The 136,466-nt window shown below is 45.0% G+C and overlaps 1 protein-coding gene across 1 annotated transcript; it reads right to left on the minus strand.

The window, feature by feature from the left end:
- Nucleotides 1-37,063: 37,063 nt before the first annotated feature.
- Nucleotides 37,064-116,460, minus strand: LOC144817716 (uncharacterized). Its single transcript, XM_078674478.1, has 2 exons — nt 115,947-116,460; nt 37,064-40,665 (listed from the first exon to the last, which is right to left on the minus strand). The coding sequence occupies exon 2, from the start codon at nt 40,459-40,461 to the stop codon at nt 38,980-38,982; it is 1,482 nt and encodes a 493-aa protein (XP_078530604.1). The 5' UTR covers nt 40,462-40,665; nt 115,947-116,460; the 3' UTR covers nt 37,064-38,979.
- Between the last annotated feature and the right edge of the window lie 20,006 nt (nt 116,461-136,466).

Genomic DNA, 136,466 nt, shown 5'->3' on the forward strand with positions numbered 1-136,466 from the left:
CTGGTCTGGTTGCTCCAGACTGGCCCTTGCTCCCCTGAAAAGGAGCACCCGCTCTGACCTTGCTGGTCCGAGTGAGAAGCTTGCATCGATTCCTGCGTGGCTTGCATTAGCCAAGGCCTGTTTGCTCCGATCAAGAAGCCGACACCGCCATCAGCTAGAGCCTTCGTGGGACAGCTCGTGACCAATGCCTGGACGTCCTTGACCTCTTCGTGTCCACGTGGCTGCAGAGACAATCTTCACTTCTTCACCTGTTTGCACCCAACATTGCCTGGTTCCATCCTGGTTCCACGGTAGTCACTGGCTAGTGACTTTGAACATTGTCCCCTCTGCTTTCAGGTCTTCACCTCTTCAGATCCACCCTTGGATCCACCGGAACTCTCCTCGACGACCCGCCTGCAGCATCTTCAGCTCCAAGCACCATCGACCTGCGTGACGAAACCCGACACTACTTCGCACCTGTGCACCCGCTTCCTGTGGGTGAGGTAACTCAGCAACGCCGGTGTTCCCACACTGGTATACACCTCTAGTGCCTGTGTCTAAAGTTTTATCCTTGTAGGTCCATCGGAAGGTTCCTTAAACACTAACTTTGTAACTTTTACGCACCATTGACTTAACATTGGTGCATGCGTGCACTTTGAGCACTGCACCCGAGTCCCGCGGGCCTTTCCCGACTTCGTCACTGTTAGTCCCGAACAGCTCCAGCGATTCCCCAGGCCCTAGGCCTCTTTCCTTTCCCCATAGTGGTTCTTATACCACTATTTTAGTATATGGTTTAGGTGGCCCCTAGGGCTCATCCATATTGTGCAACTTTTGTATATTTAAACTGGGTTTTGTTTTAACACATTTGCTTCTGTGCTCATAAAGAGTATAGGGGATATTTGTAGAAATAAATCTATACATATTTTCAATATATATCTGTGTGGTGTCCTTTCATTTGGTATTCAAGGGGATTGTGTATGGTAAAACAGCTTGCTTCACATGCCTTTACAGAGTTTAGCCTAAGACTGCTTTGTCCACGCTACTAGAATAGCTGGTCTATTAAGGTTGACTTACAACCAATCATCATAAGGGTTGCTTGGCATGGTACAAGGTGATCACTAGAACTAGTGAGCATCATATACCAGGCCAACTTCTCACAGCGCCCCCCGGGGGGGGGGGGGCCGCATCCCTTCAGGTGGGGCGTGCACTTCACACCACACTGTTTCTTCCAGGCGCAAGTGCTGGGGGCTCGGCTGAGAGTGTCAAGAGTCACAGGTCTTTAAAGGCCAGAGGCAGGCACGACGATTTCAGAGAGAGAGGGGGGGCTAATTCTCATGGTCATGGAGATACAGGGGCTCTAAAGGCTGGAAAACAATAAAGCCTCATTAACGCGTAAATGGTCTTTTAAAGACCTGTGAAGTACTCGGGTGCGGCTGGCAGCTCCAAAACTGTCTCTGTGTGTGCCCGGGAAGCTGCCTCAGCCCGGGCTGACACACACGACAGGTGGGGAGGGGGGGGGGGGTTTGAGAAGAGGCACGCTGAAGCCTTTTGAGCCCATGGGCGTTGTGCCCCTGGTAAAGGCCATGGGGCCTATTTACAAGCCCTTGCGCCACTTTTGCGTCACTTTCAACATGAAAAAAGTGATGCAAAAATGGCGCAAGGGGCTTGTAAATCTGCCCCCATGTGCATATTTACATACCTTTGTAAACTGATTAAAGAGGCTGTTTGTTTTCTGGTTCCAGTACTCCTTGTGCCCCCACTCTGCCTATTCCTTACACTTTACTTTTTACTGCCTTAATGTGAGAATGCATTTAATGAAAAGGAATATAAAGTAGGGTTACCAAAATAAAAAATGCCAGCCATGTGCTGTTTAAAGAGCCTGCAAAGACCTTGTCTTGACACTAAATAGGGTTATAAATAAAATAGTATGTATTCCTTTGTAATGTGACGTTTCAATCTTTGTTCCCTTTAATTAGAAGTCATAGATCATTCAGGCAGCCTTAGAACACAATTAGAAATGCTTTCTACGTGTTTTTGCTGTTCCAAGTGTGCACCGATCAGTGCCGAAAATAGGCTTTAGGAGACTGCTTACTTTTTGTACTTTCTGGGACATCAATATAATGAGCTGGCAACCCTAATCGCAAGATTGGAAGTTTGTTGCAGGATGAGCGCAATATTTATTTCCCCCACCCTCGATCCCTGGACCTAGCAATAGTTTAACTTATATCTGAAACCCTATGCCAAGCCTCAATAACATGCTGAGTAACTTCAACTGTGTCTGGGGATGCACCCTGCATTCAGACAACTCATTCCTCATTCTCGTCCTTCACTTTCACACTCACCTTGCACTCACTGGGATCCCAATGTACTCACACTGATCACTATGCACTGAACCCACCCTCTCACTCTGCACTCACAGTGACCACACTGCACTTATGCCACTCACCATGAACTTACACCGTTCTCCCTCCACTTACCCTGCGGTCACATGAGCACACCGCACACTCTGCACTCACAGTGATCACTCTGCACTCACAATACTCTTGCGCTGTTTACCCTGTACCTCACCCTGCAGTCACACGAGTTCACCCTGTTCCTCACCCTGCAGTCACACGAGCACACTACTCACCCTGCTCATGCGACACTTCACTCACCTGTCCCTCTCACGTGTGCGATCAGTGTTAGAGCCAGCCCTGGCTGGGAATCTTAGCCCCCCCCCCCCCAAGTTCTGTCTAGTTGCGCTCCATGTTGCTTCCCACGTCGGAAGAACGTTTCACTGCAAGGAGTTTACAACGGTTACATCCTTCCTGTAGATTCCATTCTCTGGCAGGTAAGAGTGAAGAGCTTTTTGTATTATTTTTTTTAAGCCTCGCTCCTTTCCCCTTCGCCCCAATACTAGTGGGAACATTGGATATTTCAAGGAGGAGTGGATTTGGCATTAATGCCATAAGTGCTGCCTTGGGTTCTGGGGACCCAGGTTCGAGTCCTGGGTTCGGCTCAACATCGTGTGATCCTGGGTAAAATCACTTAATTTACCAGTGACTTACGAAAAATTAATTTGACCTTGATTAAAGTCGCTGGTGCTTGTTTAACATGTTCCAATTCCTAGAGCTGAGTCCACGAGTCAAATATAACAAATATTGTGAAGTGTGCCTACCATCTGTCCTCGCTTCTTTCGTACACCAAATTTAAATTTTTCTTGTGCAACTATTTCTGAAGCTCTGGAAGGCAATCTTCTTTATAAGCCAACTATGCTAACAAATTGACTCTTGATGCTACTAGAAAATAAAGATGTATATATCCTCTTGAATCACTTATATCACATGTGTATGATGTAAATGTCCCCTAGGCTTCTTGGAAAACTGCCGCTGGCCTCCTATTGACATGGCAACACCTGGCCATACTCCATATAATCATGGATTTTTCAATTGTGTCAGAAAGCATGTTTTGTGTAACTTCTTTTTCTGATATCTTGTTTAGGGGCAAAGATGTGGCACAACAGCTGGAGCTGATGACTGTAGAGCTGGGAAACCAGGTTAAATTCTTGATGTCTGCTCAACATCCTGTGATTCTGGTCAAATCACTTAATCTCCCTGTACTAACAAAAAATGAATGTGTGCTTCTGTAAAGTAAAAGATGCTCCTGTAAAGCGCTCCAATAGTTTTAGGTCATGTTCGCCCTATATGAAACTACAAAAAATATATTGCAAAATGTTGTGAGCACTCCAGTTTCCAGGCACTGCTCAAGACTGGAAGTGGAGCACAACCTAAGGATGGCAGAAGCAAGAATACATCCGCACATTGTCTCTGTGGAGAAAAACGAGCACTCCCACACCTGTGTTTTGTGAGTGTTTTTGCTAACATATACTAAATTTTGTGTTTTATGTGAAAAATAAAGCACCAATGTAATTTCTTGTGCTAATTTGTTTCTTGGAGACTTTTCATTTTAACTTTAGAATAAGCACATGCACTACAAAAACTTCAGTTTACTAAACACTCTTACTTTATTTAATATTATTTGCCCTATACAACCTGGGCTCTGCTGGAGGGAATGGCCATCAATGATGCAGAGTACCAGCTTCCAGAACTTTTTTGTCAGGTGGTAGTGGCGGTGGGGGAGCTCGACGTGTTAAAAGGGTTAGATGGGGGGCTCGGCCGACTAAAGTTTGAAGACCTCTGGTTTAGATGATGTGTGAGAGTTTGCGTTTGTAGTAGCTCTGCGCCCACACAACAACTCAGAAGGTGAAACACCAGAGGTGGAATGAGGGGTGGTGCTATAGAACCAAAGCATGCTCTTGGCGGAGTTAGCAACCACACACTTATTAGCAAGAGCGTAGAATTCACTTGGGGTCGGCGACAGGAGTGAGCCCTTTGTTGGTGGCTGCGTCCGGAGTGGTGAGGAGTGACACCGGATGTCCTTACACGGCAGTGTGGGCAGAGCAGTATTTCTGAGGCTGGTGTCCGCCATGAAATACATGAAGGGATCTGCGTTCCACCAATGATGATGTGAAGGCGTGTTAGACGCCGGCGTGCTGACATGCTGACTGTGCACATCTGGGGCCTCATTTATGAGGCCTTGTGTCAGTTTTGCGCTTCCAATGCATCACTATTTGTGACACATCGGCAGAGTAAAACATGGCTCCTGTTGTGCACTATTTACAAAGTGACGCATCTAAGCAGATGCGTCACTTTGTAAACCCCTGTGCTACATTATACCTGCGTCAGGTATAATGTATGCAGAGGGGGCGTTCCCCCGCAAAAAGCCTCGTAATAGTGACGCAGTGAAATCTATGGGATTTCACTGCGCCACTTTTTGGATGCTGTTGCGTCAAAAACTTGTGCCTGCCTCACAGCAGGCGTATGACTGACGCAAGCCCTTTCACATGGGGCTTTCCCCATGTGAAAGGATGCATTGCTGGAGTTGCGTCACCTTTGTGACACACTCCAGCAATGCGTGACTTTTGCGCTTACAGATACGTCAGAAATACTGACGTATCTGTTACTCCTTGCGACATGATGTGATACTGTAAATATGACGCATCATTGGTGTCGCAAGAAGGACGCAGTGAAAAGTGACGCATCACTGTTTTCACGCAGCGATGCGTTTTTTTCCGTAAATGAGGCCCCAGGTGTTGAGATTGGAACGCAAGCCCTGCATTCCAAAGTGTTTGCTTCCTGTGTTTGCAGGGAAGCACGAAAAGCTGCCAGTTTCCATTGTTGTGTTTAAAAAAATAAGTCATAAAGCCTTCTTTCAAGGTCGCATTCTTCTATCTTCGTGTAAAGTCAATGGGGAGCTGTGTCATAAAGGCAGGTTCCTTGACTTATAGTGGGGCAGTGTCACAGAGCTTGCGCTTCATAGAACTGGCTCTGTGTGGAAGTTGTAATTACCATGCCTTGCATGTACCATACAGTGTGGGGTACTTTTGCTCAGAGGTCGCATTGTCATTTGCGGGACATTACATCTGGTAAGAACAGCTCCTTATCTATTCAACTTGAGTTACTTTGACAGTGTTGTGAATTATTTTAATTACTTCATCCTTCACACAATATTTGTTTAATTATTGCTTTTTTCAACAACACCCATTGTCGGGCGCATTTCTTATCTTTGTTCAGCTTGGTGATTTAAGTTCTTAGCATATTTGTTGAAAGTATACAGGCTGTATCACCACCTCCACCATTTTTGGAAACACCTGGTGACCCACCCATTAAATGGAAACAGTGGTTTGATGGGTTTGAGACATTTCTTGGTGCAATTGGTGTGAATCGTTTCAGACCTCAGCGAAGGCAATTTCTTTTACTTCATTCCTTTGGTTTTGAAGGGAGAGCAATTTTGAAACATCTTACCACACATGTCATTGAAAGTCAAGATGTTTGTGAGCATTACCAAGACACTGTGAAAAGACTTCAAACCAGGTTTGATGTCCATCTAGCTTAGTGGTTTTGAGACCAGTTGTTTCTGTGTGTTCAGAATACTGGTGAAGATGTTGATACTAATATAACTGCTTTGAGGAGGTTAGTCTCTGAGTGCCATTTTAAGAATTTTGCAGACCAGTTGGTGCAAAACCAGTTCATTTGTCACTGTGATAGAGCGCGCAGGTCACCCAACCAACTATTTTACCATATACACATCGGGCCCATAAACTTCCAATTTATTATATACATTAATCAGGTGACCTTACACTCTACTACCAGTAACCCTGATTCCTTCCTATTTACTTCTTCTGTACCCGACTTACCAATCCACCGTTACGGGTACCTATGATCACAATGGATCAGGGAGCTAGCTGTAAAAGAAAGGCAGGCAAACTAAATACCGACTTTATATTTCTTTGTATTCATAAAATGACCACAAACTCGAGAAGTTTTAAAAGCTTTATCTAGAATTCAGATTCAGCAAGCATACAGTTTATAACTAATAGGCAATCAATGGTCAAGATAACAAAGAGCACATAACCATATTTAAAATAAATCAGGGCAACCATTTATGAGTCTAAAAGAAGGTAAGAACATGGGAATATGCTAAGCAGATTTCAGGAATGGAATTCAAGAATGTATAACTATAGAAGGGGCAAACTTAGGCACAAACTAGAATTTTTACTACTGGGAAATACTTCAAAGGTTGGATGAAAGTTTGGAAATCCTATACATCTATAGGAAGGGAAAAAAATGGAACACGCTATAGTTCTATCAACATTACTTCAAATCAGCTTGCAGGAGAAAATTATAAACCACATCTATATGTCATAGACAGTATGGAGAAAGGTGCATAAAGGAAGGGTAACATAGGAACATGCTATGAAAAGTAGTGTATGACTTTTCATTTAATAATTTGCGAAAAGCATGGAAAATTCACTTATGCAAAGTATGTCTTTATTGAAGCAAAGACAGAAAAATAGAAGGTGCAGTACAGACTTTTTAGCACTTATAATTACCTAGATTGGTGTGAAGACCAACCCTGGCCACGGGTCAGTTAAGGACCGGATAAACCCCAAGGAAGGACAGTCATCGACAGGACAGCAGGTGCAGAATGGACACCCCAGGACAGGACAGGAAACCCAGATTAGGATCAGGACAGGACCACCAAGGAACGACCAGCACCCGCAGTTCGGAAGCCACGCCTGCGCTCCACCCTCTCTGCAGCTATCAGTCAGAACCCCGATTGGGTTAGCGAATTCCCCAGCAAAGTGCTCCGCCAGCACTTAAGGTTTAGTTAAAACCTTCTTGAGTCTATGGTATGTTTCGGACAGAGTGCTCCACAGCCCTCTGTATCAGTCACCTATTGAGTGCTTTGGGTCAGTGACAGGTCAGCTATTCGGACAAGTCGGACAAATTCTCTAGCTAAACCTAGGCTAGTTATACTGTTTTCGGGTCAGTGTACCACCCCCCCAAATGTTGCAAGTGTCAGAATCCCCAATTCCGATTGGTCCCCAAGTAGGATAGGTCAACACACCAATCACATTTTACTTCTACAAGCCTAGTTTTGCATATTCTGGGACCGCCTATTGATTTTGGGGTTCCCATGACTTATTCTACAGAATACAATAGAAAACATTACAAATGTTGCAAATGCAGAACATTTCGGCTTCTTCGGCTGGGTGAAGGTGCATCTTCCCAGGCACGTCTTGGCCGCCCCCTCTGGTTGGCAGTCATTCAATGTCACTGGCCGAAGTCGGTCATGCGCAGAACAGCATTTCAATATGGATTCGCGAGTGTCCCTCAGACCCCCAATATCGCGGTACATGAAAAGTAAGCGAAAACAAATTAAAACACAGAAATAAATGAATATACTGTATACCATGAATAGCTACTCTATACCCCTTTACTTAAAATATACTATGGCGTGAGAGATTAGTGCAAACAGACAATAACATGAAAACATCAGCGCAAGCTTCACCATGTGAGGACACAAACAGCCATTTTAAAAGCCAGTGCGCAAGCGCAAAGTTGCCCACCAGAACTGCAAGTACGTCACGTCACGTGAGTGTGACTAACGCATGCGCAGAAAGAAACCCGCCAAGCAGAGGCCATTTTAGATACAAACGTTAATTGAGTTAGTAAACACATAGGCAAGCGTCATTAGGACACCCCAAATGTCAGAATAAAGGGAAATTAGTAAGACAAACAGGTTTAATTACATTGTTACAAGTTATTCGAGGTTCATGAATCCAAGCAAGTCGCGTAATATGCGAATCCTTGCTCCATCAATCCCCTCTTTGATGATATTTACTATCATCACAAACTAATGGAATCAGATGCCAACTTTTTACACTTTGTTCATTTCAATCTCTTCCAACATTCGATTCAATTTCTCCTTAACGTCTTTGTTAGGGTGAGAATTTTTCACCCTTTTGTAAATCTGATTATTCAGTTCTTCTAATTCAAGTTCATCCACACTCCTTTTCACACCTCTCTTATTCACAGTGTACTTCTTTTGGTGTTTGCGACATTTGCAACAGACAAATATGAGGAATATGATGAAACCTATTATGGCAATTGGCATCAGTACCTTAAACAACAAACCTCTACCTAATTGTGCAAACCAATGACCTACAGCAGAGAGACCATCAGTAAGTCTTTTCCAGGCACTGTCAACCTCCAGTGGTTTAAGTTCCTTTTCCAAATGTGTAATATTCCTTACATACCTTTGAATTCCTACACTTTTATCAGGTATGTAAGTGCAACAATGTTGCGCTTTCAACATTCGGCAGACTCCGCCCTCTTTTGCCAATAGAGTATCAAGGGCAAGTCTGTTCTGTAAAACCATTGATCTGATCGCAACCATTTCAGTATTGACCATCAGGAAACCTCCAGCAGTATCAGTAGATAACCGATCTACCACCGTAGACAATTTGCAAAGTTTGTTTGAGTTCAGAACCACTCCCACTGCAGGTATTATTGCGCTAAAAATATCTCCTACAATCTCTCCAGCAGTTTCTCTTCTATTGCGTACTAATTGGTTAGTTTCTTCATTGCTTCCAGTGATTTTTTCCACATGGTATATCTTCGGGAAGACAATACCAAAGTAGCAACTCCCGTACCAATGGTCGGGCAATTTGAATTAAGCCTTGTTTCCACAAATAAAATAGATTCCAGGAAACACAGGCTCTGTCCCATCTTTGAAACCCCATCCTCCAATTACCTTGTAATTATGCTCACATTCTCTGGAACCGATGAAAACATTATCATAATAACTAGTCATTTCCCTTTTAAGACAGAGTTTCCCCTTCTTCTCGAAGTCAAGGAGCATAGCAGCAGTAGCTCCACCATTTGAGGTGCTCCCTATACTTTCTGCCCATTTAGGAACTTTATGGTTCCTGTCTTTGGCTTTCTTTTGAAAACTCTCTCTTCTTTTCTCTATCATGTCCAGAAACTCCTTTTCCTTTTCATGTAAAGAACAGGTCAGGTTATTTTTATGTGCATCATCTATATTAATTTTTCCTACAGTTAGAAAATAATCACTCATGAACTTAGCTACATCTCTAGTTGTCTGTACAGGGTTTAGGTTTCTTCGAACAGGAAGTTCAGAAAATGTCACGTCATAGTTTGAATAGTAATACTGTAAAGGTCCTCTTTTGTAAAATAAGCTAGTCAGTATACTACAGGAAATTCCATAAGTCAAGGGCAGGTGATGATAAGTCACGCCTTCAGCTACAGAAGTAGGTAGCTTCATGCAGACATAGCAGTCGTCTATTTCCATGGTTTCTACATAGTGCAATAACAGGTTTGCGAAAACGTTTAAATGAGTCTTGTTCTTAATCTTGTTGAAGTGTAATGCTTCCTCATCTGGTGCTTCTAAATTTAACTGTCTCCGTTTCAGGCTTAGTAGTTTGTCCAATGTGTCTACTCTTTGTGGTGTAATCTTAGTGTGTGTTTCTACAGTGTCGTCAGGTAAATTATTATTCGGGTACAAACTTGGGTTTTTACTCATCAAGGAAGGAAGGGTTACAGTCAGTCCTATCCAAAGGATCAATACTATTATTACACTACATAAACATACTTGGCAGCACGTTTTACAACAACTACGTCTAGGTCTTCCATTCACACTTGAATCAGACATTTTTGCTTAGAAGAAGTTCTCAACCCCTCTTTGTAACTTTGCACAGGTAGTTTACAATGAGCAACTTCAGGTTGCTTCGTCTTCTTCAGCAGACTGATCAGCTGTCTGTTCTTCGTCACTTTCGTCAGTTATATCAAGATCCTCAAATTCCTCCAATATCAAATAAGTCCATTCAGGATCCTGATATTTTTCGTTCAGTCTTTTTATTCGATCACTTCTTCTTTTGGAGCTTTCTCCAGCTTGTTCTGCTATACGAGAACTTTTCCTTCTTTGCTCAAGTTTTTCTTCTACTGTCTTTAGTCTCAGTCTCAGTCTTTTAATAAATCTTGGTTCGTTTATTTTTCATTTTCTTATGTCTCTTAGCTGGCACTGTGGTTTGGCTTTCTTCTAACGCTCTTTTATTCTCATTTGTTTGTGACACTTCTGCTTCTGTTTCTTCCCTTCCTGTCTGACTAGTCCCAGGTCCTATATCTATTTCTTCTGCCTGGTTACTAAGCTGGCCTTGTTCAGGTGTATACTGGATTTGACTTTTGGGCGTTTCAATTTCTGTGTCCTGAACACATTCGTCTATTTCTATCTGATCCTGTTCAAGCACTTCGAACCTTTGATTTTCTTCCGCTTGAACTTTCGCCCTATTCTCTATCTGTCCCTTTTCAATCTCAGGAGTTCTTGGAGGTGTGTTGATCACTTGTTCTGTCCCTATCTGATCTTCTTCTCCTTCAGATTTGACATGTATCTCGATAATCTGATTGTCTTCTCCAATTCCTGTCTCTTCCTCACTATTCCACTCTCTGTCTGCGTAGGTTTGACTTCTTGTTCTGATTGGGTCATCAGTCAGGTCGATTATGGGTATCCACTCATTTTGACTGGTGCTCGGTTGTTCGTCATCAGCTACTTCAGGACCAACGTCTGGAGACCCCTCAGCTGGACAACCTTCAGCGTCAGTTTTATCGTCTCTGATCACCTTCTTGGTATGGCTGGCATGGATCCACTTTGGAACGCCGGCACACTTCACCGCTGTCGTGGTCACCAGTATCACTTGGCGTTGTCTTCCCCACTTCGGTGCAAGGCTGAACGAGTATGCTTCTTGAGTATAACCCAATCGCCTGGAACCAATTTATGGACTGGAGTTGTTGGACTGGCGACGGCGTCTTCCCCAATCTGGCGAGAGATAGAACGCACTTGGTCACCCAGTTGCTTGCAGTACTCAAGTACCAAATCATCAGAAATGCTTATTAGTTTGTATCCTTGTACCCATGCTTGTCTCATCACTCTTCCCATCAGGATTTCATGGGGGCTCAGGCCTGTTTTTCGGTCTGGAATACTTCGGATTCCCATCAGAACAAGAGGTAAAGCCTCTATCCAGTTCATGCCAGTAGATTCACACATCTTCCCTAATCTCGACTTGATAGTGCCATTTACTTGTTCTACCACTCCAGAAGCCTCTGGACGATATGCACAGTGCAGCTTTTGTGTAATCTTGAATGCTTTACAGAGCTGATCGATTACTTCATTCTGGAAATGCCCACCTTTATCTGATTCATTGTGACTGGAACCCCGTACCTAGGTATTAACTCTCGTAGTAATAACTTGGCTACAGTCATGGCGTCATTCTTTTTGGCTGGGTAAGCTTCCACCCAATTAGAAAACAGGCAGACAATGACAAGGACGTATCTCATTCCTTTACAAAGGGGCAACTGAATGAAGTCTATCTGTAATCTTACAAAGGGACCTCCCGATTTCCCAATTTTTCCCATTTCGACTACAGTTCCTTTCCCAGCGTTGAACTGCTGACATGTCAAGCACCTCTGGCAGAGTGACTCTGCTACTTTCCTGAACTTCGGGTTGTACCATGTTTGTTGGAAAACTCGAACCATGGCATCCCTGCCAACGTGTGAATCTCCATGTATCAGTCTGGCCATAGAAGCAAGCAGACGTCTAGGCAACACAGGCATACCATTAGGGCCCACAATGATACCATCCTCACTTCTCTGACGACAACCAAGTTTTCTCCATTTTTCTTTTTCCTTTGGTGTCGCAGCATGCTGCCAATCTCTCAATTCTTCCCATGTAGGCACATCCTCAAACACCATAAGTTGGCAGCTGTTTCCATATCCCCCCAATTTGATGTTTACAGAAATTCGATGTCTGGCACAATGTTGGGCCACTTCGTCAGCATATCGATTTCCTACTGTCACATGATCAGTGCCAGATTTGTGAGCAGCACACTTGACCACTGCCAATTCTTTTGGTAACTGGATTGCGTCTAGCAATTCTTGTACATTTTTTCCATTTCTGATAGGAGCACCTGAAGAAGTCAGAAACTCTCTTTGTAGCCACAATTGGCCGAAGTCATGCACAACCCCATAACAGTATTGACTGTCAGTATATACTGTTATTCTTTTATTTTTCCCAATTTTACAGGCTCTTGTCAATGCAACCAATTCGGCTACTTGTGCAGACTTCACTCCATATAAACAGGATGCTTCTACAGTGCGTTTTACCGTGACTACAGCATAAGCAGCACTTAGGCCTACAAGTTCGTGTCTCAGACATGAGCCATCCACAAACAGCTCGCTATCTTCTACAGGCAGGGGCGTTTCCTTGATGTATGGGCATGGTTTAGTACTGAACTCTGTCAGGTCAATGCAATCATGCTCGACCTCTCCCTTAGCTTCTGCAATTATTGAGTCTGGTAATAGGGTAGCTGGATTCAGGATGTTACACCGAGTAATGACTACATTTGCAGCACCTACGAGAATCCTCTCGTACTTAGTCAGCCGACTAGGGGTAAGATACTGGGTTTTAGTTCTAGTCAGTAAAATTACAACTGCATGTGGAACATACACAGTTACAGGATGTCCCATAACAATGGATTCACTCTGTTCTAGACTCGTGCAAGTCGCAGCTACTGCTTTCAGACATCCGGGTAATCCAGCAGCCACTGGACCCAAAGTGGCAGAAAAATATGCCACTGGACGTCTGATCAAACCATGGTCTTGGGTTAGGACTGACAATGCACAATTGTCTCCTGTATCACAAAACAATGAAAATTCCTTAGAATAATCAGGCATTCCCAAAGCAGGGGCTGTACACAGACATTCTCGTAATTTCGTGAATGCTGTCAAGCTTTCCTCATCCCATTCCACTGGGTCCTTTGCTCCTTTCTTGGTCATCTTTATCAAAGGCTTTGCTAGGACTGCAAATCCCACAATCCATTGCCTGCAATAACCTACAACTCCAAGGAACATTCTGACTTCTTTCTGAGTATTGGGTAATTGCATGTTTCGAATTATTCTGACTCTCTCTGAAGTAACCTTTCTGATACCTTTTTCTATCTGGTGCCCCAGATATTTTACTGACTTTGTACAGAACTGTAGTTTGTCAGGTGATACTTTATTTCCTCCTTCACCTAGGTGATTCAGTAAGGCAATGGTGTCAACAACACAGTCTTTCTGACTCTTAGACGCCACCAAGAGGTAGTCTATATATTGCACCAAAACTGATTTTCCCGGTAAGACTAAAGATTCAAGGCACTTTTTCAGAATCTGATTAAAGATTGAGAGGCTTTCGGTGTACCCTTGAGGGACGCGATTCCAAACGAACACGTGACTGTCGAATGCAAATGAGAAAAGAAATTTGCTGTCTGGATGCAATGGGATCGAAAAGAATGCGTGACATAAGTCTTGTATAGTCAGTTGTTTAATTTCTGAGTCTGGTCTGATTAACATTACTTTGTATATGCCATCTTCGTCTGGGGTCTGAACATTTCACGTGATCGATCAAATTTTCAGCAATATAAGATTCACAGTTTTAGCAGCAAAATCTTTATAGCAGCATCTGACCTACCTACCTATCTTAACTAGTGCTTCCTAACTTTAACTAGTCCCTAACCATTTCCTCTGCTACCAGAAAATTACTGATAGAGCGCGCAGGTCACCCAACCAACTATTTTATCATATACACATCGGGCCCATAAACTTCCAATTTATTATATACATTAATCAGGTGACCTTACACTCTACTACCAGTAACCCTGGTTCCTTCCTATTTACTTCTTCTGTACCCGACTTACCAATCCACCGTTACGGGTACCTATGATCACAATGGATCAGGGAGCTAGCTGTAAAAGAAAGGCAGGCAAACTAAATACCGACTTTATATTTCTTAGTATTCATAAAATGACCACAAACTCGAGAAGTTTTAAAAGCTTTATCTAGAATTCAGATTCAGCGAGCATACAGTTTATAACTAATAGGCAATCAGTGATCAAGATAACAAAGAGCACATAACCATATATAAAATAAATCAGGGCAACCATTTATGAGTCTAAAAGAAGGTAAGAACATGGGAATATGCTAAGCAGATTTCAGGAATGGAATTCAAGAATGTATAACTATAGATGGGGCAAATTTAGGCACAAACTAGAATTTTTACTACTGGGAAATACTTCAAAGATTGGATGAAAGTTTGGAAATCCTATACATTTATAGGAAGGGAAAAAATGGAACAAGCTATAGTTCTATCAACATTACTTCAAATCAGCTTGCAGGAGAAAATTATAAACCACATCTATATGTCATAGACCGTATGGAGAAAGGTGCATAAAGGAAGGGTAACATAGGAACATGCTATGAAAAGTAGTGTATGACTTTTCATTTAATAGTTTGCGAAAAGCATGGAAAATTCACATATGCAAAGTATGTCTTTATTGAAGCAAAGACAGAAAAATAGAAGGTGCAGTATAGACTTTTTAGCACTTATAATTACCTAGACTGGTGTGAAGACCAACCCTGGCCATGGGTCAGTTAAGGACAGGATAAACCCCAAGGAAGGACAGTCATCGACAGGACAGCAGGTGCAGAATGGACACCCCAGGACAGGACAGGAAACCCAGATTAGGATCAGGACAGGACCACCAAGGAACGACCAGCACCCGCAGTTCGGAAGCAACGCCTGCGCTCCACCCTCTCTGCAGCTATCAGCAAGAACCCCGATTGGGTTAGCGAATTCCCCAGCAAAGTGCTCCGCCAGCACTTAAGGTTTAGTTAAATCCTTCTTGAGTCTATGGTATGTTTCGGACAGAGTGCTCCGCAGCCCTCTGTATCAGTCACCTATTGAGTGCTTTGGGTCAGTGACAGGTCAGCTATTCGGACAAGTCGGACAAATTCTCTAGCTAAACCTAGACTAGTTATACTGTTTTCGGGTCAGTGTACCACCCCCCCAAATGTTGCAAGTGTCAGAATCCCCAATTTCGATTGGTCCCCAAGTAGGATAGGTCAACACACCAATCACATTTTACTTCTACAAGCCTAGTTTTGCATATTCTGGGACCGCCTATTGATTTTGGGGTTCCCATGACTTATTCTACAGAATACAATAGAAAACATTACAAATGTTGCAAATGCAGAACATTTCGGCTTCTTCGGCTGGGTGAAGGTGCATCTTCCCAGGCACGTCTTGGCCGTCACCTCTGGTTGGCAGTCATTCAATGTCACTGGTCGAAGTCTGTCATGCGCAGAACAGCATTTCAATATGGATTCTCGAGTGTCCCTCAGACCCCCAATATCGCGGTACATGAAAAGTAAGCGAAAACAAATTAAAACACAGAAATAAATGAATACACTGTATACCATGAATAGCTACTCTATACCCCTTTACTTAAAATATACTATGGCGTGAGAGATTAGTGCAAACAGACAATAACATGAAAACATCAGCGCAAGCTTCACCATGTGAGGACACAAACAGCCATTTTAAAAGCCAGTGCGCAAGCGCAAAGTTTCCCACCAGAACTGCAAGTACGTCACGTTACGTGAGTGTGACTAACGCATGCGCAGAAAGAAACCCGCCAAGAAGCGCCCATTTTAGATACAAACGTTAATTGAGTTAGTAAACACATAGGCAAGCGTCACTAGGACACCCCAAATGTCAGAATAAAGGGAAATTAGTCAAACAAACAGGTTGAATTACATTGTTACAAGTTATTCGAGGTTCATGAATCCAAGCAAGTCGCGTAATATGCGAATCCTTGCTCCATCAACTGTACAGACAAAATGATCAAACAGAAACTTCTTGAGATGGGGAATCCAATGTTGGAGGAAACTATTCAATTGGCCAAAAGCATTGATACATCTCAGTTGTCAGCAGAGGAACTAGAGACAAAAAACAGTGAAGCATTTTCTGCTGTCAAGTTTAAAGATTTCAAGCATACTAAAGAAAATAAGCAAGATTATGTTGTCAAGGTGGGAAATCCAGAACTATGCGTGGGTCCCTATGTTGAGGTCCAGGTTCGGGATAAGGTTTTGAGACCTTTAGTAGATTCAGGTGCTAGTATTTCAATGATCACTCAAAGAGCTTTTTGACATCTTTAAATGGCTGGCCGATGCACAACTCAAGTGCAATGAACAAAAATCCGATATTCTGCTCTATGGCAAGTTTCCCGCTGACTTCCATTAGCAGCTGTGGCCTCCTGACTCTCCTCTACCCCTCTCTTCGGGACAGCCCGCTAAAACCTGGGACTATGGTTCAATGAGAGTCTCTCTTTTACAACACATGTTAAGAAACTGGCCGGATGCTGTTTCTGCCTCCTCAAGACTTTGAGGAATTGTTTTCCACTTCTCCCGCAAGCAGCAAGAGAAACTGTCACATGTGCTTTGATTCTATCACGCTTGGATTCCGCCAATGCCCTCTATGCTGGCGCCCCTGGCTACCTCTTTAAAAAACTCCAGGTGGTCCAAAATGCGGCAGCCAGATTGTTATTGGGCATTACGACGAGGAACAGTGTGGCTCTCCAGTTGCGCTCTCTTAATAATAATAAAGGATTTTGTAGAGCGCTCAGTAACGCCATCACGGCGTGTCCCCGCGCTAGTGGAGAAGAAGCAAACAGACCTCAGAGGAAACCCCGTACCCAGACCTTACAGTATGTACAAGTAGGTTTTCAGCATAGAACGAAATGGTCCCTCTCTGCTCTCTAGTCTAAGGGCTAGCGGGAGTTTGTTCCAATTTTGGGCGGCCAGTAGTGTGAAGGAACGATGGGTCAAGTTCAAATCTCTGGTTTTGGCCCACCGCGCTCTCCATGGTTATAGCCCCCTTTATCTTCAGCGGCGCTTCTCCTCTTACTTTCATTCGCGTGCGCTCCGTTCTATGTCCCTGCGCTTGGCTCGGGTTCCACGCTTCAAGCTCCAGAGGGTGGGTGGTAGCTCTTTTGTGGTGAAGGCAATTGCAGCCTGGAATGCCCTCCCCCTTGCTTTGTGGTCCATCCAGGACCCAGCTGTGTTCAAAAGGAAACTTAAGACTCACTTCTTTACTTGATAGCTTCTCCTTGTACCCCTCGGCATCGCGCAGGGACACTCACAAGTATCCGAGCGCGCTACAAATGGATATAACATAACATTACAAAACTTTGCCCACTAGATCTCTTACCTCTCGATTGCAAAGCAGTTTCGTATGAAGGAAGGGAGATCAATTTGTCTGTTTACATTGAGGACATTATGGAGTTCAGGGGTAGGAAAATTGCAGGAAAAGTGTACATTGCATACAAAGAATAAAACATTCTGGGCTGGTTTCACCTGGGGTTATTTGGCATGGTACTTAGACCTAGAACAAGTGAGCAAGTTTTTGTTGCTAGGGACAATTTGGATCTCGAAGGAATTATTAATAAAGGTCCTCATGTTTTTTCTGGTGTACTTGGGAAGGTCAGAGACTACCAACATCAAATTATTGTGAAAGACTGTGCGAGCTTAGGAATGTTCCTTTTAGTGTTAGGCAAGATTTGGAGAAATAGCTTAATTCCCTGTGTGAGAAGGGGATAATAGAACCTATTGACTCCTCCCTGTGGCTTTCTCCTTTGGTGGTTGCCTGGAAACAGAGCAAGGAGTTGGAGGTATGTGTTGATCTCTGCTGTTTACACAAGGAGATTTGGGTGGATTCTCATCCCCTCCTAAACATCAACAAACGTTTAGCAGGTTTGAAGAAAGCTAAAGTTTTTGCTAAGTTAGATTTGGCCTCTGCCTAAAACCAGGCAGAGTTAGCTCCTGAATACAGACATCTCACTGCTTCGGTCTCCCCTTTCAGTACTTAACAGTATGTCTGCATGCCATTTGGCCTTGCGTCAGCTGCATCTGTTTTTCAGCATCTAATGAATAACATGCTTAAGGGGATGAACGGTTTGTCTGTTTTCCAGGATGATGTTTTGGTTTTTGCACCCGACAGAGCTGCCCATGATGCCATTCTTCAGGAAGTGTTGTCTAGGTTTCAATCGAATGGTGTGATTCTGCCTAGATACAAGTGTGTCTTTCTTACAAAAGAAGTTGAGTACTTGGGACACTTGGTCACTGGACAGGGCATTCTTCCCAAGTCTAGTCTCATAGATTCCATTATCAAATCTAAAGCACCCTCTGATAAGGTTAGCCTCAAGTCCTTTTTAGGGCTTGGTGAATTTTATTCACATTTTGTTCAAGATTTTGCAAGCAAGTTGAGGCCTCTTTCACAAATGCTCATGAAGGGTTTTGTGTTTGAGTGGAGTGAAGAATGCCAGAATATGTTTGATTGGGTCAAGTAACACCTGATTTCACCAAAGGTATTAAAGCATTATGATCCTGAACTTCCTTGTACTGTGACTGTAGATGCTAGTAATGTAGGTGTGTGGGCTGTTTTGAGTTAAACCGAAGCTGATGAGGTCAGGACCATTGGTTTTGCTTCGAGAGTGCTATCTCCTACTAACAATAAGTATTCAGTCATCGAGGAGTTGTTGGCTTGTTGGTGGGTGGTGATGAAATTTCGAAATTTTATTTGGGGAAGGAAGTTCCCATGACTTATTCTACAGAATACAATAGAAAACATTACAAATGTTGCAAATGCAGAACATTTCGGCTTCTTCGGCTGGGTGAAGGTGCATCTTCCCAGGCACGTCTTGGCCGCCCCCTCTGGTTGGCAGTCATTCAATGTCACTGGCCGAAGTCGGTCATGCGCAGAACAGCATTTCAATATGGATTCGCGAGTGTCCCTCAGACCCCCAATATCGCGGTACATGAAAAGTAAGCGAAAACAAATTAAAACACAGAAATAAATGAATATACTGTATACCATGAATAGCTACTCTATACCCCTTTACTTAAAATATACTATGGCGTGAGAGATTAGTGCAAACAGACAATAACATGAAAACATCAGCGCAAGCTTCACCATGTGAGGACACAAACAGCCATTTTAAAAGCCAGTGCGCAAGCGCAAAGTTGCCCACCAGAACTGCAAGTACGTCACGTCACGTGAGTGTGACTAACGCATGCGCAGAAAGAAACCCGCCAAGCAGAGGCCATTTTAGATACAAACGTTAATTGAGTTAGTAAACACATAGGCAAGCGTCATTAGGACACCCCAAATGTCAGAATAAAGGGAAATTAGTAAGACAAACAGGTTTAATTACATTGTTACAAGTTATTCGAGGTTCATGAATCCAAGCAAGTCGCGTAATATGCAAATCCTTGCTCCATCAATCCCCTCTTTGATGATATTTACTATCATCACAAACTAATGGAATCAGATGCCAACTTTTTACACTTTGTTCATTTCAATCTCTTCCAACATTCGATTCAATTTCTCCTTAACGTCTTTGTTAGGGTGAGAATTTTTCACCCTTTTGTAAATCTGATTATTCAGTTCTTCTAATTCAAGTTCATCCACACTCCTTTTCACACCTCTCTTATTCACAGTGTACTTCTTTTGGTGTTTGCGACATTTGCAACAGACAAATATGAGGAATATGATGAAACCTATTATGGCAATTGGCATCAGTACCTTAAACAACAAACCTCTACCTAATTGTGCAAACCAATGACCTACAGCAGAGAGACCATCAGTAAGTCTTTTCCAGGCACTGTCAACCTCCAGTGGTTTAAGTTCCTTTTCCAAATGTGTAATATTCCTTACATACCTTTGAATTCCTACACTTTTATCAGGTATGTAAGTGCAACAATGTTGCGCTTTCAACATTCGGCAGACTCCGCCCTCTTTTGCCAATAGAGTATCAAGGGCAAGTCTGTTCTGTAAAACCATTGATCTGATCGCAACCATTTCAGTATTGACCATCAGGAAACCTCCAGCAGTATCAGTAGATAACCGATCTACCACCGTAGACAATTTGCAAAGTTTGTTTGAGTTCAGAACCACTCCCACTGCAGGTATTATTGCGCTAAAAATATCTCCTACAATCTCTCCAGCAGTTTCTCTTCTATTGCGTACTAATTGGTTAGTTTCTTCATTGCTTCCAGTGATTTTTTCCACATGGTATATCTTCGGGAAGACAATACCAAAGTAGCAACTCCCGTACCAATGGTCGGGCAATTTGAATTAAGCCTTGTTTCCACAAATAAAATAGATTCCAGGAAACACAGGCTCTGTCCCATCTTTGAAACCCCATCCTCCAATTACCTTGTAATTATGCTCACATTCTCTGGAACCGATGAAAACATTATCATAATAACTAGTCATTTCCCTTTTAAGACAGAGTTTCCCCTTCTTCTCGAAGTCAAGGAGCATAGCAGCAGTAGCTCCACCATTTGAGGTGCTCCCTATACTTTCTGCCCATTTAGGAACTTTATGGTTCCTGTCTTTGGCTTTCTTTTGAAAACTCTCTCTTCTTTTCTCTATCATGTCCAGAAACTCCTTTTCCTTTTCATGTAAAGAACAGGTCAGGTTATTTTTATGTGCATCATCTATATTAATTTTTCCTACAGTTAGAAAATAATCACTCATGAACTTAGCTACATCTCTAGTTGTCTGTACAGGGTTTAGGTTTCTTCGAACAGGAAGTTCAGAAAATGTCACGTCATAGTTTGAATAGTAATACTGTAAAGGTCCTCTTTTGTAAAATAAGCTAGTCAGTATACTACAGGAAATTCCATAAGTCAAGGGCAGGTGATGATAAGTCACGCCTTCAGCTACAGAAGTAGGTAGCTTCATGCAGACATAGCAGTCGTCTATTTCCATGGTTTCTACATAGTGCAATAACAGGTTTGCGAAAACGTTTAAATGAGTCTTGTTCTTAATCTTGTTGAAGTGTAATGCTTCCTCATCTGGTGCTTCTAAATTTAACTGTCTCCGTTTCAGGCTTAGTAGTTTGTCCAATGTGTCTACTCTTTGTGGTGTAATCTTAGTGTGTGTTTCTACAGTGTCGTCAGGTAAATTATTATTCGGGTACAAACTTGGGTTTTTACTCATCAAGGAAGGAAGGGTTACAGTCAGTCCTATCCAAAGGATCAATACTATTATTACACTACATAAACATACTTGGCAGCACGTTTTACAACAACTACGTCTAGGTCTTCCATTCACACTTGAATCAGACATTTTTGCTTAGAAGAAGTTCTCAACCCCTCTTTGTAACTTTGCACAGGTAGTTTACAATGAGCAACTTCAGGTTGCTTCGTCTTCTTCAGCAGACTGATCAGCTGTCTGTTCTTCGTCACTTTCGTCAGTTATATCAAGATCCTCAAATTCCTCCAATATCAAATAAGTCCATTCAGGATCCTGATATTTTTCGTTCAGTCTTTTTATTCGATCACTTCTTCTTTTGGAGCTTTCTCCAGCTTGTTCTGCTATACGAGAACTTTTCCTTCTTTGCTCAAGTTTTTCTTCTACTGTCTTTAGTCTCAGTCTCAGTCTTTTAATAAATCTTGGTTCGTTTATTTTTCATTTTCTTATGTCTCTTAGCTGGCACTGTGGTTTGGCTTTCTTCTAACGCTCTTTTATTCTCATTTGTTTGTGGCACTTCTGCTTCTGTTTCTTCCCTTCCTGTCTGACTAGTCCCAGGTCCTATATCTATTTCTTCTGCCTGGTTACTAAGCTGGCCTTGTTCAGGTGTATACTGGATTTGACTTTTGGGCGTTTCAATTTCTGTGTCCTGAACACATTCGTCTATTTCTATCTGATCCTGTTCAAGCACTTCGAACCTTTGATTTTCTTCCGCTTGAACTTTCGCCCTATTCTCTATCTGTCCCTTTTCAATCTCAGGAGTTCTTGGAGGTGTGTTGATCACTTGTTCTGTCCCTATCTGATCTTCTCCTTCAGATTTGACATGTATCTCGATAATCTGATTGTCTTCTCCAATTCCTGTCTCTTCCTCACTATTCCACTCTCTGTCTGCGTAGGTTTGACTTCTTGTTCTGATTGGGTCATCAGTCAGGTCGATTATGGGTATCCACTCATCTTGACTGGTGCTCGGTTGTTCGTCATCAGCTACTTCAGGACCAACGTCTGGAGACCCCTCAGCTGGACAACCTTCAGCGTCAGTTTTATCGTCTCTGATCACCTTCTTGGTATGGCTGGCATGGATCCACTTTGGAACGCCGGCACACTTCACCGCTGTCGTGGTCACCAGTATCACTTGGCGTTGTCTTCCCCACTTCGGTGCAAGGCTGAACGAGTATGCTTCTTGAGTATAACCCAATCGCCTGGAACCAATTTATGGACTGGAGTTGTTGGACTGGCGACGGCGTCTTCCCCAATCTGGCGAGAGATAGAACGCACTTGGTCACCCAGTTGCTTGCAGTACTCAAGTACCAAATCATCAGAAATGCTTATTAGTTTGTATCCTTGTACCCATGCTTGTCTCATCACTCTTCCCATCAGGATTTCATGGGGGCTCAGGCCTGTTTTTCGGTCTGGAATACTTCGGATTCCCATCAGAACAAGAGGTAAAGCCTCTATCCAGTTCATGCCAGTAGATTCACACATCTTCCCTAATCTCGACTTGATAGTGCCATTTACTTGTTCTACCACTCCAGAAGCCTCTGGACGATATGCACAGTGCAGCTTTTGTGTAATCTTGAATGCTTTACAGAGCTGATCGATTACTTCATTCTGGAAATGCCCACCTTTATCTGATTCATTGTGACTGGAACCCCGTACCTAGGTATTAACTCTCGTAGTAATAACTTGGCTACAGTCATGGCGTCATTCTTTTTGGCTGGGTAAGCTTCCACCCAATTAGAAAACAGGCAGACAATGACAAGGACGTATCTCATTCCTTTACAAAGGGGCAACTGAATGAAGTCTATCTGTAATCTTACAAAGGGACCTCCCGATTTCCCAATTTTTCCCATTTCGACTACAGTTCCTTTCCCAGCGTTGAACTGCTGACATGTCAAGCACCTCTGGCAGAGTGACTCTGCTACTTTCCTGAACTTCGGGTTGTACCATGTTTGTTGGAAAACTCGAACCATGGCATCCCTGCCAACGTGTGAATCTCCATGTATCAGTCTGGCCATAGAAGCAAGCAGACGTCTAGGCAACACAGGCATACCATTAGGGCCCACAATGATACCATCCTCACTTCTCTGACGACAACCAAGTTTTCTCCATTTTTCTTTTTCCTTTGGTGTCGCAGCATGCTGCCAATCTCTCAATTCTTCCCATGTAGGCACATCCTCAAACACCATAAGTTGGCAGCTGTTTCCATATCCCCCCAATTTGATGTTTACAGAAATTCGATGTCTGGCACAATGTTGGGCCACTTCGTCAGCATATCGATTTCCTACTGTCACATGATCAGTGCCAGATTTGTGAGCAGCACACTTGACCACTGCCAATTCTTTTGGTAACTGGATTGCGTCTAGCAATTCTTGTACATTTTTTCCATTTCTGATAGGAGCACCTGAAGAAGTCAGAAACTCTCTTTGTAGCCACAATTGGCCGAAGTCATGCACAACCCCATAACAGTATTGACTGTCAGTATATACTGTTATTCTTTTATTTTTCCCAATTTTACAGGCTCTTGTCAATGCAACCAATTCGGCTACTTGTGCAGACTTCACTCCATATAAACAGGATGCTTCTACAGTGCGTTTTACCGTGACTACAGCATAAGCAGCACTTAGGCCTACAAGTTCGTGTCTCAGACATGAGCCATCCACAAACAGCTCGCTATCTTCTACAGGCAGGGGCGTTTCCTTGATGTATGGGCATGGTTTAGTACTGAACTCTGTCAGGTCAATGCAATCATGCTCGACCTCTCCCTTAGCTTCTGCAATTATTGAGTCTGGTAATAGGGTAGCTGGATTCAGGATGTTACACCGAGTAATGACTACATTTGCAGCACCTACGAGAATCCTCTCGTACTTAGTCAGCCGACTAGGGGTAAGATACTGGGTTTTAGTTCTAGTCAGTAAAATTACAACTGCATGTGGAACATACACAGTTACAGGATGTCCCATAACAATGGATTCACTCTGTTCTAGACTCGTGCAAGTCGCAGCTACTGCTTTCAGACATCCGGGTAATCCAGCAGCCACTGGACCCAAAGTGGCAGAAAAATATGCCACTGGACGTCTGATCAAACCATGGTCTTGGGTTAGGACTGACAATGCACAATTGTCTCCTGTATCACAAAACAATGAAAATTCCTTAGAATAATCAGGCATTCCCAAAGCAGGGGCTGTACACAGACATTCTCGTAATTTCGTGAATGCTGTCAAGCTTTCCTCATCCCATTCCACTGGGTCCTTTGCTCCTTTCTTGGTCATCTTTATCAAAGGCTTTGCTAGGACTGCAAATCCCACAATCCATTGCCTGCAATAACCTACAACTCCAAGGAACATTCTGACTTCTTTCTGAGTATTGGGTAATTGCATGTTTCGAATTATTCTGACTCTCTCTGAAGTAACCTTTCTGATACCTTTTTCTATCTGGTGCCCCAGATATTTTACTGACTTTGTACAGAACTGTAGTTTGTCAGGTGATACTTTATTTCCTCCTTCACCTAGGTGATTCAGTAAGGCAATGGTGTCAACAACACAGCCTTTCTGACTCTTAGACGCCACCAAGAGGTAGTCTATATATTGCACCAAAACTGATTTTCCCGGTAAGACTAAAGATTCAAGGCACTTTTTCAGAATCTGATTAAAGATTGAGAGGCTTTCGGTGTACCCTTGAGGGACGCGATTCCAAACGAACACGTGACTGTCGAATGCAAATGAGAAAAGAAATTTGCTGTCTGGATGCAATGGGATCGAAAAGAATGCGTGACATAAGTCTTGTATAGTCAGTTGTTTAATTTCTGAGTCTGGTCTGATTAACATTACTTTGTATATGCCATCTTCGTCTGGGGTCTGAACATTTCACGTGATCGATCAAATTTTCAGCAATATAATATTCACAGTTTTAGCAGCAAAATCTTTATAGCAGCATCTGACCTACCTACCTATCTTAACTAGTGCTTCCTAACTTTAACTAGTCCCTAACCATTTCCTCTGCTACCAGAAAATTACTGATAGAGCGCGCAGGTCACCCAACCAACTATTTTATCATATACACATCGGGCCCATAAACTTCCAATTTATTATATACATTAATCAGGTGACCTTACACTCTACTACCAGTAACCCTGGTTCCTTCCTATTTACTTCTTCTGTACCCGACTTACCAATCCACCGTTACGGGTACCTATGATCACAATGGATCAGGGAGCTAGCTGTAAAAGAAAGGCAGGCAAACTAAATACCGACTTTATATTTCTTAGTATTCATAAAATGACCACAAACTCGAGAAGTTTTAAAAGCTTTATCTAGAATTCAGATTCAGCGAGCATACAGTTTATAACTAATAGGCAATCAGTGATCAAGATAACAAAGAGCACATAACCATATATAAAATAAATCAGGGCAACCATTTATGAGTCTAAAAGAAGGTAAGAACATGGGAATATGCTAAGCAGATTTCAGGAATGGAATTCAAGAATGTATAACTATAGATGGGGCAAATTTAGGCACAAACTAGAATTTTTACTACTGGGAAATACTTCAAAGATTGGATGAAAGTTTGGAAATCCTATACATTTATAGGAAGGGAAAAAATGGAACAAGCTATAGTTCTATCAACATTACTTCAAATCAGCTTGCAGGAGAAAATTATAAACCACATCTATATGTCATAGACCGTATGGAGAAAGGTGCATAAAGGAAGGGTAACATAGGAACATGCTATGAAAAGTAGTGTATGACTTTTCATTTAATAGTTTGCGAAAAGCATGGAAAATTCACATATGCAAAGTATGTCTTTATTGAAGCAAAGACAGAAAAATAGAAGGTGCAGTATAGACTTTTTAGCACTTATAATTACCTAGACTGGTGTGAAGACCAACCCTGGCCATGGGTCAGTTAAGGACAGGATAAACCCCAAGGAAGGACAGTCATCGACAGGACAGCAGGTGCAGAATGGACACCCCAGGACAGGACAGGAAACCCAGATTAGGATCAGGACAGGACCACCAAGGAACGACCAGCACCCGCAGTTCGGAAGCAACGCCTGCGCTCCACCCTCTCTGCAGCTATCAGCAAGAACCCCGATTGGGTTAGCGAATTCCCCAGCAAAGTGCTCCGCCAGCACTTAAGGTTTAGTTAAATCCTTCTTGAGTCTATGGTATGTTTCGGACAGAGTGCTCCGCAGCCCTCTGTATCAGTCACCTATTGAGTGCTTTGGGTCAGTGACAGGTCAGCTATTCGGACAAGTCGGACAAATTCTCTAGCTAAACCTAGACTAGTTATACTGTTTTCGGGTCAGTGTACCACCCCCCCAAATGTTGCAAGTGTCAGAATCCCCAATTTCGATTGGTCCCCAAGTAGGATAGGTCAACACACCAATCACATTTTACTTCTACAAGCCTAGTTTTGCATATTCTGGGACCGCCTATTGATTTTGGGGTTCCCATGACTTATTCTACAGAATACAATAGAAAACATTACAAATGTTGCAAATGCAGAACATTTCGGCTTCTTCGGCTGGGTGAAGGTGCATCTTCCCAGGCACGTCTTGGCCGTCACCTCTGGTTGGCAGTCATTCAATGTCACTGGCCGAAGTCTGTCATGCGCAGAACAGCATTTCAATATGGATTCTCGAGTGTCCCTCAGACCCCCAATATCGCGGTACATGAAAAGTAAGCGAAAACAAATTAAAACACAGAAATAAATGAATACACTGTATACCATGAATAGCTACTCTATACCCCTTTACTTAAAATATACTATGGCGTGAGAGATTAGTGCAAACAGACAATAACATGAAAACATCAGCGCAAGCTTCACCATGTGAGGACACAAACAGCCATTTTAAAAGCCAGTGCGCAAGCGCAAAGTTTCCCACCAGAACTGCAAGTACGTCACGTTACGTGAGTGTGACTAACGCATGCGCAGAAAGAAACCCGCCAAGAAGCGCCCATTTTAGATACAAACGTTAATTGAGTTAGTAAACACATAGGCAAGCGTCACTAGGACACCCCAAATGTCAGAATAAAGGGAAATTAGTCAAACAAACAGGTTGAATTACATTGTTACAAGTTATTCGAGGTTCATGAATCCAAGCAAGTCGCGTAATATGCGAATCCTTGCTCCATCAACTGTACAGACAAAATGATCAAACAGAAACTTCTTGAGATGGGGAATCCAATGTTGGAGGAAACTATTCAATTGGCCAAAAGCATTGATACATCTCAGTTGTCAGCAGAGGAACTAGAGACAAAAAACAGTGAAGCATTTTCTGCTGTCAAGTTTAAAGATTTCAAGCATACTAAAGAAAATAAGCAAGATTATGTTGTCAAGGTGGGAAATCCAGAACTATGCGTGGGTCCCTATGTTGAGGTCCAGGTTCGGGATAAGGTTTTGAGACCTTTAGTAGATTCAGGTGCTAGTATTTCAATGATCACTCAAAGAGCTTTTTGACATCTTTAAATGGCTGGCCGATGCACAACTCAAGTGCAATGAACAAAAATCCGATATTCTGCTCTATGGCAAGTTTCCCGCTGACTTCCATTAGCAGCTGTGGCCTCCTGACTCTCCTCTACCCCTCTCTTCGGGACAGCCCGCTAAAACCTGGGACTATGGTTCAATGAGAGTCTCTCTTTTACAACACATGTTAAGAAACTGGCCGGATGCTGTTTCTGCCTCCTCAAGACTTTGAGGAATTGTTTTCCACTTCTCCCGCAAGCAGCAAGAGAAACTGTCACATGTGCTTTGATTCTATCACGCTTGGATTCCGCCAATGCCCTCTATGCTGGCGCCCCTGGCTACCTCTTTAAAAAACTCCAGGTGGTCCAAAATGCGGCAGCCAGATTGTTATTGGGCATTACGACGAGGAACAGTGTGGCTCTCCAGTTGCGCTCTCTTAATAATAATAAAGGATTTTGTAGAGCGCTCAGTAACGCCATCACGGCGTGTCCCCGCGCTAGTGGAGAAGAAGCAAACAGACCTCAGAGGAAACCCCGTACCCAGACCTTACAGTATGTACAAGTAGGTTTTCAGCATAGAACGAAATGGTCCCTCTCTGCTCTCTAGTCTAAGGGCTAGCGGGAGTTTGTTCCAATTTTGGGCGGCCAGTAGTGTGAAGGAACGATGGGTCAAGTTCAAATCTCTGGTTTTGGCCCACCGCGCTCTCCATGGTTATGGCCCCCTTTATCTTCAGCGGCGCTTCTCCTCTTACTTTCATTCGCGTGCGCTCCGTTCTATGTCCCTGCGCTTGGCTCGGGTTCCACGCTTCAAGCTCCAGAGGGTGGGTGGTAGCTCTTTTGTGGTGAAGGCAATTGCAGCCTGGAATGCCCTCCCCCTTGCTTTGTGGTCCATCCAGGACCCAGCTGTGTTCAAAAGGAAACTTAAGACTCACTTCTTTACTTGATAGCTTCTCCTTGTACCCCTCGGCATCGCGCAGGGACACTCACAAGTATCCGAGCGCGCTACAAATGGATATAACATAACATTACAAAACTTTGCCCACTAGATCTCTTACCTCTCGATTGCAAAGCAGTTTCGTATGAAGGAAGGGAGATCAATTTGTCTGTTTACATTGAGGACATTATGGAGTTCAGGGGTAGGAAAATTGCAGGAAAAGTGTACATTGCATACAAAGAATAAAACATTCTGGGCTGGTTTCACCTGGGGTTATTTGGCATGGTACTTAGACCTAGAACAAGTGAGCAAGTTTTTGTTGCTAGGGACAATTTGGATCTCGAAGGAATTATTAATAAAGGTCCTCATGTTTTTTCTGGTGTACTTGGGAAGGTCAGAGACTACCAACATCAAATTATTGTGAAAGACTGTGCGAGCTTAGGAATGTTCCTTTTAGTGTTAGGCAAGATTTGGAGAAATAGCTTAATTCCCTGTGTGAGAAGGGGATAATAGAACCTATTGACTCCTCCCTGTGGCTTTCTCCTTTGGTGGTTGCCTGGAAACAGAGCAAGGAGTTGGAGGTATGTGTTGATCTCTGCTGTTTACACAAGGAGATTTGGGTGGATTCTCATCCCCTCCTAAACATCAACAAACGTTTAGCAGGTTTGAAGAAAGCTAAAGTTTTTGCTAAGTTAGATTTGGCCTCTGCCTAAAACCAGGCAGAGTTAGCTCCTGAATACAGACATCTCACTGCTTCGGTCTCCCCTTTCAGTACTTAACAGTATGTCTGCATGCCATTTGGCCTTGCGTCAGCTGCATCTGTTTTTCAGCATCTAATGAATAACATGCTTAAGGGGATGAACGGTTTGTCTGTTTTCCAGGATGATGTTTTGGTTTTTGCACCCGACAGAGCTGCCCATGATGCCATTCTTCAGGAAGTGTTGTCTAGGTTTCAATCTAATGGTGTGATTCTGCCTAGATACAAGTGTGTCTTTCTTACAAAAGAAGTTGAGTACTTGGGACACTTGGTCACTGGACAGGGCATTCTTCCCAAGTCTAGTCTCATAGATTCCATTATCAAATCTAAAGCACCCTCTGATAAGGTTAGCCTCAAGTCCTTTTTAGGGCTTGGTGAATTTTATTCACATTTTGTTCAAGATTTTGCAAGCAAGTTGAGGCCTCTTTCACAAATGCTCATGAAGGGTTTTGTGTTTGAGTGGAGTGAAGAATGCCAGAATATGTTTGATTGGGTCAAGTAACACCTGATTTCACCAAAGGTATTAAAGCATTATGATCCTGAACTTCCTTGTACTGTGACTGTAGATGCTAGTAATGTAGGTGTGTGGGCTGTTTTGAGTTAAACCGAAGCTGATGAGGTCAGGACCATTGGTTTTGCTTCGAGAGTGCTATCTCCTACTAACAATAAGTATTCAGTCATCGAGGAGTTGTTGGCTTGTTGGTGGGTGGTGATGAAATTTCGAAATTTTATTTGGGGAAGGAAGTTCTGCCTCCAAACTGACCACAAGCCTTTTATTTTTATCTTGAGTGGGGAAAATGCCAGAGGAGCCACTCCTCATATTGCTCGGTTGTCGTCGAAACTTCTCCCGTTTGATTTTTAGCACGAGTACATTCCTGTTAATAAGAATGGCTGTGCGGACTACCTTTCACGCTCTTCTGACATTGTGGAGGATGAGCCTGTTATGGGTGAGGAGGACAAGGAAGAGTTAACTGTTGCGGGTGTTGATATCCCACAGTTGCGTGCTATTACAGAGTGTGATTGGCGTCAGGCTCTTGGTACTGATGTTTCCTTGTTGACTGTCATGAAGTATGTGGAGACGATATCCCCTAGGGAGACCTTAAGGGCATATTTACCAGGGCTTTATCTCCGCTTTTTTGGATTAAAAAGCCAAAAAAGCGGAGATAAAACTATCTCCCTATTTACAAGAGGGTGCTAACATTCATAATCGCATGGTAACACCCTTTTTCCCAATGCCTCCCTTTGCATCTCTGAGATGCAAGGTGGGCGTACCCCGGATGGACTACCTTGCAAATATCGCTGATGTTCACATCGCGATATTTACAAGGCTGCCCCAGCATAGTTTTTGGAGACAACCGCTGTTTTCTCCAAAAACTAACGTCTGCTAAAATGCAGACTTACCTATCCCTAACATTGGGGTGGATTATGCGGATACGATCCTGTGGGTTGTATCAGCAAGGTTATCACTGTTTTGCAGGGAACATCGATGGAAAACCAGCGATGTTCCCTGCAAAACGACGATAACCTCGCTATCTCTGGAATTGGTATCGCCCTGGAGAAGCGCGTTGTTAATAACACGCTAATAGGGCGATAAATTCCAGCGATAGCCTGCGATAACAAAACTATCGCTAAGCATAGCCAGCGATAATTATCGCTGGCCGATGATAATATGCCCCTTAGTTTTTAACTGAAATCATATGTTCAGGTGGCGGATGAATTGTCCATTGAGGATGTCTTGCTGTTGAGAACCGACAAGTTTGTTCCTCCTGTGTGTTTGAGAGCTGTGATCATTGTGTGTGCTCCTAAGGGGCATTTAGAAGCCAGACTACAAAAAGGGGGGATACTGGGTCCTGAATGTGTGTTAGCACAAAACAACAGCTAAGGTGAGAGAGACCACATACTAAGCATACTGAGTCATATCTGGCTGAGAAATGCCCATCCGACCACCCTTTATTGGCGGAATATCATCATGTGGGAGTTGATACATGATCCCAGTACCACCTTGACCATCAGGCGACAGTATGGGTATGGATCTGTAGAAAGACTCTTGCCAAGATAATGCTCAAAAGAGTAGGAAGAGATGGAAATGAAAGTGCAGTGCTTAAAGTGAAAGGTGAGACTAAAATTGACTGTTCAAACAAAAAATATGTTTAATCAAAATTGTTTGAGCGTCAAACATAAAACCATGCCCCGTAGTGGAAATTAATAACTACGAAGTGGCGCTGTGCAGGACGGTCAACATGTTTCAGCCAGTCTGGAAAATTTATCCGGCTTTCTTCAGGACCCAATGGTGTAATAGCTACTGCAGGTATATAAAGTGTAGTGAAAAAAAGGAAAAATTCAATACTTTACAAAAGCTGTAGTCTCCTTGGACCCCCAATGTGTCCTGGAGAACTAGCTTTCCTTTCCTGTTTATAAAAAAGAAAGCTTATCAGCATATATGTATGTATACTGTATATAGCCACCTAACACACAAAAGAAATTATAAGTGCACACATTGGCATAAGTAATATTTGCTTAGCCACACCAGAAGAGTAATAATCGCTATTTTCAGGGAGGTATTGGCCTCCACTGAGATACTCACCCAGCGTTATGTGGGAGAAGACCTCACCTCACCCGGCGACCTGCTCGGGGAAAATTGAGGCCCCGCTCTGTTTTGCAATAAAAAAAGAAGGGAAAACATGATGTTAATCATACATTGTCCCTAGCTCACTGGCTTTGCATAAAAAAACCTTATCTTGAAAACAATGGACAGCACGCTCTAAGTCACAAACAGACCAGGACAGGACCAGTGTATATAATATAGTTACTTTTATCAATATTTGTTACATGACTGTGTTATTGGAACAAATCAAGGGATAAAGAGACTATATAGTAAAGAGCAAAAAGGGGGGAAGATGTTTTACCCCTGCTCAAATCAAACTCTTGGAGAGAAAACCAATGTTAAATTAACCAAAAGCTGGATAAATAAAGCTTGGGTTCCTTTAGATTTGTACAGAGCCTATTCAATGTAAAAAACGAATTGCACAAGGGCTGAGGATCTTACCTGTCCGTCGGTACCTCTCACGATCATCCAAGAGGAAGGGGAGGTACCGAACGGACAGCCTCTTCCGTTTATATAGTCCCGTTAATTGGTTGAAATTAGGGGATTCCAGACCAATTAGTTTTGTAATTATCACTAGATTATAAAAGGCTCGCGCAGTTGTTTTCCCACGCATGCGCGATCCCGGAGGGATTGTAAATGTGAATGTAAATGTGCTGGATTTGTAAAGCGCACAGCTGCCCGTAAGCGTCCCGGCGCTTGCTTAGGGAACCCGTCCTGGTATTCCCCTGTGAGAAACCCCGGCAGGGTGTCCACAAGGTGAAAGCCAGGCATCCCGCCGCGAGGGGCCATAGTGGAGATTAAGCAAGCTATTGCCCAGAGACGCAGAGTGTGATCCCGTGAGTTGAGTAGGCACCAGAGCGAGAATTGTCGAGTCCGTGTAATTTTTGAGCCTGAGACCCGCCGAGGCGGGGAATCGAACCCTGGTCCACGGTCGATCTCAGCTTCCAGGTCTTCCGCCTCTAACCACTGAAGTCCGCTATCACGCTATCCCGCATTTAGAAGCCACCATGACGAAAAGAGCGAGACTTTCCTTTTTGTGGCTGTTCAGGGACAGGGAGGTGGATGAAATGGTCAATTCATGTGTGATTTGTTCTAGCTGTGATAAGACTGCTAAGTTGTGCACTCCTCCTCTCTCTCTTATTGAGTTGCCATCTGCACCTTGGGTTAAGTGGGGGCTAGATATTGTTGGTCAATATCATGCACTGGTCATGATTGACTATTACTCCAAGTGGTCGGAAGTCAGGTTTGTGAGGGAGATTACATCAAAGACTATTGGAGAATTTCTAAAAGATGTTTGTTTGAAGGAGGGTTTTCTGGAGACTCATGAGCGCCAATGGCACTTAGTTTGTTGCTAGTGAGGTGGAGGAGTTTCTTCACGCCAGTGGGATCAAGCATCTCGAGATTTCACTATATCACCCCCAAACAAATGGTATAGTAGAACGCATGAACAGAGTGTTGGGGGAAAGTAAACAGTAGGCTCTTGCTTATAACTGTGTGGTTGCTAACTCAGTCAAGAACATGCTTTGGTTCTATTGCACCACCCTTCATTCCACCACTGGCGTTTCACCTTTTGAGTTACTACCACCTTTTCTCCGAGTTGGATGAGTAAATGGGTAGTGGTCAGATGTCTGTGTTAGGAGTCGGGTGAGTCTGACTCAAGTGAACCAGAAAAAAATATTTTGATACTAAGAAGAATGTCAAAGGGTTTGAGATGGTTGTAGGTGATTTGGTTGTAGGTGATTGTGTTCATATGAAGAAACCTGTTCATTGGAGGAAGGTTGTTCCAAGTTTGGCCCTACTGTTAAAGTAGTGGTGGTCAAAGGCGATTCAGTGAAGCTTGTGAATGGCCAGTGGTGGAATAAGTGTTTTCTGGTGAAATCTGGTGTCTTTGATGAAGGATCTGGCAGCTGTAGTATGGGTGGTTATAAGAGTTCTTCATGTGCGAGTCAGACTGATTTGAGACACAGTTCCAGGGTCAGGAATATACCCATTATAGGGACTGATGTGTTTTACCATAATGCTTTTTACTTTTTACAGGTTTGGTTGTTTCTCTTTGCAGTGGAATTTTGCGTTTCATTATTCTTTGTACTTACAGGTAGTGTTATCCTGTTTTGTATTCTATTTTCCACTTGTTTTCTTTTTTGTTTTCCTTTCTTCCTACTTTCATTTTCGTTTGTATTTTAGGGAAAAACCCATGTAGTAGCTTGTGCCTTTTGATGGTGAGAATGTTTCTTGGTTCAGAACCTCACTGCGTGAGTCTTCTGTACAGAGCGTTAGGGATGCGTCAGTTGGTGGTTGTCGATGCCACCGCTGCTGCTCTGCCCATGATGGGCCCGTCCTAAAATAAATCATTATTATCAACTTACCTGTTTCTGGCATCTTCGTTACGACAGCCTTCAAAGAGAATAGCTAATATCATAGGTCATTCACAGATTGATCTTTCTACCCCTTACATCCCACCGTTATATGGGTGAAACCCAAGCTCACTATTCAAAAGAAGGGGCACACCACAAGATCATCCTGGCCAGCCTACAATATAAGTGGTGAGGGGTATGCCCTGGCTCATTTCATTGCTCAGGACAGCCACAATGTAAATTAATTCTCCTGTAACAGAATCCCTTCAAACTCAGTCTCTGTGTAGGTGGCCCGTGTTGCTTGTTTAGGATGTTCAGAATGCTAATGCCAATATATAGGAGAACAAGTGAGCAACGGTGCCTCCTTCCACCCCGCTCTCTTGCTGATTGGACCTTCCCTCATCTCCAGTCCATTGACCTAAATAGCTTTATTGCAGTTGACAAGCTGCTCAGACCTGAAGTAAAAGATAACCATGTGTGGTTTATTCTTGAGCCATGCAAGCAGTATTCTCTCTTTCAATTTAGTATTTAGCCCTGAAGCTCCAGACCTCCTTGAGTTCAGATGAAGGGCAGGGCAATCTTTGATACCAAAGAAACCAACTTGCAATGAAGCATGTGCCTTTGTGGGTGGTGGGTCCACTTGCGGTTCAATGTGCCTTTATCGCATCCTCCTAGGACAACAGAGTATATAATCCGAGTGCAGAGCCAAAGCACTCCAAGGGCACAATGCGATTTCCCATCAGGGTGCTTCAGCCCAAGCAGCTCTATCAATCTATTCTGAGTAGGCCCCCCAATCTTTTCTCCGCTGGTCACATCAAAAGTATCCTATCCAGCCACTACTACTCCACTTTCTGTGTTCAGAGTACCGCAGGGCATTGACCTCCATATTACCACATTGACAGTGGTTCCTTACCTTGCAGTCAGGGCCTGGATTCTGCCATGTCTACGCAGCCAGGGACTCAGTGGCCACTCAGCCTGATCTCCATGCCAAGGGAATCCCTGTTGCCTATTAGCCTTAGTGAGCCCACACCAATGGCCTTTCTCGGGCCACCAGTCTCTGATCATGGCACTGCTACTAGCAGGGATCCACCATCTTCCTTTGTGGCCTACTCCTCTTAGTGCCACATGCACGCCTGCCTCCATCAGCTACATGGTGGGGCTTGAGAAGACTTATTACAGCGTGACAGAGAGGAGGACAAAGGTGTATTATTTAGCTTCAGCTGGGGTGAGCTGTTGAGGGGAGAATGCAATTGGATGTTTTTGTCCAGACTGCCGGTCTTTTGAGAAATAACATTTCCTACTGCAAAAAGTGATGCATCTGCCTCTGCAATAAATGGCAGCTTTGGGTCAGGTTAATGCAAAATTGGAGTAGAAGTAAATTCTACATAAATTTTGGATCAATATTTTGGCTTCTGTAGTCAACTGAAAATGGCCTCCTTTGCAAATAAATCAGATGATTAGGGATACTGTGGCAGAAAATGTAGCTCTGAAAATAGTGGAGGCACGCAAACTTTAAACTTCCCGAGGGAAAAGGCCATTACGCCACGGTATCCACGCTTTTAGAATCCATACTTATGCCAGAGGACTAAGGAACAATCCTGAAAATTCTACCTTTTCAGCATGAAAAACAAACTTCCATTGTGTAGCATACGAATGGTTTTCTCATAGGTGCTGCAACACATATGCACTTGTTCAGTTTGGAAAAAAGATCAAAATGTGGTCAATAAAGACTCTCACAATACCTTATTCATAAACAGTTGGAACGCAGCTGGGGCACTACGGAGTCCAAATTGTACAATGCTATACTAGAAAAGTGTGAATTTCATAGGAAATGTACCTGTGCCTTTCACTTATCTTAGTCCCAGACTCTAATGAGGACAGGCCCCATGAAAATCCAGTTAAATGGTTGCAGTCTTCATCTGAAACAAGACAGAAATTAAAGGCAACAGGGAACAATGTTTTCCAGTTACCTTGGTCACAGCTCTACTATCAAGACAAGATCTCAATTCCTCTCCTGTTGAGGCCACAAAAGAGACAGGACATGAGATCTGAGATGCTGAATGTCTTGTAAAACTACTACTTAGAGCTCATCTAGATAGGTTCTGAGGTACTTTGTTTCTTTTTCACTAAGAGGATAGCTCTGACTAGAAGTTAACATTGCTACTTGTTGTAGGTTTATGCGCCAATCAAATTCCTAAGGAGGAAATTTACTCGTTTTGACCTTATCAAACACATCACTGTAACTTCCATGCAATGGTGGTATTTAGTTTCAAATTCTTAAGGTACCTCAGCCCATACTACATGATGCTCCAACATGGGAGGTTTACAAAAGCTGGTCTGCAAAGAAAAATTTGAATTCAAGCTGATAGTAAGTTTTCCCAGTCAATTTTAGGATTATGGTAAAATACTCATGGCAAAATCAAAATATACCCTCACTGAGAAGCATGATTAAAATCAAAATACCATTGTCTTTCTGTCAGTTAGGAATAATCGTACATACTGGTCTTGCTTGCCATGTGATAGTAACTGAAGATAATTCTTGTCCATCTACTGCCAGTACTACTGTAGTCTCCAGCTTTTGTTTGCATACTGAAAAAAATAGGATGAAAGTGGTGTCTAAAAATAAACCAGTTACTCCAGAATGTAATAAAACTAAAAGTGCAGTGGTTACTGAGATTTTATTTTGAAGGTTACAGGCATGACAAGATCAGACTGACTAGTCTGCAAACATTTCATAAGTAAGGGAGACCAAATCTCTTTAACACTTGATGGAGTGATCTCCTCTCTGACCAAGAATGAATGTTTTCCTGATGCTCCAGTACTGGGCTTACAGAGACAATGACTGCTCTGGGAATTTTATTTTTAAAAATGCCCTGATTTGCCACAAGATAATCACTGATGGAATCCTTTTTTCTTTCTATTCATTAGACAAGAGTCTCCAAACACCCTCAATCAGCAGTGGTTCACTTCCTCTACTCTTCAAGGTGTAACACCACTATTTTAATTTGTCTTGAGATTTCGTACTACGATTATTTTTGGATCTCCTTTACTGCATTTCCCACATTGTTCAATGAGATAAGAGTCTATATTTAAAACTAGATCACATCCAAACAACTTTCAGGAGGGTTAACAACATGCGCTAAAATAGCCTTATAAATGAGTAAAAGCACAATACATCTGGTGGACTTTTTTGTAGTTAACATCCAAGCATTTCTTCTCTCTCTCTAATTAGTTATTGTTGTTAAGTTTAATTTTCCTGCCCTGTAATCTGTTTTCCTGCAGTACCATTAGAAAATTCTACTTACACTGTCATTAAGGTCTTGGCCAAGAGGGCCAGAGATGGATTATGAGGATCCATATAATTTGCTCAACGGGTGTAGAGGTCATGGACCTGTGTCAAAAATAAATGCAGGAATGGTTTGAACTCCATGAATATATTTGCCGTTTGATAACTTGCAACATGTTACTTTTGTTTCCGATTAATGTTGATTCGGTGAGCTATTACCTAAATTTAGCACCGTTAAATATCCCATTTCTCAATCGGTACACCACTTAGAGTTACAAAAAACATTCACCTGCAGCTATTTAATAGAATATTTGAGTTGGTGGTATCACCACAGCAACATCTAAAATGAAATTCATCTTTGTCCCCCAGTGTTTTGTACACAATCAGGTAAGTATAATTAACTATGCCAAGATGAAAAATCTCCAAGGAAATTTAAAGAGCAAACCAAGATTGTGATGCTGACTTACCAACAATGATGTGTAAAACAATCTGAAAGATAAGCAACGGTGCTAAATCGAGAATGTTCTTTAGTATTGCAATGCCCCTTGTTCTTTACTATTCTTCTCTTTCTGACTTTCACATGATTTTGGTACAAGGAAAAGTGATTTACCAGATTTATTTCAGTAAGGAACAAAGGAAGTAGTCTTTAAATACTGTTTTAACTAGGAATTAAAATGAGGAGATGGGATAATTAATGAAAAGGGACATATTTCACAACTAAGGAAATACTTTTTATTGCAACTGCAGGTTTAGATTAACAAGATATTCTTGTGCATAGTGAACCTGTCAAATTGGGAATAGAAATCATGCTTCTGGATGTGAGAGAAAAACACTTTTGGGAGGGATTTCAGCCACTATTACGCAGGATGTTTATTTGATTTATCTGTTAGGATTTGTTTGGAACTTTATTACGTATTCTCAAGAATCAAATGAGAGTACTAGGTGGCACTCAGTTGGACTGGGCCTACTTAGAAAGGCAGGGAACAACATGCCAGAATGGAAGGTACTATATTACAGGACATTAAGTTAGCTTGTGTTCGGCTCTGGTTTCAGCCCTTTCACCCACCAACTTTAACGAGGAAATAAATACTTTCTTACAAAGGGACAAAATAAAGATCAATTAGCTGCCAAAAACAACCGCTTGGGAAATAATGCAAGAAAGTAGTAACAGTTAACGGATCTATCAAACTAAATGTAATAGTATCGGTATCTACTGAAATTACTTATGTTGTACAGGTGTGCATTCACCGGTGAGTCATCAAGCATGAAGTCCAGCAAAATGAATTCCACAGTTATAACACATTTTTTCTTCTTCTTTTCTTTTTGTCATGTGTTTTGAGATGCTTCTCAAGGACGGAAGATATGTGAAAACTCCTCGGGCACATAGTACATTTATAGGGTTGTTCACCTGTATGCATTCCTTCATGGTACAGTAGTTCAGTTGTCCTTTTAAAACATTTGCCACATTCATTACATTTATATGGCTTTTCTCCACTGTGGATTATTTGATGTTTGTGTAAGTATATAGTACGGCTAAAGCACTTTCCACAGATCTTACATGCAAATGGCTTTCCTTGTGTATGCGTTTCCTTGTGTCTTTTTAGGTATGCTGAGCTGAACTCCTTACCACATTCATCGCATGGAATGAGTTTTAAACCTTCATGTTGTTTCTGGTGAACAAGCAGACTGGATGACCAGAAAAATCGTTTCCCACATTCCTTACAGAAATAGGGTTTTTCACCGGAATGCATGCTCTGGTGTTTGATCAAGCAAGTTCGACGACTAAAACTCTTCCCACATGTTTGACAACTATAAGGTTTAACACCTTGGTGGACTACGTTGTGCTTTATAAGGTCCCCAGACAAGGTAAACCTCTTTCCACATTCTTTGCACGCAAAGGGTTTCTCACCTGTGTGTGTCCTCTGGTGCGTCACCAGGTGTTCTGACCGACTGAACCTCTTCCCACATTCACTGCATATATAGGGTTTCTCACCCGTATGGATTGAATTGTGCGATTTAAGGTGGTATGCTCGCCGGAAGCTCTTGCCACATTCATTACATCGATATGGTCTATCTCCTGAGTGTATTCTTTGGTGAGTAATGAGAAATGAAGACATTTTGAATTTCTTTCCACACTCGTTACATTCATATGGTTTATCTTCACTGTGTGAGCGCTTGTGAGTGGCCAGATTTGATGACTGGTTAAAACATTTTCCACATTCATTACATGTGTAAGGATTTTCTCCAGTGTGTATACGTTCATGGGTAGTAAGTGATGACTTTAGTCCAAAGCTTTTTCCACATTCTTTGCAAGTATGTGGTTTCTCCCCAGTATGTATGCGCTGGTGAGAATTAAGGTGTGATCCCTGGGCAAAGCACTTACCACATTCAGAACATACATGTGGTTTCTCACCAGTGTGTGTTCGCTTGTGAGAAAGAAGGTGTGCATTCTGTCTAAATCTCTTTCCACATTCACTACACTCATGTTTTTTCTCTTGTGTGTGCGTTAGTTGGTGTGTTCTGAAATGTGCTAGCTGAACGAACCGTTTGTTACATATGTTGCAAGCATATGGTTTTTCCCCTGTGTGTATTCTCTGGTGGACTTTAAGGCTTGAAGAAAGTCCAAAACATTTTCCACATTCCTTGCATGAATATGATTTTTCTTTTGTGTGCACTATCTGATGAATGAGAAGTGATGCAGTTGCACTGAAAATCTTCCCACAATCAGAACACATAAATCGTCCTTTTATAGCACTCCTTTTTCTTTTGGTCATTTCTCCTACTTGGGTTATATCAGAAGCTCTAAAAAGTTGGGTCCTTGCTCAATAAGAGGCCTTCGTTGTGAACTGTTGGGCGCTTAAATGGAGTTCATTTTCTTGTGTTGATAACACTTTGCCTCCTCTTGAAATAGATGGCGTGGCTCACATTTTTTCATCATTCATAATTCCTTTTCTTCGGTGCACTACTGACTGTCATCTCTGTTGATGGAAAAAAAAATAACATTAATTCAGAAACTCGTAATGCATTTATAACAGCTACTATTTAGTTTTCATGTCTAGTTGATTAGTAAGGATTTAAACAGTCACAATCACTCCCATTTAGTGTGCAAGACTGTTCACATTCTTTTTTGACTGTACTAATCACATTTTAGGAGTCAGTAAACTTTCACCAACTCCTAAATTTAGGACGGTTATCAACATATGGAATTGGGTGTGCATCCCTCCCAAATACCAATTTGGTATGATATGTATGAAAGTTTTGCAACTGAAACATGGTCACAAAACACTGAAAAATAACCAACTACTGAGTTAGTGTGGTAATGCGTTTGCAAAAGGAAAGGTGCCCCTAGAAACCCTAGCCCTTTGTGTCTTAAAGAAAGGTTTGTTGGGCAGTAGTAGGCAGTGGTCAAGAGGGACCACTACCAACTCTCGAACAAACATTTTAAAAGAAAGAAACTTTTGTTTTTAAACACAGTCCCTTCCTTTTAAAGAAAACATGCTCCATTAAAAAAAAAGTAATTCTGCTTTAATAAAAGCAAATCACAGGGATGGTCGTCTGCTGTCCCCCGCAAGCCATCATCCCTGTAGTGGCTTCCAATCAGTGAGTCATAATTTCCCTGCTATCTCATTAATCCTCATATAGTTGGTGGGATTATGACCCACTACGATTTGAAACTTTATGAATCAACCTATTATTCCTATGATCTTATAAGTTCGCTACCATCCTAGATGCACAGAGGAATGTATTTGCTAAATGAAGTGATACAAATGTGTTTATTTATATCTAATCACCCATTACAGTTTGAAAGTTTTTTGCTTTTCAGCTAGCATTGATAACATCTTGCCGGTTAGCTAGTTGATGCACACCGCTAATGTCTTGCTCTTGGTAGAGACAGTATTGCTCTTACAACGGAATGCATCATTAACTATAACGTCACTGTAACCTTCGTTTTTTTGTGAATTTCCAAGGTTTTTTAATTGTATTTCCTAACTGTAAGCTTTGTGAGTGAGTGCATGGGTGTCTCAGTGGGTGTGTGTATCTCAGTGGGTCTGGAAGTAGCTGCATAAATGTCTCACTAGATGCATGAGTGTCTGAGTAGGTCTGTGAGTGGGTACACGAGTATCTGAGTGGGTCTGTGAGTGGGTATGTGTGTCTCTCAATCAGTGTGTGAGTCAGTGATAAGAAAAATTGGTAGTGGTGTTCCCTGGAGGGAGTAACCGCATCTTCACATATGTAGTAAGTAGATAATGGTCACCGGACAACAGTAGAGTGGAATATGAATAATCCAAACTGAGTGCTACAAGGACCACTGTCACTCACTACCCGGGGTGACTAAATGCAAATCCAAAGGATTTGCAAAACAAATATACAACAAAATGGGTCAAGTGCACTATCCTATGTCTAGTAGCAAGGTTATGACATGTTAATCACAAAATATTTATATCAAAAAGATGATAGTAATATAACACATGGTCATCATCTAGTTTTCTTTTATGAGACAGGAGAATCAAGCCAAAGTTCTTTTTGAATCCGTTAATCCATTTATTCAAAAACACAAATTTTCTCATCAAAGGAAACAGCCAACACGTGTTTCGTTGGTACAAGTCTGTAACCACGACTTTTTCAAGGCTAAATGGACTAGTTGATGTTGTATAGCAAGAAGAGTGATAATAGTGGGGTGGATCACGTCCTGATTCAGTGAGACCCAATATGTGTCGGTGGACACAAACAACAGTGGTTGAAAGAAATGCCTTTGGTGAGACGAGGGATGGTAGAAAAGATATCAGCTGGTGTCCAACTCTGACAAAACCGTATAATCCGCTAGTAGAATTTGAACAGTATCGAAAAGATGTAAATGTAAATCATAACAGAAGATCAATAAATAAAACAACATGCTTGTTCTTGCCATACCTGCCTTGCCTTCCGTTTGGATTCTTGCTGCCTGCACACAAGCCAGAAGCCACCTTTCGCGACACCCGCTCCGCGGGTGCCGCTCATCACTAGCCCGACCCCGTTCTCCCTGGTGTGAGCATCCACAGTCGGTGGAAAGGAAATCCAGCTCCCAGGTCGAGTACAGCGGGGGTTAACAGCGCGGCGAGCCTACCGGGGGACTGCGAGGACCAGCAGCCTCAGCTCCTCACAGCTGGTGCCTCTTCCCCCGGCGGCCACGCCCCCAGCCTTCGGCGTTATCAGCGCGGGGCCTCCAAATCAGTGTGGGTGTTCTTGCCATACCTGCCTTGCCTTCCGTTTGGATTCTTGCTGCCTGCACACAAGCCAGAGGCCACCTTTCGCGACACCCGCTCCGCGGGTGCCGCTCATCACTTGCCCGACCCCGTTCTCCCTAGTGTGAGCATCCACAGTCGGTGGAAAGGAAATCCAGCTCCCAGGTCGAGTACAGCGGGGGTTAACAGCGCGGCGAGCCTACCGGGGGACTGCGAGGACCAGCAGCCTCAGCTCCTCACAGCTGGTGCCTCTTCCCCCGGCGGCCACGCCCCCAGCCTTCGGCGTTATCAGCGCGGGGCCTCCAAATCAGTGTGGGTGTTCTTGCCATACCTGCCTTGCCTTCCGTTTGGATTCTTGCTGCCTGCACACAAGCCAGAGGCCACCTTTCGCGACACCCGCTCCGCGGGTGCCGCTCATCACTTGCCCGACCCCGTTCTCCCTAGTGTGAGCATCCACAGTCGGTGGAAAGGAAATCCAGCTCCCAGGTCGAGTACAGCGGGGGTTAACAGCGCGGCGAGCCTACCGGGGGACTGCGAGGACCAGCAGCCTCAGCTCCTCACAGCTGGTGCCTCTTCCCCCGGCGGCCACGCCCCAAGCCTTCTAATACAAAACAAGAGAGCCCCATACCGCACAGCGGGACGCACGCAGGGGCGAAGACTGGGCAAAGACAGGGCCGTTTCAGGCCGAGGAAGACCGGACCGGGCCATCCCCCTTGGTTGTACTTGACACGTTAACACAAATTTCTAGTGCATGAATATCTTGCAACCCACCTTATATAATCATGTCCGTCCGGGAAACAAGAAGTAAGTCCACTAAAAATGGGAAAAAGCCCACAGGAACTCTTGACGATTTTATCACAAGAACTAGTCTATCCATTGATAATGAAATTACTAAACTCCAGCATAGAGTTTCCCTGGAGTTAGAGTCCGCAAGAAGGCTATCGACTGAACTGGCATTAAGAAAAAAATCTTCACTTGGTAGTATTGCAACTGCGAAAACTCCTGAGCGCATCACTGGCCCTGCACCAATTATTACCCTGGCAGAAGTGCATTCCATTTCTGAAAACTTAGCTTCCCCTGTTAATTGTGACTCAGAATGTTCAGGCCCATTAGCTAGTATTACATCCGTAAATATTCCATCTACTGTTCCATTGATTGAGATCATCGAGGGTGAAAAGGTGTTAGGAGATGCAACTTCGAATAATATCCAGGGAGCTGCTCAAATATCACCTAAAAATAAACGTAAACGTAAAAATCCATCTGTGTATGCCAGGAAGAAGGCTAAGGTAGCTTCTAGTCAATGTGTTACAAAGGTGGTTATCCAGCAACCTATTGCTACTGCTAATAATGTGACTGGCCAGACGACCCTCGATGTACAAAGCAGCAATGCCAATACTGAACTACCCAATCTGGACCTAATGGCAGATAATTCTGTAGAGATGGGTGAGAAAACTTCCACATCTTTGGATGCCTTACAAGGGGATAGGGAAGAGTTTCTAAAAATAGTATGGGAAACGTTAAAAACACTTCTCAGGCCATTAGAAGTCAGACTAACAGGCATTGAAAATCAATTATTAGAGGTGGAAAAAAGGGTTATAACGCTAGCAAGTTTAAGCCTCAATGGGAATAATACTTCCACACACATTCCGACTATGGTCTCTTCGAGTTCTTCGAACACAAATCCATGTAATACACAGCACCAAAAAGAGGGAGTAGCTAAAAATACAACTAAAAAGCCGTTAGTTAATACTCAGACAAAATCTATTATTATACCCCCAAATGTGCCACCGGATAATACAACTAATAATTCCTTGTCGAACGGTTGTGCTCAAGGCAAAAAATCCCATTTAGCAAATGTTGCTGGTAATCAATCTGCTGTGTCCAAGACTCCTGTTTTGCAGAAGCATCCATTAATCACTTTACCCCTTAATAACCATGCCACTGAGGGCCCTAATACTGATAGATCCTTTGCTAACAAAACAAATTCTCACAACTTCCATGTTTATAAAGGAGGATATATTGATTTGCCCCCTGAAGCCAGTCCCTTTGACATCGTCCTTACTGGGGTACCCAAATTAGATAATCAATATGAAGAGAACTTCTCATCGCTTAAAAACAAGGTGATCTCTTGGTTAAATTCTAATAAACCAATCCCAAATCAGATGAAAAGTAAAATCCTCATGGTTTGTAGGGTACCATGGGTTGGTCCAACTACAAAGTCGATTTCGGGCGACTGTATAGTCGTTTCATTCGAAGAACCCCACAGTGCTGACCAGATTTGTGCATGGAAATCGTATGGAGATTCATCATACATCGTGGCTAGACCCTTATCGTTCTTTTACCCACCTCCGAGGCCCCGAAATTATGGGACTAGCTGGAATACCTTTACCCAATACCATGGCCATGCGCCAAATCTGGCAAGACAGACCGAGGACTGGAATCCCCACTTTCAACAGGTTCAGCTGCTTAGATGCAGTTGACTGACTTGAGAGTATGCCAAATTGTATTTTAAAGCTATACGACACCTTTTGCACATTGGGTGTTAGGCGCTTTTGCTCCAGTCAGGGGAATAATAATCAGAATAGGAAAATTCGTCCAGCACTGAATCAAGTACACCATAATACACATAAGGGTTGTTTCGGTAGAACAACTAGTACTGCATCAAGGGTTTTGGTTACCAACGCAGTGAATCAAATAGTTGACTGTCAGTTAGAAAGTGCAGCTCCATTGCTCGAACCTAGACTGCCCATTATTGATCGTGTTCTTTCTGATAGTGGCCGTACACCAAAGTTGTTTTTCCTGTCTTGGAACATTGCGGGAGTAGGCAAAAATCTGAAAGACCCAGAATGGGCAGATTATGTCGACTCCAGTGATGTTTGTTTACTGCAAGAAACATGGGCCATTGACATTCCGCACTGGATGGGGTTTAAAACTTTTGGTAATGAGGCCGCGCAGTCTGAAAGGGGAAGGCCGTCGGGGGGATTACTAATATGGCTCAAAATCACTTTAGCATTAAGGGTTGAATCCATAGACACAGGAAGCCCTGACATTTTAGCCTTGAAAATCATCACTGCAAAGGGGTATGATTATTATATTGTTAATGTCTATAATAGACCTATAGGCCGCTCAAGGGTTTCTCCAACCTTGGAAATCTTGGACTCCTTCCTGAAAAGAGTGGTTGGTGAAGTCCCCGTAATTCTGGGAGGTGATTTGAATTGTGACTTTGAACCGATGTTCGGAATCGCTGAAGTCTTTGAGGATGAAGACCAAGCTTACAATATCCCTCAGCTTGAAACCTCAAATCACGTCCAATGTACCACCTTGGCGGTCCAACTACTGAGGTGAACAGTTGATCATGGCCTCAGAGCATGTAATGGCCGTCTTCCGTCGGATCTAACAAAACAGCCAACATATGCGAAGTCAAAAAGTAGGCTAGATTTTATTCTTGTTTCACAAAGCATCTGGCACTTTATGATTGACTTTAAAGTGACACACAGGGAGGAAATCGATCACTATCCCTTGGAACTCCACATTGATGCATACATGCTTAGTGACATCCCTGCACCTACATCAAGTGAAGCTGTATCTGATGAATTGTGTGATCATGTGCACATCAACAACAATAGACGTGCTTTAAAATGGCCACATCTCTTAACCGAAGGAAGGACTTTGGCGTCAGTTTACTCGCTCTTTGACACGACCTTTGCGCCAACGGCTGGACATTCCTTCTTACCTGAGGACTACGATCATTTTATTGAACTACACAAGATCTTTTTTAAGGAACTGCGAAATTACATGTCTAAACTGCCAAGGAAAAGACAACAAAATGCACGGGTGGGGTACCACGGGAAACTATGGTATGACCACTCATGTAGAATGGCTAAGAAGAAACTCCTATATGCTATTAAGAACAGCCCTAAAGAAGATATAAGACTTGCAAGGGAAGAGTATAAATCTGTCCAAAAAACGTCCAAAAAATCGTGGGAAGAGTCGGTTTGGGCGGACATGTTGACTGCGGCAAAACTAAATGACAATGTTGGCTTTTGGAGGTTAGTCGCAAATGGGGGGCACGCAGGCAGAGTAGTGAAGGACACGTTTATAGACGAATTGACCTGGGTGACACACTTTACCTCCTTGTATAAACAATATGGTAGTGGTGTTGAGGAGATTCCACTGTTACTTCCACCCCCTGAGTGTTTAGACTTCACCCTGGATGAAACTGAAAGGGCAATTAATGAATTAAAAAATAGCAAAGCACCAGGCCCTGATAAAATACCGGGTGATCTCTACAAGCACGAAACCGAAGTCTGGGCCCCTTACATAAATCGTTTGTTTAATGCCCTGTCCAAAAACTGTAGATTTCCGGATAGTTGGCGTGCAGCAGAAGTTGTGCTAATCTTTAAAAAGGGGAATAGATCTGCTCCTTCAAATTACAGACCTATTAGTCTAATGGACATCCTCCAAAAACTTTATGCCAAACATCTGCTATACCGGATAAATGATTGGCTGGAGGAGTCAGCAATTATTTCCAAATTTCAAGCAGGCTTTAGGTCCAAGATCAGCACCCTTGACCAGGTCTTCAGATTTTGCTGCATATATTGGAAGTACGTATACATCAGGAAAGGTCACTTGTATGTAGCGTTTGTTGACCTGAGAGCGGCTTTTGACCTTGTTCCACGCAACCTGCTTTGGAGTTCCTTAAAGAAAGCCGGTCTGCCAGGGAGTCTCCTGATACAAATAATTGAGTTGCACGCTAGAAATCATGCCAACATTAGATGGGGTCCAAATGGTGAACTGACTCGCGATATTCCAATTGAACGCGGTGTCCGGCAGGGATGCGTTTTGGCCCCCACCCTATTTTCTATATTTGTCAACGATGTTCCTGATCATCTGAACACTTGTAATAATGATTCACCACAGCTTAATGGAGAGAGAGTGCCTGCGCTGCTCTTTGCGGATGATACCATCCTAATATCCCAGACCAAGAAAGGCCTCCAGGCGCTCTTAAACTCCTTTAGTAGCTACTGTGTGATCAAGGGTCTAGAAATAAATGTTGACAAAACGAAATGTATGGCATTGAATCCTAGCAGACTGGACAGAGGCACCTTGACTATGAATGGCCATATTTTGGATTCTGTTAATAATTTTTCTTACTTGGGGGTGGTGCTCGACACAAAGCTATCATGGAAGGCCCAAATTGAGAAAAGTAAGGTGTCATATGCTCAAAATGTTAAACCTATAATTAATAAGTTGAATGCTAGTACAAGCAAGAGTGTAACACCTGTACTTGAACTCTTTAAATTTAAAATCCAATCTGCCGCCCTATACGGAGCTGAGATTTGGGGACCATGGGCTAGGGAGAGCTTTCAAGGTATGGACAACAAATTCATGAGAGCAATCGTAAGGGTTCCCACTAGCACACCACTAATTCCCCTTCAATTCGATTTGAATTTTAAACGTACCGATCATCTAACTATTATAAGACCGGTATTGTTCTGGATTAGGATTTGGTCCACCCCAGAATTATTAGATTACAGAAATAGCCTCCGCGAGATATTGAATCTTGATTCTTTTAACTCTATCGTATGGTTTAGACATATCCAAAAATGGCTCTCAATACTAGGCCTATATTCGATGTGGGAAAATCCCGACAATCTACCACCTTTTTCTAAAGCCATTGTAAAGAGAGCATTTTGGTCTCACATAGACAATAGGGTTGTATCTGGAAATAGAAATGGGACCTTAACCCAAGATTTCTTATCCTTTAAAAATGAACCCTGTTTTGAAACCTGTCTGGATGAAATAGAGCCCCCTGTCGCTAAGACGCTCTACCTGAAATTCAGGTATGGGAATCTTATGCTGAACTCTAACATAGAACGGTGGTCAAAGAAAACATTGGAAAACCTAAACAACAAAAGTAAGATATGTCCTATGTGCTCAGCCTCATGTATAGAAAACGATGCCCATATGTTGTTCACATGTAATGCGTACTTAAAAGCTCGCAAAAAATGGCTGAAACCCATGTGTGCACTTCTAGGAACTAGATCTAGTCTTATTGCCTACAGAATCTTAAAAACTAACACAGCCCAGGTTATTGTGTTTAGTGTCAGCAGGTTCCTTCACGCTGTATATATTGTTCGGAAGAAATCGGGTCAAATGCTTTGAGTAGTGTTATTTCCAAAATCTATCTTCGCTTTTAAATGAACTAAGTTTTATTATTATTGATGTAAACTGGTTTTGTCCTTGGTCTTAAAATTGTTTTAAATGATTTGATGTACGTACTCGATATGTTTTTTTCATGTTTGATGTATATATATATATATATATGTGCGTCTTTTATGGCCTGCTGGCCGAAATAAAGATTTAAATGAAATGAAAACAACTTGCTATAGAGAAGCCTATGGGAAATGCAAATAGGCCGAAATGAAGTATGGCAAAGAACAATTAGAATATCTGGTGAGGAAAATATCTAAAGAACAAGTTGGTTATCAGGAATATGTGCAGAGCCAGAAGTTGCGGCCGGTGCCAATGGGGGACACTTAGCACACGCACATGGAACTAACGAAGTCACAAAAGTCTGGGATTAAGAATCGATGTCCGCATGATATTTATTTTAACTAGACGAAATCAACCTATTATTCCTATGATCTTATAAGTTCCCTACCATCCTAGATGCACAGAGGAATATATTTGCTAAATGAAGTGATACAAATGTGTTTATTTATATCTAATCACCCATTACAGTTTGAAAGTTTTTTGCTTTTCTGCTAGCATTGATAATATCTAGCCGGTTAGCTCGTTGATGCACACCGCTAATGTCTTGCTCTTGGTAGACTAATACCAAAATAAAACAAAATTGGCTAGGCGCACAGCTGAATATGAAAGGTAAAAGTTAGTAAAAGGTAAATGATGGTTCTTAGATTTGGGTGCTCAATCAGGTGGTGTAACCGGCCTAGTACACCAAATAGAAGTATATGGAACTGCGCACAAACCAGCGTGAGGTGCGTCCCTGTAAATATAAGCACACCTTGGTGGTTCGTCTGTGTGGACTGACTCCAAATAAGATATAGTTCACTTTTTTTCGAATTTCATGAGTATACTTTTAATATTTTGTAATTGTTTCAGTTCAATAAATCAAGGTTCATTTCATTTTTCCACAATCTAGTTCTTCAAACAAAAAATGCCATTGCTCCAATGCATTTCGGGCATTGCCCTTTCTCAGGGAGCTCTGTTGGTGAAAATGATACGTTTAAGTATATGCTATGCAATAGATCAACACGTATTGACATACGCAAGTTAATAACTGAGGTAACTTATTCGAAAATGCCGATGGAACAACATAACAGTCTCAGTGTGACCCTGATGGGCACAAACGTTACCTGACAAACAAATTCATAAAATTAAAAACGTACCGGGTCTTGTTTGAAAGTGTTAGCGGGTGTTGTGGAGATCTGTCGGGAAATAAATGAACGGGCTGTTAGGGTGGTGAACGGGGAATGGATGCGTGATGATCGCCGAGGGGCAGGGGGTACTTAAACGTGACTTACTTCATGACGAAGACGGTGTTCGTCTAAATGGGTACGGCTTGGGCTCCGATGGGGTCTCGAAGAACAGAGCTGGTGAACGCGCGGGTGTTATTTGAACAACTCGCCGGAAGTGAAAAGGTTCAGAGGACGGACTAATTTGAAAAGCGAAGGGAAACTGGTGGCCATGTTGGAATGGGGAAAAAACGGGTTGAGAGTGGTGAAGGAGGGAGTGGGGTGTGTCATGTATGTTGGAGTGGAGATGTCAGAATAACAAATTAAGTAAACATGTAAATTAAACATATAAATGCGTCCGCATTATTTCGCAGTGTGTCAAATAACTTTGGATAATATTTACAGAAAGCTGCTCAGTTCAATACGATCATTTAGCCCGAAGGGCTTCAATGACTGAAGGTGATAAATCCAAAAAGTTTCCCTTTGCAACAGGGTTCTGTTATTGTCTCTTTCTTCGTTTTTTTCAACCATTTCAAGAACCATGTATTTAAGTTGGGCTATGTTGTGCCTAAGTTCATTGAAGTGCATGGCAACACTTGAGTGTTCGTTTTTGGTCCGGATGTTGGACTTATGTTCATTCATTCTTGTCTTTATTTTTCTTGAAGTTTTCCCGATGTAGATCTTGCCACAAGGGCATTTAATTAAGTAGATCAGATTAGTCGAATCACAGGTGGCGTTGACCTTTAGTTTGACAATATGCCCCTTCATGGGGTGATTCATCTGATTTCCTCTAATGACGTTGTTGCAATTGTTGCAGTTGTAACACGGAACAGTTCCATTGTATTTGATGGGTACTTGGGGCTCTTTGGACAACAATTCTTTGAAGTTAGATGAACGGGTGTGAGCAAAAATTGGTGGATTGATGAACAAATCCTTAAACTCAGGTTCAGTGGCCAAGATACGCCAATGTTTGGTTATTATCTTTTTGAATTGTCTGCTTTGGGTGGAGTATTGGGATACCACTACCATTCGGTTTTCATCCTTTTTTTTGACCCTGGAAAGGGCTTCATTACGTGTAATGGAATTGACTCTTGTTTTTGCAGCCGTTATTGTTTCTTGAGGGTACCCTCTTTTCAGAAATCTTGTTTCCATTTCCTCAATGCATTTGTTGTATGTGTCCGCTTCTGATGTTATTCGTTTCACACGTAACATTTGGCTGTATGGAAGATGTTTTTTTAGTGAATTCTGATGAAAACTTGTGTAATGCAACGTGTTGTTACGGTCTGTTTTCTTCCTATATAGGTCTGTTATTATGCGCCCTTCTGATATTTCAACTGAAACATCCAGGAAGTTGATAATGTGATCACTGATCTGCCAAGTTAGTTGGATTCTTTCGTCTCTCGTATTGAGTTCACTCAGTGCCGATTCCAAACTTGCTCTTGTGTGGTTCCAAATAAAGAATAGATCATCTATGTAACGTACTAATAATATAAATATATAACTAACGTAATATAAAAAGTGGGTGTGGGTGTGTGCGCGTGTGCGTGTGTGTGTGCGTGTGTGTGTGAGTGTAGGTGTCTGTGTGAATGTGTAAGTAGCTGTGTCAGTGACTGGGCCACATATATGAAAAAACATATAGGAAACAATTCATAATTGACTAAATACTTATAGAAACATGTACAAAACCATGAGAAATTATTATTAAAAATTCATTTTGAATTCTTTAGTCTATATTTCTATTAAAAAGAAAGGGAAACAATCTATATACATATGCACATCAATTAATAAGACACCAAGTATTATATCAATCTCCTGTTAGGACAATTGTTAAATGATATAATCCGGTCTTTGAAGTATAGTCAATGATCTATACATACATTATTTTCATCAATCCAATATCTATATTCATATATCACATTTACAATGAATGTCCAAAAAGTAGGGGGGGTGGGGGGGGAAGAAATACGAAAACTGGGATTCTAATGCATATATATTTCATGGCTAATAATAAAGTCTACACGTGTTTCGGCCTTGGGCTTTCATCAGGTAGCCATGCAATTGTGCAATACGAAAAATAAAAACAGGGGAAGAGTATTATGGGAGGGTATCGGGGGTATATCCACAGGGGGTACATGTAACCAGTCTTACTTATAACACAGTATGTACATTATAAATACGAGACGTTAACTATACATATTTACATTTGATACACTGTCACAGGAAGTGCACTGTGAAAGACAAAAATTGTCAGAACCAGGTAAAAGGAGAATAGTTACCACAACAGTTTTGTCAAAGAGTGACGATGAGTAGGGAACAGCCAAAAATACCCACAAAGCATGAAATGCACCCGTAGCTAGATATAGTGTGACGTGCTTCACTGTGCTCGATCGGGATGGCAACTGAGAGCTGTGGTTGGAAGGCAGAATCTAGATAAAATCTGCATCCAGAAACCATAATTATTCCTGAATTCTCAATGATAGGTGTAGGGCCGAGATGGTCTAAGGAGGCGAACATACTTACCCTAACATAATAAGTCAATAGGGGTAAAGGTGGTGGATTCTTTCTGTACAGCGATATTCCTGTAATACCAACAAATGGAATGTGCTTTACTATGAACCAATAAGGGTATAGCCGTTTTATCTTACAAGGTAACCTCATTATCCTACGGTATATTATCTGTCCAGATCACGTCCATCTATTTACTTGTCTAATGGGTCTATATTGCAAACGTATTAAATCAACCCTATCACAGAACAGCGTGCTTTATATCGCGTGTTCACTCACTAGCGTAATTCTGTGGAATGTGTATTATAAACATCATTTCCGTTTAGACGATGTTTAAAATGAGCCGCCTGGTTTACCTAATATACAAATTCCATTTATGCCGTTAAAAATATCGCCTAACTTAGATATAACCCTCATGAAATATGCAGACGCTGCTAGCGCTCTATCTATATGGCGCAATAATGTGTCTCTTACCTTGAGACGATAAATGAAAACGAGATGTGGCACAGAGGTCGTCCGGAAGACGTGGCACATGCTAGCCGGTTACAGAGAAATCCATCTTTTAGCCTCTGCAATGTTTCCAGGTACGTGAGCAGTGGCCTCCGCCTATTTCTGTCAGATGCACCGCTGCATCGTGGTTAATTCGCCGCGCAGTCAAACTTCACGAATGATGGAAAGTTCAGCCTTCCACACCATTAAAATCATTAAAAAACTTCTCCCATACCTCCCATCCTCAGCCGCTAAAACCTTGATCAGCACACTCATCATGTCCAAAGTGGATTATTGCAATAGTTTATTCGTCAATGCACAAGAAAGAGTTCTCAATAAACTTCAGCTAGTACAGAACGCAGCAGCTAGGCTTCTGACAGGCACTCCCAAATTTAGACCCATCTCCAAAGTTGTACGCCAACTCCATTGGTTACCGGTCAGAAACAGATCTAAGTTCAAGGCCATTCATTCCACCGGACCGGATTTCCTTAAACAATCCCTTCGCCCCTACAATCCTCTCAGACAATTACGATCCTCCACTGCCAATCTCCTGATTGTTCCCCGCACAAAGAAAGTGTCCTGGGGCGACAGATCTTTTCTCTGTGCCACTGCCAAACTCTTGAACAGGCTCCCCCCCCCATATCAAGACTAGCCCTACAATGCTCACCTTTAGGAAACAGATAAAGACTTGGCTTTTTAATCAATAATCCAGTGTAACTACCTATCTTGCCGTCAGTCCTTAGCGCCGAGACACCCTTGGGTAGTTGTGCGCTCTACAAAATGCATAAATAAATAAATAAATAAATAAAGATGCTGCCCAATTTAAATCTCAAACTGGTTGAGTTACGCATGTGTGGAACTGAGTAGCCCCCTGCTAGTGGTACGTGCAATAGTGCAGCAAAGCTAAAATGGGCGCCAACTTAGTAGAGTACCTTGAAACGGTTAGAGAACCAGACTGACAGGGTATTTTATTCCGGGATCATATACCATGGATTATTTTTTTTAAAAACTGTAAAGTGCAATGAGTAAGGAAATAACAAAAGATATTAAACAAGAACAGAAAAGATATATATATATATATAATTAAAGCAAATAACAATACTAGAGAAAGAATGCGGCAAAAGAAGTGCATTACCACTCTACTACTATGAACGATGAAGTAATCCATATTCTGAATACTCGATTGCTAGTTCTTGATAGCTATGGAGTTTGCTTAATGTAGTATAGAAATGGAGAGTTGGAATCTGACAGCTAACTGTGTAGTCAAGAAGCACCCTTATATTTAGCACAGAAACTGCATATACACATTTAGCTGTTGTTAATTCTTACTGCCTGCGCCCAGGGTATTTCACTGTTCATGCCCTTTTTGTAGGTGTCTAGGGTGAATATCCAAAAGATCTCCCTGCGTTTTCGAATTTCTGTACCTGCAGGACCATTAGTGTGGATTTTCTCAAGGATAAGCCATTGAATATCCTTTGTAGTGTGATTTGCATCCATGTAGTGTTGAACAAGAGGTGCATGGATTTTCTTGGTCCTAATTGCGGACCTATGTTCAGTGAAACGTGTAGCCATGGACCGTGAGGTTTCCCCCACATATCCCTGTTGGAAAGGGCATACGATTAAATAAACTATATTTGTCGTTTTGCAGTTAAAGATTTCAGGTTCACAATTAATTTTGATTATGATTTGTACGGGGCTGACGTGTACTTCTAATATTTATAGATACCCCTGAGGAAGGTCAGAAGTGAGACCGAAATGCATTGGGTGAAAATATGCAGGAGGAATGGAGACAGATTACGTGCCTGGGTATAGGCCCGGATGGGCAGTACCAGTGTCATTTACAATGCTTGAAAAAAATTGCTTTCCATTTCCTTGACGTAACGGATAAAACTGGATGAACTATGCAAATAAAATTAGGATGAACTTTGACAAAATTGTTGAGTACGAGTAAATATTTCGCAAATGTGCAAAAGGATGTGCAACTCACAGTGACACGAAAACATGCGTGTCACTCTTCTGGGCTGATTATTTCAATACACGCTTTTGGAACGGAGCGCGAATGAGTGTATGCACGCCAAACTTGAATAAGAAACGCAAAGGAATGAAGTTAGAAAAAAAGAGGTGTGCTTCAGACCCTTTGCAGTGAGGTTCACACTAATACCATTAACTGAATATTTTTGGGTTTCAATAGCAAATGGGCATGCTACACATGACATACATTTGTAGTTCCCTACCCCAGTAGTGACACCACTAAGTGTAGTTTGTGTGGGTTCTTTCACTTTGGTTGTCATGCGTGAACGTGTGATTAAGTCTTTTAGATTTTTGTATTTGCGGTGAGCAAACAAGGGTTTAGGTATTTGTACAATTCTGTCCCTGGTTGCATTGACGATATGACGGATTTTGTCATTCATTGTAGAGTGGCTGGTGACAACCACCAACCAATCGTTCTTTTTAGGTGCCTTAGGTGTGAGCAGATGTTGTCTATCGTAGTATTGTGCTCTTTTGTAAGAGTCACATACTAATCTGTTCGGATATCCTCTAGTGATAAACTTGGCCTTCATCTAGATGGCCTTGTTGTCATAATCAATCAAATTTGTGCAGTTCCTGCGTAATCGCAGGAAGTGACCGAATAGTATACTGTTTTTTTGTGCCGTAGGCCGATAGCTGTTGAAATGCAGAGGTGTATTGCGTGCAGTAGGTTTAATATATAAATCTACCACCAGTTTTTGCTCGTTTGTTTTGATCATTATATCCAAAAATTCTACCTTACTGCTGCTTGCTGTGAAAATGATGTTTGTCTCACAGAAATTTAACCAAGAAACAAAATCAGTGAGTCCATCAAGATCACCAGTCCAGATGAAAAAAAAGATGTTTTCTATATATCTAGACCAACTAGTGATGGACTCACTGAATGGTGCTATCTCATTGTATACAAATTTGTGTTCATAGTGTGCCATGAATATGTTAGGCACTGTGGGGCACAAGAGGCCCCCATGCCTACACCCTTGGTTTGCGTAAAAAGCGATCCATTAAACTCAAAAGTATTCTCCTGTACAACTATAGTAAGGCAAGACATCACAAAGCCTTGGGGCGCTCAACATTGAAGGATTCAATGAACCATTATACAGCCTCCAGGGCTCCAGACTGGGGAATGTTGCTATAGAGAGCCTCTATATCCATCGTTACCAGAGTTTGCGTCTTGTCATTAAAGGTAAGGTGTTCTACTCTATTAATGATATCCCTGGTGTCTCGTATATATGATTGGATTTTAGGGACATTAGGTTGCAAAATTGCATCCACATATTTAGAGAGGGTCTCTGTGGCTGACTCTATAGTGGTTACTATAGGTCCGTAAGGGGGGTTGGTGCTGTGTTTGTGAATTTTTGGAACCCCATATATTGATGCCATTCTTGGCTTGGTAACATTGAGATATTGCCATTCTTTTTCACATATTAAGTTGCCATCTAAAGCTTTAGTGGTGGTTTCGCGAATACGTTTGGAGACCCTTTAGGTGGGGGTCCAGTTGGATCGGAATGTAATGTTCCGTATTAGGTAGCATTTGCTCCATATTGGTAACATACTGGTTGGTATCTATAAGGACGATGCCTTCGCCCTTGTCATAGCCTTTGACTGTGATATTGTTGTTTTGAATGAGGTTATGTAGGGCTCTGTGTTCCTCCTGAGTGATATTATATGTAGGCATAGGAATACATTTCAAGGCAGCAGTGAGTTTGTTGAACACTACATGTTCAAAGATGGCAATTTCTGGGCCAACTTGTTCCAATGTGGGAACAAATGTAGAAGCAGGTGCAAGACCTGATCTGTTCTCTGTTGGTTGACTTTGATTAGTTTGTCCCGCAAAAAACACATGCAATCTTACTTTGCGAAAAAAGGCTAATAGATCTTGAAAGATTACGAATCAGTTTGCTCTTGTGTGTGGAACAAAGGACAGACCTTTTGTAAGGAGAGATTCAGTATGACAGTCAGTCACCTAAGTGCTGAGATAAAAAATAGGTATTTCACTTACTCGGGCCAATATTGGGCATGTCTCTTAACCAGGAATTGAATGACATCTTGGTATCTGGGCCACAACAGGAACATACTTTTTTTGCACAAAATATCTAACCAAAATGAGTACTTTCTACTGGTTAAATACTAAGTGCTACCTTCTTGGATAAATGTCTACTGCATACTCTACAGTACATCTGCCTTTGTATAATACAAATTTAGGCAGAGCCATATGTGGGAAGCTTCCAAGTGATTTTGCACATGTGTATACTTGTAGTAATTTAATGGGAGAACGATGGACTCTGCTCTCACCCGGTAAGGACAACCAAGAACCGGCTCATCACAATCACTTCAGGTTGCATTCCAGTACATCAACGATGCACTCACCTCCACAAAGCATTTTGGGTCGTCTTTCAATGTGGAATTGCCGTCAAGCCCAAGAAATCATGATCATTTGACATTTGCAGCAGTGAGGCTTCAAATGGGGCTCCTGCTATATAAGTGCTTCCCATTGAGGAGAGCGGCTATGCCCCACGGCTGATTTAGGCTCCGGGGACCCCATCCCCTGGGGCCCGGCCACATCTGCCTGGTTGCCCTGGTCCCACACAGGTCATCCAGTGAGCATGTTGGGGACTGCGTGGCTGGCCCAGCCGGCTGCCCGCCTCCTGCAGGAGCGGTCATTGCTCTCGCACACAGAGAGCAGCTGGAAATGCAGCTCCCTGTGTGCAGGAACAATAGTTTTATCTCTTTCCCTGTCCACATGTCTGCAAGCTGAGAACGCGATGTAAACTCTGCATCCAGCAAGCGAGAGCAGTTTGACAGCTCCTGCTTAGTGGGAGCGTAGTGTTTGCTTCTGCTTGGCGGGAGCTGTCAGCTCCCATCAAGAAAAGGCAAACAACTAACTGCTGTTTGCACTGAATAAAAGAACTTAATCAAGGATCCAGAGTGAGTGCGCTTTTCAAAAAACCTCTGAGTGCAGAGGTGTTGTGCTGCAATATTGACCGGCTGCCCTGCCGGAAAAAATACGCACTGCCCCACACGAGGAGCACCTAGGTTCTAACAAAGGGCGTTGGAGGAGATTATATATAATAGACCCCCAGCAAATGAACAAAAGTGATCATTCCAGCCACAACCTCCACTAGTTCACCCTCTATGATACAGACAACCAACATTCTCCTACCCTCTCTCCTAAATAATCGTGTCAGAAAAAACTAACAAACAGCATGGGGAGTCCCAAGAATTTATTTGCGTTCAGGGATTCAATACTGGTGGGAGCTATGCCGATCGGGTGCCCACACTCAGTTGGATGTATGTCAGTACAACGCAATCTAAAAGATCGCGGTACTTGACAACGCGGGCATTACAACGCAAGTCGTTACAACGACTTGCATTGGAGGGCGCGGATTTTGGAATATTATAATTTTATATTCCAACACCAGTCCACGTAACAGTAGGGAAGGTGTTGGAATATAAAATTACAACATTCCTTGCCCAACAGCGCCATCCAGCGCAAGTCGTAGTAACGACTTGCGTTATAATGGCATCGTTGTAAAGGCACTGCGGTGTAAACACCGCGTTGTAAACGATGTTAACCCCCCACTCTGATGCTGATACCCCAGGGCAGGGTTAAGTGGCCACACCCCAAGGGTAAGGCAGTCTGACGAGGCGGCAAATTAGAAAATTGTTTAAAAAGCAGACACCCAGGTCCCATAGCCAAGGTCCATTGGCCTGCTATCCGATCACCAGGTCAGAAGGACCAAATTTTCGGGCATCATGTTTCTTTCATGGCGTGTAGTCCCAACAGCACCCCGAAAACGCTCTACAAGCCTCCGAAGCAATGAAGGCTTCACTTTTTAATTCTAAAAACAAAACCATCCTCGGTGATGGGAACAAATGTTCTTCTTGCGCCAGGGATGGTAAGACCATATAACTGCACTGCCCCCACATGTGAAAGTTAATAAGCTACAAGGCCTCCGCATGATGATGAGTTTGAGGCTCCAGTTGGGGGTTCGCTAGGGTGGCCAGGCATCCCGGATTACTGAAGAAGTCAAATTTTTTCCACTAACTGACCCAGCAGATTTTTGCAATTGTTTGGGTCAGGTCCTGGTTTTCAGTGTGGATTGACTGCAACCAGTGAAGGCACTTCTTTGGTACATGTATGATATTAGGTACCAGAATTGATTTTCCCTAGCGCCTTGTCTATGTTTTTATACTGATGGACGCAGTCATTCAGTGCCCTCAGATCAGGCTGAATTAGGAATTATTCTATTTATTTTGCAAAATGTCCCGATTTTTGGTTTTATGTGTTCACCTTAGCTTTCGCCGTGCCGGAGATCAACAGGATGTGCGCCAGTTTTGTTGTGCAACGCACGACTGTACAGATGCCAGCAAACAAATTGGGGCAGCGGGCCCACCAAGAACGCAAAGAGAATATGGGCTGAGGTCAAAGGGAGGGGGTGCTGAAACTTCCATGCCTCTACCCCGGCTCCAGATGGAACGCAAGGTCCAGGTGAACCTCTACTAGAACCACCGCCGTTCAAAGCATATTCCAAGCTCATTGCACCAGCCTTGCAGCCCCAATCCAGGAAACACCACCCTGACTTCGAACCCCAGGGGCCAGCATAGATGGGGGCCACAGGGAAGCATCTGACCCGCTCCCTGCGGAGTAGGGGAAAAATGAATTCTGTAAGACTGCGGAAAATAAAAAAAATGAATGAAAAAATGAAATGGAAAAAAAAATGAATGAAAAGAAAAAAATGAGCAAAAAGTAGACGAAAAAGAAGTTTCAAGACACAAAGGCGGGGTTGAGATTAGATATCTAATGCCACGAGGGAGGGCTACGGGACACACTGCGTGTCAGGAACAGGGAGAGCACAAAATATCAAGCGTGTCCCTGGGCATTTTGCAAGCACCAGTCACACCAACAGCAACTCGCCCCCCCCTCATCCCACATTTCAGCGCACATGTATCACACGCAAAGCAGCATGTGTAACTGGGAGTAAACTGAAACTGGTAGCCCCAGGAGGAAATAGTCTCGGGAAGGGGCCGCGCAGCAACCACGCTCTTATGCATGCCCCAGATGAGCCCTTGTCAGAAAGGTAATGACACCCATAGAACCCCTGCTGAAACCACAATCTATCCCTCCCAAAACTCATGGGAACTATACTCCAAATACCAAACATTGATTCGACCTACAGAGCCAAAATGTTGTATAAGACTTCGAAACGGTGAAGCACCTTCGCCCCGCATCCATGAGTCCGCATGCTGTCACAACGCCGTCGTTAGAACGACCGCGTTGTGACAACGCAAACCATTACTCTGCAAGTCGTTACAACGACTTGCGGAGGGGGGAGAAGGTGTTGGATTTAAAATCCAACACCTTCCCTAAAGTCTGCACAGACTGGAGTTGGAATAGTAAATTTTACTATTCCAACATCCAGCACCCCCCCCCCCCTGCGCAAGTCGTTGTAACGACTTGCGGAGTAATGGTATGCGTTGTCACAACAAGGTCGTTGTTACGACCACGTTGTGACAGCATGCGGATTCATTACTTGCGGAGTGAAGAGGCATATTTCCCGGAAACACCCTAGTAGGATGAGGGGGGGGGGGGGACTCAACAGCTAATAATATAATAGGATCTGTCATTCGAAAATTTTAAATACTCCCCTTTACTCCACTAATTACTGACAGATGCACCCAGCAAGGATCACCTCCCGATACCTCACTGGTAGCCTGATGGGATCACACCCCTGTGGCAAAATACAGGTTCCCCAAAAGCCATTGAGAACGGAGCATAATGTTTAATTAACTGCATTACCAACAATGGTCTTAGTCAAAAACAGGTAGCAGCAAGGACAACGAAGTGCACCAACACGGCTTGTCTTCAACACCCACCATCCAAAGGAAAGAACATGGACTAAACTTTCACAAATGGAAGAAAAGAGCCACAGGGTGAAGTCTGCCCATCACCCACGACCCTCAAAGGGGATGGAAAAAGTGTGTGGGTGCACCGTTCCAATGTGTTGGCGAGCCCTTCCATGACGACATCAGCCATGTAACAAATGCTAACTTGTCAGATAGAAAACAGCCACCAGAGGAGCACAGATGACTCCCTGAGGACCCATACGAAAAACTGTTTTTTCACCTTAAACTGTATGCATACTTGTAAGGCTATGTATGATCTGCCTATTATGGAATAGTCCCACACTTGAGCACTACTGAGGAACTACTGAGTCAAAAGAAGTTTAGTAATATGGAACCACAGTGCCGCGTAGGGATCTCTCATATGTCACATTCAATTACACCAAGCTGAACACCAGCATCGCACATCACCCATTTGCATACCACATGGTCCCAGCATATGAGCTCAGTTGGCTCTCAAGCATCAGCCAAGTCATGTTATGTCAATGTATTCAATCCACATGGGGTAGGTGCGGACCGGCTTTACTTATCTCAAGAAGTGGACCCTAAGAAAGCTAAATGTCTTCCATACCTCTACCTTTGTAGGATAAGGGGTAAGATCCAACCAACAAGATTGAACCCACAGGGTAGTGATGGAGCGAGATAGAAAACAAAATTTTGTTTAAACTCGCAAAGTCACATTTCCATAACATGAATAAAATTATTAATGATTTGTGATATGTTGTGCTAATACAACCTAGATTAAACTTTACACGTGGGGGGACTAACATGTGTGCTCATAAATGTGCATAAATGTTGCATCTTTTTGTTCGTGCAAAATAATAAAATAATTTATTGTTTTCGTTTTTGTCATTACTAACTGCTGCATATTTAAAATAAGCATGTGCTTGTTTTGCTTATTCTTGTCTGTATGATGTCATTTCTACTATTCTAGGTGCATATGGGTCTCATAGAAAAACGGAGACTGGTAAATATAAACGCTGCTTTATTTGTTTGCAATGGCTAGGTAACATTTTGATTAATCGGGTGGGTTAATTATTTAGTAAACCATGGGGTGGATACAGAATATACTTTATTTCTTACATTAATACTTTTCTTGTGTTTGTTTTATACTAGAAATCATAAGTTGCCTGCTTTTGAGGCCTAATTATTTGAGCCGCACAAAAAGAGCTAATTCATATTTCTGCAGAAAGTCACGAGACGCCCATTCTGAATTAAAACGTTTATTGAAGCTGTATTCACAAAGCAAAAACTGATGAGCTGACATCATTATGTCGGACATGGCCAAGGTCGAAAGTGAACTTTTTGTCAGTCCTTAACTTGGCATCCGCGGAAGTTGCTCTGAAAAGCTATGGAAGCTGCGAGGATGATCTGTTACAAAGTTGCAATAGCAGGAAGCCTCTGGCTTCACGTGGAAGAGACAATGGTCTTTGTAAGACATGATTTTGTGGAACTTTTTAAGAATCGGGTGACATGTCACTTGTCACTCTCAGCCAATGGGACGTCGAGTATTTCTGAAAACTTTCCTTTGCTAGTTTAGTTAGCGTAGAAAGGTATAAAAAGTCATGCCCTTAGGGTTGGGCTGGCTGCTGCTTTCTGACTTTCCGATGAGGGTGATGTGCTGCTGGACTTTGCGTGGAGCACGTAAGAATCCTCAAAGAACTTTACTTTAATTTCTGTCTATTTAGCTCAGTTAGGGAAATAGGTTTTAGAAATGCTAAACTTTATATAATTTCTTTAAACTGATTCAATTGCTTAAATTGTACTTTTCTTATTTCTTACCATCATGCTTGCTTTATTGCAAATAAATTTCATTTATAAAACTTACAACTTATATACCATAATTTAGAAAATAAAATCTTACTTTTGACAAACAAGCTGGTCTTGGTTATTCAGAAGTGTAGGTTACCATTAGCTAGATCACGTCGCCTATGGTGGTCGTTTAAATGGTTGGGTTTTATTCTAATGACAATATTCTTTCTGCAAATGTATAAAATGTTTATAGTTTGTAAATAATGTGTATATAGATTTATTTGACCACCAGATTCAGTAGGCCCAAAATATATCAGGTTCATAAATGGGTCCATGTATAGTTTAGAAATTTGTTTATAGGTTATGAAATTGGGTAGCGTAGTTTATGATATATTTTCTATAGCCCGCTGGATCAATTATCTGGTAGCAGAAATTGATGGTTGCTAAGGGGTAACCAAGGTAACATGTTGGTTGCTAAGGATTGCGTCATGGTATGCAAATAGGATTAATGTTTTAACACTTGTTAAGTTCGTTTTTCGTGCCTATCTGTAAGCTATACCGGTATAGATTGTGTGGCGAGAAATTAGTCACGCAAGCCATCTGTTCGTTTGTAGTGATATCGCCGAGTATCACAAGAGGTATCGCCGTGTACCATAGTGTTGTCGCCGAGCAGCACAGTTTTAGGGCTAGGTCTGATTCTTGTATAGTGAGGATTTTCTAAGAAATCAAAGCAGCATGAGAATAGGGACAAAGCGCCTTCCATAAAACTCACTGTGATGAGAGTATTAGTTATATCCGAGCTTGAATGAAGGGTAAAATTTAACGTCGGTGCATGATTATCTATAAACAGGTTAGAGTCCTGTACGGGTACATGTTTCATATCTATAAACAGGTGAGAGCCCTGTACGGATAACGTCGTTATTTTGCTAACGGTGCATGATTTCTATAAACAGGTGAGAGTCCTGTACGGATTTCGTGTGTGTTTGAATTTAGGGAATTTTCCGTGTAAAAGTGCGAGTTTGAATTGTATTTTATGTTCAAGTGGAACTCTTAGAACTTTCACTTCGCGGTGGGTTCAGAGCAAAGCGAGTTCATAATTATACGTGTTAGAAGGGTGGGGTAAGGTTACTCTACTGACAATTGAATATTATCCTTAGTGTGAATAGCGCCGTCTATTCCGAAGTGTGGATACTTGAATGTATGTAAACTATCCTAATTAGCGAAACGAACAGATGTTGTCTTTATAAGTCATTGTTAAGAATTAATTCACACTGAAAAGTGTTCTTAAAATGGCGCTGTGAAAAGATTTTGTGAAGGAGGGGTAAGCGCCAGGAGTGAGAAGCGAGAAACCGCAGCTGCTGTGTACGTCACAGAGCCGCGCTGGGATTGGGTGACCTACGTCACAAGCTGTATTCTGATTGGCTCCTGAGTCTCTGACGGCCAGTGAGCTGATTGGTAGTTCAGAAAAACTCTAAATTTATTGGTCGAACTGAAAAGTGACTCAGCTCAACCGCCATTGGCTTGTTGGTGTGTTTCGCGCACGGATTGGTTGTTTTGCGGAACATCCCGGAAAATTTTTACGAACGATTTTGTGAATTAAATTTAACTTTTAAAAATGAGTTATCATTTTAAACATGTTGAGAAAAAGACAACATTATTTCAGAAATTTAAGAATTTATTTTCACCTGACAAGAAAATCGAAACGCGAGGTGGTAAACTACTTCATAAGTATAAAACACCTGCAGCATACATGGAAGGTGAATATGGATATCATACTGTCTTATGGTTCGACAGTTGGAAACGTTATACTAAAAACGATGGTGTTTTGGCTTGGCCTGATGATGGTTCATTTAATGTAAGAGTTTTAAGAAACTTACGAGAGAAAATGAATGCTCTTGTTCCAAAACCGAGACCAACTCAATTTGAAGCTTTAGTTGAGTGGGAAGATGAGATGTATCAGTTACAAAGAGAAGCTAGTGGAATTAAAAGACCTTCTAAAAATCCATCATGGAAAAGAGAAACTCATGAAGATAGATTACGAATGTGGAGACAGGGAAACATGAGTGAAGGATTGTATTTAATTCATGAAATGGTAATGGGTTCTCCTACAGGAAAATCTATGGAAAGTGAATCTGAGGATGCAATTATGGAAGAAATATATACAACTGCTAAAAATAAACAGCCTAATCAGCCTTTGAGACCTCCTAGATCATGGTCTACTCCGGTGGTTTCTACTGAAACTTCACCGAGTGCACCTCCAATTAGTGAAGCTCCTAAACTTTATCCAAATAATTGTGAAATCACTGAAACTCCTAGAAGACCAGAATTTGAGAATGCTCGAAATGAGGGTAGACATTTTTCAATGACTCCAAGAGCAAGGGAACCTCCAAAAGAATATACAAGAGAGACAAGAAATGTTGAGGATGATGATTATAATGAATACTTAAGGTCTAAAGAAGAATTAATTAAAAGAATGACAAAAGGCATGGAAGCTGTTACAGTTCCAGTAACAATAGGTCCTGTTCAGCCTGTATTTGAACAAAGAAATACAAACAAAACTGGATTAACTATTCCTTTAAATACAGAAATTCAAAAGCCTGCTGAAAAATTTTATTCAGATTTGACAGAATTAAACACTTCTAGATCGAGAATGCCTGATTTAACTTTCAATGAGGATTTATCTCCAAAAACACCAATGGGTGCTATGTCAGATGTAGGAAGTCCTGAAGTCAGGGTAACTACACCAAAGCTTGATGTGGCCAAATTAAAAGCAAATATAGAAGAATTAATAATTGGAACAATTGGCCCAGATAGTTTAAATTACTATCGGGATGATGAACTACTATTCATTTGCAAAAGTATTCAGTGGAAAACGAAAAATAAATATGATCAATTAGAGGATCTAGCTGCAGAACTTGAAATCGATGTGAGTAAACAAAAGAATTTTGCAAAACATTATAGATTAGATTTCTCAGAAAGCGACATTGAGAGTTTGAACTCAATGGGAAGAATAGTTCACATTAAAGATTTGATTGTCTATATCAAAAAGCTAGGAGAACTGAACAAATGGAGAGTTAAATGGACCAAAAGAAAGGAAGATGAAAGATTAGAAAGAATGTCAAAACAATTTCCAATGAGAGAAGTTGCAGGTGGAGGATATGTTCATGTCCCATGGTCGAGACAGGACATTCTGTTATTCACAAATGACTTTCCAAAATTAAGAGAGAAACCTGTTGAGTGGTACAGGCAAGTCGATAGATTTATCAAAGTGTCAAAAGTTCTGTGGATTGATTTGGATGGATTTTTTGACATTGTTGTTCCATCTGATCTTTGGACAGAATGTAAAATATCTATTAGTTGGCCAAAAACAGAACCTGAGCGAATTAAAGAAACAGGTGCCCCAAATCCACTTGTAATGGATTTTTATGAGAAAGTAATTGTTTGGATGAAAAACAAAATTCCACCCAAAGAAGTTGATTGGGTTAAAATAGAAAGAACAGAGCAGGAAACAAAAGAATCAGTTCATTCTTTTTATGAAAGGCTACTGTTAATCTTTAAACAATACAGTGGTTATGAAAAATTAGATGAGAAAGACATGAGTCATTTTATCTATAGATTTGTTTATGGACTAAAACCTGAAATTGGAGAAATGATCAGAACTAGTATTGTCGGATGGCAAGCACTATCTATAGATGATATTCTGAGAAAAGCAAAATATTGTAGTGATGAATTAGAAGTAAAACAGAAGAAGCTAAAGGAGAAAGCCATGTGGGCACAGGTAAAGGTAGCTGAGCAACAGATTGCCAGCATGGGAAATAAGAACACTAATTTTGTTCAAACTGGAAATACGAACCAGATACAAGGAAAGTTTAAAGGTAATAATTTCCAAAAGAAATTTAGCCCAAAGATAGAAGAACTGAAACAAAGATTACCTTGTTTTAATTGTGGCGAAATTGGACATTGGAGGGACGAGTGTCCTCATCCTCCTAGAAACTTAAAGAATCCCTTATTGAATCCACAGATGCAGAATGGTGTTAACGTGCAGCAACAGCTACAGATGCAACAGGGGTTAAATGAATTTAATATTCAGCGACAATTACAACAACAGCAACAACAACAGGTGAATAATCGTCAGGACCAGTTGCCACAACCACCTTTTCCGAATTGTGGGGGAGTTCAAAAATATAATCCAAACGTGGGATTTCAGGGATGTGAACAGGTAATAAAACCACAAAAACAGCAAAAGCAGCAAAGGGTTCAAATGCAAAATGCTTCACAACAATTTTTATTAACAGAAAGCCAAGACAGTGATTCTGATGATTATTGCTGACGGTGCCCGAGAGAGGAGGAAGAGTGTGTTGTTGGAGCCACTCTTGAGGTTGACCAGTCTGGTCCTTATGTAAACGGGAAAGTTAATGATGTAGACATCACTTTTCTAGTGGACACTGGTGCTACCCGTTCTACTGTTAGATCAGTGGAAATTGAAAACCTACCTCTCTCTGGGGATACCATCCAAGTTGTCGGAGTAAGTAATCAGCAAATTAAAACAGACTTAACTGATCCAGTACCAGTTGAAATTGGAAATTACAGAGACAAACACAGATTTGTGGTTTGTAATAGTAGTCCAGTAAATCTATTAGGTAGGGACATCCTATGTAAAATGAATTGCAGAATATATTGTTCTCCTGAAGGAGTTGAATTACAAACAATGGAAGAAGATGGTTTGTATAGAATGACAATGATGATGATGGAAGCAGAAGAAACAAAATTGTTTCCTGCATTTGAAGAAAAAGATTTACCTGAAGAGCTAAAAGAAACAGTGAAATCTGAAATATGGGATTTTACTGGGAATGAGATGGGTCTGATGAAAAACGTAGATCCTGTTAAAATTGCATTGAAGCAGGGAATAGAATTTCCAAACACTCCACAATATAAAATGAAAACTGAGACAATTGAAGGTATTACACCTGTAATTAAAAAATTAATCAAGCAAGGTGTATTGAAAGAAATGAAGAGTAGCTCTTGTAATTCACCAATTATGGGAGTTAAAAAGGCTAACGGAACATTTAGGATCGTACAAGATCTGAGAAAGGTTAATCAAATTGTTATTCCATGTTGTCCTGTGGTTCTAAATCCAGCAGTAATTCTATTTCAGATTCCATATGATGCTGAATGGTACACAGTCATTGACCTTTGCAATGCATTCTTTACTGTTCCTCTACACCCAGACAGTTATGAAATCTTTGCTTTCAGATTCCAAGGTAAGACCCTTGGATGGACAAGAATCCCTCAGGGCTATACAGAAAGTCCTTCAATCTTTAACGAACTGTTAAAAAGATCATTAGAAGATTTAGACTTACCAGGTAGGTCTACGTTGGTGCAGTATATTGATGATTTGTTAATTGCTGCAAAGACAAGAGAAAATTGTGTAACAGACACAATAATTCTGTTGAATCGCCTTGCAGAAGAAGGACATAAAGTGTCCCCAGCAAAACTACAGTTTTGCAAACAAGAAGTAAAATATCTTGGTCACAGAATTGCAAAAGGAAAAAGACAAGTAACAATAGAGAGAATAAAAATGATTCAAGCAATGTTACCACCAAGAACACAAAGACAGGTCAGAATGTTCCTGGGAATGGTAGGTTACTGTCGACAATGGATAAGTGGATTTTCAGTAATTGCGAAACCACTACAAAGACTGACCAAATCAGATGTAAAAGATCCAATTATTCTCAATGATGTTGAGATGGAATCTTTTGAGAACTTGAAAAAGAGCTTATGCCAAGCTCCTGCTTTGGGTATGCCAAATTATGAGAAAGATTTTGAACTGTATTGCAGTGAGAGAGAAGGATGTGCATTATCTGTGTTAATTCAGAGACATGGGAACCTAAAGAAACCTATTGCATATTTCTCTGCAGTTCTTGATCCAATTGCAAAAGCATTACCAGGTTGTTTAAAAGCAGTTGCAGCTACAAGTATCAGTCTTGAACAAAGTGAAGGAATCATTATGGGATTTCCTGTAAAAGTTTTTGTGCCTCATTCAGTTGAAATATTACTGACAAGAGGTAAGACTCAACATTTAACAAGTAGCAGATTGACAAAGTATGAGAAAATCATACTGGGAGCAGATAATGTTTCAATTTCAAGATGTTTGAATCTGAATCCTTCTACATTACTGCCTGATTCTGAAATTGTTGATGACATCGAGACAGAACATGAATGTTTAGATGTCATGGAATTCTGCACAAAACCAAGAAAAGACATCAAAGACAGACCTTTGCCTGAATCGGATTTTGTCTACTTTGTAGATGGCTCATGCTTAAGATCCGAAGGTGGTGTCTTGAAAGCTTCATACTCAGTTTGTACAGTCGAAGATGTTGAAGAGGCATCATGTCTTGAAGGAGTTCGTTCAGCACAAGTGGCTGAATTGATTGCTTTAATTCGTGCATGTGAAATATCAAAAGATATAAGAGTTACCATCATTACTGATAGTCAGTATGGGTACGGAGTTGTGCATGATTATGGACAACTCTGGTCACAGAGAGGATACATGACATCAACAGGGTCACCAATTAAAAATGCAGTTTTCATTAGAAGATTAATTGAAGCAATACAATTGCCAAAAGAAATTGCCATAGTCAAGTGTGCAGCACACACTAGAGGGACTGATTATATTTCCAAAGGAAATGCCTTCGCAGATGAAACAGCAAAGTACTGCGCAAGGAAAAATTATTCTTACAATCGGAATAGAAGTACAGAAACTGATTCAAATTCATTAATGCTAACAACTATTGTAGAAACATGGAATGAGATTAGAGATTTACAAAACGAAGCAGATGATGAAGAAAAAGACCAGTGGTTAAGATCAGATTGTAGACCACGTGATGAAGATGGAGTGTGGATTTACAAAGATGGCAGAGTAGTTTTACCAAATTGTTTGATTTCTGACATGGCCAGATTATATCATGGTCCTGCACATTTAGGAAGAGATTCTATGGTCAGACTGTTTAAAGAAACATGGTTCAATACCAAGTTTAGAACCATTGCAGAATCTTTTTGTCAAAGGTGTTTGTCATGCCAACAAATGAATCCTAACAGAAAATCAGTGGTGGGGACAGGAATAATTGGTCGAGAGGGTGGTCCCTTTACCAGGTTACAAATAGATTTCATTGAAATGCCCTTACACAACTGTTTGAAATATGTACTTGTAATTGTATGCTTGTTCTCAAGGTGGGTAGAGGCTTTCCCTACACGACATTGTGATTCAATTACAGTAGCAAAACTAATGCTCAGAGAAATCATCCCAAGGTACGGTTTTCCAGTCACTATTGAGAGTGATGGAGGAAGTCATTTTGATAACAAACTGTTGAAATTAATTTGCGAAGCTATGAGTATTGAGCAGAAAATACACTGTGCATACAGACCAGAGGCATCAGGTGTAGTTGAACAAATAAATGGAACTATCAAAAACAGAATTGGGAAAATGTGTCTAGAGACAGGAGTGAAGTGGACTGATGCTCTTCCACTTGTTTTGATGTCAATAAGAAGTACACCAGATAAAAAGACAGGTTTGAGTCCTCATGAAATTTTGATGGGAAGAGTTATGAGGCAAGCTTTTGTACCTGTAGGTAAACTGTTGAGCATAAATGACAGTGCAATTTTAGATTACTGTAAAAGGTTATCTGATATGGTAACTTCTGTATCTAATCAGGTGGGAACTGAAGCACAATCAAATGACAAAGTTTTGACACATGATCTGAGACCTGGAGACTGGGTCAGAACGAAAGTACATCGGAGGAGGAATTGTCTATCTCCTAGATGGCAGAAACCTAGGCAGGTAATCTTGATCACTACTAATGCTGTAAAGTGCAGAGGATTGAAGCGTTGGATTCATCCAAGTCATACTATTCCAATACCAACTCCTGAGAATTCTGATGTTGAAAGTGATACCACAGATGACTCTGATTCTGAAGCAGAAGACAGAACAGAAGGTGAAGTAATTCCAGATTCTGAAGATCGACAAGAAAGTCGACATCTGGAAGCTGTGCCAGTGAATGGAAATCTGACAAGAAAAGACTTAGAAATAATTGAAATAGATTCTGAAGGTGAAGAGAATCTGTTAAAAGGAAAGATAACTGAGGATTCGGTTGTCTATATTGAAGACAAAGAAGCTGAACCAAAAGAAGTTTCAGACCAGGAGAGTATCGAAAGGCAGAGAACGAGCTCTGAAGTAAGGAACAAAGGTCCGAAATCTGGGAAGCTAGAGGTAATTGAGGAAGAGGAGGAGAACGAATTACCGAGTACCAGTGATGGAAGACAAAGTGAAGTTCCTGAAGGAGTGAAATTGCCGTATAGAGAAGTTCCTGAGTCAATTGAAATTTCAGACTACGAAACTGAGGAAAGTGACGTGGAAGGTGGAAGTGAAAACAGAAAGAAAAGGACTTGGAAATCAGAATCAAATAATTCTGAACCAAAGAAAAAGTACGTGAGAAAAGCAGACTTCTGGCCTGGTGGAAGGTTGAGAGTGAGATTAATCAAAAAGCCAATAGAACAAGTTGAAGAAATAAGTAGTCAAAAGAGTCCTGGAACAGAAGTTGGAGTTGGGAGGAAAATAGAAGTGATATCAAGAAAAGGGAAGAGAATAATTAGACCAAACCAGAAATACAAGTCTCCTGAGTGGACTTACTTGGTAATTCCACCTGTTATAGACATATATGATAGTAGTGAAGAAGAAAACGAAATCCAAGAAATTAGTGACAATGATTGAAGTACAAAATTATTAAATTGGCATAAGGCTGAAAAAAAAATCCTGTTAGTTGACACAAGGTCGAAGAAAATCTGTCTAGTAAAAGAAAACTTATGTATGACATGAGGTCGAAGAAATCTTGTTTAGGGTTATAAAAGAAAAATATATTTTAAAAGGGGGGTGTATATAAATTTTAAAATTTATTTTTATTTTTGAAGCTAAAACTAACCTAAAAATGCCTTACATTAAGAAGAGCACTTCAAAATGCTCTGTTTTTAAAAGATGCTGTAAGATGACTCTGGTATGTCTGCTCATTTTAGTTCTGCTCTGGTTGGTACTAGCTGTGATCATACCTTTAGAAATGAATAGAGAATTACACAAAGTTAATTTAACAAGCAAAGCTCTGGTTAGCCAAACTAAACATAGTGCATCTGCAAAAGTAATTGATCATCAACCTAACATTCATCAAGATAAATCAATAGGTGATTTTTCAAGCAATACATTCACAAAGCTTTTGAGTGAATATGTAAAGGTAATGGATGCAAAGGATTGTTATGTGTGCGTTAAGTTACCCGCTTCTGTTTCTGAGGGAGTAACATATAATATGCTTCCTCTCACTTATGCTGTTACATGTAGTGTATTAACTAGTTTATTTTATCAAACTGGTCGTTTAGAATATTACTATTCAAATTATGATGAGATTTTTGCTAATATCAAGATTGATAATGCTTTAAATAAGCATAAGAAAGCTAAACAATTGAGAGAATATTTCCTTGTTACTAATGAACTCACTTATGAGTATGCTTACAAGAATAATCTAACATGTAAATTAAGTGCTGAAGGGAAGAAATTTCTGAATATGGTTGAGGAGAGAAGAGCAATTTATAAGAGAAATGAATTAGTCAAGCAGACTAAGTCATCATTCTGGCAAAAAGAGGATGAGAAACTAAATGGCAAAATGCTTGAAAATATTGCAATTCACATAGACAAACCTGTTAGTGGAAAGCTTTGCATTAGAAGAGATAACACACTTTTTGATAATTATTTTGTAGGTGCAAGCAACTGTGAAGATACTTATCAGATTTTGGGAGGTTGGGGATTTAAAGGTGGAAAAGATCCTATCTTTCCTGGAATTTATTTTGTTTGTGGTGACAAAGCCTACTACAACCTTCCAGACCATTGGTATGGAACTTGTTATGTGGGAATTGTTTTTCCTAAAGTGTTTCATGTTGACAGAGATTCAGAAGGATTATTTAAAATCCATAATTATGTAAATAGAGCTAAAAGAGAAACTTTTACTGAAGTTCTGGGAGATATTTTTCAAGCTGTAATACCTTTTGTTGGTATAACCCTAAATGCAGGGAGAATCAGAAAATTGTCCACTATAGTTGATAGATTATCAACTGACACTGCTGATGGATTTCAATTAGTGAATGTTGAAGTTATTGCAATTAGATCCATGGTAATTCAAGACCGTCTTGCTTTAGACATACTCTTAGCAAAAGAGGGAGGAGTCTGTGGCATTTTACATGTCCAACATTGCTGTACATATATACCGGATGAAAGTAAAAATATTGAAATGTATATTAAGAATATTACACAAATGCATTCTGAAATAATTCCTTTAGAAGAAGAAGATTTTACTGGGAAACTTTCAAATAGGTTTCAAGCAATTAAAAACTGGTTTCATAATATCGGAAGTTCAATTCTTGGCAAGATTCTGGCACCTTTGATTATAATTATATTCATTTTTATTTTGACTAAAGTAGGATGTTTGTTGCATAAAAGAAAGAAGCATTTGAGAGAAAAGAAGAGAATTTATAAACTCAGAAAAGAAGAGGAAAGGGAGATTGAGTTGCAGGAGTTACATAGGGAGCGTCATGTTAATTGCAAGGATTATGCTGAAACAGACTTTTAGGTTTACTAATACAATGAATTTGAATCGATTTCTTATAAATTAAATTTACCAAATTTTTGAGTGCTGGTGTGGTGATTTGTTAATCACCAGATGAGGGAGTTGATGGAGCGAGATAGAAAACAAAATTTTGTTTAAACTCGCAAAGTCACATTTCCATAACATGAATAAAATTATTAATGATTTGTGATATGTTGTGCTAATACAACCTAGATTAAACTTTACACGTGGGGGGACTAACATGTGTGCTCATAAATGTGCATAAATGTTGCATCTTTTTGTTCGTGCAAAATAATAAAATAATTTATTGTTTTCGTTTTTGTCATTACTAACTGCTGCATATTTAAAATAAGCATGTGCTTGTTTTGCTTATTCTTGTCTGTATGATGTCATTTCTACTATTCTAGGTGCATATGGGTCTCATAGAAAAACGGAGACTGGTAAATATAAACGCTGCTTTATTTGTTTGCAATGGCTAGGTAACATTTTGATTAATCGGGTGGGTTAATTATTTAGTAAACCATGGGGTGGATACAGAATATACTTTATTTCTTACATTAATACTTTTCTTGTGTTTGTTTTATACTAGAAATCATAAGTTGCCTGCTTTTGAGGCCTAATTATTTGAGCCGCACAAAAAGAGCTAATTCATATTTCTGCAGAAAGTCACGAGACGCCCATTCTGAATTAAAACGTTTATTGAAGCTGTATTCACAAAGCAAAAACTGATGAGCTGACATCATTATGTCGGACATGGCCAAGGTCGAAAGTGAACTTTTTGTCAGTCCTTAACTTGGCATCCGCGGAAGTTGCTCTGAAAAGCTATGGAAGCTGCGAGGATGATCTGTTACAAAGTTGCAATAGCAGGAAGCCTCTGGCTTCACGTGGAAGAGACAATGGTCTTTGTAAGACATGATTTTGTGGAACTTTTTAAGAATCGGGTGACATGTCACTTGTCACTCTCAGCCAATGGGACGTCGAGTATTTCTGAAAACTTTCCTTTGCTAGTTTAGTTAGCGTAGAAAGGTATAAAAAGTCATGCCCTTAGGGTTGGGCTGGCTGCTGCTTTCTGACTTTCCGATGAGGGTGATGTGCTGCTGGACTTTGCGTGGAGCACGTAAGAATCCTCAAAGAACTTTACTTTAATTTCTGTCTATTTAGCTCAGTTAGGGAAATAGGTTTTAGAAATGCTAAACTTTATATAATTTCTTTAAACTGATTCAATTGCTTAAATTGTACTTTTCTTATTTCTTACCATCATGCTTGCTTTATTGCAAATAAATTTCATTTATAAAACTTACAACTTATATACCATAATTTAGAAAATAAAATCTTACTTTTGACAAACAAGCTGGTCTTGGTTATTCAGAAGTGTAGGTTACCATTAGCTAGATCACGTCGCCTATGGTGGTCGTTTAAATGGTTGGGTTTTATTCTAATGACAATATTCTTTCTGCAAATGTATAAAATGTTTATAGTTTGTAAATAATGTGTATATAGATTTATTTGACCACCAGATTCAGTAGGCCCAAAATATATCAGGTTCATAAATGGGTCCATGTATAGTTTAGAAATTTGTTTATAGGTTATGAAATTGGGTAGCGTAGTTTATGATATATTTTCTATAGCCCGCTGGATCAGTAGTTGTAAACATAATCCAATATGACACCAACCTCACATCTTTTTTGATAAGCAAATTTTATTGATTTTAAAAACATGTAAACAATCAGCCAATACGCGGAAATCACATGTATAAATTCATTCACACAAGCACTGTACCCCCCAATCACAATCCCCGTAAAATTACATAGGCAAAACTTGGAGTCAGATTAATCAGGACCGTCCACATTCCCCAACCACTTCCCCCACACTTTACGGTATTTCTTGACGCACCCGTAGCTTTGTACAAGGCTTTTTCTTGGGTCGAACACCAGTCTATCCCTCTTCGCCACCTCTCTAGGGTAGATGGGTGGGGGCTTATCCAGGCCGCCGCAATGTCCCGCTTGGCCATCATCATAGCTGTGTTGAATAACAGCTTGTCATTCCTGGACCCATCCAGCCCATCAGTGATCCCCAGCAAGGAGTGACGTGGGTCGAGAAGAACCTCCCAGCCCAATAACTCCGTTAGCTCCACTTCAATGGCACAACCAAACCATATGGAAGAAGTCGGCCGGGGCATGGTTACATCTTGCACACGACGCGTCTGGGTGCAAACCCGCTCGATGCAGGCACAGTAGAGTGAGGTACGCAGCGTGTAAATAGTATAGCTGAATCAGCTTGAGTTTGGCGGAAACAGTGACTATTATGGCAGCCATAAGGGCATCACGCCAGTCTACCTCGTCAAGGGGGCCCACCCAGTCCACCCATTGGTCCCTCAACTTGTCTAGGGACGTGGGAGTGTTGTTAATTAGGGTGCGGTAAATGCGGGAGACCTCCACCTACCCAAGTCTCCCAACATCGTCTGAGCCTCAGTGGGGCTGTATTCGGGGAGCCTCGTGTCACCCGCGATGTGTATGTGGAGGGCATGTCTCAACTGCAGATATTTATAAAACTGGGATGAGTGTAGGGAGTATCAAGTTTGGAGCTCCTGGAAGGACAACATATGGCCCCTTGCCCATACATCCCCTAGCTGGGAGATACCAAGGTTCCAAGTATTAAACCCCCGCAACCCGCTAACCTCTCTAAGTCAAAGCCCCCTGCCAAAGGGGAGTACATTGGGTGAACTTCCTCGTCCACCCAGTGTGGCGGAGCGAGGCCCGCCAGGCCAGCAACACAGTGCGCGTCACATCAGGCAATCGGGTCGGAATGGGCTCCCCGTACAGCATGGCTTGGATGTCCATGAGCCCCAGTTAGCTCAGTTCAAGCCTATAGGCTGGGTCCAACCAGCCCCCATTGAACCAGTCGTGGACTGCTAGCCGCCATCGTAGGAGGGAATCTGGCAAGCCAACAGAGCCACACAGGCCCATCCTCCGCTCCAGAGAAAAACCCCACATCTTTATACATCTTAACCCAGCCCACTTATATCTTAACCCAGCAGGACAGAAAGCGTAGGAAGGACCGCATAGGGGGGATACCACATGGCCCGAGATTTCCCAGACAAGAGATTTTTGGAGATAGCAAAACCCGTGACCAAGTGCACAAATATGTCTGCTCCAGCAACCATCTGTGGACGGACAGTGGCTCCTAGTGTAATCAGGTCGATCTTTCTAAACAACAAATGGTCCCCCGACATGGAATTTCTATGTAGGGCCTTTAAGCTTGGGGATTAAAAGTGGAATGTGTGGCATGGGAGAGGTTCAATGAAAGAATGACCACCCAATGTCAGGTATTCTGGGATGCAGAGGTAGGTGGATACACTTGGTGAGAAGGAAAATGACAACCCTTGACTGTATGGTAACTAACAATGTACTCCTAATGTTTCAGAGGAAAGGAACGGTTCTGATGGGCATGAATACTAACTGCGGGGTGATTTTATATATTCAGATATGCAATGGGGCATCTCCACACTGATGGATTTTTACAAGCAATAATGAAATGAAATGAAATGAAATGAAAAATTATATTTATATAGCGCGTACATACCCGAAGGCCTCGCAGCGCTTGAACTGAATAGTGTGGTGAGCAAATAACAGGATTTTAACACATTTTAGCAAACAGGTGAGTTTTTAATGTTTTCCTGAAAACCATCCGGTCACTGATCTCCCGCATGTTCGGCGGGAGCGAGTTCCACATCTTTGCCGCCATGTGTGAAAAAGCCCGACCTCCCCAGCGAGCCTTATTGACTTTAGTTGTAGTGGCAAGATGCAGGACGCTGGAGCGAAGGGTTCTCGATGGAATGTAGGGTATAACCAAAGAGCGCAGGATAGCTGGGCCTGTTCGGTGAAATGCTTTGTGCACAATGCACATAGCTTTGAAGTGCGTTCTGGCAGCTATTGGGAGCCAGTGGAGTTCTTTTAAGGCCTTCCTTGCTGATTGCCAGCGGGGGATGCCAAACAAAAGTCGAGCAGCACAATTTTGTGTGACTTGTAGTCTGTTGGTCACTGCTACCGGGGCTCCCAGATATAACGCATTTCCATAATCCAGGCGGGAGAGTATTAAGGCCTGAACCATGATTCTCCTCGCCTGGAAAGGAAGCAGAGGGAGGATCTTCCGGAGCATTCTCAACAGTCCAATACAGATGGAAGCAGTTTTGGTGGCCTGCACAGAAAAATCTAATGCTTTATCAAGCCAGACTCCAAGGCTCTTGATGTAGGGTTTTGGTGAGGGAGGAGAGCCAAGACAGGCGGGCCAGATGGAGACCAGAGTGGTCGGTGCGAGATTGCCCAGTAGCATAATCTCTGTCTTCTCCCCGTTGAGTCTGAGACATGAGGAATGCATCCACTTGGCTACAGCCTCTAGACAGGGCCCCAAGGTGTTGGATGAACCCTCTGTGTGATCCAAAGAGACCACCAGTTGGGTATCATCCGCGTAGGTGATAATACGCACACCGAAGGGCTGAACTATCCCTGCCAGAGGGCTCATGTAGACATTAAAGAGTGTGGGGCTCAGGGCCGAGCCCTGAGGAACCCCACAGCTCAGTGGATGTTTCAAGGATACTACCTCGCCCTCAAACACCTGGAAGAAGCGCTCATCCAGGAAGGAGGTCAGCCATTCCAGGGCCGCGCCCGACACGCCCATGCCACTTAGACGATGTAATAGTGTGGCATGGTTAACCGTGTCGAACGCGGCACTGAGATCTAATAGTATAATGGCCGCCTTCCCTCCCCGGTCCAGCACAGATCTAGTTTCTTCCGTTACCGCCAGTAAAGCGGTTTCGGTGCCATGTTGAGGGCGGAATCCCGTCTGGGAGGCACAAAGCAGACCATTGGACTCCAAATAATCTACCAGGATGTTATTGATGTGTCTCTCCAGCAACTTACTCATCCAAGGGAGAAGGGAGATAGGGCGGAAGTTGGCCAGGTTGTTCTGATCTAATGTAGGCTTTTTGAGAAGGGCCCTAACCATCGCACATTTCCACTGGGCAGGGACCAAGCTGGAGAAAATAGACGCATTTAAGATGTCTAGGATGACAGGACATATGGCCTCGCTGACTTTAAGGGGAGGTGCTGGATCATTGGGAGATCCTGAGGTGACTTTAGAAAATATTTTCATCAATGTGATGGAGTCAAGAAGAGGGAACTCATCGAGCGAACAGTGGGCTGGGACATCCGCTTTAGGGCCAGCAGCGGTAACCAGCTTCTCTACATCAGTGGGGAAAGAGGAATAGATGGCCTGAATTTTCTGAGAGAAAAAGGTAGCCAAATTGTTGCATCGAACGAGCGCACCAACAGAGGATAAGCACTCAGGAGGGGGGGAGATTAATGACTTTGCTATTTTGAATATTTCTTTGGGGGAATTTGCAGCTGAATTGATTTTAGAGTCATAAAATTGGATTTGTGCAGTTTTTAATTCACTCTTGTATGATTTAATAGCCGCTCTATACTCGGTTTTCTTGGATAGCGAATATTCTCGCCTCCAAGCTCTCTCCAATTTACGACACGATTGTTTCATGGTTCTGAGGGCGGGGGAGTACCATGGGGCAACTTTAGATCGTTTTATGGAGTGTAGAAATTCTTTTGGAAGGACCTGGTCCAGAGTATCAGTAATCCAGTTGTCATAGTTAGAGGTGGCTATACTGGGGTTCATTGATTTGGAAGGTAAATGGTCATCAAGAGCCAGTCTCCATTCAGAAAGAGGCAGTGAAGCCCATTTCCTACCCCAGTGCTTATTCTTATTTTGTGGCGTAGGAGGGATGTTAGTGGGCCACATAAAGGGTACTAAATAGTGGTCAGTCCAGGGCAAAGGTATAGGAATTTCCACTGTTAGACTGTCAAGATTACTAAAAATATGGTCCAAGAGGTGGCCTTTACTGTGCGTTGGATGAAAACCTTTTTGCAACAGATTAATGGCTTGCAGATTAAGTCGAAGACCAGTAACTGTTGCATCCTGGGAGTCATCCAAATGCAGGTTCAGGTCGCCCAGCAGCGTGAAGTTTGCTGCTGGGAGCATCTGATTAGCGGCCACATCTGTCAGCTCAGTGATAAAGTTATTCAACGGGCCCGGTGGTCGATAGATTAATATACCAGAAAAAGTAGATGTTGGGGAGAACTCCAGAGTAAAGTACAAACTTTCGCATGCTCGCATAGCCAGAGAGGAAATGCGGCATCGGAAGATGTCTCTATATATGATGGCCAACCCTCCACCTCTACGTAGCTTACGATCTAGTCGTTTTAGGGTGTAACCATGAGGAATAGCCCATACTACAGTAGGATCCATTTCCAGCTGGAGCCACGTCTCTGTTAAAAAGAGGGCGTCAGGATTGAGTTCCTCTATCAACATGGCTAATTCGGTACAGTGTCTAGGTAATGACCTGCAGTTAAGAAGGAACATTTTCCGATCATGTCTGGGAGGATGTATTAGTGTGCTCGAGGTGGACAGAGCCCAGGTGCAAATTTTACAGTGGGCCATCGGATTGGTCGGAAGGACCGAATGTAGACATGAAGGGTTAATGCTAGATCTTAAAGCCAACAGAGAAGAAGCGCTATATATAATGCGAGGCCCTACCATGATACTCGGTGGAAGCAGAGCGCCAGACGCGTCTGGACGCGGACTGGCGCAGACTGGCTTCTCTTTGGCGCCTCTTCGGCGCTACTGAGGCGCTCCCGCTGCGCGTCACCGCTGCGCGGCAGGACCGAAGTTTTAATAGATTAAGGGACAGTGGAAACTAGAGCGTCACCCTCCTAAAGATGGCCGCCCTGCGTGGAGTGATCAGGAAGTGAGGACGCTTTCCTCCCTCCACAGCAAACAGCATGAATTGCTGCGGTGGACCGGGGAGTCAGCGTGTAGGTAAGGAAGAAATTCAACAGTATTAAAATACAGTCAATAACAACACAATTTTAAAATAACTGCTAGCAGAAATGCGAGTTTCCTGCCAAGCGCTAGCACAACGATGTTCTTAGTTCAACAATTTGTGCGCGAGTGCACTGAGCCCTTTAGTAGTCAGAGGGACAGTGGAAACTAGAGCGTCACCCTCCTAAAGATGGCCGCCCTGCGTGGAGTGATCAGGAAGTGAGGACGCTTTTCCTCCCTCCACAGCAAACAGCATGAATTGCTGCGGTGGACCGGGGAGTCAGCGTGTAGGTAAGGCAGAAATTCAACAGTATTAAAATACAGTCAATAACAACACAATTTTAAAATAACTGCTAGCAGAAATGCGAGTTTCCTGCCAAGCGATAGCACAACGATGTTCTTAGTTCAACAATTTGTGCGCGAGTGCACTGAGCCCTTTAGTAGTCAGAGGGACAGTGGAAACTAGAGCGTCACCCTCCTAAAGATGGCCGCCCTGCGTGGAGTGATCAGGAAGTGAGGACGCTTTTCCTCCCTCCACAGCAAACAGCATGAATTGCTGCGGTGGACCGTGGAGTCAGCGTGTAGGTAAGGCAGAAATTCAACAGTATTAAAATACAGTCAATAACAACACAATTTTAAAATAACTGCTAGCAGAAATGCGAGTTTCCTGCCAAGCGCTAGCACAACGATGTTCTTAGTTCAATAAGACGAGTACGCCTCCAATCAGCTTGTTCCCAAGTGGAGAGGACTGTGTTCCCTTGTCACCATGCACACCTCGACCCAGGTCATTCCTAGAGAAGAACTATCAGACTTGTACCAGCACCAGTTAAGGAAGAAGACAAGCCTGCTGCATCAAGTTTGTGAGAGGAGAGCCGTGACTTGAGAGGAGAGCTGCAGACTATTTTGTGTGGACTCAATTCAAAGACATTCCAGAAGTATTTAGACTGTTCACAGAAACATAGTTAGCGGGTGGGGGGAGAAGGGTGTTGATACCCTTCATAACCAGGCAGACAATGATAACGCCCACTGGCTCCTAATCAAGCAGTGGGAGATACTTAAAATGATGAACAGCACTGACCTCGGCCTCAATTCTATCAAAGAAGAAATGTGAGCAATGAACCTCATGGTAATGTAGCACCGATATGTACTGGACTTAATGGCCGCAATAGAGGGAGGGGTCTGTGCCAAGATCAGCTGTACTTTCATCCCAGGGAATAACATGGACAATAGGATATTGTCGCTTGCCATCCAAGCATTGCACAATTTTCAAAGAAGCATGTGTAAAGAGGGAGGGTGCCCCTGAGCAGGAGTGGTTTTCAAATTGGAGCGCCTGGCTCCCACAATGGCTACCCGGTTTATGCAAATCACTGTTGACAGTTACCATTATGTTGCTGTTGGTACACAGGTTTATGCAAATGGGGATCACTCCTGTAAAATGCAGACCTCAAATTGGGAAGAATACTTTTTTTTATTGATTTTATGGCAGTGGAAAGTTGCATAACAAAAAAAATACATAGAATAAAGAAGGAATTCATGACAAAAGAGTATACAATAATTAAGAGACAAAATCATATCCAGTTAGTTATCGGTGACCATAATTTTCGGCCAAAAGCCTTTTTTCCCCGGCCCTTAAGTTTATACACCGCGTTTTCTAACTGATAAATGTTTAACAGTTTATATTGCCATTGATGAAATACTGGAGGATCAGGATCTAGCCAGCGAGAAGTTATAAAATATCTATATACAGACATAGCTATGAATAAAAAGCCTTCTTCTTCAACCTTCTTTTTACCAATTTGATCGGTTTGGATTCCAAATATTATCAGTTCAGGTGATAAAACAGATGATTCGAAAATATTGTTTAAAAAACCTTGTACTTTTAAGGAAAATTGAGTTAATTTCAAACAACTGAAAAACATATGAATTGAATCGGCGGCTGGATGTCCACAACGACTGCAGTTAGTACCTTTCTGAGCTTTCGATTTCGTTAATTTGGCAGGTGTATAATACAGATCAAAAATAGACATAAAATGCTGGCTTTTAAATGATACGTTAAATATAACCTTGTTGCCCGTCTCTAAAGATCTGGATATGTCGGACTTTTCAATTCCAAAGCTTCTTTGTCATTTATCTGCATATATGTCTAGATTATCTTGAGTTCTATTTAGCAGCATTTGATATATTACACCAATTTTATTCTTTTTCCTACAGCTTTCTAAAACGTCTATTTTGCTCACTGAATTAGTGTTTAATAAATTGCTTGACTCTAGAAAGCTGCGAATCTGCAGATACTTGAAAAAATCCCCTTTGTTAAGGCCGTATTCATTCTGCAGATCAGCATATGCTACAAATTGCTCATCCTGATGTAGTAACCCGAATGAATGAATTTTTAGGTCATTCCATCTCTGCATCACCGAATCCCTAAAAATTCCTGGCAGCGAGGAATTACTCAAAAAAGGCGTATAATAATTCAGATTCGAAACCAGATGGAATTTCTTATTAATTTGTTTCCAAATCTGTAATGCCGAAACGATTACTTTAAACCGTGTTTTTTTATAGTAACTTGGTTCTATGATTCTTAATAGACATTGTCGCGCTTCCACTCCTAGAAGCATTTCATAAATTGATGGTATCATAGCTTCATCTAAATTAAAATCTGGAAAGATTAAGATACTCATTTTTCTCAGTGAGATTGCCCAATAATACAGTCGAAAACTTGGAATACCCAAGCCTCCCCTCAGTTTTGGTAGGGTACACCATTTAAGGGATCTTCTAGCTCTACGATAACCCCATAAAAACCTGGAGATAATTCTGTCTAATTTATTTTAAAAAACTGATGGAAACAAAAGCGGTATAGTACGAAATAGGTAGAGAAATTTAGGGAATATAATCATTTTAACTGCGTTCGTACGACCCCATAGGGATAAGTGCAGATTATTTAATCTCTCGAGGGTCCTATTAACGGAAAATAACAAAGGATCTGAGTGGAGTCCAACAATGTCCTCTACTTTAGCAGATATTGTAACACCCAGATATGTAGCAGTAGGTGTAACTGTAATATTTTATTTATTTTATTTATTTCGCATACTTTTAGAGCGCAGACCTGACACCCAGAGGGCATCCTGGCGCTTTGATCAGAGAACCCCCTCACAAGACAATATCTTCTGGTCTGCCTGCTTGCGAATGGATTAACTGAGTCTTCGAGATATTCAGCTTATATCCCGATAGCTCACCGAATTCTTGAGCGAGTTCAATAATTTTAGGTAGAGACAAACTGACATCTGAGGTGACAACCGCAACATCTTCAGCATATGCGAACATTTTATGTTCTACCTTGTGCAATATTACCGGGGGAATTCTAGTTTCCTTTGTTAATAAATTCAGGTAAGGTTCGATATAAAGCGCGAAGAGGAGGGGGGAACATGGGCACCCCTGCCTCGTTCCCCTTGTAATCGGAAAAGGACAGGACATCTCTGTGCCTACGCGGATTACCGCCATAGGGTCAGTATATAATGCCTGGATAATCCTAATATATTCACCGGAAACCCCTTCCATACCAAGACAGACCACAGGAACCCCCAGTCGACCCGATCGAAAGCTTTTTCAGCGTACAACAAGATAATGCCGACTGGGGATCCTGTGGCCTGCGCCCAATCCAACAAAGTTATAATACGTCTGATATGATCAGTAGTATCTCTCTTTTTGATAAAGCCATGCTGAATTTTAGAAACCAATAAAGGCATTACGTCTTTTAATCTATTGGCTAATATTTGTGAGAACATTTTACTATCTGATGTTATCAGAGAAATAGGTCGATAAGATCCTAATTCGGTTCCATCTTTCCCTTTCTTTTTAAATACTACGATAGTAGCCAGAGACCAAGAGATAGGTGAATATCCTTGAAAGGCTTGTTGGAAAATCTTCAGCAATTCGGGTTTAAGCATATTTCTGAAAGTGCGGTAGAATTCTAAGGGTATTTTATCTGGCCCCATCGCTTTACCAGGAGCTAAACCGAGGATGGCAGATTCGATCTCATCCCATGTGATGGGAGCAGCCAGGAGTGCGTTATCTTCTTCAGTAATCAATACACTATCAATATTCTTCAAATAATCCACAGGATTCTTGGCTTCATTGATTTCCTTATTGGATTTATTATATAATAGTTTATAAAAGCCACTGAATGCATTTAATATACCTACTTTAGATTCTTGGGATACTCCTTCTACATCAATTATTTTAGTTATATCATTCATAGAGGACTTTTGTCTTAACCTTTGAGCTAAGATTCTGCCAGTTTGTTCGTTTAATTCATAGCATTCCGTTTTATGTTGTTTATATTTAACAGCGACCTGATCAGCTAAGAAGGAGTATGAGACTGCGGGCTCTATAGTTAGGAGTCGCTGAGCCTCTTCAATGCCTTGTTCATTTTTTATATTAACAGCTAGTTTTAGCTCTGCCTCTCTTACTTTAACAAGTTTGTTCATAAACTACGATTGTTCCTTCCTACGTTGAAAATTGGAGTGGCTTATAGATTCCCCCCTTATAATGGATTTAAAAGCATCCCAAACGACTTGAGTTGAAGCTGTCCCATTATTGTGTGCAAAAAAATCTTTAATAATTTCAGCCATATGTCGGAGATAATTTTCATCAAACAGAAGACTCCTTTGGAAAGACCAATGGTTATTAAAATTATAACTCTTAGAGGACAATGATAGTTCTAGCGTAACAGGATTATGATCTGAGACCAGTTGTGGTAAAACCTCAAACTTCCCGCACTCCAGAAAAGTTGAAGAAACAAAAAAGTCATCTAGACGGACAAACTTACTATGTGGGGCAGAGAAAAAGGTATAACCAGGATCATTAGACTGTAATTTCTTCCAGACATCCAACAACCCATTTCCCAATACTAATTCCCTTAGAGCTCTATAGGTCCTAATCTTGCGTCCTTTATAATTACTAGTGGTCCTAATATTGCAGCCAAATTCAACATGAATATTTAAATCTCCGCACAGAATTATAGGTTGACACCAAGCAGCTAGTTCGAGGTTAACTGTATTGAACACCTCACTATCATCCAAATTAGGGCCGTATAAACAGCAAACAGTAAATGTATTACCTTCAACACTGACTTCTACTAGCCCCCACCTCCCCCATTTGTCCGTAAGTGTTCTAAAACATTTTCCAATTCCCTTCTTCATACAGATTGCAATTCCTCTTTTGACCCCAGTTTGTTTAGAGCCAACTAGAAGTTCGAGACCCAGATTTCTTAACATATTTCGTTTGTCCCATGAAATGTGAGTTTCTTGCAAACACAAGATATCAACACGTAATAACTGAATTAGTCTACGTAGAACCCCTATCTTTTTGGGTCGTTAAGACCGTTAATATTCAGTGTACAAAATGTTATCTTTCTACCCATTATACCATAAATTTAAATCTGCGCTCAGTGAAAAAAAGAAAATTATCCCTTCTCTTACTGAACCTATACCAAGAAAAATAAAAGGAAACTGGAAAATTGGCCCATCTCTCTGTGTTTACCTTAGCAACTACCACTGCCTTACACCCCCACCACCACCCCTGCCCCCCCCACCCGACAAAGTGCCCTCCCCCCCTCCCCAACATATGAGGCTCAGGAACAGCCAGTTCCTGGTAGGTATGGTGTGCCGTGTCCCTTCGCCCACAAGAGCCCTGGAAGAAATAACTATATAATAGGACACAGAGAAGAAAACAACTAAACAGTGATCAGCTCTAGAAGCTCATTGCATTTACAGCTAAGTTCATAAGGACTCAAATTTAGTCTGTCCTTTCATCACTATTTTTGGTTTGGCAGGATTTTGAAGGAATACAGTGGCCCCTTTCTTTTGGAAGTCTGGTATTAATTGACGCAGATGCCAACGCTGGGACACTGTGGTCTGACAAAAATCAGGTCTTACAGAAAAACACACAATTCTTAGCTTGAACTTTTTTGTCAGGCCTGGCTAGCATATAAATGTCTTCCCTAGCAAGAAAATTATTGAAGGAGACTCGGAGCAAGGGCCATTGCCGCCATCTTACCTCGATAAATTGGGAAGAATACAAGTGAACAGGGAGATAGTGTTTGTCAACAGCGAACATACTTAGTGGTTGTGCCTAGCAGTTCCTATATGCCAGGAGGCCCACAGAACAGTGAATCCCTATAAAACTCCTCTAGGCCCGCAAAAAAGAACATACAATTTTATAGCCTTATAGCCCGCCGTAGAGGGCTATACCGGCTATTAAAGGCCCTCTCCAGCGTTAAAGGCCCCGAGCCGAAGGCGAGGGCCTTTAACAAGGGAGAGGGACTTTAATGAATGAATGAATGACTACGCATTTATATAGCGCATGGCTACCCGTAAGCATCCCAGCGCTTCAGACAAACCCAGTCAGTCCTCATCGAATTATGAAAACAGATATGTTTTCTAAACTTCAGATAATTCGCTTCCATCTGCAAGGTGTCGGGAAGCTGGTTCCAGAATTTTGCTGTTTGTAGGGAAAATCGTCTGCCACCTGAGCGGGTTCTTTTTATCCTGGGTACCATAAGAAGATTTTTACGGCTGGACCTTAAGGTCCTCGGGGTCTGATAGGGTTGGACAGGGGTTGCAATATGATAGGTCCAGATGTTATCATCGCTTTGTGTGCAATCGTCATTGCCTTGAACCATATCCTTTGTTGTACCGGTAGCCAATGCAGGTGACGTACTGCAGGTTTAGCAGAGGTCCTCCGGGGTAGGTCCAGAAGCAGCCTAGCCGCGCAGTTTTGAACCATTTGCAGGATCTCAATCGTTCCTTGTGGGGCCCCCAGGTAGATTGCATTTGCATAATCTAGCCGGGATAAGATTAAAGCCTGCACCAAAATGCGCCTGGCCTCGAATGGGAGGAGCTTGAGGATCTTCCTAATCACTCTTATTAGGGCGTAGCAGGTAGCTGCTACCTTACGCGCTTGCACCCGGAAGTTAAGGGTGGGATCTAGCCAAACTCCCAAGCTTTTAATTTGTTCCTTGGGCAGAGGGGGCTGGCCAAGATTATTGGGCCACCAGGCGTTAACTGACATGGGGGGGTGGTGTCCCAACATCATAACCTCTGTCTTTGTGCCATTCAGTTTCAGGAAAGAAGTATTCATCCAATTACAAACCTCCACTAGGCAGGAAAAGAGATTTCCACTAGTTAATTCCTGACCCGAGAGTGACATTATTAATTGGGTATCGTCGGCATAGGTGACCAGGTGTACTCCCCAGGGCTACACCACCTCAGCCAAAGGTCTCATGTAGATGTTAAACATGGTAGGGCTGAGGGAGGAGCCCTGGGGAACACCGCACTGCAGAGGGACTTGGGTTGAAATGGCATCTTCCTCAAAGACAGCAAAAGTTCTGCCAGTGATGATGGAGTCCAGCCATCTGAGTGCCACCCCATCCACGCCGACGTCCCTAAGTCTTTGTTTCAGAATGGCGTGATTGACAGTGTCGAAGGCTGCGCTCAGATCTAATAGCACAATAGCAGCACAATTACCTCCATCTACTATTTTCCTTGCTTCTTCGATCACTGCAATCAGGGCGGTTTCTGTACCCTGTTTCCGCCTGAAGCCAGTCTGGGTGGGGTGTAAGATGTTATTATTCTCCAAAAAAGAGGATAGTGTGGTGTTTACATGTTTCTCCGCTACTTTACTAATTCCTGGTAGCAAGGAGATTGGCCGATAGTTTTCCCATTCCCCTGGGTCCAGGCTCAGTTTTTTCAATAAAGCCTTCACTCTCGCTTGTTTCCAGGAGAGAGGGACAATCCCTGCTACTAAGGAGGATGGCGGTATAGCCCATCTACGAAGGGCTATAAGGCTATTAGAACATTCTGCCACTAGAGGGCAGAATGTTCTACAAAAAAAACAAAGCCTTATGGGAGCGTGAGGGGATTGGAATCCCCTCGGGGTCCTTGAAGCCTTTGTTCACTGCCAGAGCTGTGAACAAAGAAACATTGGAATGTTGGAGCTCCAGGCTTCTACCAGCCATTATAAGCACGGAGCACTCCATTGTTTTCAATGGAGCTCCCAACATTCCAATGTTCTAATATAGCATAAAATCAGGTATGAATGGGTGTGATTCCTGTTGCAGGGATGACTAATGTGGTACTGACACCAGAGGGTCAGCCGTATGGGCACAAAATATAATGTTACTGGGTGCCCCTGCTGACATCCTGTATGCTATTTTTTAGGTGCCTTCAGCCTTGTATACACATCCTTGCCAGCTCAAATCAGACTGCCTGAGCTTGCAAAGGCAGGCAGCAGAGGAAGATGCACTCTGTGCTGAGTGGCTGGCTGCCAAAACGTCATACAGTAGTCAAACATGAAGGATTTAATGCAATAAGTTGGCACTGCTGAAGCGAGAAATGTAGTAAAAACTTTCTCACTTGTTAATCACCAGTTGCCATATTTGAGCATCAGTGCTTTTGGCCACCATTGCGACTACCTTTCCCCTAGCACACAATGCATCCTACCACATGTTTTACTGAGCACCCACCCGACACATCCAATAAGATAAAGTGCTGCATAACTTCCCACGAATTGCAAAGAGTTAAGAAAGAATGGGAAGCAGAGAGAAATGCTTTCAGACCAATTCACAATAGCTGTCCTGCCCTGGGTTAATATTTCAAGCTCGCCTTACAAAGAGGGAAGGATGGTCCCTGCTGACGAGAGGTAACAACCTCGAAACAAGTGTCCAGGGATGGCCAACGCTGACGAGCCCGGGTTACGCACCTGCGTGCCACGAGTGGTACCGGACCGGAGGATATTTTTTGGCAGCCTACACAGCACCCCTACATATATGCCTATTCCCTGCTGACGAGAGGTAACAACCTCGAAACACGTGTCCAGGGATGGCCAACGCTACAGTGATTTTTTGCTCAAGACCCTGGCAGAGGCGCACCCGCTGATGCTTACTTCATGGACCACAATGCTTTGGGGCAACACGCTGATAGGACAAGCAGTGTGCGACCAATTGGACTTTCTTTTATATTCAAGCTCTCTTGAGCTGGTGGGGCTGACGAGCCCGGGTTACGCACCTGCGTGCCACGAGTGGTACCGGACCTGAGGATATTTTTTGGCAGCCTACGCAGCACCCCTACATATATGCCTATTCCCTGCTGACGAGAGGTAACAACCTCGAAACACGTGTCCAGGGATGGCCAACGCGACAGTGATTTTTTGCTCAAGACCCTGGCAGAGGCGCACCCGCTGATGCTTACTTCATGGACCACAATGCTTTGGGGCAACACGCTGATAGGACAAGCAGTGTGCGACCAATTGGACTTTCTTTGGTCCTGACATGCTGCCGGACACTGAAGCATTGGTACATGGCACAAATTTTGATATTTACCAATAATTAGTCGTTAATATGCGCTACTCTTCTGAAAACCACATGAGCAGATCAGCACTTTCATAATAATGAATGCCTCGTGCTTAAAGGTATTAATGGCTTCAAAGAGATCTAACAAGCGAAGTGCAGGGAGTGAGCCATCATCAGCCTGGACCATCCGATCGCTGAGGGAGCCATCATCAGCCTGGACCATCCGATCGCTGAGGGAGCCATCATCAGCCTGGACCATCCGATCGCTGAGGGAGGCTTCATCAGTCTGGACCATCCTGCCACTAAGGAAGCCATCATCAGAATGGACAATCCTGTCACTGATGGAGCCATCATCAGCCTTTGCAATCATATAGCTGCGGAAGGCTTCATCAGCCTGGACCATCCTTCCACTGAGGGACCAATCATCAGATTGGGAAATCCCATCACTGAGGGAGCCATCATCGGCCTTGGGCATTGTATCAATGAGGGAACCATTATCAGCCTGGGCCATGTATCACAGAGGGAGCCATCATCAGCCTGGACCAACCAGTCACTGAGGGAGCCATCATCAGCCCGGACCAACCATTCACTGAGGCAGCCATCATCAGCCTGGGCCATCTTGTCACTGAGGAAGCCATCATCAGCCTGGACCAACCAGTCACTGAGGGAGCCATCATCAGCCTGGACCAACCAGTCACTGAGGGAGCCATCATCAGCCTGGACCAACCAGTCACTGAGGGAGCCATCATCAGCCTGGACCAACCAGTCACTGAGGGAGCCATCATCAGCCTGGACCAACCAGTCACTGAGGGAGCCATCATCAGCCTGGGCCATCTTGTCACTGAGGAAGCCATCATCAGCCTGGACCAACCAGTCACTGAGAAAGCCATCATCAGCCTGGACCAACCAGTCACTGAGGGAGCCATCATCAGCCTGGACCAACCATTCACTGGGGCAGCCATCATCAGCCTGGTCCATCTTGTCACTGAGGAAGCCATCATCAGCCTGGACCAACCAGTCACTGAGAAAGCCATCATCAGTTAAGACCATCCTGTCACTGAGGGAGCCGTCATCAGGCTGGGCCATCCTGTTTTGAGGGAGCTGGGACCCTGGGTCATCCTATCACTGAGGGAGCTGGGAGCCTGGGTCATCCTGTCACTGAGGGAGCTGGGAGCCTGGGTCATCCGGTCACTGAGGGAGCTGGGAGCCTGGGTGATCCTATCACTGAGGGAGCTGGGAGCCTGGGTGATCCTATCACTGAGGGAGCTGGGAGCCTGGGTCATCCTGTCACTGAGGGAGCTGGGAGCCTGGGTCATCCTGTCACTGAGGGAGCTGGGAGCCTGGGTCATCCTGTCACTGAGGGAGCCATCATCAGCCTGGACCAACCAGTCACTGAGGAAGCCATCATCAGTTAAGACCATCCTGTCACTGAGGGAGCCGTCATCAGGCTGGGCCATCCTGTCACTGAGGGAGCTGGGAGCCTGGGTCATCCTATCACTGAGGGAGCTGGGAGCCTTGGTAATCCTATCACTGAGAGAGCTGGGAGCCTGGGTCATCCTATCACAGAGAGAGCTGGGAGCCTGGGCCATCCTGTCACTGAGGGAGCTGGGAGCCTGGGCCATCCTGTCACTGAGGGAGCTGGGAGCCTGGGCCATCCTGTCACTGAGGGAACTGGGAGCCTGGGCCATCCTGTCACTGAGGGAACTGGGAGCCTGGGCCATCCTGTCACTGAGGGAGCTGGGAGCCTTGGTAATCCTATCACTGAGAGAGCTGGGAGCCTGGGTCATCCTATCACTGAGAGAGCTGGGAGCCTGGGCCATCCTGTCACTGAGGGAGCTGGGAGCCTGGGCCATCCTGTCACTGAGGGAGCTGGAAGCCTGGGTCATCCTATCACTGAGGGAGCTGGGAGCCTGGGTCATCCTATCACTGAGGGAGCTGGGAGCCTAGGGAGCTGGGAGCATGGGTCATCCTATCACTGAGAGAGCTGGGAGACTGGGTCATCCTGCCACTGAGGGAGCCATCATCAGCCTGAGCCATCATATCACTGAGGGAGTTGGGAGCCTGGGTCATCCTGCCACTGAGGGAGCTGGGAGCCTGGGTCATCCTGTCACTGAGGGAGCTGGGAGCCTGGGTCATCCTGTTACTGAGGGAGCTGGGAGCCTGGGTCATCCTGCCACTGAGGGAGCTGGGAGCCTGGGCCATCATATCACTGAGGGAGCCATCATCTGACTGGGTCATCCTGTCACTGAGGGAGCTGGGAGCCTGGGTCATCCTGTCACTGAGGGAGCTGGGAGCCTGGGTCATCCTATCACTGATGGAGCTGGGAGCCTGGGTCATCCTGTCACTGAGGGAGCTGGGAGCCTGGGTCATCCTGTCACTGAGGGAGCTGGGAGCCTGGGTCATCCTGTCACTGAGGGAGCTGGGAGCCTGGGTCATCCTGTCACTGAGGGAGCTGGGAGCCTGGGTCATCCTGTCACTGAGGGAACTGGGAGCCTGGGTCATCCTGCCACTGAGGGAGCTGGGAGCCTGGGCCATCATATCACTGAGGGAGCCATCATCTGACTGGGTCATCCTGTCACTGAGGGAGCTGGGAGCCTGGGTCATCCTATCACTGAGGGAGCTGGGAGCCTAGGGAGCTGGGAGCATGGGTCATCCTATCACTGAGAGAGCTGGGAGACTGGGTCATCCTGCCACTGAGGGAGCCATCATCAGCCTGAGCCATCATATCACTGAGGGAGTTGGGAGCCTGGGTCATCCTGCCACTGAGGGAGCTGGGAGCCTGGGTCATCCTGTCACTGAGGGAGCTGGGAGCCTGGGTCATCCTGTTACTGAGGGAGCTGGGAGCCTGGGTCATCCTGCCACTGAGGGAGCTGGGAGCCTGGGCCATCATATCACTGAGGGAGCCATCATCTGACTGGGTCATCCTGTCACTGAGGGAGCTGGGAGCCTGGGTCATCCTGTCACTGAGGGAGCTGGGAGCCTGGGTCATCCTATCACTGAGGGAGCTGGGAGCCTGGGTCATCCTGTCACTGAGGGAGCTGGGAGCCTGGGTCATCCTGTCACTGAGGGAGCTGGGAGCCTGGGTCATCCTGTCACTGAGGGAGCTGGGAGCCTGGGTCATCCTGTCACTGAGGGAGCTGGGAGCCTGGGTCATCCTGTCACTGAGGGAGCTGGGAGCCTGGGTCATCCTGTCACTGAGGGAACTGGGAGCCTGGGTCATCCTGCCACTGAGGGAGCTGGGAGCCTGGGCCATCATATCACTGAGGGAGCCATCATCTGACTGGGTCATCCTGTCACTGAGGGAGCTGGGAGCCTGGGTCATCCTGTCACTGAGGGAGCTGGGAGCCTGGGTCATCCTATCACTGATGGAGCTGGGAGCCTGGGTCATCCTGTCACTGAGGGAGCTGGGAGCCTGGGTCATCCTGTCACTGAGGGAGCTGGGAGCCTGGGTCATCCTGTCACTGAGGGAGCTGGGAGCCTGGGTCATCCTGTCACTGAGGGAACTGGGAGCCTGGGTCATCCTGTCACTGAGGGAACTGGGAGCCTGGGTCATCCTATCACTGAGGGAGCTGGGAGCCTGGGTCATCCTATCACTGAGGGAGCTGGGAGCCGGGTCATCCTATCACTTAGGGAGCTGGGAGCCTGGGTCATCCTATCACTGAGGGAGCTGGGAGCCTGGGTCATCCTGTCACTGAGGGAGCTGGGAGCCTGGGTCATCCTGTCACTGAGGGAGCTGGGAGCCTGGGTCATCCTGTCACTGAGGGAGCTGGGAGCCTGGGTCATCCTGCCACTGTGGGAGCTGGGAGCCTGGGTCATCCTGCCACTGAGGGAGCTGGGAGCCTGGGTCATCCTATCACTGAGGGAGCTGGGAGCCTGGGTCATCCTATCACTGAGAGAGCTGGGAGCCTGGGTCATCCTGTCACTGAGGGAGCTGGGAGCCTGGGTCATCCTATCACTGAGGGAGCTGGGAGCCTGGGTCATCCTGTCACTGAGGGAGCTGGGAGCCTGGGTCATCCTGCCACTGAGGGAGCTGGGAGCCTGGGTCATCCTATCAGTGAGGGAGCTGGGAGCCTGGGTCATCCTATCACTGAGGGAGCTGGGAGCCTGGGCCATCCTGTCACTGAGGGAGCTGGGAGCCTGGGTCATCCTATCACTGAGGGAGCTGGGAGCCTGGGTCATCCTATCACTAAGGGAGCTGGGAGCCTGGGTCATCCTTCACTGCGGGAGCTGGGAGCCTGGGTCATCCTGTCACTGCGGGAGCTGGGAGCCTGGGTCATCCTGCTACTGAGGAAGCTGGGAGCCTGGGTCATCCTGTCACTGAGGGAGCTGGGAGCCTGGGTCATCCTATCACTGATGGAGCTGGGAGCCTGGGTCATCCTGTCACTGAGAGAGCTGGGAGCCTGGGTCATCCTATCACAGAGAGCTGGGAGCCTGGTTCATCCGGTCACTGAGGGAGCTGGGAGCCTAGGTCATCCTGTCACTGAGGGAGCTGGGAGCCTGGGTCATCCTGTCACTGAGGGAGCTGGGAGCCTGGGTCATCCCATCACTGAGGGAGCTGGGAGCCTGGGTCATCCTATCACTGAGGGAGCTGGGAGCCTGTGCCATCCTGCTACTGAGGAAGCTGGGAGCCTGGGTCATCCTGCCACTGAGGGAGCTGGGAGCCTGGGTCATCCTGCCACTGAGGGAGCTGGGAGCCTGGGCCATCCTGCCACTGAGGGAGCTGGGAGCCTGGGCCATCCTGCCATTGAGGGAGCTGGGAGCCTGGGCCATCCTGCCACTGAGGGAGCTGGGAGCCTGGGTCATCCTGTCACTGAGTGAGCTGGGTGCCTGGGTCATCCTATCACTGAGGGGGCTAGGAGCCTGGGTCATCCTGCCACTGAGGGAGCCATCATCAGCCTGGGTCATCCTATCACTGAGGGAGCTGGGAGCCTGGGTCATCCTGCCACTGAGGGAGCTGGGAGCCTGGGTCATCCTGCTACTGAGGGAGCTGGGAGCCTGGGTCATCCTGCCACTGAGGGAGCTGGGAGCCTGGGCCATCCTATCACTGAGGGAGCTGGGAGCCTGGGTCATCCTATCACTGAGTGAGCTGGGAGCCTGGGTCATCCTGTCACTGAGGGAGCTGGGAGCCTGGGTCATCCTATCACTGAGGGAGCTGGGAGCCTGGGTCATCCTATCACTGAGGGAGCTGGGAGCCTGGGTCATCCTGTCACTGAGGGAGCTGGGAGCCTGGGTCATCCTGTCACTGAGGGAGCTGGGAGCCTGGGTCATCCTGTCACTGAGGGAGCTGGGAGCCTGGGTCATCCTGTCACTGAGAGAGCTGGGAGCCTGGGTCATCCTGTTACTGAGGGAGCTGGGAGCCTGGGTCATCCTGCCACTGAGGGAGCTGGGAGCCTGGGTCATCCTGCCACTGAGGGAGCTGGGAGCCTGGGTCATCCTGTCATTGAGGGAGCTGGGAGCCTGGGTCATCCTATCACTGAGGGAGCTGGGAGCCTGGGTCATCCTATCACTGAGGGAGCTAGGAGCCTGGGTCATCCTATCACTGAGGGAGCTGGGAGCCTGGGTCATCCTGCTACTGAGGGAGCTGGGAGCCTGGGTCATCCTATCACTGAGGGAGCTGGGAGCCTGGGTCATCCTATCACTGAGGGAGCTGGGAGCCTGGGTCATCCTATCACTGAGGGAGCTCGGAGCCTGGGCCATCCTGCCACTGAGGGAGCTCGGAGCCTGGGCCATCCTGCCACTGAGGGAGCTGGGAGCCTGGGCCATCCTGCCACTGAGGGAGCTGGGAGCCTGGGCCATCCTGCCACTGAGGGAGCTGGGAGCCTGGGCCATCCTGCCACTGAGGGAGCTGGGAGCCTGGGCCATCCTGCCACTGAGGGAGCTGGGAGCCTGGGCCATCCTGCCACTGTGGGAGCTGGGAGCCTGGGTCATCCTGCTACTGAGGAAGCTGGGAGCCTGGGTCATCCTGTCACTGAGGGAGCTGGGAGCCTGGGCCATCCTGCCACTGAGGGAGCTGGGAGCCTGGGCCATCCTGCCACTGAGGGAGCTGGGAGCCTGGGCCATCCTGCCACTGAGGGAGCTGGGAGCCTGGGTCATCCTGTCACTGAGGGAGCTGGGAGCCTAGGCCATCCGTTCACTGAGGGAGCTGGGAGCCTGGGTCATCCTGTCACTGAGGGAGCTGGGAGCCTGGGTCATCCTGTCACTGAGTGAGCTAGGAGCCTGGGTCATCCTGCCACTGAGGGAGCCATCATCAGCCTGGGTCATCCTGTCACTGAGGGAGTCATCATCAGCCTGGGTCATCCTGCCACTGAGGGAGCTAGGAGCCTGGGTCATCCTGTCACTGAGGGAGCTGGGAGCCTGGGTCATCCTGTCACTGAGGGAGCTGGGAGCCTGGGTCATCCTGTCACTGAGAGAGCTGGGAGCCTGGGTCATCCTGTTACTGAGGGAGCTGGGAGCCTGGGTCATCCTATCACGGAGGGAGCTGGGAGCCTGGGTCATCTGGTCACTGAGGGAGCTGGGAGCCTGGGCCATCCTGTTACTGAGGGAGTTGGGAGCCTGGGTCATCCTGTTACTGAGGGAGCTGGGAGCCTGGGTCATCCTATCACTGAGGGAGCTGGGAGCCTGGGTCATCTGGTCACTGAGGGAGCTGGGAGCCTGGGCCATCCTGTCACTGAGGGAGCTGGGAGCCTGGGTCATCCTGTCACTGAGGGAGCTGGGAGCCTGGGTCATCCCATCACTGAGGGAGCTAGGAGCCTGGGTCATCCTATCACTGAGAGAGCTGGGAGCACGGGTCATCCTATCACTAAGGGAGCTGGGAGCCTGGGTCATCCTATCCCTAAGGGAGCTGGGAGCCTGGGTCATCCTATCACTGAGGGAGCTCGGGCCGGGGTCATCCCATCACTGAGGGAGCTGAGAGCCTGGGTCATCCTATCACTGAGGGAGCTGGGAGCCTGGGTCATCCTGTCACTGAGGGAGCCATCATCAGCCTGGGTCATCTTGTCACTGAGGGAGCCATCATCAGCCTGGGTCATCCTGTCACTGAAGGAGCCATCATCAGCCTGGGTCATCCTGCCACTGAGGGAGCTAGGAGCCTGGGTCATCCTGTCACTGAGGGAGCTGGGAGCCTGGGTCATCCTGTCACTGAGAGAGCTGGGAGCCTGGGTCATCCTGTTACTGAGGGAGCTGGGAGCCTGGGTCATACTATCACTGAGGGAGCTGGGAGCCTGGGTCATCCTATCACTGAGGGAGCTGGGAGCCTGGGTCATCCTATCACTGAGAGAGCTGGGAGCCTGGGTCATCCTATCACTAAGGGAGCTGGGAGCCTGGGTCATCCTATCACTAAGGGAGCTGGGATCCGGGGTCATCCTATCACTGAGGGAGCTGGGAGCCTGGGTCATCCTATCACTGAGGGAGATGGGAGCCTGGGTCATCCTGTCACTGAGGGAGCTCGGAGCCTGGGTCATCCTATCACTAAGGGAGCTGGGAGCCGGGGTCATCCTATCACTGAGGGAGCTGGGAGCCTGGGTCATCCTATCACTGAGGGAGCTGGGAGCCTGGGTCATCCTATCACTAAGGGAGCTGGGAGCCGGGGTCATCCTATCACTGAGGGAGCTGGGAGCCTGCGTCATCCTATCACTGAGGGAGCTGGGAGCCTGGGTCATCCTGTCACTGAAAGAGCTGGGAGCCTGGGCCATCCTGCCACTGAGGGAGCTGGGAGCCTGGGTCATCCTATCACTGAGGGAGCTGGGAGCCTGGGCCATCCTGCTACTGAGGGAGCTGGGAGCCTGGGTCATCCTGTCACTGAGGGAGCTGGGAGCCTGGGTCATCCTATCGCTGGGAGCCTGGGTCATCCTATCACTGAGGGAGCTGGGAGCCTGGGTCATCCTATCACTGAGGGAGCTGGGAGCCTGGGTCATCCTGCCACTGAGGGAGCTGGGAGCCTGGGCCATCCTGCCACTGAGGGAGCTGGGAGCCTGGGCCATCCTGCCACTGAGGGAGCTGGGAGCCTGGGCCATCCTGCCACTGAGGGAGCTGGGAGCCTGGGCCATCCTGCTACTGAGGGAGCTGGGAGCCTGGGTCATCCTGTCACTGAGGGAGCTGGGAGCCTGGGTCATCCTATCGCTGGGAGCCTGGGTCATCCTATCACTGAGGGAGCTGGGAGCCTGGGTCATCCTGTCACAGAGGGAGCTGGGAGCCTGGGCCATCCTGTCACTGAGGGAGCTGGGAGCCTGGGTCATCCTATCACTGAGGGAGCTGGGAGCCTGGGTCATCCTATCACTGAGGGAGCTGGGAGCCTGGGCCATCCTGCCACTGAGGGAGCTGGGAGCCTGGGCCATCCTGCCACTGAGGGAGCTGGGAGCCTGGGTCATCCTATCACTGAGGGAGCTGGGAGCCTGGGCAATCCTGCCACTGAGGGAGCTGCGAGCCTGGGTCATCCTGTCACTGAGGGAGCTGGGAGCCTGGGCCATCCTGTCACTGAGGGAGCTGGGAGCCTGGGTCATCCTATCACTGAGGGAGCTGGGAGCCTGGGTCATCCTATCACTGAGGGAGCTGGGAGCCTGGGTCATCCTGTCACTGAGGGAGCTGGGAGCCTGGGTCATCCTGGGAGCCTGGGTCATCTACATGAGCCCCCTCGCAGCCATCGCACGCCAACACAACCTCAACAGCATCTCCTACGCCGACGACACCCAGCTGATCCTCTTCCCTCACCAACGACCCCGCCAGAGCCAACCTACACGAAGGGATGAAAGACGTAGCCGAGTGGATGACGACCAGCCGCCTGAAACTGAACTCAGACAAGACGGAAGTTCTCATCCTGGGATCCTCACCCTCCGCCTGGGACGACTCCTGGTGGTCCCCCGCCCTGGGCAGCGCACCCAAACCAACAGAGCACGCACGCAACCTGGGCTTCATCCTGGACTCCTCCCTCTCCATGACCAGACAAGTCAACGCCGTCTCCTCGTCATGCTTCAACATCCTGCGCATGCTACGTAAGATCTTCCGGTGGATCCCCACCGAGACCAGGAAGACGGTCACCCAGGCCCTCGTCACCAGCCGCCTGGACTACGGCAACTCCCTCTACGCCGGAACCACCGCCAAACTCCAGAAGACACTCCAGCGGATCCAGAACGCCTCAGCACGACTCATCCTGGACATCCCCCGGCGCAGCCACATCTCCGGACACCTGAAAGATCTGCACTGGCTCCCGGTCAACAAGAGAATCACCTTCCGTCTCCTCACCCACGCACACAAGGCCCTACACAACCAAGGCCCGGGATACCTCAACAACCGCCTCAACTTCTACGCTCCCACACGCCAACTTCGATCGACCGGCCACGCCCTCACCGCCGTCCCCCGCATCCGAAGAGCCACCACAGGAGGAAGGTCCTTCTCCTACCTGGCCGCCAAGACCTGGAACTCCCTCCCGAACCACCTCCGCCTGACCCAGGACCACCTCGCCTTCAGGAAACAGCTCAAGACCTGGCTGTTCGAGCAGTAGCGGACCTCCCCTCCCCTAGCGCCTTGAGACCCACCGGGTGAGTAGTGCGCTTTATAAATGCTGTGATTTATCGATTGATTATCACTGAGGTAGCTGGGAGCCTGGGTCATCCTATCACTGAGGGAGCTGGGAGCCTGGGTCATCCTATCACTGAGGGAGGTGGGAGCCTGGGTCATCCTATCACTGAGGGAGCTGGGAGCCTGGGTCATCCTATCACTGAGGGAGCTGGGAGCCTGGGTCATCCTGCCACTGAGGGAGCTGGGAGCCTGGGTCATCCTATCACTGAGGGAGCTGGGAGCCTGGGTCATCCTATCACTGAGGGAGCTGGGAGCCTGGGTCATCCTGTCACTGAGGGAGCTGGGAGCCTGGGCCATCCTGTCACTGAGGGAGCTGGGAGCCTGGGTCATCCTATCACTGAGGGAGCTGGGAGCCTGGGTCATCCTATCACTGAGGGAGCCTGGGTCATCCTATCACTGAGGGAGCTGGAAGCCTGGGCCATCCTGCCACTGAGGGAGCTGGGAGCCTGGGTCATCCTATCACTGAGGGAGCTGGGAGCCTGGGTCATCCTATCACTGAGGGAGCTGGGAGCCTGGGCCATCCTGCCACTGAGGGAGCTGGGAGCCTGGGTCATCCTGTCACTGAGGGAGCTGGGAGCCTGGGCCATCCTATCACTGAGGGAGCTAGGAGCCTGGGTCATCCTATCACTGAGGGAGCTGGGAGCCTGGGTCATCCTATCACTGAGGGAGCTGGGAGCCTGGGTCATCCTATCACTGAGGGAGCTGGGAGCCTGGGCCATCCTGCCACTGAGGGAGCTGGGAGAGCCTGGGTCATCCTGATAGAGCAAGATTTCGCATCGCGACTTGCTCGACTCATGAACCTCGAATCTGTCATAACCTCATAACAAATGTACGTTTTACTAATCTCTTTGTTTTTGGATATACATGTATGGTAGCGAAGCTTGCCTATGTGTTTTACTGATATAAATAATAATTGTGTCTAAAATGGCCGCTGCTTGCATTTCTGTTTTTTGCGCATGCGTGGGTCATAGTCATGTGATATGACGCAGTCAGAGTTTGAGAGGGAAAGGGTGCGCATGCGTAATAGCAATAAGATGGCTGTGCTTCTGATAACGTGGTGAAGCTGTGTGCTGCTGCTCTTGTGAACTTGTTCGTTACACTCACCATTAATGCATAGTATATTTTTATAATGCTGAAACTAAAGTATGAAATCATGACATGTAATACATTCATTTATTTCTATGTGCTAATTTGTTTTCGCTTACTTTTCATGTATCACGGGAAATGGGGGTCCAAATGGGTTGCGAGCCATCTTGAAGGTCCCTTCCGCGCATGCCCATGATGCGAGGCAAGAAACAACCTTGGACAGTGGAACTCAGCCAGCTGGCAGTCACCGTAAAGAGGCTCATGCGAACGCCACCTCTGACCCAGCAGGATGGAGTTGACTGTCCTCAAAACGATACAAAGACATTTTCTCTATTGTATGGTATGCGACTTTCTCATGGGAACCCCAATCTTGCTAGGCGGCACCTTAGGATGTAAAATAGGTCTTACAATAGTCTGTTCTGATTGGTGTGTTAACCAAATCCTACCTTAGGACCAATCCAAATTGGGGATTCTGACACTTTGCAACATTTGGGGGGTGGTACCCTGTCCCAAAACAGTATATCTACCCTGGGTTCACCTAGGGAAATTGTCCGACTTGTCTGAATAGCTGACTTGTCACTGACCCAACGCACTCAATAGGTGATTTGAAGATACAGAGCGCTGCGGAGCACTCTGTCCGAATTTGACCATAGACTAAGGTTTTACTAAACCTTAAAAGTGCTGGCGGAGCACTTTGCTGGGAGTTCGCTGACCCAATCGGGGTTCTGATCGATAGCTGCAGAGAGGGTGGAGCGCAGGCGTTGCTTCCAAACTGCGGGTGCTGGTCGTGTCCTGGTGGTCCTGTCCTGATCCTAATCTGAGGGTTTACTGTCCTGTGTGTCCATTCTGCACCTGCTGTCCATTGAGGGGTATCCTTCCTTGAGGGTTTCCTGTCCTTAACTGACCCGTGGCCAGGGTTGGTTTCCACACCAGTCTAGGTAAATATCTTGCCGAAAAACTCTGAAACTGCACCTTTCTATTTTTCTGTCTTTGCTTCAATAAAGGCATACCTTTGCATATGATAAGTTTTCCATGCTTTCCGCAAACCATTGCATCTCATAAAACTATTTGCATTTATTTTCATAGCGTGTTCCTATGTTTCCCTACCTTTTAGAAATCATTTTCGCTATTGCAGTTTGCAACTTCTTGTTATGGTCTCTAATAAATTTTACTAAAGTATCTTTGAAATTTAGCCCAATAGTTTTCTTAGTTTTGTTTTCCTGTCGCATTAGCATTTTAAACATAAATGATTGCCCTTATAGTTCTTCTATGCAGCTATGTACTCTTTGCAAATTTGATTTTAGACTGTCTCCTCGTAGTGGAGTCTATGTTCGAAAGAGTTTAAATCTGAGATAAATCTTTTAAACTTTCAGTTGTCCGTGGTCATTTCATGAGATAAATCACAGGTTCACATGTTGGGTTTGTATTTCGCTGCCTTTCCTTTTACAGCTAGCTCCCTGATCCATTGTGGTCATAAGTACCCGTAACAGTGGATGGTAAGTCGGGTACACTAGAAAATAGAAAAGGAACTCACAATTATTGGTAGAAGATTGTGACGTCATCCGATCAATGTATATGGTGATTTGAAATATGTGGGCCCGAAGCCGGAAGTGGCGAAATTATTGGTCGGGTGACCCGCGATCTCTAGCAATCCTGCCACTGAGGGAGCTGGGAGCCTGGGTCATCCTATCACTGAGGGAGCTGGGAGCCTGGGTCATCCTGTCACTGAGGGAGCTGGGAGCCTGAGTCATCCTGTCACTGAGGGAGCTGGGAGCCTGGGTCATCCTATCACTGAGGGAGCTGGGAGCCTGGGCCATCCTGCCACTGAGGGAGCTGGGAGTCTGGGTCATCCTGTCACTGAGGGAGCTGGGAGCCTGGGTCATCCTGTCACTGAGGGAGCTGGGAGCCTGGGTCATCCTATCACGGAGGGAGCTGGGAGCCTGGGTCATCCTGTCACTGAGGGAGCTGGGAGCCTGGTTCATCCTATCACTGAGGGAGCTGGGAGCCTGGGTCATCCTGTCACTGAGGGAGCTGGGAGCCTGGGCCATCCTGTCACTGAGGGAGCTGGGAGCCTGGGCCATCCTATCACTGAGGGAGCTGGGAGCCTGGGTCATCCTATCACTGAGGGAGCTGGGAGCCTGGGCCATCCGGTTACTGAGGGAGCTGGGAGCCTGGGCCATCCGGTTACTGAGGGAGCTGGGAGCCTGGGTCATCCTATCACTGAGGGAGCTGGGAGCCTGGGTCATCCTATCACTGAGGGAGCTGGGAGCCTTGGTCATCCTGCCACTGTGGGAGCTGGGAGCCTGGGTCATCCTATCACTGAGGGAGCTGGGAGCCTTGGTCATCCTATCACTGAGGGAGCTGGGAGCCTCGGCCATCATATCTTGTGACCAGAATAGTTTTAATCCTAAGACTGCTCTGAATCAAGTTTGGTGGGCACAAATAATCTTTCGTTATACTAGTAAAGTTCTGCAACTGTTCTGGCACCACAGTTTCCGAATTTTTAGCAGATCTACTATTGGTTAAGAGCCATTCGGCAGAAATAAACAGCTTCCACCTCTTTAAAGCTGAATGGTTGATCCACCTATTTTCTCTCCACAGAGACTGCACTGTTAACTCTACTTCCTTGTAAGTGTAAGACGTATTGTTAACTTGTTCTATATAATAAGTACTTCAATGTGACACAAGCTTTTAAAGAAGTAGGAATGCATAACTGGAGGCAGGCGGCATGAAGGTAATCTTGGATTGACCGGAAAGATCTAAGTTGACAGAGTTCCAGTCCGTGAGATCTTTGACAGTGTTTGTGTATGACGTCAAAGCCTCAGAGTGTGAGGTCTGATTCAGTTTTATTATGTACAGTGGGCGCTGCCTATTGTAGTGAAGTTAGCAGGCTAGTGGTTGTGGGTGGAGCTTAGGGGGTGGACAGGAAGAGGAGGGAACTCACGAGGAAGAGGCAGTTAGAGTAGGGACAGGAGACAGGTTGGATGTACTAAAATAAAGCTCCAAGTTATATGGCAATAAGTGTCTGTGTTTATTGTGGCAGGATGCTACAACTGGCGACGAGGGTGGGATTGCACTGACCGCAGCCCACAGGATCACAGAAAGGCACCCTGTCTCCTGCAGCGTCGAGGGAAGAGCTCCGCTGCCGAGTAAAGCTAAGGCCTGGTGTTTGTGGCCGAGAGCAAGTGACTGTGACCCAGCAACCGTGAAGAGACACGAGTCGGGAGCCCACTCCGACCCTGTCCCGTGCCACACGGCGAGTGAAGAGGTGTCCTGGAGGAGAGGACGCTGCCCCGATAACCTTGCAGCCAAGTGCGGCTAAACGCGCCAAACCGGAGCTTAAATACCGGTGAAAGTAAAACCTCACGCCCGATGCGTGAGGTTTGGCATGCGGTCGGCGTAAGTGAGAGCGGGAACTGTGACAGTGAGCTGGGAGCCCACCCCAAGCTCACCTGAGGACTGCTGTGGCCGAAAGAGAGTACCTCCTGGTGTGGACTGCCCCCGTGAAGGTCCACTGTCAAGTGCTGCTGAGCGCGGTGAATTTGTGCCCGGCGTCGGAAAACCTCACGCCGGATGCGTGGGTTTTGGCACGCCGCTGCCGAAGGACTCTGCAAAGTAAGGCGGGAGCCCACCCCAACCTCACCTGACTGCAGCCTTGACCAGAGAGAGCCAAATCAGGAGTATGCTGACCCTGGGAGCAACTGTCGGTGAGTCCTGAAGTGAAGAGAGAGAACCTCGTGTGCCTTGCGTGCCTGTTGATGCGGCGGCCATCTTTAAGTCAGGCAAGTTTCAAGACAAACCCCTTGACTGTTACACGGCGGCCATTTTGAAGTCAGGCATTGATGAAAGAAACAAGCATTGGCAAATAAACAAGCATTGGTACTCAGGAATAAGCAAACATTGGCAAAGAAACAAGCATTGGTTCCCGAAAACAGACAAACATTGGTAAAGAGACAAGCATTGGTGAAACCAAGTGAGTGTGACAAAGACACAAACAAACACTGCAAAGATGTCCGATGTCGATAGAAATCAGCCGCCACCGGCAGATGCCAAGCCTAAGGTTCCAGGTGGGTCGCACCTGCGAGCGCCTGAACCCCTAAAAGTGACCACTGGGGGAACCATGGGTCCCAAATGGCAAGAATGGTTCGAAGAATTCGAGGATTATATCGAAGGATCAGAAGTGACTGAGGATAAAAAGAAGTTGATTGCCCTGCGTAACTTGGCGGGGCGGGAGATAGCCAAAATAATCAAAGACCTTCCTGACGCTGAGGCGGACACCTATGACAAAGTGCGTGACGCATTAAACAAGAGATTCCTTCACAAAAAGAATGTTGACTATGAACGCCATACATTTCACTTGGCTCGTCAAGGGAAAGAGGAACCAATGAGTGCTTTTATGATGCGACTGAGAAGACTAGCTAAGCATTGTGCATTTGACAATTTCTCGACAGATGCCGCAATTAAGTCACAAATAATTGATGGATGTCACTCCGACCAATTGAGGAGACGACTATTGAGAAAGGAACATAGCCTTGATGATATAGAGGAGATGACACGAATATTTGATCAAGCAGAAGAATATGCAGCAGACATCAAAACGGGACACAAAGGAAGTCGCGAACAAGTGCGACGCGTGCACGCCAAGAATGAAAGTCGAAGACGCTCGAGTGACAAACACTGGAGATCACGTCCGTCATCACGTCGAGAGCAATCAGGACATCAGCGGCGAGAACCGTGGAAGAAGGAAAGGAGATCAGAGAACGTGAGGAAGTGTTTCCGTTGTGGGTACGATTACCCCCATGTAGACAGCTGTCCTGCCATGGGCCAAAGATGTCGGAAGTGTGGTCGAACTAATCACTTTGAAGCGATGTGTGGGGAATACAACAAGGAGAGAAGAAGTGGTGCCACAAAGACAGCTCAGCCCGACTCACGAAGAGGTACCCCGAGAACGTCCCGATCTGGTACTCGAAGGCATCATGCCCGAGCTGTCCAAGACCAAGCTGAACAGTCTTCTGGGTCATCACACTCCAGCCGAGAGTCACGTCGGTCCAGGTGGGAACGGAGATCACCATCCCAGGAATCGAGACCGCCATCCAGAGACTCAACTTACACCATTGAATATCTGAACTTAGCTGTAGATCAAGACCCGCTCAAGACATATCCCAGACTGGATATCAAAGTTGGCAATCATGACACGCAATTTGTACTAGACTCCGGTGCATCTCTGAACTATATTCCAGTCACCGAATATGAAAGAATGAAGCCACGTCCTCCACTGACCTTTGCACCAGTCAGAGTCTTTACATGGATGGCTAAGAAGCCACTCCCCTGCCTCGGGAAGTTTTCAACGACCCTCCAACATGAGGACACAACCATCCCAGCAGTAATCCACGCCATTAAGGGCCCGGAAGCGGACTGTCTACTGAGCCTCCCGACAGCTGAACGCCTTTATCTAGTGGAAATCCTTTTCAAGGTCAGCGGAAATCAAGATGTGACCCTCGACGGGTACCATTTCACCTCCAAACCGCTGTAGAAGAAGAACTCCAGGACTTGCTAGCTGCTGACATCATCGAGCGCACCGAGGGTCCAACACCATGGGTGTCCCCAGTAGTTATTGTTCCCAAAAAGGGCACGGCCAACAAAGTCAGACTCTGTGTAGATATGCGCCTGCCCAACACTGCAATTGAAAGGGAGCGACACCCGGGGCCGCACTTGAGTGATATGATTTCGGCCCTGAATGGAGCGAAAATATTTTCCAAGTTGGACTTAAACAAGGGGTACCACCAGTTAGAATTGGAGGCAAAGTCGAGATATATCACCACATTTGCAACCCACCTGGGGTTGTTCAGATACAAGAGACTAAGCTTTGGGGTTTCCTCTGCAGCTGAAATATTCCAGGAAGCCATTCGACAGGTCATTCAGAATATTCCCAATGCCTTCAACTACAGCGACGACATCCTTGTCTATGGCTCAGATCTGCAAGAACATGATATCGCACTCAATCGTGTTTGCCACGCACTACTAGAAGCAAACCTGACCCTCAACAAAGAGAAATGCGAATTCCATCAGGACACACTAAAATTCTTTGGTCATATCTTCTCAGGCGATGGCATGAAACCTGACCCCGACAAGATTGGGACTCTGAACAACACCAAGAGCCCCCAAGACGTCAGTGAGCTCAGGTCGTTCCTCGGCACGGCCAGTTACTGTGCTCGCTATATCAGGGACTACGCAACAATCAGCCATCCCCTTCGCCTGTTGACCAAACAAGGCCAGCCGTTTGAGTGGACTCCCCAATGTGAAAAATCCTTCAAGGAAATCAAGAAGGCGGTAGCATCTGCGGATCACTTATCCTATTTCAACCCAAAGAGAAAAACGGAAATTACTGTGGATGCCAGCCCCGTTGGTCTTGGTGCAATCTTGGCACAGTATGACAATGACTCAGACCCACGTCGGATAATTGCATATGCGAGTCGTAGCTTGACTGACCCGGAGCGGGCATACTCGCAGCCAGAAAAAGAAAGTCTTGCCGTAGTGTGGGCATGTGAACATTTTCATGTCTTCATATATGGAAAACATTTCCCTTTGATTACGGATCACCAGGCTCTTGTTACCATTTACGGAAACCCACGATCCAAGATGCCCCCAAGAATCGAAAGGTGGGGTTTGCGACTACAGGAGTACACATTCACCATCATCCACAAGCCAGGGAAGTCAGAAAACCCAGCTGACTATATGTCCAGACACCCGGCCACATCTTCAGTCTCTAAATCGTCCATTGCGGAAGAGTACATACACTTTGTGACCGATCAGGCTCTTCCTCCCGCTATCCCAATGGACACCATCAGAGAAAGCACAGCACAAGACATCATCCTGCAGAAGGTCCTGCGCAGGATTCGACATAACAGATGGAGGCATGATTCTCAGGATGCAGAGACTGATCCGGTCCTTAAACAAGAAATGCAAGCCTTCCGGCATGTGTGCAGTGAGCTGTCAGCCACCACGGATGGCATAATACTGCGAGACCAGAGAATCGTGATTCCCACTCAACTGAGACAAGGAGTAGTTGCCCTTGCCCATGAAGGACATAGGGGTATTGTGTCAACCAAGCGAGCATTGAGAGAACGAGTGTGGTTTCCGTATCTCGACCAAATGGTTGAAGCTACCTTGAAGGACTGTCATCTTTGTCAGCTCACGAGCAAAAGTGATCCTCCAGCACCCCTAAACATGACCCCTCTACCACCTGGTGTGTGGCAAGAAATTGCCATTGATTTCTATGGACCCTTGGCATCGGGCAAGTATGTGCTGGCCATCATCGATGAACACTCTAGGTACCCCATTGCACGTTTTGTGTCATCTACAAATGCCGTCAGCACCCTCAAGGTATTAGACGAAGTCTTTGCGGCCTGGGGCTTTCCCTCCACGGTTAAGACAGACAACGGACCTCCATTTAATGGAAATGACTTTGCAGCATTTGCGAAACACCTGGATTTCCATCATCATAAAATTACACCCCTCTGGCCACAGGCCAATGGAACAATTGAAAGATTCATGGCCACGCTCAAAAAGACTTTTCAACATGCGACAGCGGAAGGGAAAGATCTACAAGTCGCCCTCAACGAGGTCCTCAGAGCTTACCGAACAACTCCTCACGCTACCACAGGAAAATGCCCGGCAACACTCATGCTGGGGCGTCCTATGAGGAATCGCATCCCAACGTGGGAAGGGGCATTACGACCATCATTGTCACCCACTCGAGATCATCAAGAAATGATGAAGACAGACCAGCGCCGAAAAGACAAAATGAAGTCATATGCAGATCACAGGAGAAGAGCGAGATCACTCTTGTTACATGAAGGAGATCGGGTGCTTGCCAAGCAAGAACAACAGAAAAAGACCGACTGCCTATTCAAGGACGAACCGTTACTGGTTACGAAAAAGAAAGGAACTATGGTGACTGCTGAATCAGAACAGAGACGAATCACGAGAAATATCTCGCATTTCAAGAAATTGCCACACGATGCCACTGATATCTCAATGAGTGAAATGGACACTCCCGGTTCGGAAGAACCACCTTCAGTCAGTCGTGAGAACACTAGTCCAATCAATGAAACAAGGAGTGATACCAATCTGGGAATGAGGTCACCACGACCTCGTCGTGACATACGTCCACCCAAAAGACTTATTGAAGAAATCGACTAGACAGTCAGTATGTTGCTTGTTTTGTTACAAAGGGGGGAGATGTAGTGAAGTTAGCAGGCTAGTGGTTGTGGGTGGAGCTTAGGGGGTGGACAGGAAGAGGAGGGAACTCACGAGGAAGAGGCAGTTAGAGTAGGGACAGGAGACAGGTTGGATGTACTAAAATAAAGCTCCAAGTTATATGGCAATAAGTGTCTGTGTTTATTGTAGCAGGATGCTACACCTATCTACGCCACAGCCCTGCTTTACCTTTCTGCGCTGACTGACATTGTGTACCTTATACAGTAAATGCTTTGTCCTGGGTGCAGCCACAATCTTGCCCTTGCATTAAGGACAGACAGACCGCCTTTCACTCATGCACTGTCCTATAACTGTGCAGTTGCAACCTGCCCTTGTGAAAGGGGCAGAGAACGCGGCAGGGGCTGAAGTGAGTGACTGCACCTGCCTGCTGGGAAAGGCCAACAGATCCCTGGGAAACCCTTTCCCGGATCGAGGAGTCGCCTACGGCGAGTGGCGTGCACCGACCGAGTGCCACCTCCAAATGGTGCTCAGTTGGCACGTGCGGATGCTCTAACACTACACCTGCGTCTGTAATATTGTGTACAGGTGAAGTGTTTCCTTATTTGCACGAGGCCACACCCCCATGCAAACAAAGACCCCTCCCTAAGACCACGTTAACACAAGAAGAGGTCACAAAAGCGTCTGCGGCCCCTCCTATAATACCACAGGGCCCCAGGAGGCAGGTTCAAACTCCTGCTGCACCCCGGGGCGCTTACTGTGATAATGGCCCCAGCTGACATTGGATAGGGGCTGAGGAGGGCCGACGGCTGAGACTTGGGTCCACCGACTCCCCCTCCGGTCACTTTGCCTCTGTACCACGGAGTAAACAATTCTAGAAACAGTGGGATGAGACAGCGGCTGGGCAGCCTCAAGACAAGCAACTAGCTAGAAAAGATCCGTACACAGGAACACAGACTCCAGATTGTGACATTATCCCAACCTTATCTTGTAATCATTAAAACTACAAATTGAGCGATAAGAAAGTTGTAGCTCAATTTGATCTCATACACTATATTATTTTATTGTTTCATCTTATGTTCAATTGTAACTATGGTACTTTTATTATTACATCAATAAAAACTATTTACCAAAAAACAAACAAAAAATACTACAAATGGAGTTTTCCCGGTCTCTGAATGAGCCTGTGCACACAGACCCGAGTGTGCCTTGATTCCATGGAAGGGGGAGGTAGGCGCTTCTCTGTCATGGGTACCAGCGCCTAGGCCCAGGGGTGGGCCGCTGAATCCCAATTACACTATCATTTACTACACCACGGAGGTAAGAGGGTCGGTTTGTCTTGCTTGGCTTGGTGCCCCACAGAGAAGGTGACCCCTTAACAAAAGATAACACCGTGTGAAGGTCAACCAGGCCTGAGCAGAACTCGTGACACTGGAGCGAAATTGTTTCGATCCGGGGCTTTTATTTTTAATGATTTTCCTATTGGTGAATGCATTTGGTTCAATTCACCTCATCTAGGACTACAGCTCCCAGAAGTCATTGCTCGATTAAATAAGACTCCTGAACTGGAATCAATGCCTTCCATCTGCAGGAAGTGATGTTGCACCCGCATGATCAAGACGAACTTTTGCTTTGATGCATTTTATAACAAAGTCCAGAAAAGTTGAGACGCCTGGTAAGTGGCCAGTCCAAGAGACAATGTGTCCCCTTTAAGGGAATAACGTTCTTGTCGGGGCTGTTTCATGCTCGCCTTTTGACTACAGAGGGCCTCAGTTTGGAACTGGTGACTGCAAGGAGAGGAGTGAACATCTACCCACATTGAGGAACAGAGAAGTGGAAGCTTCAGAGATAAATTATTTCATTTCGGCAATAAATGTTATTGAAGTGCAGTATTTACTAAAATAAAAACATTTTTCTCGCACAAAATCACGAGTCTTCGGTCTATGAGGAGTCCTTTGTTCTACCCACAGGGCAGTAATCATTTGTTTGTGAATTATTGTGTACAATTGTAATGACTTCAAGGAGAAGTGTGGCTCACTGGTTAGAGGAGGCAGACCTGGAAGCAGAGGTCAGCCCGGGACCAGGGTACAATTCCCGGCTCGGCGGGGTCTTGACTCCTAAAATGTTCATGGACTCGACAATTCTCGCTTCGGTGCCTACTCGATTCACGGGTTCACACTCTGCGACTCTAGGCAATAGCTTGCTTAATCTCCACAACGGCCCCTCGCGGCGGGATGCCTGGCTTTCACCTTGCGGATACCCTGCCGGGGTTATCTCACAGGGGAATACCAGGACGGGTTCCCTAAGCAAGCGCTTAGAAACCGCTTGGTGATTTGCGCTATATAAATTCCTGTACATTTACATTTACAAGGAGATTCGGACCCAGAGGCAATAATGTTAACATTGAAGGGCAACTTAATCCAGCCATACATCTTTGTAAACATACTGGCATTCCTGAGAAGTCTGTCGCTAAGAAAGAATAGAGCGAGTTAATTAAGTTAACATTGTACTTGAGTTTGAGTTTAAAATATTTATATAGCGCACTTTCACCAGCGGTTTCATGGCGCTGCAGCAGGCAGGTCCCTAGTACGGGAGCCGCGGGGATAAGAAAGGAGAAAAGGGAACAGAGGCAGCTAAAAAATTATTTAAAAGATTTTAGCAAATAAGTAAGCTTTGAGTTTTTTTCGAAACTGGGGGTAGACCGTTATAGATCTGAGCTCCAAAGGCAAGGAATTCCACAGAACCGGGGCAAGGGTCGCAAACTTCGATCCTCCCCATTTTTTCCTCCTAAAGCGGGGAACTGACAATAAGGATTGTGTGGATGAGCGTAGCTCCCTGGTTGGAACATAGGGAACGAGCTACGATGAGATAAAAGCCGGGGCCGCGCCCAGCCGAGCTTGAAAGATGATAGAAGCAAGCTTGAACTGGACGCGTTCGCGGACAGGGAGCCAGTGCAGGTATTTGAGGAGGGGTGTTACGTGATGGAATTTAGGGAGATTAAACACCAACCGTGCCGCCTGGTTCTGGATCAATTGCAAACGCCTTAAACTATATGCAGGTATACCTGCGTATAAGGCGTTGCAGGAATCCAGGTGGGAAATTACCATCGCCAAGATGATCAATTTCAAGGCATCGAAGGAAAAAAATCGGGATACCTTACGGATGGTGCGTAGGGACAAAAAGGAAGAGGACACCACAGAGCTAACCTGGGAGTGAAGGGTAAGCTGGGAGTTGAGTTTAATGCCCAGGGTTTTAACAGAGGCAGAAGGGACCGGGGAGAACCTAAGGAGGGGGGCCAAAACAGTGTGGACCAGGGACTGGAGCAACCACCTGTCAAAACCAGCTCGGTCTTATCTGGGTTAAGTTTCAGGTGGTTGTAGTTCATCCAGTCCCGGATAAAGATCATAATGGACTGAAAATTAGAAATGGAAGCAGAGGAAGAAGACAGATTGAAAACAAGTTGGAGGTCATCCGCATAATTGTATACGTTGACCTCCATTTGCTGCAAGGAAAAAATAAGAGGGGCAATGTAGAGGTTAAACAAGAGAGGTGAGAGGGAGGAACCTTGGGGGACCCCGCACTGAACTTTCCGGAAGTCCGCAGAAAAACCACCCAGGCGAACAGCCTGGGTGCGGTCCCTCAGGAAGGAGGATAACCACACCAGGGCGGTGCCCCCGATCCCCGCCGCCCTGACACGGGAAAGCAAGATGGTGTGGTCGACCGTGTCAAAGGCGGCTGAGAGATCGAGGAGGACCAAAGCCTGGGCTTGATTGGTATCCATACCCTCCCTGAGGTTGTCAAGGACCGAGAGTACTACGGACTCAGTGGAATGTGTGGGGCGGAAGCCAGCCTGGCGGGGAGCCAAGACCCCATACTCCTCCACAAAAGTGCTTAGGGACCTGGTGACATGGCGCTCCAGCACTTTAGCCAAGAATGGCAGGAGAGAGATGGGGCGATAATTGGCAGGGACCAAAGGGTCCGCGCCAGGCTTTTTTAAGATGGGAACAATAACAGCTGTTTTCAGTAAATTGGTTACAACCCCCTGGGAAAGAGAGCTATTGAGGAAATGGAGGGGGGGGGGGTCAGGACAAACAATAGATGTGACGAAGAATGTGAGCGGGGCAAGTGTCCAGCGGGGAACCGGATTTAACAAGGGGAATTATAGAGAGCAGGGATTCCTTAGTAAGAAGAGGGAAAGCGTCAAGCTGTCTCTTGGATGGAGGGCACTGAGGGTCAACAAAAGCCGGGGAAGGTGGGGGAATGTTGGCTTTGATGATGATGATCTTATCTAGAAAAAAGTTATTTAAAGAATGACAAAGATCCTGGGAAGGGGAGGGCTTAAGAGATGTTCTATCAGAGAATGCCAAATTATGTACAATCGAGAAGATCTCCCTCGGCTGGTTTTCAGCTGCGAGAATCTTCGAAGAGAAATAGGCCGTTTTTGCGGCCAAAATAGCCTTCTTATATTGAGACAAAAGAGTGGTGTAGTCAGATCTAAGAACAAGGCAATAGTTCCTCCTCCAGGCACGCTCAGCTCGGCGTACCGCTAGCTTGGTGGTCTTAAGATCCTCGTTGAACCATAAGTTGGCATCCTTCTCCCGCCGAGAAGACACTCGCTTCAGTGGCCATAGGGTCACATCCCGAGGAAAGCCAGTGTTTGATGGCGTTGGCCTGGGAGAAGGTAGATAGGCCGTGTAGGCTAGGACAGGAAGCAACTAACAGGGAGGATAGATTGTCCAGGTTCACTCGGCTCCATGAGCGGGCCCAAACATTCTTGGGGAGCGGAGGCCTGGTAGTAGAGTTAATGGGGAGGGTAAACGAGATCAAATGGTGATCTGACCAGGTGCAGGGCGAAATGGACAGGGAGTCTACTGGACAGTTCAGAGACCAAATCTGATCCAGGATGTGTCCTTTAACGTGAGTGGGGGAATGTACTAGTGACACAAAATTGAGGGAGTGAAGTGTGTCTGAAAACTCTCTTGAAGATGGGCATTCCGCCGAATCTGAAGGCCAAAAATTAAAGTCTCCCAGTACTAGAATGGAAGAATTATTGACCGTAAGTGTAGCCAACACATCCTGAAAATCAGGAAGGAACAGTAGGGGTGACTGGGGAGGGCGGTAAATAAGAACACAAGTAAGAGGGGGAGTAGTTAATGGATGTTGTTCGAATTGCAAGGTACTCGGTAGTGGCAATATCTGGCAAAGATAGAAGTTGGAACGGAAGATCGGACCGGGTAATGACGGCAACGCCACCCCCAGTCCTGCCAGCAGGGCGATCTGCACGTAGTGCATAGTACGGAGCAGGGAGAGTGGCCAGTAAAGCAGGAAGAGAGTCGTCACTGAACCAAGTCTCCGTTAAAAAAAGGAGATCAGGTGCATAAAGGTCCAGCAGCACCGACAGTTCGTGTGAATGAGCCACTGCCGACCTGGTGTTAAGATAATAGGCCGAGAGAGTCCTTGGTGGAGCTGGGCTAACTTCCTCCCTTGGGGAGTCGGAGATGATAGGGGGAGCAAGAGAACGGGGAGGCGGCATGGGAGGGAGCAGGTCGAGGTTGGATAGGCGTGAGCGCGTGGAGGCGGGCAAAGGCCACAAGCCATGAAGGCTGCGCAGTTGGAAGGATGTATAGGTGATGATTTGAGCAGAATGACATGCCCCGTGCCCCGGTCGGCCGCGGACGGGCGCAGGTGGGTTTAACTCAGGCGCAACTCCGGCGCGCCTTCGTCGTGCCCGCTGCGCTCGTCCGCTGCGCTGACACATAGGGCGCGTTTAAATAGGGCCGGATCTCGGGGGGTGTGGCGATGAAGTCACTCGCCTGACCAGCCCACCCCAAGATGGCGCCCACGGCCGCTGTGATCCCGCCGGGACGATCGGTACACAGCCGGAGCTCCCTGAAAGAATAAAGCAGGTTAGTGTCCTGTCATAAACTTTGAAGTGCAGGGAGGTTAGTGAGGCTAAGAAAAGAGAAACAAAAATTCCCTAGTAAAAATAACGCGCGTCTGCTCTTAATTCAGCAAAGCGCTAATAAAATGATCCACACAATGCACAGTTTGCTAACAGCTTCGAAAAGAAGTGCATCCGCTACTCCCACCACAGGCGAGGACCCACTGCCACTGAGTCACCCGCCCGCCCGCTACTTATATAGCGCTTACAGACAAGGTCTGGAGCTTCGAAGCACTGTTAAAGGAATAGGTGTTACAATAACACGCCAGCTTGAAATACATTTTCATTAGCATAAAAACGATAGCAGGGCAGCGAGTTGGAGGCTGTATAAAGAACTCCGCAACCGGGGATGACCCCACTGAGATGTCCGACGTCGAATCGGTTGCTCTGCATAACACCCCAACCCAGGCCAGGCCTAGTTGTTCTATATCGCCTGGGGGTAACTGGCCACCACGCCCCAATAACGACAAGTATCAGAATAAATACACCTAAGAGTGCAGAATGAGCAGGTGTGTCCCCCCCCCCCTCTTCTCCATCAGCCCCTCCCCCGCCGTCTTCGTGATGCTGCTAGAGCATCGTTTCCCTCAATGGAGGCGACTCCACAACACCCCGCCTCCGGGGCAGAGGCCGGGCCAGGGACCGCCTGCCTCTCTCCCATCCCCAGGGAGGCAGCTTCATCCCGCCTCGGGGCACAGGCTGGTCCAGGGATCCACCCCTCCCTGTCCATCCCATCCCCAAGGAGGCAGCTCCATGCACCCCGGGGGCAGAGGCTGGTCCAGAGACCGGCCGCCTCCACCCAGCACCCCGGACAGAGGCCGCTCCATGGACCGCCTGTCTCTCTCCCATCCCCAGGGGGGCAGCTCCATGCATCCCCGGGGCGGGGGCTGGTCCATGGACCGCCTGTCTCTCTCCCATCCCCAGGGGGGCAGCTCCGTACATCCCCGGGGCAGAGGCTGGTCCAGGCGCCCGCTGCCTCCACCCCATCCAGCCTCGGCGCAAAGCTGGTCCAGGCACCCCTGCATCCCCGCCACCCACAGGAAGCAAACTGCAGCAATCCTCCCGGGCAGGGGCTGGCGCCCCCTGCCTCCACATCCATCTTCCTAGCAAGAGGCTGGTGCATGCACCCCCTCCCCGGGGGGCGGTGTACCCTGGGCGCACAGGGCGCTTCCTACCTGAGCTGACACTGGCTCCTCTCGCCCCAGATGCACCGAGCGGGCTGCAGCCGCGGAGCCCCGTGCAGGCGTCGGTGGGTGCAGACAGCGCCGCGAAGCCCTGCCCAGGCGCTGTATTGTCTCTTCTGGAGGCGTCGGTGGGTGCAGACAGCGCCGCGAAGCCCTGCCGAGGCGCTGTATTGTCTCTTCTGCAGGCGTCGGTGGGTGCAGACAGCGCCGCGAAGCCCTGCCCAGGCTCTTCTGCAGGCTGCAGCAGCCGTCGGTGTGCAGACTGCGCCGCAAAGCACTGCCGAGGCGCTGTATTGTCTCTTCTGCAGGCTTCGGTGGGTGCAGACAGCGCCGCGAAGCCCTGCCCAGGCTCTTCTGCAGGCTGCAGCAGCCGTCGGTGTGCAGACTGCGCCGCAAAGCACTGCCGAGGCGCTGTATTGTATCTTCTGCAGGCGTCGGTGGGTGCAGACAGCGCCGCGAAGCCCTCCCGATGCGCTGTATTGTCTCTTCTGCAGGCTGGAGCAGCCTTCCCTGCCCTCTATGGCTCGGGCTGCTGCTGCCCCCTGCTGGCACGGAGGGTTCCTCGCACGTCTTTGTTCTGCTGGAAGCTTGTTAAAGGGAGCGAGCAGGGGCGTGGCATCCTGACAATATTTCACAGCAAGACCAAATACCACAACACCATATGGTATTATTAACTCTGATCATTTTCATAAAATACCATGGCTCAAAGAAGTAAGAAACCTGCTCCAAAAACTGCAACTAGATCACTTGTGGACAGCAGTAGACCCACAGGTTTTTCCATCCAAGACATCTTTGAAAAAAATGTATTGGGACATGATATTTAATTGATTTCCAACCAACCATCGATGTTGACATCCCAGTTCTTGGCTTTTAAAACTATGCCTAAATATGAACAGTACTGGGACTTGATTTCTAAATCCCTAGATAGAAAGCTGTATTTCCAGTTTAGAATTGGTTCCTTACCCCTCAATGCCTTTACCGTCAAATGGTCCCCTGGCAATGTGAAAACTTGCTCTTACTGTAAAGCACATGTAAAATGTAAATGTAAATGTAGTTGAGCTTATATAGCGCACAGCTACCCGCAGTGGGTTTCCCGGCGCTTGCTTAGGGAACCCTTCCTGGTATTCCCCTGTGAGATAGCAGGGTATCCACAAGGTGAAAGTCAGGCATCCCGCCGCGAGGGGCCGTTGTGGAGATTAAGCAAGCTATTGCCCAGAGTCGCAGAGTGTGAACCCGTGAGTCGAGGAGGCACCGGGACGAGAATTATCGAGTCCGTGGAATTTTTAGCCCAAGACCCGCCGAGGCGGGGAATTGAACCCTGGTCCAGGACCGATCTCAGCTTCCGGGTCTGCTGCCTCTAACCCCTGAGCCACACTTCTCCACAGAGGACATCCCACATTTTTTGTTTGTTTGCCCATTATATGCTGCCCCAAGAAGTAGATGGATAAAACCGGCATGCAGGAATTTGGGGACAAGGAATTACTCAGAGGCACTGAGAATATTAAGATCCAATTGTGTCCCCTATCTCGCAATTGCTGTAGCCAAATTTATGGGGTGGGCCTGGTTAATACGCACGCGCACTTTAAAACTGTAATTAATAATGAGTAATGTAACCTATGCTCGCAAGGCTTAGTGTAGTGACTTGGATTCTATATTGTATGATTTTTATGAAGTGAAGTATTCGCCAGCCCTGTAAATTATGAATGGTTTAATTTGTATTTTATCTTGTTCTTAAAATTTAGTATAGTATTTATTGTGATAGGTTTAGGGAAACATGCTTTTATGACAGTGTTGTCGAATAAAGTATTCAAACTTGGTATTCGATCTTGAAGTAAATATATATATCCATCCCAAGTTTTACAAATTCTAGCGAATACTCCTACTTGGGATATTGTTGCCATATCGAATTTATAAATGTGTACTTGCTCCTCTTACCCAACTCGATGGTACGCATTTTATCGACCTCAGGTGGATAAAAGGTAGAGTGGACCCGCCGCAATTTGAACCTGTGACCATGAGGCCAGACACAGGCTCCTGGAGCGAACGTATTAGTCCACTGAGCTGAAAACCCTACAAAGAGAGTAGGTTCGACTTCCTGCAATGCAGGCTCTGCATTGGGGGAATCCTTGCGGTGTTTAACAGCCCCAGGACATGGAAGGCCCCCTGCGGGTAAAGGCCAGCGACTATGCATTATACCAATGCCATCCGAAGATTTTGGGGAGCTTCAGTCAAGACCTCTTTTGGGGACCCCACTTAAGAACAAATTTGAATTTCACTTCCCATGTGTGTCCCGCTTATTTGCGTCCGCATGAGCCCGATCAATACTGAATATAAGAGAAAAGAAATAGAAAGTTCCCCATATCAGGGTGCCCCTTGAAATGTGGGGGTCGTGGGCACCCATAGTTTAAAGCGCCTCTGAATACCAGCCTTCAGGACCTGGGGTGCCACAGGACCAGCTTTATACCAGCATTAGTATTCTAATGTCTCTGCCGGTACAAAAATAAGAAAGCCGATATTTTTCCCCTTGTCAGTACATATGTCAAACACCAAATCTTAGAGAACAAGCATCGGCATAGCCAATAGGTCTCACTTTTGGGACCTTGTAAGTATTTAATTATGCAGCACAGTATCCTTTGTGCAACTGTTAACGCGGGATTTCTAGTCTATTGTTACAGATCTAGATCCCAACTCAGGTCGACTAAACCGTTGGTACCTGTCATTGAGTAAAAGGCAATCCACTACTAGGTCAATAAATTAAAGACTTACACCACTCTAAAGAAACACTTACTATGTATAAGTTTTAAAAGTTTATTGTAAAGCCAAAGTTAACTGGAGATACAAACATCTCAAAATAAGGTTCAAAAGATATACGGGTATCAATACAAACGGGAATTTTCTAAATGTTCTTAATCGGCAGAAGAATATCACCAAAACCAAAGCCAGAATCACTAGAGTTGCAAGAATAGACACAAGCTGTAGCTTGAAAGTCATTTACAGAAAGGAAAAATTCAGAATTAAGCTGTCCCTACACTAGACTAAGTGACATCCCTACTTAACAAGATCTTTACCTAAAAAGGTGTCAGCCGTGGCGACTTCCAAAGAAGATCACACACTTCTCTTAGTCTTCGTTGTAAATCAATCTCTCGCAGTTAAACCTATCTGCCTACCCATCCGCTCTCTTAGGCTCCTCAGACCATCTGCTCTAACTTCACCCAGGGGTACTGTCCCTAATACAAAATCACATTTCCAATAGAAACGCCCTTGGAGACGCCCCTCACGTGGTGTTGGTTCTGGCGGCAATTTCCATGCGGGTACTCCTCTGGGCCCATCGTTAGCGTTGACCTTGCTTCCCAGGCTCCTCTCCGGCAGGCCGGTGCCCCCCAGGAAATTCCTGAAGACTCCTCCAGGCCTGTGCCTGGTTCCCGAGACAAAGCCTATTCATCACTTTCCTGATTAAACCCCCTCGCACCTGCAAACTGACACTTGTACTGTGGGCCCCAAATTCCGACCTCCACCGTATCTTCTAAGTCGTAAACCATAGAGCAGGCTCCACAGTTTGTGCCTAACACGACCTTTCTCTAACGAGCACATGCAGATCAAAGAAACGATTCTTGTCTATTCAGGCCTATTAGAATTACATGAAACGGGCCTCTGCACTCTGCAAACCTTTAACTTATTTGTCTAAACCGTATTCTAACTTATTACACACAATGATTATATGAAACACTTCCAAAAACATACATTTCAGTTCTATGATCAAAAATACTTTGCATTATAACAACATCAAAATCCACGTCAAGTGAAAGTGTAACAGCATCTTTCATTTTCTGTGAAATGTCATGTGGCCTACACATTTCCACGTTTAGCAGAATTACATTTTCCCTTACTACAGCCACATAACATGGACTTTCAACATCATCCTAACATCTCTACATTGGTTTTTCACTCTGATATATTTATTCTTATTCTAGTTAGACACTCTTATGTAATCTATACTAAGCATTGCATTCTTAATCTTTATTTCGGCCATACGGCCATCAAAGATATACAACAACATAAAACATATACACCATAAAAACATCACCAATAGCAATGATACATATTTATACATTGTAAAATCGTTCATATCTGTGGGTTAAAACTAGCAGGGTTTGTTTCACAGGGGGCGTGGCTTGAGCGCCGCACAAGATGGCGGCTTAACTTCGGAGCTCCGCTGTCCGAGCGCCGACACCAGCGATTTCCGCTACATTTCCGGGAGTTGCACAGACACGCATAACTTTTACAGGCATCGGAGCATGAGGTGAGCAGAATGCTGCTAGTTGCGTCCCTCAACTCCGTTCAGAAGCGCACTTTTTGTGAGTGACGCGGCTCGCTCTTTCGGCGGCCGCCATTTTCTCCGCTTTCACCGCGTTTTTCCCTCAGCCGGAGAATGTTTTGTTTTACGCGCCATTGCGCTTCCTCAGCACAACGTGGATTATGACACTCACTGACTGTGCATTTGCCTCATAGCTCTTCAGCGACAACCTGTCCACCTCCAGTGCCTGTTACCTAACGTTTCCATGCTGTCTTACCTCACAAGAGCACCGCTTTCTTACAGCAATATTTTTCTCAAGCTACTGCCATGCCTACAAAAAGCGCTTGTTTTTGAATGAATTGGAAACAACTATTTTCCTCCTGGCCAGTGACTGTTGAGCTAAAATGGTCATTGAGCTTGGACTTTATAGCTTTATGAGGTGACTTGTTGTGGCACAGTTCTATAATCCTGTGGAAGAGCTCCTGCTGGGAAGCTGTGTGGAATATCGATAACTTTTGCTATATTTTTTCACACGCTTTATACTTTTCTTTGTATCTTCGCACCAAATAGTGCCTGCTTCACGGACCATTTTCTCTTCGAACCTGGAGTAACACAGCTGTTTGTCTATCTTGCATTCTATGGGGAAACTGCGCAATCTTAAGCTTACTGCTCCTAAGACCATACCGCGTCATTCTTCAGACTCTGACTCTATGTCACAAATCATGGATGACCCTGTTTCCACTAAATTGGATGTTAGTCATGGGGCTATTCCTAAATCTGCTACCCCCAGTAAGCTTTTACAACCTGGATCTACGAAACGTCTGAAAATAGGTCCTCCATCTCCAGACAACACGTCGCATTCGGCATCTATGGATCTGATCCTTGCAGAACTTCGGGCACTCAAACCCTTCATGGCTGAGACCACCAAAACGCTGCAATTTCTCCATGATAAATGGTCTACTCTTGAATCGCGGGTTCTTTTGGTGGAGCAATCCACGGAAGCTCTTCATACTTCATGTTCAAAGATTTCAGTGTTGGAGAAGGATGTCTCTCTTTTAAGAAGGCAAACCGAGGAGTTGGAAAATAGAAATCGAAGAAATAACTTACGCCTTTATAATCTTCCGGAACTTACAGAAGGGTCCAATCCAACTGCCTTCTTCCAAACCTTCTTACCAAAAATTTTAGATCTTCCTCCTTCTTCTTCTTCACTCAATATTCAACGTGCACATAGACTTGGTCCAAAAGTCTCCACCAAACCCCGCGGAGTCATCATGCTGTTTTTACAGTACACTGACCTCCTTCAAGTTCTTTCAGCAGCAAAAGCTAAGAAACAAGTTATGTGGGAAGGTCATCGCTTATATCTTTCTCAAGATGTAGCTAAAGTAACAGCTGACCGCCGGAAACAGTTCCTTGACTTGCGACCACGACTTCGAGATCTTGGGGCCAGATTTGGTCTCCTCCATCCCTGCCTCTTCAAAGTCACGTACAAGGAAAAGACAACAACTTTCGAAGATCCTCAAGTCCTCGAAGAATTTCTCCGTCACCATGAAAACATCAACATGGACACTGCAAGATCTGTTTAATTGTTCATATTTTATTCTGTTTGTTTAAAATGTTTACCTTTTTGTTACCCTAGTATACCTACTCTTTGTTTCCTCCACCCTATTGTATACCCCTACTCCTGGTTCATTATGTCTTGATATTGCGCTGTTTCTATATTTGGTCCTCTATTTTTTTCTCTAACATCCTCTTTTTTATTTTTTGTCTTATTACAGATCCTCTCCTCATGTTATCCAACCCGATGTATTTTTACTCCCTTCAACTGACCCTAAGCTGGTTCCTCAGGTGTTCGATGGCGTGAGTTTTTGTTGTCGATGTCGTCCTCTTCTGGCGTCGTCACCCCTCACTTTTCTTCTGTGTTTGTTAGTATGTTTCTACTTTTTTCTAACTTTCTTCTATTTTTCCTACTGTTCTTTATCTCTATTTTCTTTCCTTTCTCTTTTTTCTTCCTTTCTCTTGTCTTATTCTCGATCTTTTCTCTTGATCTATTTCTCTCACAAACAATTTTTTCGCATTCTTACTATTCCTCTCCTCTTATCTCAACTTATTTCTATCATAAATTCGTTTTTGCATTCTCACCATTTTTCTTGGCCTTCCTCAACTTCTTTTCTACTACATCCTCTCTTTTATATCACTCTCCTAATAATTTGCATTCCGAGTAGTCACCTGGAATGTTAAGGGGTTAAATAACCCCATTAAACGTCAAAGAGTTTTAACACATTTAACCAGACTTAAAGCAGATGTAGCCCTCCTTCAAGAATCCCACCTTACAGAATTGGAGGCTATCAAACTTAAGCGTTGTTGGGTAGGTCATGTGTTTTATTCTCCTGCTGTAGGTAAGAAAAATGGTACAGTTATACTTTGTCATAAAAAGTTAAATGTTTCAATTGTATCTCATGAGTGCGACACTAATGGCCGTTGGGTTATTGTTCATCTTCTTATAGACAAAATTCCACTAGTTGTTTTCAATATTTATGCTCCTACAGGTGTTGATAAATTGTTCTGGCCTGCTGTTTCTGCTAAACTTGTTACCCTCAATGACCAATATGTCATCCTTGGCGGTGACTGCAACCAAGTTCTTGACCCCTTTATAGATAGGAATTCAACAGTTAAATTTGTCCCTTCCAAAATGCATTCCCAGTTCGTCTCCTCTATACAGAATAATGCTTTAGTTGACATTTGGAGGCTTTGTAACCCAGATCTCAGAGAATACACTTTCTATTCCCCCACTCACCACTCCCAATCACGTATTGATTATCTCTTCCTCAGCAAACCATTAGCACAACTCGCCATTCATTCAGACATAGGTTCCATTCTAATTTCAGACCATGCTCCCGTCTTTGTGGACATTGATCTTATCCCCTACTCCCCTCATTCAGGCCGCTGGAGATTTAATAACACTCTACTCCTTGATTCTAATTTTTGCACTCAATTTACAAATTTTTCTACTGAATTTTTTACACTTAACCATCTTCCAGACTCTTCCTTTGTCATGATATGGGACTCCTTTAAAGCAGCTGCACGAGGATTTATCATTAATTTCGTTTCACAAAAGAAAAAACAATCTATCTCTAGGTCAACTCAACTCTTAGATAAAATTAAGAAATTGGAATATGCTTACTATAATTCAAAATCTGAATCTTCTCTTCGTGAACTAATTTCTGCCAAATTTGATTTTAATAAATATACCACCAACGCCGCTTCAAACTCTCTTCTAAAATGTAATTCCCGCTATTACGGTGGACAGAACAAAATGGGCAAACTTCTGGCCAATTATCTCAAAATACGAAAGGAAAGAACAAAAATTGAATCCCTACAAGGCCCAGCTGGTGTTTCTTTCTTTAAAGACAAAGATATATTAGCTCAATTCGTTTCCTTCTACCAAAGTCTCTACACTCCCGAATCTCCTCCCGACCCTAATGATCTTCTTACGTATTTTCAAGACATCCCCCCTCCAGAATCCTCTCACCTTGACTTCCATTCCTTAGATTTGGACATTACCCCTTCGGAAATCTCTCATGCAATCTCTATTCTTCGTCGAGGTAAAGCACCAGGGCCCGATGGTTTTACCATTGAGTTCTACAATCACTTTTCCTCCCTTCTTCTCCCAAAATTGCATTTGTTATTCCAATCCTTTGCGGCTTCCGGCTCCTCTCAAGGAACTTTCCAAGAAGCATTAATTTGTTTAATACCTAAACCAGATAAAGATCATACTCTATGTAAAAATGATCGCCCTATATCACTAGTAAACACTGATTATAAAATTTTCGCCAAAATTATAGCTCTCCGATTAGATCCCTTATTGCCAGAACTTATAGGCCCTGAACAGTCTGGATTTGTTAAAGGTCGCCTATCATCAGACAACTCTCGAGTCTTCTTTAATATTTTAAGCAAAGCTCCCTCCCTCTCTATCCCCCTCGCTGCTATTTCCCTAGATGCTGAAAAAGCATTCGATAGAATAGGGTGGGATTTTATGTTTCAAGCTCTTCGATGGTTTGGTTTTCCCCCTAAATTTATATCTCTAATATCCTTACTATATTCTAGTCCTCACGCTTCAATCTTTGCAAATGGTATGATTTCCGACTACTTTCCTCTTCAAAGAGGGGTACGTCAAGGATGCCCCCTATCCCCTCTTCTGTTTATTATAGCCTTAGAACCCTTTTTAACTAAAGTCAGACTCGATGATAAAATTACTGGTTTTCAATTTGGTCCTCAAAAACAAGCTAAATTATCGGTATACGCTGATGATATCTTATTCTATTGTTCAAATCCTCAAACAACTCTCCCTTCCTTTCTCCATCAAGTTTCTTCTTTTTCTACTGTTTCAGGTTATCGCCTCAACACTGACAAATGCGAAATTCTACCCCTAAACCCCTTATGTCAAAAACATCTCTTTGATTCCTCTGGCTTTTCCTGGCAGCCCACGAAGATTAAGTATCTAGGTATATGGTTTGCTCCCCGTATTCCGGACACTCTTAAATTTAATTTTGAATCTCTCTCTAGTAAAATCACTGCATCGATAAATCGTTGGAACCCTCTCTTCCTTTCTTGGTGGGGTCGTTTGGACTCCATCAAAATGATGCTAGCGCCCTTAGTTCTCTATTCTGTTTCCATGATTCCCATTCGTATACCAGATCATTATTTCAAGTCTATAGACTCCCTTCTTATAAAATTTTTGTGGAAAGGCAAAAAATCTCGGATAGCTCTTTCTTCCTTGAAAAAAGATAAATCCCTTGGTGGCGTCAAATTCCCTCACTTTAAAGCATATCACAGCGCATTTTCTTTAAAACAAGCCATGAGGTGGATCTCTTCTGATCTTCCTCACATTCCCCCCCTATGGCTCTCATTAGAATCTTCTCTACTTCATCCTTATGAATTCAAAGAAGTTCTTTCCTTTTCCTCTAAGGTATCATCCATATGCTCTCCTATAATCTCTCACTCTTGCTCTCTTCTTCGTCCATATTTATTATCCTCTTACCCATCTGCCTCCTCCACCAACACCCAACCTATCTGGCATAATAAACTTCTCAAAATCCGTAACCGATCCTTATATTGGAAAACCTGGCATTCCCAGGGTCTAAAATGGATCTCACAACTTCTCTCAGACAATCAACCTCTTCCTTTTCAGGATCTCCAAACACAATTCTCGCTACCTTCCTCATCCCGTAAACAGTATTTATCACTACTTCCATCCCTTACTCAATATCTTTCATCGCTCCCGACCTCCAACTCTATCCCTATCACAAATCTTTCGATTTCTAATGCTATCGACCAATCTCTTTCTGCTTCATTTATTTATAAATCCCTACAGTTCTCTACTGACCGTACAAAATCTAAAGTTGAGTTGGCTTGGGAAAAAGATTTATCTCACACATGGTCCCTCATTTTATGGGAAAAAATTTGGTCTAAGATTCACAATACATCCAGAGCTGCAAATACTACACAAACCTTATTCTTTATTTATAATCGTACACTTTTCACTCCATTAACTCTGTCATCCTTCTCCCCAGACACTCCATCTACTTGTTGGACTTGCCACTCCCCCCTGGCCGATCTGAAACACATGTTATTCGAATGTCCTCATATTTTACTGTTCTGGCACTTAGTTTGGTCTCAATTGCAAAAGATTTTCAACTTTACTGTTTCTTTTTCCATTACACATGTTTTCTTAGGTTCCCTCTCTCCTGTTTTTGCTGAATCCCATCACAAACAAAAATTACTTGATCTCTTTATAGCTATTGCTTTTCACCATATTACATCACACTGGAAACAAGCTAATGATGTCTCTTTTAATGCATGGTGGAACGCAGTTTGCTTTAATCACAGACTTGACACTAATTTTGTTTCTCCCATTTCCTTAGCAATCAAACGTGATCTTTTATGGCTTCCCCTCACTGAATATTTATCCAAAGTTGCTAGGCCTCCTCCCTCATCTCCGATACGTATTGTTGAAGTTTGTAAACCACCATGAATGCATTTTTCTAGTTGATATTATGTTCCCTAATACATCTATTGTTTTAGCATATTATTTATATACTTTTATAATTTAAAATGTTTCCTCATCTCCCTATATTCCTTACATTCATTGCTTATTTTATTTGTTTATGCATAAGTTTACCTTCACTATTTTACACCAAGATGTAAGAATGATTTATGTTTCTTATAACTCTTGATTGTTTCTTCATTTTCTGTCTTTGCTTCTTTCTATTTCAATAAACTTCAAACTTAAAAAAAAAAAAAACTAGCAGGGTTACATTTAGAAAGGATTGGAGCTAACTCAAGGACTGTGACTTCAGAAAACTAGTACGAATGTGCCAGACATTAGTGAGAAATTTAGCCAGTGCAAACACAGTTGGACTCGAAAGATTGGTTTTTAAAATTCTATACATTGGGAAATACTCTCTACCACCAAGATTTCTAATGAGTGGGAGAAGCCAGTATTTCCTCGCTTTCGAGTAAGTGGGGCAGAACAGAACTACATGCAGATTGCTTTCCTCAACATAAGAGCATGTTGGACACTGCTTGGAGGAGGGCGGGTTTGCCCAGGAGCTGGTAAAAGCCCGCAGGGGCAAGATGCCGTATCTCCATTGAAGAAACAGCTTCCTGGCCAGCACGGGGGACATAGCGTCCGACACCCTTTCCATCCTGTATATATCTTTACCTAGCATAAATACAGATGTCAGTGATCCCTCCCGCTGGTTTTCCATGGCAGTGGATAGTTTCTGAGCGTGATAGGCATTAACCAAATTTCTGCGTGAGATATTTAGTGAGGCATCAGCAGGATCAGACCAGAGATCAGGAAACCCCAGTACCGTACATAGATTCTGAATATGTTTTAACCACGGGATCTGTAACGCTTTCGGGTGGGATAACAGCTCCCTTAATTCAGCCCTATAGGCAGAGAGTGCTTCACTGCTCCACAGTCTTCGCCAGAAGACTATGGGTCTGAGTCCTATTTCATCGGCTATTGGTCTCAATCCCATATCTAACCTCAGGGGAAGGAGCGGAGTGCTTGGCGGGAGTGCAGTTATCTGTCTGATAAAATTGTTCTCAGTTACCGACAGACTGCGAGTTGGTGTATGTCCCCACAGTTCCGCCCCATACATTGTGGCACCCCTGGCCTGTGCCTTGTAGATCTGGATGAGCGGTCCCAGCGGCCGATGAGTCGAGTTTTTCATCATCCGCGCGATACCCCCAGTGGTCTGTACTAATTTAAGGTTGGCCTTGGTCCGGTGTGCCCCCCACGACATAGTCTCATTCAGGGTTACACCTAGGTATTCGAAGGTGGAGACTCTCTCCAACCATGCCTCTCCCAGTAGTGGATTCGGGCGCAATTTTTTACTTGGATTCAGGACCATAAATTTTGTTTTTGCGGCATTAATTTCTAGGCCCCTATCCATACAAAAAACCACAAAGGAATCAAGAATCCGCTGGATCCCCATTGGGGTTTTGGACAGCAGCAGGGTGTCATCTGCAAACATGATTGCAGGCACCCTGCTGCCGTTCAATTTTGGAGCGTCAGTGTGTTCAGTGCCGTTCAGGTGGGCGATTACCCCATTGACAAAGAGGCAGAACAGGGTCGGTGCGAGCACACAGCCCTGCCTAACCCCCCTGTCAACGGGGAATCTGTCCGTCAGTTCCCCCGACTTCCCACACCGCACCCGGGCATAGTTGTTGTGGTGTAACCTCTGTAAGATTATTAAGATGTCCGCAGGTACGCCCATCTCGGGCAAGACACTCCAGAGTTTACCTCTGGGCACCAGGTCAAAGGCGGCTCTCAGATCCACAAATATTGTGTATAAGCTGCCACCGTCATAAACCACTGCCCTCCAGTAAATGATGTTCAGTCGGAAGACCTGATCCACCGTTGATACTCCCTTCCTGAATCCAGCCTAATAGGGACTAAGGACTCCCGTTTCTTCTGCCCAGTCCTGAAGCCGATTAAGCAGTACCCTCCCAAAGAGCTTCTGAGGTACATCAATCAGACTAATTGGTCTGTAATTGGCTGGGAGCAGGGGCGAGCCCTTCTTGAATATGGGAACCACCTCCGCCCCCAGCCAAGTACTTGGGACTTCCATGCCGCTTAAGACTCCATTAAACAAAACGGCAAGGTATGGGGCCCAAACATCGGGTTCCTGCTTGAATAGGTCCCCAGGCAGGCCATCCAGTCCCGGCGCCTTACCCGAGGTCAAGCCTGCTATTGCTGCCCTAACCTCTCCCACTGTTATTGGTTCCCCCTCATATGCCACCTGGGCACTGCCAGTATCATTCATGCTGTCTCCCCCCATCGAGCTATAAAGGGTTTGAAAATGAGCCTGCCAAACCCCAGCTGCGATGTTAGGCTCAATAGCTGAAAGAAGATTCCCCGACCCCCCATTCACTATTCTCCAGAACATTCTGTGATCTCCTTTTACAAGGGAGTTGTTGAGCTCCTCCCATTGGCTCACCTCCCATTCAGTTTTAGCATGGGCGAGTAATTTTTTGTATGCCCGTCTGCTTTCTCTTACCTTCTCCCCACCTGTGCCCTCCTTAATATTTCTAAGAAGTTCTCGTTTTGCTTTTTTACAGGCTGTGTTATACCACAAGGATTTATGTGGTTGCCCCCTCCTTGAATTATGTGCGTTACTAAACAGGATGGGAGTCACACCCTTTATAAGATCTTCATGGGCCTGGTATAGTTTACCAAGTGTTTCTGTGTTGCCCCTCTCAATGTCCAAGTCTCCTACACTCTCTAGGATGGGGATTAGCCCAGCGTAAAGCTTCTGGAGTTTCTCCTGGCTTGCGACTATTTTTTCCCACCTGATCCTTTTTTTATTATTGGCCAGTAGCAATTCAGGTAAATTTCCCTCGCTCGTTTTTGCAGGTGGTTGAAAGCCAGGGTGAATGAGATCCAGTTCTAGGGCGTTGTGATCGCTTTCCAGCCTTTCGGTAACCCTAAAATCCCTAATGGTAGGCCAGTTGGTTATCTGTACCTAAACATAGTCCAAGCGGGATTTTCTTCCCGCTCTATTAAAAGTTGTTCTACTAGGTACATCTGACTTGGTTCGCCCATTACAGGCTCTAATTCCAAACTTTAGGGTTAAGGCTGTGATCTGTAACGCTACGGGAGTCCATGCCTTCGGGGGAGGAGCTTCTACCAGAGGTACTGACCACCTGGCCTCTTCTTCCATCGGGAAGCCTTCTAAGAGGCCAGGCAGTGGCTCAAATTGGGAATTTAAGTCCCCCCCCCGCACTAGCCGGTATTTCAGCTAAATAAGCTGCGAGCTCATCAATAGTGGGTGACTCCCTGGCTACTCCCACTGGCCTAGAATAGATGTTAATTAAGGCAAGTTTGACTTGATTCGGCCAGGACAGTAGGACCACAAGGATATCGTCAGATGGTACCGATAAGCGTGAGGCCTCACAGCCTAGGTAGGATGCCACCCATGTTGTTAATCCACCAGAAGGACGACCTTTGCCCTCCCACCTGGCCGGAATAAAGAATGACTTGTATCCCTGATGGGTATGTTCCTCCCTTGCCCAGGTCTCCTGAAACATACAAACGTCCCCTGTCTCAATATATGTAATCCAGTCAGGGGTGGACAGCTTGTTGGCAAGTCCAGCAACATTCCAGCAGATAAGTCTCAGGTGCTCAGTAGTAGTAGTTGCGGGGAGGGGAATATCGGATAGAGCCGGCTCAATTAGATCAGAGTTTTTTACATCGGGTACGCTGTCTGCAATGGATCCAACTGGCTCAGGAGAAACGCTGGGGCCATTTTCCGGAGTCATAGGTTCCGGAGCTGTGTTTGTGGACAGTCAATCAACCCCTTCCAACCCCCCCAAACAATTAAACCGAATATAATGTAAAAAAGGTGTATCCGGCAGTTGATAAATTGGACGTACAGCATGTTCCTTGTATCTTGGTCTCCGCTCCACCCTTGTCCAGTTGCCTTGTACTGGCTCATGGTGCATACAGGTGGGGGGAAAAAGAAGGAGACTGGCAGGGACTGTATAGTGGAGTCCAGTGATCTATTCGCCCCTGCGCAAATATGTAAAACTGTGCCTGGGTCGCGAAAGGACACCATAATACAATCCCCCATAATTGTTTTCCTCGTCCTCCCCAGCCAAGGTACCCTTCTAACCATGGTGATCTCATTATTAAAATGGAGAGGTAAGGGCCTGTTCCAATTAAGCCACTTGATGACTTTCCTCTTAAGTGTTGGGAAATTTTCATTTTCACCGCTTTCAAGGGAAGGGGCACCCGCCAGTACCACCATAAAGCTATTAGCTTCCGGGGGCAAGTCCGGTCTCCGGGTTCTAGGAGCGGGCCTTCCTACCGGAGGGGGGGGAAGTGCTAACGTTTGGTTGGGTTCTGTGGTTTGTGCCAAGGGCTGGACCATGAGGGGCTGCTGCTGCTAACTCAAGAGGGACAGTATTAGGGCTGCTCAATGGGGGTGGTACTTGGATGGACATGAGTGGTTGCAAGGGGGCAACTACAGGAGTACCCTGTGTGAAGCCCACATTGGGGTGGGCTATTTGTGAATGGGGAAGGGACCCTGCAAAAGGATTGGGCCCAGCAGCTTTAGTCTGTTTGCTAGTCGCAGCATTCAGACTGACTAGGGTGGCTTCTAAGGTAGTGAGCCTGGTCTCTACTTTTTTTAGACTCTCACTAATAGGCGTCAGAAGTGATCTTAGTAAAAATTCTATGCTCCCGAGGGATACAGCAGGAGGTGATGTATTAGGTGGATTAATCCCTGGGTCACTGTTAACAACGGCAGTAGTTGTGTTGTTGCCCTTGGGGGGAGCAGCTACTTGTACATTCACTCTGGGCCTATCAGGGGAGTGCACCGGCTTATGATTTTTCCCAAAGTCTGAGTGGGGAATTTTGATTTTCCCCTGCCCACCCCTTGTCTTTCTTCTTCGCTTGTTGGGTGGAGGGCCGTGTACCTCCACCACAACGGACTGCTTAGGCTTAGTTTTCTTAGTTTTAGCTGCCGGAGGTGTTTGGGTAATCAAGTCAACCGTCACATTACTATCAATTGGTGGTGGGGTAGCCTCCATGGACTGTTCAAGAAGTGTGTCGGGATTAGGAACAATATCCCGTAAGAGTATAGGGACGCCCTCTTGGTTTGGTATGTCCGGAGTGCCATGACGGGGACTTTCCTCTTGAGAGATAGGGTAGGGGATTATCTCGCTAATAGGTCGGTTTTTCATAGACTCAATAGAGCGACGACGTTCACCCCTACGCTTCTCTAGGGAGCTTTCTTTTCCCCCTTCCCCCTTCGCTGGTTTAAAAAAGTTATCCAGGGTCCCATTGATACTACCTCCTGCCCTTGATGGAGTTTCTCCTTGGGCCGATGTAGGCATGGCTAAGTCCTGTAGCACAGTCCAGCTGGGATCGGGGAGGTTGAGGCGGAAGAGGGTGGGCCCAGCCCGGCCTCCTTCGGCCCCTGACGGCCACAGACGGTCCCGCCCTTGTCCCGGGCTTAACCCGGGCACTCCCGCGCGCTCCCGCGCAGCGTGTTGGACTCGTTCTCATAGATGGATTATTGAGGCGGGTGGGGCTGGGCGGGGCGGTCAGGGAGAGCGGGCCAGCTGGAACGGCCTGGACAATCCGGGACTCCTGGGAGACTGAGTACGGGTTGCAGCTCGCAGCCCTGTCGCACACTCACCGCCCAGCAAAGAACAGCCTCGGTTAGCCCCCTCCTGCGACGCGGGACCCGCAGAGCGGGTTCCGCTAGCTGTGGTCAAAAGTCCGTGGGCAGCAACAGAAGAGCAGGCGTCCTTGAGAGTCCCAGGGCAAATGAAAATCACAGCGGATTATGAGGCGGGTGGGGCTGGGCGGGGCGGTCAGGGAGAGCGGGCCAGCTGGAACGGCCTGGACAACCCGGGACTCCTGGGAGACTGAGTCCGGGTTGCAGCTCGCAGCCCTGTCGCACACTCACCGCCCAGCAAAGAACAGCCTCGGTTAGCCCCCTCCTGCGACGCGGGACCCGCAGAGCGGGTTCCGCTAGCTGTGGTCAAAAGTCCGTGGGCAGCAATAGAAGAGCAGGCGTCCTTGAGAGTCCCCTAAGCTAATCCTACGTGCTTGTAAATATGGTGCACTTCTACAATTTTTCCCAAATTGCGCTCTCTCACAACCACATCAACTGTTGCGTGGCTAAACACTTATAAGGTCCCAAAGGCAAGACCTATTGGCTATGCCAATGCTTAGTGTGGTTGTGTGTGTTGTTGTGTGTGGTTGTGTATGGTTATGTGTGATTGTGGTTGTGTGTGGGTGTGTGTGGGTGCGGGTGTGGTTGTGGGTGTATATGTGGTGGTGTGTGTGTGGTTGTGCGTGTGGTTGTGTGTATGGTTGTGGTTGTGTGTATGTGGTTCTGTGTGTGGTTGTGTGTATATGTGTGTGTGTATGTGTGTGTGTGTGTGTATGTGTGTGTGTATGTGTGTGTGGTTGTTTGTGTGGTTGTGTGGGTGGTTGTGTGTGGGTGTGGTTGTGGGTGTGTGTGTGGTTGGGTGTGGTTGTGGGTATATGTGTGGTTGTGTGTGTGTGGTTGTGCGTGTGGTTGTGTGTATGTGGTTCTGTGTGTGGTTGTGTGTATATGTGTGTGTGTATGTGTGTGTATGTGTGTGTGTATGTGTGTGTGGTTGTTTGTGTGGTTGTGTGGGTGGTTGTGTGTGGGTGTGGTTGTGGGTGGGTGTGTGGTTGGGTGCGGTTGTGGGTGGGGTTATGTGTGTGTCTTTGTGTGTGTGTGGTTGTGTGTGTGTGGTTGTGTGTGTGGCTTTGTGTGTGTGGTTGTGTGTGTGGTTGTTGTGTATGGTTGTGTGTGTGTGTGTGTGTGTGGTTGTGTGTGGTTTGTGTGTGGTTGTGTGTGGTGTTGTGTTTGTGTGGTTGTGTTTGGTTGTGTGTATGTGGTTGTGTGTATGTGGTTGTATGTGTGGTTATATGTGTGGTTGTGTGTGTGTGGTTGTATGTGTGGTTGTGTGTGCTTGGGTGTGTGGTGGTCGTGGGCGTGTGTGGTTGTGGGCGTGTGTGGTTGTGGGCGTGTGTGTGTGTGGTTGTGGGTGTGTGGTTGTGGGTGTGTGTGTGGTTGTGGGTGTGTGTGTGTGGTTGTGGGTGTGTGTGTGGTTGTGTGTGTGTATGTGTGTGTGTGTTTGTGTGGGTGTGTGGGTGTGGTTGTGGGTGGGGTTGTGGGTGTGTGTGTGGATGTGTGTGTGGATGTGTGGTTGGGTGAGGTTGTGGGTGGGGTTATGTGTGTGTGGTTGTGTGTGTGTGTGGTTGAGTGTGTGTGTGTGTGTGGTTTTGTGTGTGTGGTTGTGGGTGTGGTTGTTTGGTTGTGTGTGTGTGGTGTTGTGTGGTGTTGTGGTTGTGTGTGTGGTTGTATGTGTGTGGTTGTATGTGTGGTTGTGTGTGGTTGTGTGTGTGTGGTGGTTGTGGGTGTGTGGTGGTTGTGGGTGTGTGGTGGTTGTGGGTGTGTTGTGGTTGTCGGCGTGTGTGGTTGTGGGCGTGTGTGGTTGTGGGCGTGTGTGGTTGTGGGTGTGTGGTTTTGTTTGTGTGGTTGTTTGTGTGTGTTGTGGTTGTGTGTGTGGTTGTGTGTGTGGTGTATGATTGTGTGGTAGTGTGTGTGGTTGTGTGTGTGGGGTTGTATGTGTGGTTGTATGTGTAGGGTTCTGCGTGTGGTTGTGTGTGTGGTTGTGTGTGTGACAGTAATACTAAAAGCATCTCAAAATAAAGGAACACAAACATCGAGTTTGTGGAAAGAAAAAGCACATTGTAAGTCAAACGGGCGCAGCAAAACAGTAACACGACATGTTCTTTGATGTTCTTTGAACGAGATCATCAAAGGGGCACTGCTTAAGTGCCGCGGGCGAAAGTGAAAGTGACGGCTGGCGCTTAATGAGCATGACGAGGTTTGCCATTTGGCGCCTCTTCTCCTAAGCGCGCGCCCGTGCACTGTAGCTCTAGGCTGGCCAGGCTGGCCATGGTAGCATTGTTTGAGCCCTCACTAAATGTCTCGCCAGCCAGTGCATGCTCTGGGTCAGGCGAGACCTAAAAATACTTTCAAATGTGTTCGCCAGCTGCCCGTATAACCCCCGACTGATAATAAAAGTAAACAAAGTTAGAACGGCCATGTTAAAAATGAATACAGACAGTTCATTTAAAGTTCTACCTAATACCCTGGGAAACAGTGACGTTCCAGTATTTGGGCATACAGGTAGCACATGATTGGATACCACAATACAACCTTAATTTGGGCCGGGTTGTAGAGCACCAGAGCACTTCCATATGGTTCTGGACCACACTACCGGGGTCAAGAATGGGCAGGGCTGTTTTGTGCAAAATGGTGCTTCTGCCTCGTTCTCTCTACGTAATGCAGAACACCTTCTGTGACCTGCTGAACACCCTGTTCAAGAAACTCAATAGCCTCCTGGTGTCATTGGTGTGTGTGTGTGTTTGTGTCAGGCCCGGTTCCAGGAATTTGTATCTGGGTGGGCCAAGGGTGCGTTTGAGTGGGCCAATGCGGGTTAAATTCATAACAATTCTGAAGGTAGACTACAAGCCCCCAAGTTACACATGGACATCAATTCACCAAAATCCCAGGCGTGACGGAAATGACATCACACATCCTGGACTCTAATGACATCACAAGAAGTGACATCATATGACCTTTGACTTTCAATCTTCCTACAAAGTGATGTCAAATGATCTTAACCCTTATAACATCACAATAATTGACATTGCTGAAGCTATATTAAAAGCCACAATAAGACAGGACTAATACAATAACACAACGTTGAAAAATGTCTGTTTTAGATACAACTTGGATAAGGGTGTGGGGAAAAATATATCTCAATTCCATATTCTCCTCTACACTATCTCAGACCTACTGAGCTGACCGCTCTGACCAAGCTGCTTGCTCCGTGCTCCTGAACACCCCTCCCCTTAGAAATCTATTAACTCCTGACCCCATGACCTGTAGTGCCCTCATTGACACGTCATGGGTTAACAGCTGTGGAAAGCCTCTGAATCTTACAGGTTTGCTTAAACTTGCTTTCTGGTCCCTTGTGCCCATATATTGCTCTATGTTCTGGGCCTGCGTGGCACTTCTATTTGTATATGTACAACCATATTTGGCCTTGGCCACATCTTATGAGTTTACTGATGACTGCACTTTCTGCCCTATATATTCTGCTGTGACTATTCATGAGGGGCAGAAGAAGCTTGTTCCAAGACGTGACACTGCGTCTGCATTCTGCCTTGGCATGCCAATAAAAGGACAAAGGTGCAAGAACATTTCCTGTGTTTTGGGCGGCAGCTGTGGTTTATTTGCTTTGTGTCGCTCTGCGGAGGGTTGGAGGATTTATTGCCCAACTTAATGGATTTATTACGGAACAAAGGGTGCTGATGTCATATGAAAAGAATCATTAATCGTTTTTCTTAGTTTTACATGAAAAAGTATGTGTTCATCTGAAGAGGATAATTCCATATATATTCTTAGATAATGGTTGGACATTTCTGATTCCCTTGTGGCTGCTTATGCAATGAGGCATGCACCGTCACTATGGGAATATTATAACGTGTGCCACATCCTACAATATATTACTGTGTGCATCATATACAGACTAAAATACATAAACACCTTCAGAATCCATACACAAAAACATCCGGGTCTGGTGGACTAATGCATCCACAGTAGGGGCCTGTGTTCGACCTCACGGTCACAGGTTCAAGTCCCCGTGGGCCCACTCAGCCTTTCATCCTTCTGAAGTGAATAAAATGAGTACCATTGAGTTGGGTAACAATAAACCTCTGTTATTCAGTGCCAAGATACTCTTGGGTGAACATGAATTTGACAAATGCACATGTTATGTTAGATAATTGAGGTGCAAAGGACGCTCACATGCAGGGGCGCGACTGCTTCGTGGAAGAGCAGACCAGCGGGATGTGCTAGCGCTGAGAAGCCATGTGACGAAGGATGCGCCTACCACGTAATCAAAGGTCGAAGTGCATTAAGGGGGGGGAGTGGGTGCAGGGTCAAAGGCGTGGGTAAAAACACAAACTAGTGGGACCCTGGTGCAAAAAAATGACAGTCTCGGCCCCGGTGCCACTGAACCTGCCGCACATCAATAGCTTCGCTCCTGAACACAGGACTTGTGATGCTGGTATAAAACACATAGAA

The sequence above is a fragment of the Lissotriton helveticus genome, chromosome 2_1, assembly GCF_964261635.1.
Source record: "Lissotriton helveticus chromosome 2_1, aLisHel1.1, whole genome shotgun sequence".
NCBI classification, from domain to species: Eukaryota; Metazoa; Chordata; class Amphibia; order Caudata; family Salamandridae; genus Lissotriton; species Lissotriton helveticus.

Excerpts from the sequence above, each read along its gene's own strand:
- LOC144817716 (XM_078674478.1), bottom strand. The coding sequence starts at position 40,461 with ATGACCAAAAGAAAAAGGAGTGCTATAAAAGGACGATTTATGTGTTCT.